The sequence below is a fragment of the Grampus griseus genome, assembly GCF_964374135.1.
Source record: "Grampus griseus genome assembly, chromosome: 9".
Taxonomy (NCBI): domain Eukaryota; kingdom Metazoa; phylum Chordata; class Mammalia; order Artiodactyla; family Delphinidae; genus Grampus; species Grampus griseus.
The window spans coordinates 2,975,627-3,119,805 of record NC_139003.1 but is presented as its reverse complement, the minus strand read 5'-3'; the positions used below and the strand labels follow the sequence as shown (position 1 = coordinate 3,119,805).

Sequence of the window (144,179 nt, the reverse complement as noted above, 5' to 3'; positions counted from 1 at the left end):
GCAGGGCGGGCCTGTGGCGGCAGAGGCCGGCGTGACGTTGCAGCAGCCTGAGGCCCGCCTTGCGTTCTCCCGGGGGAGTTGACCCTGGATCCCGGGACCCTGGCAGTGGCGGGCTGCACAGGCTCCCCGGAAGGGGGGTGTGGATAGTGACCTGTGCTCGCACACAGGACCCTTGGTGTCGGCAGCAGCAGCCTTAGCGTCTCATGCCCGTCTCTGGGGTCCGCGCTTTTAGCCGCGGCTCAGGCCCGTCTCTGGAGCTCCTTTAAGCGGCGCTCGTAATCTCTTCTCCTCGCGCACCAGGAAACAAAGAGGGAAGAAAAAGTCTCCTGCCTCTTCGGCAGGTCCAGACTTTTCCCCGGACTCCCTCCCGGCCAGCCGTGGTGCACTAGCCCCCTGCAGGCTGTGTTCACGCCGCCAACCCCAGTCCTCTCCCTGCGCTCCGACCGAAGCCCGAGCCTCAGCTCCCAGCCCCGCCCGCCCCGGCGGGGGAGCAGACGAGCCTCTCGGGCTGGTGAGTGCCGGTCGGCACCGATCCTCTGTGCGGGAATGTCTCCGCTTTGCCCCCCGCACCCCTGTGGCTGCGCTCCTCTCCGCAGCCCCAAAGCTTCCCCCCTCCGCCACCCGCAGTCTCCGCCCGCGAAGGGGCTCCTAGTGTGTGGACACCTTTCCTCCTTCACGGCTCCCTCCCACTGGTGCAGGTGCCGTCCCTATTCTTTTGTCTCTGTTTTTTCTTTCTTTTGCCGTACCCAGGGACGTGGGGGGTTTCTTGCCTTTTGGGGGGTCTGAGGTCTTCTGCCAGCCTTCAGTAGGTGTTTTGTAGGAGTTGCTCCACGTGTAGATGTATTTCTGGTGTATCTGTGGGGAGGAAGGTGATCTCCGCCTCTTACTCTTCCGCCATCTTCCTATGAATCCAAGTATTTTTCTTAATTACTAAATATTTTCAGGATTAAGACATGTTAACTTTTCCTGATGAGACTGTAAAACCCCTGGAGGGCAAGGATACTCGTTATTTCTTCCACGTTTCTTCTCAGTGCCTAGTCCCGCCACAGATGATCTGTCACGTACGAGGGGAAACGTACTTTTAAAAAACAAAAATTATTTTATGGAAAACAGTTGATTTACAATGTTGTGTTAATTTTTGCTGTACAGCAGAGTGATTCACTTATACACATAAATACATTCTTTTTCATATTCTTTTCCATCATGGTTTATCACAGGATATGGAATACAGTTCCCTGTGCTGTACAGTAGGACCTTGTTTATCCATTCTACATATAATAGCTTATATCTGCTAATCCCACCTCCCAGTGCATCCCTCCCCACCTCCCTGACCCTTGGCAACCACAAGTCTGTTCCCTATGTCTGTGAGTCTGTCTCTGTTTCACAGATAAGCTCATTTGTGCTGTATTTTAGATTCCACGTATAAGGGATATCATATGGTATTTGTCTTTCTCTGCCTGACTGACTTCACTTAGTATGATAATCTCAAGGTCCAGCTGTGTTGCTGCAAATGGCATTATTTCATTCGTTTTTATGGCTGCGTAGTATTCCACTGTGTATATATAGCACATCTTCTCTATCCGTTCATCTGTCGATGGACGTTTAGGTTCCTTCCATGCCCTGGCTATTGCAAATAGTGCTGCTATGAACACTGGGGAGCATGTATCTTTTCGAATTAGAGTTTTCTCTGTATATATGCCCAGGAATGGGATTGCTGCATCCTATGGTGGCTCTATTTTCAGTTTTTTGAGGCACCTCCATACTGTTCTCCATAGTGGCTGCACCAATTTACATTCCCACCGACAGTGTAGGAGGGCTCCCTTTACTCCACACCCTCTGCAGCATTTGTTATTTATAGACATTTTGATGATGGCCATTCTGATCTGTGTGAGGTGGTACCTCGTAGTTTTGATTTGCATTTTTCTGACAACTAGCGATGCTGAGCATCTTTTCATGTGCCTGTTGGCCGTTTGTGTGTCTACTTTAGAGAAATGTCTATTTAGATCTTCCCATTTTTTTTTTTAACATCTTTATTGGGGTATAATTGCTTTACAATGGTGTGTTAGTTTCTGCTTTATAACAAAGTGAATCAGTCATACATAAACATATGTTCCCATATGTCTTCCCTCTTGCGTCTCCCTCCCTCCCACCCTCCCTCTCCCACCCCTCCAGGCTGTCACAAAGCACCAAGCCAATATCCCTGTGCCATGCGGCTGCTTCCCACTAGCTACCTACCTTACTACGTTTGTTAGTGTGTATATGTCCATGACTCTCTCTCGTCCTGTCACAGCTCACCCTTCCCCCTCCCCATAACCTCAAGTCCATTCCCTAGTAGGTCTGCGTCTTTATTCCTGCCTAACCCCTAGGTTCTTCATGACATTTTTTTTCTTAAATTCCATATATATGTGTTAGCATACGGTATTTGTCTTTTTCTTTCTCACTTACTTCACTCTGTATGACAGACTCTAGGTCTATCCACCTCATTACAAATAGCTCAATTTCGTTTCTTTTTATGGCTGAGTAATATTCCATTGAATATATGTGCCACATCTTCTTTATCCATTCATCCGACGATGGGCACTTAGGTTGTTTCCATCTCCGGGCTATTGTACCTAGAGCTGCAATGAACATTTTGGTACATGACTCTTTTTGAATTTTGGTTTTCTCAGGGTATGTGCCCAGTAGTGGGATTGCTGGGTCGTAGGGTAGTTCTATTTGTAGTTTTTTAAGGAACCTCCATACTGTTCTCCATAGTGGCTGAACCAATTCACATTGCCACCAGCAGTGCAAGAGTGTTCCCTTTTCTCTACACCCTCTCCAGCATTTATTGTTTCTAGATTTTTTGATGATGGCCATTCTGACTGGTGTGAGATGATACCTCATTGTAGTTTTGATTGGCATTTCTCTAATGATTAATGATGTTGAGCATTCTTTCATGTGTTTGTTGGCAGTCTGTATATCTTCTTTGGAGAAATGTCTATTTAGGTCTTCTGCCCATTTTTGGATTGGGTTGTTTGTTTTTTTGTTACAGAGCTGCATGAGCTGCTTGTAAATTTTGGAGATTAATCCTTTGTCGGTTGCTTCATTTGCAAATATTTTCTCCCATTCTGAGGGTTGTCTTTTGGTCTTGTTTATGGTTTCCTCTGCTGTGCAAAAGCTTTGAAGTTTCATTAGGTCCCATTTGTTTATTTTTGTTTTTATTTCCATTACTCTAGGAGGTGGGTCAAAAAGGATCTTGCTGTGATTTATGTCATAGAGTGTTCTGCCTATGTTTTCCTCTAAGAGTTTGATAGTGTCTGGCCTTACATTTAGGTCTTTAATCCATTTTGAGTTTATTTTTGTGTATGGTGTTAGGGAGTGATCTAATCTCATACTTTTAAAAGTACCTGTCCAGTTTTCCCAGCACCACTTATTGAAGAGGCTGTCCTTTCTCCACTGTACATTCCTGCCACCTTTATCAAAGATAAGGTATCCATATGTGCGTGGGTTTATCTCTGGGCTTTCTATCCTGTTTCATTGATCTATCTTTCTGTTTTAGTGCCAGTACCATACTGTCTTGATAACTGTAGCTTTGTAGTATGGTCTGAAGTCAGGGAGCCTGATTCCTCCAGTTCCTTTTTTCGTTCTCAAGATTGCTTTGGCTATTCGGGGTCTTTTGTGTTTCCATACAAATTGCAAAATTTTTTGTTCTAGTTCTGTGAAAAATGCCAGTGGTAGTTTGATAGGGATTGCATTGAATCTGTAGATTGCTTTGGGTAGTAGAGTCATTTTCACAATGTTGATTCTTCCAATCCAAGAACATGGTATATCTCTCCATCTATTTGTATCATCTTTAATTTCTTTCATCAGTGTCTTATAAGTTTCTGCATACAGGTCTTTTGTCTCCTTAGGTAGGTTTATTCCTAGATATTTTATTCTTTTTGTTGCAATGGTAAATGGGAGTGTTTTCTTGATTTCACTTTCAGATTTTTCATCATTAGTATATAGGAATGCCAGAGATTTCTGTGCATTAATTTTGTATCCTGCCACTTTACCAAATTCATTGATTAGCTCTAGTAGTTTTCTGGTAGCATCTTTAGGATTCTCTATGTATAGGATCATGTCATCTGCAAACAGTGACAGCTTTACTTCTTCTTTTCCGATTTGGATTCCTTTTATTTCCTTTTCTTCTCTGATTGCTGTGGCTAAAACTTCCAAAACTATGTTGAATAAGAGTGGTGAGAGTGGGCAACCTTGTCTTGTTCCTGATCTTAGTGGAAATGCTTTCAGTTTTTCACCATTGAGGATGATGTTTGCTGTGGGCTTGTCATATATGGCCTTTATTATGTTGAGGAAAGTTCCCTCTATGCCTACTTTCTGCAGGGTTTTTATCATAAATGGGTGTTGAATTTTGTCAAAAGCTTTCTCTGCATCTATTGAGAAGATCATATGGTTTTTCTCCTTCAATTTGTTAATATGGTTTATCACATTGATAGATTTGCGTATATTGAAGAATCCTTGCATTCCTGGAATAAACCCCACTTGATCATGGTGTATGATCCTTTTAATGTGCTGTTGGATTCTGTTTCTAGTATTTTGTTGAGGATTTTTGCATCTATGTTCATCAGTGATATTGGCCTGTAGTTTTCTTTCTTTGTGACATCCTTGTCTGGTTTTGGTATTAAGGTGATGCTGTCCTTGTAGAATGAATTTGGGAGTGTTCCTCTCACTGCTATATTTTGGAAGCGTTTGAGAAGGATAGGTGTTAGCTCTTCTCTAAATGTTTGATAGAATTCGCCTGTGAAGCCATCTGGTCCTGGGCTTTTGTTTGTTGGAAGATTTTTAATCGCAGTTTCGATTTCAGTGCCTGTGATTGGTCTGTTTATATTTTCTATTTCTTCCTGATTCAGTCTTGGCAGGTTGTGCATTTCTAAGAATCTGTCCATTTCTTGCAGGTTGTCCATTTTATTGGCATAGAGTTGCTTGTAGTAATCTCTCATGATCCTTTGTATTTCTGCAGTGTCAGTTGTTACTTCTCCTTTTTCATTTCTAATTCTATTGATTTGAGTCTTTTCCCTTTTTTTCTTGATGAGTCTGGCTAATGGTTTATCTATTTTGTTTATCTTCTCAAAGAACCAGCTTTTAGTTTTATTGATCTTTGCTATCGTTTCCTTCATTTCTTTTTCATTTATTTCTGATCTGATCTTTATGATTTCTTTCCTTCTGCTAACTTTGGGGTTTTTTTGTTCTTCTTTCTCTAATTGCTTGAGGTGCAAGGTTAGTTTGTTTATTCGAGATGTTTCCTGTTTCTTAAGGTGGGCTTGTATTGCTATAAAGTTCCTTCTTAGAGCTGCTTTTGCTGCATCCCATAGGTTTTGGGTCGTCGTGTCTCCATTGTCATTTGTTTCTAGGTATTTTTTGATTTCCTCTTTGATTTCTTCAGTGATCACTTCGTTATTAAGTAGTGTATTGTTTAGCCTCCATGTGTTTGTATTTTTTACAGATCTTTTCCTGTAATTGATATCTAGTCTCATGGCTTTGTGGTCAGAAAAGATACTTGATACAATTTCAATTTTGTTAAATTTACCAAGGCTAGATTTGTGACCCAAGATATGATCTATCCTGGAGAGTGTTCCATGAGCACTTGAGAAAAATGTGTATTCTGTTGTTTTTGGATGGAATGTCCTATAAATATCAATTAAGTCCATCTTGTTTAATGTATTATTTAAAGCTTGTGTCTCCTTATTTATTTTCATTTTGGATGATCTGTCCATGGGTGCAAGTGGGGTGTTTAAGTCCCCTACTATGAATGTGTTACTCTTGATTTCCCCTTTTATGGCTGTTAGTATTTGCGTTATGTATTGAGGTGCTCCTATGTTGGGTGCATAAATATTTACAATTGTTATATCTTCTTCTTGGATTGATCCCTTGATCATTATGTAGTGTCCTTCTCTTTCTCTTTTAATAGTCTTTATTTTAAAGTCTATTTTGTCTGATATGAGAATTGCCACTCCAGCTTTCTTTTGGTTTCCATTTGCATGGAATATCTTTTTCCATCCCCTTACTTTCAGTCTGTATGTGTCTCTAGGTCTGAAGTGGGACTCTTGTAGACAGCATATATATGGGTCTTGTTTTTGTATCCATTCAGCTAATCTGTGTCTTTTGGTGGGAGCATTTAATCCATTTACATTTAAGGTAATTATCGATATGTATGTTCCTATTTCCATTTTCTAAATTGTTTTGGGTTTGTTATTGTAGGTCTTTTCCTTCTCTTGTGTTTCTTGCCTAGATAAGTTCCTTTAGCATTTGTTGTAAAGTTGGTTTGGTGGTGCTGAACTCTCTCAACTTTTGCTTGTCTGTAAAGGTTTTAATTTCTCCATCAAATCTGAATGAGATCCCTGCTGGGTAGAGTAATCTTGGTCGCAGGTTTTTCTCCTTCATCACTTTCAGTATGTCCTGCCACTCCCTTCTGGCTTGTAGGGTTTCTGCTGAGAGATCAGCTGTTAACCTTATGGGGATTCCCTTGTGTGTTATTTGTTGTTTTTCCCTTGCTGCTTTTAATATGCTTTCTTTGTATTTAATTTTTGACAGTTTGATTAATATGTGTCTTGGCGTATTTCTCCTTGGATTTGTCCTGTATGGGACTCTCTGTGCTTCCTGGACTTGATTAACTATTTCCTTTCCCATATTAGGGAAGTGTTCAACTATAATCTCTTCAAATATTTTCTCAGTCCCTTTCTTTTTTTCTTCTTCCTCTGGAACCCCTATAATTCGAATGTTGGTGCATTTAATGTTGTCCCAGAGGTCTCTGAGACTGTCCTCAGTTCTTTACCTTCTTTTTTCTATATTCTGCTCTGCAGTAGTTATTTCCACTCTTTTACCTTCAGGTCACTTATCCGTTCTTCTGCCTCAGTTATTCTGCTATTGATCCCATCTAGAGTGTTTTTCATTTCATTTATTGTGTTGTTCATCGTTGTTTGTTTCATCTTTAGTTCTTCTAGGTCCTTGTTAAATGTTTCTTGCATTTTGTCTATTGTATTTCCAAGATTTTGGATCATCTTTACTATCATTATTCTGAATTCTTTTTCAGGTAAACTGCCTATTTCCTCTTCATTTGTTAGGTCTGGTGGGTTTTTATCTTGCTTCTTCATCTGCGGTGTGTTTTTCTGTCTTCTCATTTTGTTTATCTTACTGTGTTTGGGGTCTCCTTTTCGTAGCCTGCAGGTTAGTAGTTCCCATTGTTTTTGGTGTCTGTCCCCAGTGGCTAAGGTTGGTTCAGTGGGTTGTGTAGGCTTCCTGGTGGAGGGGACTAGTGCCTGTGTTCTGGTGGATGAGGCTGGATGTTGTCTTTCTGGTGGGCAGGTCCACGTCTGGTGGTGTGTTTTGGGGTGTCTGTGGCCTTATTATGATTTTAGGCAGCCTCTCTGCTAATGGGTGGGGTTGTGTTCCTGTTTTGCTAGTTGTTTGGCATAGGGTGTCCAGCACTGTCGCTTGCTGGTCGTTGAGTGAAGCTGGGTGCTGGTGTTGAGATGGAGATCTCTGGAAGATTTTCGCCGTTTGATATTATGTGGAGCTGGGAGGTCTCTTGTGGACCAGTGTCCTGAAGTTGGCTCTTCCACCTTAGAGGCACAGCACTGACTCCTGGCTGCAGCACCAAGAGCCTTTCATCCACACGGCTCAGAATAAAAGGGAGGAAAAGTAGAGAGAAAGAATTAGTAGAAATAGGAAGTAGGAAAGAAAGAAAGAAAGAAAGGAGGGAAGGAAGGAAGAAAGAAAGAAAGGAGGGAAGGAAGGAAGAAAGAAAGAAGAAAAGGAAAGAAGGAAAGAAAGAAAGGAGGGAGGGAGGGATGGATCTTGGGAGGAAGGAAGGAAGGAGGGAAGGAAGAAAAAAAAGATAAAGTAAAATAAAATAAAGTAAAATATAATAAAGTTATTAAATTAAAAATTATTAAGAAAAAAATTTTTTTTAAAAAACGGACGGATAGAACCTTAGGACAAATGGTGGAAGCAAAGCTGTACAGACAAAATCTCACACAGAAGCATACACGTACACACTCACACAAAGAGGAAAAGGAGAAAAAAATCATAAATCTTGCTCCCAAAGTCCACCCCCTCAATTTGGGATGACTCGTTGTCTATTCAGGTATTCCACAGACGCAGGTACATCACGTTGATTGTGGAGCTTTAATCCTCTGCTCCTGAGGCTGCTGGGAGAGATTTCCCTTTCTCTTCTTTGTTCGCACAGCTCCCGGGGCTCAGCTTTGGATGTGGCCCCGCCTCTGCGTGTAGGTCGCCGGAGGGCGTCTGTTCTTCGCTCAGACAGGATGGGGTTAAGGGAGGCGCTGATTCGGGGGCTCTGGCTCACTCAGGCCGGCGGGGAGGGAGGGGCACGGCGTGCAGGGCGGGCCTGCGGCGGCAGAGGCCGGCGTGACGTTGCAGCAGCCTGAGGCCCGCCTTGCGTTCTCCCGGGGGAGTTGACCCTGGATCCCGGGACCCTGGCAGTGGCGGGCTGCACAGGCTCCCCGGAAGGGGGGTGTGGATAGTGACCTGTGCTCGCACACAGGACCCTTGGTGTCGGCAGCAGCAGCCTTAGCGTCTCATGCCCGTCTCTGGGGTCCGCGCTTTTAGCCGCGGCTCAGGCCCGTCTCTGGAGCTCCTTTAAGCGGCGCTCGTAATCTCTTCTCCTCGCGCACCAGGAAACAAAGAGGGAAGAAAAAGTCTCCTGCCTCTTCGGCAGGTCCAGACTTTTCCCCGGACTCCCTCCCGGCCAGCCGTGGTGCACTAGCCCCCTGCAGGCTGTGTTCACGCCGCCAACCCCAGTCCTCTCCCTGCGCTCCGACCGAAGCCCGAGCCTCAGCTCCCAGCCCCGCCCGCCCCGGCGGGGGAGCAGACGAGCCTCTCGGGCTGGTGAGTGCCGGTCGGCACCGATCCTCTGTGCGGGAATGTCTCCGCTTTGCCCCCCGCACCCCTGTGGCTGCGCTCCTCTCCGCAGCCCCAAAGCTTCCCCCCTCCGCCACCCGCAGTCTCCGCCCGCGAAGGGGCTCCTAGTGTGTGGACACCTTTCCTCCTTCACGGCTCCCTCCCACTGGTGCAGGTGCCGTCCCTATTCTTTTGTCTCTGTTTTTTCTTTCTTTTGCCGTACCCAGGGACGTGGGGGGTTTCTTGCCTTTTGGGAGGTCTGAGGTCTTCTGCCAGCCTTCAGTAGGTGTTTTGTAGGAGTTGCTCCACGTGTAGATGTATTTCTGGTGTATCTGTGGGGAGGAAGGTGATCTCCGCCTCTTACTCTTCCGCCATCTTCCTATGAATCCAAGTATTTTTCTTAATTACTAAATATTTTCAGGATTAAGACATGTTAACTTTTCCTGATGAGACTGTAAAACCCCTGGAGGGCAAGGATACTCGTTATTTCTTCCACGTTTCTTCTCAGTGCCTAGTCCCGCCACAGATGATCTGTCACGTACGAGGGGAAACGTACTTTTAAAAAACAAAAATTATTTTATGGAAAACAGTTGATTTACAATGTTGTGTTAATTTTTGCTGTACAGCAGAGTGATTCACTTATACACATAAATACATTCTTTTTCATATTCTTTTCCATCATGGTTTATCACAGGATATGGAATACAGTTCCCTGTGCTGTACAGTAGGACCTTGTTTATCCATTCTACATATAATAGCTTATATCTGCTAATCCCACCTCCCAGTGCATCCCTCCCCACCTCCCTGACCCTTGGCAACCACAAGTCTGTTCCCTATGTCTGTGAGTCTGTCTCTGTTTCACAGATAAGCTCATTTGTGCTGTATTTTAGATTCCACGTATAAGGGATATCATATGGTATTTGTCTTTCTCTGCCTGACTGACTTCACTTAGTATGATAATCTCAAGGTCCAGCTGTGTTGCTGCAAATGGCATTATTTCATTCGTTTTTATGGCTGCGTAGTATTCCACTGTGTATATATAGCACATCTTCTCTATCCGTTCATCTGTCGATGGACGTTTAGGTTCCTTCCATGCCCTGGCTATTGCAAATAGTGCTGCTATGAACACTGGGGAGCATGTATCTTTTCGAATTAGAGTTTTCTCTGTATATATGCCCAGGAATGGGATTGCTGCATCCTATGGTGGCTCTATTTTCAGTTTTTTGAGGCACCTCCATACTGTTCTCCATAGTGGCTGCACCAATTTACATTCCCACCGACAGTGTAGGAGGGCTCCCTTTACTCCACACCCTCTGCAGCATTTGTTATTTATAGACATTTTGATGATGGCCATTCTGATCTGTGTGAGGTGGTACCTCGTAGTTTTGATTTGCATTTTTCTGACAACTAGCGATGCTGAGCATCTTTTCATGTGCCTGTTGGCCGTTTGTGTGTCTACTTTAGAGAAATGTCTATTTAGATCTTCCCATTTTTTTTTTTAACATCTTTATTGGGGTATAATTGCTTTACAATGGTGTGTTAGTTTCTGCTTTATAACAAAGTGAATCAGTCATACATAAACATATGTTCCCATATGTCTTCCCTCTTGCGTCTCCCTCCCTCCCACCCTCCCTCTCCCACCCCTCCAGGCTGTCACAAAGCACCAAGCCAATATCCCTGTGCCATGCGGCTGCTTCCCACTAGCTACCTACCTTACTACGTTTGTTAGTGTGTATATGTCCATGACTCTCTCTCGTCCTGTCACAGCTCACCCTTCCCCCTCCCCATAACCTCAAGTCCATTCCCTAGTAGGTCTGCGTCTTTATTCCTGCCTAACCCCTAGGTTCTTCATGACATTTTTTTTCTTAAATTCCATATATATGTGTTAGCATACGGTATTTGTCTTTTTCTTTCTCACTTACTTCACTCTGTATGACAGACTCTAGGTCTATCCACCTCATTACAAATAGCTCAATTTCGTTTCTTTTTATGGCTGAGTAATATTCCATTGAATATATGTGCCACATCTTCTTTATCCATTCATCCGACGATGGGCACTTAGGTTGTTTCCATCTCCGGGCTATTGTACCTAGAGCTGCAATGAACATTTTGGTACATGACTCTTTTTGAATTTTGGTTTTCTCAGGGTATGTGCCCAGTAGTGGGATTGCTGGGTCGTAGGGTAGTTCTATTTGTAGTTTTTTAAGGAACCTCCATACTGTTCTCCATAGTGGCTGAACCAATTCACATTGCCACCAGCAGTGCAAGAGTGTTCCCTTTTCTCTACACCCTCTCCAGCATTTATTGTTTCTAGATTTTTTGATGATGGCCATTCTGACTGGTGTGAGATGATATCTCATTGTAGTTTTGATTGGCATTTCTCTAATGATTAATGATGTTGAGCATTCTTTCATGTGTTTGTTGGCAGTCTGTATATCTTCTTTGGAGAAATGTCTATTTAGGTCTTCTGCCCATTTTTGGATTGGGTTGTTTGTTTTTTTGTTACAGAGCTGCATGAGCTGCTTGTAAATTTTGGAGATTAATCCTTTGTCGGTTGCTTCATTTGCAAATATTTTCTCCCATTCTGAGGGTTGTCTTTTGGTCTTGTTTATGGTTTCCTCTGCTGTGCAAAAGCTTTGAAGTTTCATTAGGTCCCATTTGTTTATTTTTGTTTTTATTTCCATTACTCTAGGAGGTGGGTCAAAAAGGATCTTGCTGTGATTTATGTCATAGAGTGTTCTGCCTATGTTTTCCTCTAAGAGTTTGATAGTGTCTGGCCTTACATTTAGGTCTTTAATCCATTTTGAGTTTATTTTTGTGTATGGTGTTAGGGAGTGATCTAATCTCATACTTTTAAAAGTACCTGTCCAGTTTTCCCAGCACCACTTATTGAAGAGGCTGTCCTTTCTCCACTGTACATTCCTGCCACCTTTATCAAAGATAAGGTATCCATATGTGCGTGGGTTTATCTCTGGGCTTTCTATCCTGTTTCATTGATCTATCTTTCTGTTTTAGTGCCAGTACCATACTGTCTTGATAACTGTAGCTTTGTAGTATGGTCTGAAGTCAGGGAGCCTGATTCCTCCAGTTCCTTTTTTCGTTCTCAAGATTGCTTTGGCTATTCGGGGTCTTTTGTGTTTCCATACAAATTGCAAAATTTTTTGTTCTAGTTCTGTGAAAAATGCCAGTGGTAGTTTGATAGGGATTGCATTGAATCTGTAGATTGCTTTGGGTAGTAGAGTCATTTTCACAATGTTGATTCTTCCAATCCAAGAACATGGTATATCTCTCCATCTATTTGTATCATCTTTAATTTCTTTCATCAGTGTCTTATAAGTTTCTGCATACAGGTCTTTTGTCTCCTTAGGTAGGTTTATTCCTAGATATTTTATTCTTTTTGTTGCAATGGTAAATGGGAGTGTTTTCTTGATTTCACTTTCAGATTTTTCATCATTAGTATATAGGAATGCCAGAGATTTCTGTGCATTAATTTTGTATCCTGCCACTTTACCAAATTCATTGATTAGCTCTAGTAGTTTTCTGGTAGCATCTTTAGGATTCTCTATGTATAGGATCATGTCATCTGCAAACAGTGACAGCTTTACTTCTTCTTTTCCGATTTGGATTCCTTTTATTTCCTTTTCTTCTCTGATTGCTGTGGCTAAAACTTCCAAAACTATGTTGAATAAGAGTGGTGAGAGTGGGCAACCTTGTCTTGTTCCTGATCTTAGTGGAAATGCTTTCAGTTTTTCACCATTGAGGATGATGTTTGCTGTGGGCTTGTCATATATGGCCTTTATTATGTTGAGGAAAGTTCCCTCTATGCCTACTTTCTGCAGGGTTTTTATCATAAATGGGTGTTGAATTTTGTCAAAAGCTTTCTCTGCATCTATTGAGAAGATCATATGGTTTTTCTCCTTCAATTTGTTAATATGGTTTATCACATTGATAGATTTGCGTATATTGAAGAATCCTTGCATTCCTGGAATAAACCCCACTTGATCATGGTGTATGATCCTTTTAATGTGCTGTTGGATTCTGTTTCTAGTATTTTGTTGAGGATTTTTGCATCTATGTTCATCAGTGATATTGGCCTGTAGTTTTCTTTCTTTGTGACATCCTTGTCTGGTTTTGGTATTAAGGTGATGCTGTCCTTGTAGAATGAATTTGGGAGTGTTCCTCTCACTGCTATATTTTGGAAGCGTTTGAGAAGGATAGGTGTTAGCTCTTCTCTAAATGTTTGATAGAATTCGCCTGTGAAGCCATCTGGTCCTGGGCTTTTGTTTGTTGGAAGATTTTTAATCGCAGTTTCGATTTCAGTGCCTGTGATTGGTCTGTTTATATTTTCTATTTCTTCCTGATTCAGTCTTGGCAGGTTGTGCATTTCTAAGAATCTGTCCATTTCTTGCAGGTTGTCCATTTTATTGGCATAGAGTTGCTTGTAGTAATCTCTCATGATCCTTTGTATTTCTGCAGTGTCAGTTGTTACTTCTCCTTTTTCATTTCTAATTCTATTGATTTGAGTCTTTTCCCTTTTTTTCTTGATGAGTCTGGCTAATGGTTTATCTATTTTGTTTATCTTCTCAAAGAACCAGCTTTTAGTTTTATTGATCTTTGCTATCGTTTCCTTCATTTCTTTTTCATTTATTTCTGATCTGATCTTTATGATTTCTTTCCTTCTGCTAACTTTGGGGTTTTTTTGTTCTTCTTTCTCTAATTGCTTGAGGTGCAAGGTTAGTTTGTTTATTCGAGATGTTTCCTGTTTCTTAAGGTGGGCTTGTATTGCTATAAAGTTCCTTCTTAGAGCTGCTTTTGCTGCATCCCATAGGTTTTGGGTCGTCGTGTCTCCATTGTCATTTGTTTCTAGGTATTTTTTGATTTCCTCTTTGATTTCTTCAGTGATCACTTCGTTATTAAGTAGTGTATTGTTTAGCCTCCATGTGTTTGTATTTTTTACAGATCTTTTCCTGTAATTGATATCTAGTCTCATGGCTTTGTGGTCAGAAAAGATACTTGATACAATTTCAATTTTGTTAAATTTACCAAGGCTAGATTTGTGACCCAAGATATGATCTATCCTGGAGAGTGTTCCATGAGCACTTGAGAAAAATGTGTATTCTGTTGTTTTTGGATGGAATGTCCTATAAATATCAATTAAGTCCATCTTGTTTAATGTATTATTTAAAGCTTGTGTCTCCTTATTTATTTTCATTTTGGATGATCTGTCCATGGGTGCAAGTGGGGTGTTTAAGTCCCCTACTATGAATGTGTTACTCTTGATTTCCCCTTTTATGGCTGTTAGTATTTGCGTTATGTATTGAGGTGCTCCTATGTTGGGTGCATAAATATTTACAATTGTTATATCTTCTTCTTGGATTGATCCCTTGATCATTATGTAGTGTCCTTCTCTTTCTCTTTTAATAGTCTTTATTTTAAAGTCTATTTTGTCTGATATGAGAATTGCCACTCCAGCTTTCTTTTGGTTTCCATTTGCATGGAATATCTTTTTCCATCCCCTTACTTTCAGTCTGTATGTGTCTCTAGGTCTGAAGTGGGACTCTTGTAGACAGCATATATATGGGTCTTGTTTTTGTATCCATTCAGCTAATCTGTGTCTTTTGGTGGGAGCATTTAATCCATTTACATTTAAGGTAATTATCGATATGTATGTTCCTATTTCCATTTTCTAAATTGTTTTGGGTTTGTTATTGTAGGTCTTTTCCTTCTCTTGTGTTTCTTGCCTAGATAAGTTCCTTTAGCATTTGTTGTAAAGTTGGTTTGGTGGTGCTGAACTCTCTCAACTTCTGCTTGTCTGTAAAGGTTTTAATTTCTCCATCAAATCTGAATGAGATCCCTGCTGGGTAGAGTAATCTTGGTCGCAGGTTTTTCTCCTTCATCACTTTCAGTATGTCCTGCCACTCCCTTCTGGCTTGTAGGGTTTCTGCTGAGAGATCAGCTGTTAACCTTATGGGGATTCCCTTGTGTGTTATTTGTTGTTTTTCCCTTGCTGCTTTTAATATGCTTTCTTTGTATTTAATTTTTGACAGTTTGATTAATATGTGTCTTGGCGTATTTCTCCTTGGATTTGTCCTGTATGGGACTCTCTGTGCTTCCTGGACTTGATTAACTATTTCCTTTCCCATATTAGGGAAGTGTTCAACTATAATCTCTTCAAATATTTTCTCAGTCCCTTTCTTTTTTTCTTCTTCCTCTGGAACCCCTATAATTCGAATGTTGGTGCGTTTAATGTTGTCCCAGAGGTCTCTGAGACTGTCCTCAGTTCTTTACCTTCTTTTTTCTATATTCTGCTCTGCAGTAGTTATTTCCACTCTTTTACCTTCAGGTCACTTATCCGTTCTTCTGCCTCAGTTATTCTGCTATTGATCCCATCTAGAGTGTTTTTCATTTCATTTATTGTGTTGTTCATCGTTGTTTGTTTCATCTTTAGTTCTTCTAGGTCCTTGTTAAATGTTTCTTGCATTTTGTCTATTGTATTTCCAAGATTTTGGATCATCTTTACTATCATTATTCTGAATTCTTTTTCAGGTAAACTGCCTATTTCCTCTTCATTTGTTAGGTCTGGTGGGTTTTTATCTTGCTTCTTCATCTGCGGTGTGTTTTTCTGTCTTCTCATTTTGTTTATCTTACTGTGTTTGGGGTCTCCTTTTCGTAGCCTGCAGGTTAGTAGTTCCCATTGTTTTTGGTGTCTGTCCCCAGTGGCTAAGGTTGGTTCAGTGGGTTGTGTAGGCTTCCTGGTGGAGGGGACTAGTGCCTGTGTTCTGGTGGATGAGGCTGGATGTTGTCTTTCTGGTGGGCAGGTCCACGTCTGGTGGTGTGTTTTGGGGTGTCTGTGGCCTTATTATGATTTTAGGCAGCCTCTCTGCTAATGGGTGGGGTTGTGTTCCTGTTTTGCTAGTTGTTTGGCATAGGGTGTCCAGCACTGTCGCTTGCTGGTCGTTGAGTGAAGCTGGGTGCTGGTGTTGAGATGGAGATCTCTGGAAGATTTTCGCCGTTTGATATTATGTGGAGCTGGGAGGTCTCTTGTGGACCAGTGTCCTGAAGTTGGCTCTTCCACCTTAGAGGCACAGCACTGACTCCTGGCTGCAGCACCAAGAGCCTTTCATCCACACGGCTCAGAATAAAAGGGAGGAAAAGTAGAGAGAAAGAATTAGTAGAAATAGGAAGTAGGAAAGAAAGAAAGAAAGAAAGGAGGGAAGGAAGGAAGAAAGAAAGAAAGGAGGGAAGGAAGGAAGAAAGAAAGAAGAAAAGGAAAGAAGGAAAGAAAGAAAGGAGGGAGGGAGGGATGGATCTTGGGAGGAAGGAAGGAAGGAGGGAAGGAAGAAAAAAAAGATAAAGTAAAATAAAATAAAGTAAAATATAATAAAGTTATTAAATTAAAAATTATTAAGAAAAAAATTTTTTTTAAAAAACGGACGGATAGAACCTTAGGACAAATGGTGGAAGCAAAGCTGTACAGACAAAATCTCACACAGAAGCATACACGTACACACTCACACAAAGAGGAAAAGGAGAAAAAAATCATAAATCTTGCTCCCAAAGTCCACCCCCTCAATTTGGGATGACTCGTTGTCTATTCAGGTATTCCACAGACGCAGGTACATCACGTTGATTGTGGAGCTTTAATCCTCTGCTCCTGAGGCTGCTGGGAGAGATTTCCCTTTCTCTTCTTTGTTCGCACAGCTCCCGGGGCTCAGCTTTGGATGTGGCCCCGCCTCTGCGTGTAGGTCGCCGGAGGGCGTCTGTTCTTCGCTCAGACAGGATGGGGTTAAGGGAGGCGCTGATTCGGGGGCTCTGGCTCACTCAGGCCGGCGGGGAGGGAGGGGCACGGCGTGCAGGGCGGGCCTGCGGCGGCAGAGGCCGGCGTGACGTTGCAGCAGCCTGAGGCCCGCCTTGCGTTCTCCCGGGGGAGTTGACCCTGGATCCCGGGACCCTGGCAGTGGCGGGCTGCACAGGCTCCCCGGAAGGGGGGTGTGGATAGTGACCTGTGCTCGCACACAGGACCCTTGGTGTCGGCAGCAGCCTTAGCGTCTCATGCCCGTCTCTGGGGTCCGCGCTTTTAGCCGCGGCTCAGGCCCGTCTCTGGAGCTCCTTTAAGCGGCGCTCGTAATCTCTTCTCCTCGCGCACCAGGAAACAAAGAGGGAAGAAAAAGTCTCCTGCCTCTTCGGCAGGTCCAGACTTTTCCCCGGACTCCCTCCCGGCCAGCCGTGGTGCACTAGCCCCCTGCAGGCTGTGTTCACGCCGCCAACCCCAGTCCTCTCCCTGCGCTCCGACCGAAGCCCGAGCCTCAGCTCCCAGCCCCGCCCGCCCCGGCGGGGGAGCAGACGAGCCTCTCGGGCTGGTGAGTGCCGGTCGGCACCGATCCTCTGTGCGGGAATGTCTCCGCTTTGCCCCCCGCACCCCTGTGGCTGCGCTCCTCTCCGCAGCCCCAAAGCTTCCCCCCTCCGCCACCCGCAGTCTCCGCCCGCGAAGGGGCTCCTAGTGTGTGGACACCTTTCCTCCTTCACGGCTCCCTCCCACTGGTGCAGGTGCCGTCCCTATTCTTTTGTCTCTGTTTTTTCTTTCTTTTGCCGTACCCAGGGACGTGGGGGGTTTCTTGCCTTTTGGGAGGTCTGAGGTCTTCTGCCAGCCTTCAGTAGGTGTTTTGTAGGAGTTGCTCCACGTGTAGATGTATTTCTGGTGTATCTGTGGGGAGGAAGGTGATCTCCGCCTCTTACTCTTCCGCCATCTTCCTATGAATCCAAGTATTTTTCTTAATTACTAAATATTTTCAGGATTAAGACATGTTAACTTTTCCTGATGAGACTGTAAAACCCCTGGAGGGCAAGGATACTCGTTATTTCTTCCACGTTTCTTCTCAGTGCCTAGTCCCGCCACAGATGATCTGTCACGTACGAGGGGAAACGTACTTTTAAAAAACAAAAATTATTTTATGGAAAACAGTTGATTTACAATGTTGTGTTAATTTTTGCTGTACAGCAGAGTGATTCACTTATACACATAAATACATTCTTTTTCATATTCTTTTCCATCATGGTTTATCACAGGATATGGAATACAGTTCCCTGTGCTGTACAGTAGGACCTTGTTTATCCATTCTACATATAATAGCTTATATCTGCTAATCCCACCTCCCAGTGCATCCCTCCCCACCTCCCTGACCCTTGGCAACCACAAGTCTGTTCCCTATGTCTGTGAGTCTGTCTCTGTTTCACAGATAAGCTCATTTGTGCTGTATTTTAGATTCCACGTATAAGGGATATCATATGGTATTTGTCTTTCTCTGCCTGACTGACTTCACTTAGTATGATAATCTCAAGGTCCAGCTGTGTTGCTGCAAATGGCATTATTTCATTCGTTTTTATGGCTGCGTAGTATTCCACTGTGTATATATAGCACATCTTCTCTATCCGTTCATCTGTCGATGGACGTTTAGGTTCCTTCCATGCCCTGGCTATTGCAAATAGTGCTGCTATGAACACTGGGGAGCATGTATCTTTTCGAATTAGAGTTTTCTCTGTATATATGCCCAGGAATGGGATTGCTGCATCCTATGGTGGCTCTATTTTCAGTTTTTTGAGGCACCTCCATACTGTTCTCCATAGTGGCTGCACCAATTTACATTCCCACCGACAGTGTAGGAGGGCTCCCTTTACTCCACACCCTCTGCAGCATTTGTTATTTATAGACATTTTGATGATGGCCATTCTGATCTGTGTGAGGTGGTACCTCGTAGTTTTGATTTGCATTTTTCTGACAACTAGCGATGCTGAGCATCTTTTCATGTGCCTGTTGGCCGTTTGTGTGTCTACTTTAGAGAAATGTCTATTTAGATCTTCCCATTTTTTTTTTTAACATCTTTATTGGGGTATAATTGCTTTACAATGGTGTGTTAGTTTCTGCTTTATAACAAAGTGAATCAGTCATACATAAACATATGTTCCCATATGTCTTCCCTCTTGCGTCTCCCTCCCTCCCACCCTCCCTCTCCCACCCCTCCAGGCTGTCACAAAGCACCAAGCCAATATCCCTGTGCCATGCGGCTGCTTCCCACTAGCTACCTACCTTACTACGTTTGTTAGTGTGTATATGTCCATGACTCTCTCTCGTCCTGTCACAGCTCACCCTTCCCCCTCCCCATAACCTCAAGTCCATTCCCTAGTAGGTCTGCGTCTTTATTCCTGCCTAACCCCTAGGTTCTTCATGACATTTTTTTTCTTAAATTCCATATATATGTGTTAGCATACGGTATTTGTCTTTTTCTTTCTCACTTACTTCACTCTGTATGACAGACTCTAGGTCTATCCACCTCATTACAAATAGCTCAATTTCGTTTCTTTTTATGGCTGAGTAATATTCCATTGAATATATGTGCCACATCTTCTTTATCCATTCATCCGACGATGGGCACTTAGGTTGTTTCCATCTCCGGGCTATTGTACCTAGAGCTGCAATGAACATTTTGGTACATGACTCTTTTTGAATTTTGGTTTTCTCAGGGTATGTGCCCAGTAGTGGGATTGCTGGGTCGTAGGGTAGTTCTATTTGTAGTTTTTTAAGGAACCTCCATACTGTTCTCCATAGTGGCTGAACCAATTCACATTGCCACCAGCAGTGCAAGAGTGTTCCCTTTTCTCTACACCCTCTCCAGCATTTATTGTTTCTAGATTTTTTGATGATGGCCATTCTGACTGGTGTGAGATGATACCTCATTGTAGTTTTGATTGGCATTTCTCTAATGATTAATGATGTTGAGCATTCTTTCATGTGTTTGTTGGCAGTCTGTATATCTTCTTTGGAGAAATGTCTATTTAGGTCTTCTGCCCATTTTTGGATTGGGTTGTTTGTTTTTTTGTTACAGAGCTGCATGAGCTGCTTGTAAATTTTGGAGATTAATCCTTTGTCGGTTGCTTCATTTGCAAATATTTTCTCCCATTCTGAGGGTTGTCTTTTGGTCTTGTTTATGGTTTCCTCTGCTGTGCAAAAGCTTTGAAGTTTCATTAGGTCCCATTTGTTTATTTTTGTTTTTATTTCCATTACTCTAGGAGGTGGGTCAAAAAGGATCTTGCTGTGATTTATGTCATAGAGTGTTCTGCCTATGTTTTCCTCTAAGAGTTTGATAGTGTCTGGCCTTACATTTAGGTCTTTAATCCATTTTGAGTTTATTTTTGTGTATGGTGTTAGGGAGTGATCTAATCTCATACTTTTAAAAGTACCTGTCCAGTTTTCCCAGCACCACTTATTGAAGAGGCTGTCCTTTCTCCACTGTACATTCCTGCCACCTTTATCAAAGATAAGGTATCCATATGTGCGTGGGTTTATCTCTGGGCTTTCTATCCTGTTTCATTGATCTATCTTTCTGTTTTAGTGCCAGTACCATACTGTCTTGATAACTGTAGCTTTGTAGTATGGTCTGAAGTCAGGGAGCCTGATTCCTCCAGTTCCTTTTTTCGTTCTCAAGATTGCTTTGGCTATTCGGGGTCTTTTGTGTTTCCATACAAATTGCAAAATTTTTTGTTCTAGTTCTGTGAAAAATGCCAGTGGTAGTTTGATAGGGATTGCATTGAATCTGTAGATTGCTTTGGGTAGTAGAGTCATTTTCACAATGTTGATTCTTCCAATCCAAGAACATGGTATATCTCTCCATCTATTTGTATCATCTTTAATTTCTTTCATCAGTGTCTTATAAGTTTCTGCATACAGGTCTTTTGTCTCCTTAGGTAGGTTTATTCCTAGATATTTTATTCTTTTTGTTGCAATGGTAAATGGGAGTGTTTTCTTGATTTCACTTTCAGATTTTTCATCATTAGTATATAGGAATGCCAGAGATTTCTGTGCATTAATTTTGTATCCTGCCACTTTACCAAATTCATTGATTAGCTCTAGTAGTTTTCTGGTAGCATCTTTAGGATTCTCTATGTATAGGATCATGTCATCTGCAAACAGTGACAGCTTTACTTCTTCTTTTCCGATTTGGATTCCTTTTATTTCCTTTTCTTCTCTGATTGCTGTGGCTAAAACTTCCAAAACTATGTTGAATAAGAGTGGTGAGAGTGGGCAACCTTGTCTTGTTCCTGATCTTAGTGGAAATGCTTTCAGTTTTTCACCATTGAGGATGATGTTTGCTGTGGGCTTGTCATATATGGCCTTTATTATGTTGAGGAAAGTTCCCTCTATGCCTACTTTCTGCAGGGTTTTTATCATAAATGGGTGTTGAATTTTGTCAAAAGCTTTCTCTGCATCTATTGAGAAGATCATATGGTTTTTCTCCTTCAATTTGTTAATATGGTTTATCACATTGATAGATTTGCGTATATTGAAGAATCCTTGCATTCCTGGAATAAACCCCACTTGATCATGGTGTATGATCCTTTTAATGTGCTGTTGGATTCTGTTTCTAGTATTTTGTTGAGGATTTTTGCATCTATGTTCATCAGTGATATTGGCCTGTAGTTTTCTTTCTTTGTGACATCCTTGTCTGGTTTTGGTATTAAGGTGATGCTGTCCTTGTAGAATGAATTTGGGAGTGTTCCTCTCACTGCTATATTTTGGAAGCGTTTGAGAAGGATAGGTGTTAGCTCTTCTCTAAATGTTTGATAGAATTCGCCTGTGAAGCCATCTGGTCCTGGGCTTTTGTTTGTTGGAAGATTTTTAATCGCAGTTTCGATTTCAGTGCCTGTGATTGGTCTGTTTATATTTTCTATTTCTTCCTGATTCAGTCTTGGCAGGTTGTGCATTTCTAAGAATCTGTCCATTTCTTGCAGGTTGTCCATTTTATTGGCATAGAGTTGCTTGTAGTAATCTCTCATGATCCTTTGTATTTCTGCAGTGTCAGTTGTTACTTCTCCTTTTTCATTTCTAATTCTATTGATTTGAGTCTTTTCCCTTTTTTTCTTGATGAGTCTGGCTAATGGTTTATCTATTTTGTTTATCTTCTCAAAGAACCAGCTTTTAGTTTTATTGATCTTTGCTATCGTTTCCTTCATTTCTTTTTCATTTATTTCTGATCTGATCTTTATGATTTCTTTCCTTCTGCTAACTTTGGGGTTTTTTTGTTCTTTCTCTAATTGCTTTAGGTGCAAGGTTAGGTTGTTTATTCGAGATGTTTCCTGTTTCTTAAGGTGGGCTTGTATTGCTATAAAGTTCCTTCTTAGAGCTGCTTTTGCTGCATCCCATAGGTTTTGGGTCGTCGTGTCTCCATTGTCATTTGTTTCTAGGTATTTTTTGATTTCCTCTTTGATTTCTTCAGTGATCACTTCGTTATTAAGTAGTGTATTGTTTAGCCTCCATGTGTTTGTATTTTTTACAGATCTTTTCCTGTAATTGATATCTAGTCTCATGGCTTTGTGGTCAGAAAAGATACTTGATACAATTTCAATTTTGTTAAATTTACCAAGGCTAGATTTGTGACCCAAGATATGATCTATCCTGGAGAGTGTTCCATGAGCACTTGAGAAAAATGTGTATTCTGTTGTTTTTGGATGGAATGTCCTATAAATATCAATTAAGTCCATCTTGTTTAATGTATTATTTAAAGCTTGTGTCTCCTTATTTATTTTCATTTTGGATGATCTGTCCATGGGTGCAAGTGGGGTGTTTAAGTCCCCTACTATGAATGTGTTACTCTTGATTTCCCCTTTTATGGCTGTTAGTATTTGCGTTATGTATTGAGGTGCTCCTATGTTGGGTGCATAAATATTTACAATTGTTATATCTTCTTCTTGGATCGATCCTTTGATCATTATGTAGTGTCCTTCTCTTTCTCTTTTAATAGTCCTTATTTTAAAGTCTATTTTGTCTGATATGAGAATTGCTACTCCAGCTTTCTTTTGGTTTCCATTTGCATGGAATATCTTTTTCCATCCCCTCACTTTCAGTCTGTATGTGTCTCTAGGTCTGAAGTGGGTCTCTTGTAGACAGCAAATATAAGGGTCTTGTTTTTGTATCCATTCAGCCAATCTGTGTCTTTTGGTGGGAGCGTTTACTCCATTTACATTTAAGGTAATTATCGATATGTATGTTCCTATTCCCATTTTCTAAATTGTTTTGGGTTCGTTATTATAGGTCTTTTCCTTCTCTTGTGTTTCTTGCCTAGAGAAGATCCTTTAGCATTTGTTGTAAAGCTGGTTTGGTGGTGCTGAACTCTCTCAGCTTTTGCCTGTCTGTAAAGGTTTTAATTTCTCCATCAAATCTGAATGAGATCCTTGCTGGGTAGAGTAATCTTGGCTGCAGGTTTTTCTCCTTCATCACTTTCAGTATGTCCTGCCACTCCCTTCTGGCTTGTAGGGTTTCTGCTGAGAGATCAGCTGTTAACCTTACGGGGATTCCCTTATGTGTTATTTGTTGTTTTCCCCTTGCTGCTTTTAATATGCTTTCTTTGTATTTAATTTTTGACAGTTTGATTAATATGTGTCTTGGCGTATTTCTCCTTGGATTTATCCTGTATGGGACTCTCTGTGCTTCTTGGACTTGATTAACTATTTCCTTTCCCATATTAGGGAAGTTTTCAACTATAATCTCTTCAAATATTTTCTCAGTCCCTTTCTTTTTCTCTTCTTCTTCTGGAACCCCTATAATTGGAATATTGGTGCGTTTAATGTTGTCCCAGAGGTCCCTGAGACTGTCCTCAGTTCTTTTCATTCTTTTTTCTTTATTCTGCTCTGCAGTAGTTATTTTCACTATTTTATCTTCCAGGTCACTTATCCGTTCTTCTGCCTCAGTTATTCTGCTATTGATCCCATCTAGAGTACTTTTAATTTCATTTATTGTGTTGTTCATCATTGCTTGTTTCATCTTTATTTCTTCTAGGTCCTTGTTAACTGTTTCTTGCATTTTGTCCATTCTATTTCCAAGATTTCGGATCATCCTTACTATCATTATTCTGAATTCTTTTTCAGGTAAACTGCCTATTTCCTCTTCATTTGTTAGGTCTGGTGGGTTTTTATCTTGCTTCTTCATCTGCGGTGTGTTTTTCTGTCTTCTCATTTTGTTTATCTTACTGTGTTTGGGGTCTCCTTTTCGTAGCCTGCAGGTTAGTAGTTCCCGTTTGTTTTGGTGTGTGTCCCCAGTGGCTAAGGTTGGTTCAGTGGGTTGTGTAGGCTTCCTGGTGGAGGGGACTAGTGCCTGTGTTCTGGTGGATGAGGCTGGATCTTGTCTCTCTGGTGGGCAGGTTCACGTCTGGTGGTGTGTTTTTGGGTGTCTGTGGCCTTATTATGATTTTAGGCAGCCTCTCTGCTAATGGGTGGGCTTGTGTTCCTGTTTTGCTAGTTGTTTGGCATAGGTTGTCCAGCACTGTGGCTTGCTGGTCGTTGAGTGAAGCTGGGTGCTGGTGTTAAGATGGAGGTCTCTGGGAGATTTTCGCCATTTGATATTATGTGGAGCTGGAAGGTCTCTTGTTGACCAGTGTCCTGAAGTTGGCTCTCCTACCTCAGAGGCAGAGCCCTGACTCCTGGCTGGAGCACCAAGAGCCTTTCATCCACACGGCTCAGAATAAAAGGGAGAAAAAGTAGAGGGAATTAGTAGAAGTATGAGGAAAGAAAGAAGGAAAGGAGGGAAGGAAGGAAGGAAGGAAGAAAGAAGCAAAGAAGGAAAGAAGGCAAGAAGGAAAGAAAGGAGGGAGGGAGGAAGGAAGGAAGGAAGGAGGGAAAGAAGGAAAAAAGACAGAAAGAAAGAAGATACAGTAAAAATAAAATAAAGTATAATAAAGTTATTGAATTAAAAAATTCTTATTTAGAAAAAAAAAGGGACGGATAGAACCTTAGGACAAATGTTGGAAGCAAAGCTATACAGACAAAATCTCACTCAGAAACATACACGTGGAGCTTTAATCCGCTGCTCCTGAGGCTGCTGGGAGAGATTTCCCTTTCTCTTCTTTGTTCGCACAGCTCCCGGGGCTCAGCTTTGGATGTGGCCCCGCCTCTGCGTGTAGGTCGCCTGAGGGCGTCTGTTCTTCGCTCAGACAGGATGGGGTTAAGGGAGGCGCTGATTCGGGGGCTCTGGCTCACTCAGGCCGGCGGGGAGGGAGGGGCACGGCGTGCAGGGCGGGCCTGTGGCGGCAGAGGCCGGCGTGACGTTGCAGCAGCCTGAGGCCCGCCTTGCGTTCTCCCGGGGGAGTTGACCCTGGATCCCGGGACCCTGGCAGCGGCGGGCTGCACAGGCTCCCCGGAAGGGGGGTGTGGATAGTGACCTGTGCTCGCACACAGGACCCTTGGTGTCGGCAGCAGCAGCCTTAGCGTCTCCCACCCGTCTCTGGGGTCCGCGCTGTTAGCCGCGGCTCGCGCCCGTCTCTGGAGCTCCTTTAAGCGGCGCTCGTAATCCCTTCTCCTCGCGCACCAGGAAACAAAGAGGGAAGAAAAAGTCTCTTGCCTCTTCGGCAGGTGCAGACTTTTCCCCTGACTCCCTCCCGGCCAGCCGTGGAGCACTAGCCCCCTGCAGGCTGTGTTCACGCCGCCAACCCCAGTCCTCTCCCTGCGCTCCGACCGAAGCCCGAGCCTCAGCTCCCAGCCCCGCCCGCCCCGGCGGGGGAGCAGACGAGCCTCTCGGGCTGGTGAGTGCCGGTCGGCACCGATCCTCTGTGCGGGGATCTCCCCGCTTTGCCCTCCGCACCCGTTGCTGTGCTCTCCTCCGCGGCTTCGAAGCTCCCCCCTCCGCCTCCCGCAGTCTCCGCCCGCGAAGGGGCTTCCTAGTGTGTGGAAACTTTTCCTCCTTCACAGCTCCCTCCCACTGGTGCAGGTGCCGTCCCTATTCTTTTGTCTCTGTTTTTTCTTTTTTTTCTTTTGCCCTACCCAGGTACGTGGGGAGTTTCTTGCCTTTTGGGAGGTCTGAGGTCTTCTGCCAGCCTTCAGTAGGTGTTCTGTAGGAGTTGTTCCACGTGTAGATGTATTTCTGGTGTATCTGTGGGGAGGAAGGTGATCTCCGCGTCTTACTCTTCCGCCATCTTCCCCCATTTTTTTTTTGATATTGAGTTGTATGAGCTGTTTCTGTATTTTGGACATTAATCCATTGTCAGTTGCATCGTTTGCAAATATTTTCTCCCAGTCAGTAGGTTGTCTTTTTGTTTACAGTTTCCTTTGCTGTGCAAAAGCTTATGTTTGATTAGGTCCCATTTGTTTGTTTTTGCTTTTATTTCTACTGCCTTGGGAGGCTGACCTAAGAAAACATTGGTACCTTTTATGTCAGAGAATGTTTTCCCTGTGTTCTCTTCTAGGAGTTTTATGGTATCATGTCTTAGGTTTAAGTCTTTAAGCCATTTTGAGTTTATTTTTGTGTATGGTGTGAGGGTGTGTTCTAACTTCATTGATTTACATGCGGCTGTCCAACGTTCCCAACTCTCTTTTTCTCATTGTAAATTCTTGCCTCCTTTGTCGAAGATTAATTGACTAGGTGTGTGGGTTTATTTCTGGGATCTCTGTTGTGTTCCATTGGTCCATATATCTGTTTTTGTGCCAAGTACCATGCGCTGTTTTGATTACTGTAGCTTTGTAGTGTTGTCTGAAGTCTGGGAGGGTTACATCTCCTGCTTTGTTCTTTTTCCTCAGGATTGCTTTGGTAATATTTTGGGTCTTTTATGGTTCCATGTAAATTTTAGGATTATTCTAGTTCTGTGAAAAATGTCATGGGTAATTTGACAGGGATTGCATTAAATCTATAGATTGGGTAGTACAGCCATTTTGACAATGTTAATTCTTCCAGTGCAAGAACATGGAATATCCTTCCATTTCTTTGAATCCTCTTCAGTTTCCTTCATTAATGTTTTATAGTTCTCAGCCCATAAGTCTTTCACCTCATTGGTCAGGTTTATTCCTAAGTATTTTTTGATGTGATTTTAAACAGGATCGTTTTTTACATTCCCTTTCTGATATTTCATTGTTAATGTAAAAAAATGCAGCCCACTTCTGTATGTTAATCTTGTATCCTGCTACCTTGCTGAACTCATTTATCAGTTCCAGTAGTTTCTGCATGGAGTCTTTAGGGTTTTCTATATGTATCATGTTATATGAATATAATGACAGTTTTACCTCTTACCTACCAATTGGATACCTTTTTATTTGTTGTCTGATTGCTGTGGTTAGGACTTCCAATACTCTTTTGAATAGCAGTGGTGAGAGCGGGCATCCTTGTCTTGTTCCAGATCTTAGCAAGAATGCTTTTAGGTTTTCACCGTTGAGTATTATGTTGGCTGTTGGTTTGTCATAAATAGCTTTTGTTATGTTGAAATGTTCCCTCTATACCCACTTTTGTAAGCATTTTTTTATCATGAATGGATGTTGAATTTTATCAAATGGTTTTTCTGCATCTATTGAGATGATTACGTGGTTTTTGTGTTTTGGTGATGTGGTGTATTACATTGATATTTGCATATGTTGAACCATCCTTGTGACCCCGGGATGGTCATGGGTATGATCTTCTTTTATATGTTGTTGGATTCGGTTTGCTAATGTGTTGTTGAGAATTTTTGCATCTATATTCAAACATATTGGCCTGTAATTTTCTTTTTTGGTAGTGTCCTTGTCTGGTTTTGGTATTGGGGTGATGGTGGCTTCATAGAATGTCTTTGGGAGTGTTCCCTCCTCTTCAGTCTTTTGGAAGAGTTTGAGAATGATTGGTTTAAGTTTTTCTTTGTGTGCTGGGTAGAATTTGCCTGTGAAGCCATCTGGTCTTGGACTTTTGTAGAGAGTTGTTATTATTATTATTACAGATTCTATTTCACTTCCAGTGATAGGTCTGTTCAGATTATCTTCTTATCTGTTCAAATTATCTTGATTCAGTTTTAGTGGGCTGTGTGTTTTTAGAAACTTGTCCATTTTTTCTAAGTTGTCTAGTTTGTTGGTATATAATTGTTCATAGTATTTTCTCATGGTTTCGTATGGTTTTCTGTGGTATCAGTTGCAATTTCTTCTCTTTTATTTATTGTATTTGGGTCCTCTCTCTTTTCTTGGTGAGCCTGGCCAGAGGTTTGTCCATTTTGTTTACCCTTTCAAAGAACCAGCTCTTGGTTTTATTGATTTTTTTTCTATTGCTTTTTAATCTCTACTTCCTCTCTGATCTCTATTGTTTCCTTCCTTCTGCTGACTTTAGATTTTGTCTTTTCTTTTTCTAGGTTAGGTTTTTTATTTGAGATTTTTCTTGTTTCTTTTAAAAATTTTTTTAATTTTTAAAATAAATTTATTTAGTTGTTTTTGGCTACATTGGCTCTTCATTGCTGCATGCGAGCTTTCTCTCGTTGTGGTGAGCAGGGGGCTACCCTTCATTGCAGTGCGTGGGCTTCTCATTGCGGTGGCTTCTCTTGTTGTGGAGCATGGGCTCTAGGCCCGTGGGCTTCAGTAGTTGTGGCTCGTGGGCTCTAGAACACAGGCTCAGTAGTTGTGGTGCATGGGCTTAGTTGCTCCGCGGCATGTGGGATCTTCCCGGACCAGGGCTCGAACCTGTGTCCCCTGCATTGGCAGGCAGATTCTTAACCACTGTGCCACCAGGGAAGTCTAAGATTTTTGTTGTTTCTTGAAGAGAGTCTGTATTGCTATGAACTTCCAAGAACTGCTTTTGCTGCATCCCATAGATTTTGTATGGTTGTGTTTTCATTGTCATTTGTCTCAAGGTATTTATTAATTTACTTTTTTTTAAAAAAGGGCATATGCATTGTTTTTTGTTTTTTTGTTTTAAAGAAGATGTTGGGGGTAGGATTTTATTAATTATTTTTGCGGTGCTGCGTCTTCGTTTCTGTGCGAGGGCTTTAGCGAGCGGGGGCCGCTCTTCATCGCGGTGCACGGGCCTCTCACTATGGCGGCCTCTCTTGTTGCGGAGCACAGGCTCCAGACACGCAGGCTCAGTAGTTGTGGCTCATGGGCCTAGTTGCTCTGCGCCATGTGGAATCCTCCCAGACCAGGGCTTGAACCTGTTTCCCCTGCATTAGCAGGCAGATTCTCAACCACTGTGCCACCAGGGAAGCCCTGATTTACTTCTGGATTTCATCATTGACCCATTGGTTTTTTAGTAACATATTACTTAGTCTCCATGTAATCGTTTTTTTTTTCTTGTTTTTCTGTGGTTGATTTCTAGTTTCATGCAACTGTGGTCAGAAAAGACGCTGAAATAATCTCTATACTCTTAATTTGTTGAGGCTTGTTTTGTGCCCTAGTATGTGGTCAGTCCTAGAGAATGTTCCACGTGCACTTGAAAAGAATGTGTATTCTGGGTTTTTTTGTTGTTGTTCTTTGTGTTTTTTTAAAATCTAATGTCCTGAAAATATCATTAGTCTAACTGTTCTATTGTATCATTTAGGATCTCTGTTGCCTTACTGATTTTCTGTCTAGAAGATCTGCCCATTGATGTGATGGGGTGTTAAATTCTCCTGCTATTATTGTATTCCTGTCAATTTCGCCCTTTGTTAGTATTTGTTTTATGTATTTGGGTGCTCCCCTATTAGGTGCATATATGTTGATGAGTGTAATATCCTCTTCTTGTATTGATCCTTTTTATCATTATATAGTGTCCTTCTTTATCTTTCTTTATTGCCTTTGTTTTAAAGTCTGTTTTGTCTGATGTGAGTATGGCTACCCTTGCTTTCTTGCCATTTCATGCCATGACAAGACATCTTTTTCCAGCCCCTCACTTTCAATCTGTGTCCTTTGCCCTATAGTGGGTCTCTTGTAGGCAGCATATTGTAGGCTCATGTTTTTTTTTTTTTTATCCAGTCTGCCACTGTGTCTTTTGATTGGAGCATTTAGTCCATTGACATTTAAGGTAATTATTGTTATGTATTTATTGCCATTTTAAACCTTGTTTTCGAATTGATTTTGTATTTCTTCTTCTTTCCTTTTGAGTTCGATCTTCTTTTATATTATGCTTGTGTTCTCTTTGGTTTTTGTGACTCTATTATATGTTTTTGATTTGTGGCTACCCTGTTTTTCAAGTATGTTAACCCCTTCCAATATCTATTTGCTTTAGACTGGTAGTCATATAGGCTCAAACACATTCTGAAAAATATATATGTACATTTTCTTACTCTCCTTCCCCACATTTTATGATTTTGATGTCCTCTTCTACATCTGCATGCCTATGCTTTTGCTGTTCATTGTGGTTGTCATTGCTTTCACAGAAATCGTATTTTTTAATTTTTTTAAAATCTGTGTACTGGCTTATTTAAGTGATTTACTTTCCAATTGTGATTTTTTCTTTCCTATAGATTCTTGCTTCTCTTCTATTTAGAGAAGACCTTTCAATATTTCCTTTAGGACAGGTTTAGTATTGCTGTGTTCTTTTAGTTTTTTTGCTTGTCTGAGAAATTCTTTCTCTCTCCTATTCTGAATGATGATCTTGCTGGGTAGAGTATCGTAAGTTGCAGATTTTTCCCTTGCAGGACTTTGTATATATCTTCCTTCTCCCTTCTGGCCTGTAATGTTTCTGTAGAGAAATCAGCTGATAGCCTTATGGGGTTCCCTTGTCATTAACTCTTTGTTTTTCTCTTGCTGCCTTCAGAGACCTTTCTTTAACTTTTGCCATTTTAATTATGTCTTGGTGTAGGTCTGTTTGGGACACTCTGTGCTTCCTGTATGTGGATATCTGTTTCGTTCTTTAGGTTTGGGAAGTTTTCAGCCATAATTTCTTCAAATACATTTTCGGTCCCCTTTTCTCTTTCTTCTCCTTCTGGGATCCCTATTCTGTGTGGATTGGCACGCTTTCTATTATCCCATAGGTCTCTTATATTGCTCTCATTTTTTTTTTCATTTGGCTTTCTGTCTGCTGTTCTGATTAGGTGATTTCCATTATTCTGTCTTCCAGATCACTTATTCGTTATTCATTATTCAATCTGCCTTTTATTGCCTTAAGCTTAGCTTTCGTCTTGGCAAATGAGTTTTCTAATTTTTTTTTGGTTCCTCTTTATAGTTTCTCGTTCCTTGGTAACAGTAATCTGCATCTCTATCAACAGCCCTTCTTAATTCCTTCAGTATTTTCATTATCTCCTTTTTGAATTTGGTGTCTATTAGACTGAAGAGGTCTGTTTCATTGTTCTTTCAGGGGAATTCTCTTGACCTTTTAACTGGGAGCGATTCCTCTGCTTCTTCATTTTATTTATGCTTCTCTATGAGTTTAGGAGAAACAATCATCTACTGTGGTCTTGGAGGGCTATCTTTATGCGGGAGTGTCCCTGTGTAGCTTGCATAGGTTTAATATTTTTGGCGCTAGGGCTGTTTTGAGTACGGATGCCTGCCGCCTCTGTCCTCAGTGTGTCCTGGCCGTCATCCCCCTGAAAGGGGGTGTAACTGGTGTTGTGGTGACCAGAGCCTGGCCAGTTGTTGAGCGGGGCCTCCTCCTTGCTCTGTGGTTGTCACTGCCCTGTTGGGGGCAGGGTCTGCTCCGCAGCTGTTGGAGCAGAAGCCCCTGGATCCGTTTTCAAGCTGCAGTGTGGGGTAGGCAGGATTGGAGTGGTCCCACTGGGAGAGGAGCCACTGAGTATTGCCCTGCTGGAGCAGTCCCCACGTGCAGAGCACACTGCCTGGTGTCACCTGTCACCCATTGCGTGGGCTCCCAGAATGCACTGTTGTTGGCACTCCTCTTGGCCTCACCTCCATGGTGGGGATGCAGGCAGTTGGCCTTGGTGTCCCTCAGGTACTGTGTTCACAAAACCACCAGTGCAGGTCCACTGAAGTCAGGTACCAGGACTGCAGTAGTTACACACCTAGACCTGCTGTGGGAGCTACGGAAGCAGCCCAGACCCCGGCCCCACCCCATGTGTGCACCCACACAGAGCCCACAGCTGCTAAGGCCGGGCCTGTCCCAGCCATGGAGGCACCCGTTGTCCACCCAGCACTGAGTTTGCAAAGCTGGCGGCAATGGCACAAGTCTGTGGATTGTACAGCTACAGGGAGAGGGCTCTGATTTCAGCCCCGCCTCGGCGTGTAGACAGCCCACTGGCTCTCGTGCGTGCTCCCAGAGCTGGTGAAGGCAGCGCCGTGTCAGCTGAGAGTGCGGAGAAAGAGGCCGCTCTGGGGGGCCCAGCCCTCCCTTTGCGCACGTTAACAATGGGTTCCAACGGCGGTGCGAGCTGACTGTGAGCACGCAGAGTGAGGCTGCTCTGGCGGGCCCCACCTTTCCCTTCACGTGCCCCTTAACAACGGCGCTTCGCTTCTATGGCGGGTTGGGCTTCTTCCGCGCAGCCCATACTGCACTCCAGCCCCTTCAGGCTGTGTCCGTGCAGCCGACTCCAGTCCTCTCCCCTGGTCTGTCCTCTGAAGCCTGAGTTTCAGCCCCCAAACCCCGCACGTACCAGCAGGCGTGTGTTTCAGGCTGGGGACTGCAGGGAGGTAGCACAGACCCTCTGTGCTGGTCTCTCTCTCTTCTGCCTGCCGCACACCGGCTGCCTCGCTCTCCTCTGAGCCTCTGAAGCCCCCTTTCTGTCCCGGCTGATCTCTCCGTGAGCGAGGGTCTTCCCAGTGTGCGGGAACCTTTCCTCTTTCGCAGCTCCCTCCCAGGGGTGCAGGTCCCGTCCTGCTCCCTTTTTTCCCTTCATCCTACGGGGTTACGTGGAGATCTTCCTTGCACTTCTGGGTGTCTGAGGTTCTCTGCCAGGGCTCGGCAGGTGCTCTGTGAGAGCTGCTCCACGTGTAGATGTACTTCTGATGTATTTGTGGGAGGGGGCGAGCTCCATGTCTTTCTAGGCTTTGTCTGCACAGAGACACGATCCTGGGCTTAACCTGGATGCAGCGTGTATGTTGTTGTCTTCAGTGGCGTTCACATTTCTTCCACCCTTACTTGCAAAGTGAGACAGGATACAGACGGGTCACACTCCTCACAGGTGACCAGCTGCGCCCGGTCACCAAGCACTGGAAACGTGCCTGGCGCGAGTGAGGAGCTGCGCTGTCCATCTCAGTTTTGTGAATTTTAACTTAAAATGAACACCGGTGGGGGAGGGATAAATTGGGAGATTGGGATTGACATACACACACTACTATATATAAAATAGATAATAAGAACCTACTGTACAGCACAGAGAACTCTGTTCAGTACTCTGTAATGACCTATATGGGAAAAGAATCTAAAAAAGAGTGGACATATGTATAACTGATTCACTTTGCTGTACACCTGAAACTAACACGACATTGTAAATCAACTACACTCCAATAAAAATTAATTTTAAAAAGTTGGCACTAACTCAGTTACTGGAAAACACCTTACCCTTAGAATAACTTGGGTATATATATCTTTTTAAACTGTAAGTGGTATGAAATATAAAAAAAGAAAAAATAAAATATTACTTGTAAATGAAACAATATTTTAGATATATTAAATAAAACTTTAGAAACTAAATCTAAAAGCTTTTTACTGTGGCTACCAGAAACTTTAAAATTACGTATGTGGTTTGCATTTCTATTAAAAAACCTTGAGCCAGACGAAAACAACAGGACTAAGTGAAAGATTTCTTTTCCTCGGAGAAATAATTTTCTAACCTAATCAGCTTCTCCAAGAAGTTGATTTACTTTATTCTTAAATGTTCACATGGAACTTCCTCTGAGCCACCAATCAGTGCTTAGCAGCTGTGCCAGCCAGTTGGCCGCAGACAGCTCCTGGGGTCTTTAAGGATTATTCTTGGCAGGTTTTGAGAAAAACACCCATTGAAAGGTTAATCAAGTCAGTCATACTTGCATGTTGGTTAAACAAACCCCGCCTCCACTGAAGACTGAACAGGTGCATATACTCTACCCAGAAGGCCCTTATTCCATCATTATCTTCACTTTTCTTCAAGGGTGTAAGAAGGAGGGCCATATTCTGAATACTCTGCGATCAAGATTTTGTTCCAACTTATGAAACTCTTCTGTACTTCTGGGATTTTACAGATTCGAAATTATTTCGTATCAGCACTCATTCCACCTGTTGTACGTGAGGAGAAAAGGTCAGTTCTACAGGTAAGTATCCCTAAGTTTGCTTAGTATGAGCTAAAATGTACACACAGTTTGAGATACGGTTTGTAAAAATGCAAGTGCGTGCCGGCATGTGGTACATTTGAACAAAACTGCTGTTCGGGTGTATTTTAAGGAGCTCAACAGATGAATGTTTCCAGTGGCCAATCAGCGTATCAATCACTCGTGTTGAGAGAGAGTGAAGGTGTACCCACACGGCAGCGGCTGGGTCACTGGGAAGTTGCCACAGGTCAAGGCTTTTGAGACGGCACAGGTCAGGTTGAAGGTGTTGAGCCTCACTTTAAAATCGTGAAGTCGTGGGCGATTTCCATCCCATTGGTAGGACTAACTCCATGTGGTTCCACCATGAGTTGGGAGAACACCTGAAGTAATGATGTCTTCAGTGTGTATAACCAACGTCAGAGCCTTGCGGGAATGCTGAGAATTCCTGGGATGGGGAGTTCACTAACTTTCTTAATACACATGCTCCACTTAAACTGTGTTTAAGAATTAAACTGTAGAGACTGTGCAATTGGTGAGTAGACTTGGGAGTAGATCACAACTCCTTCTAGGAAGACATCTCAGACATTGCTATGGAGGCAAATCCAGTGTTTCAGGAACACACCTGACGAGCCGTGATGTGAGGGCAGTGCTGAACCTCTGTGACAGTATCGTTCTTGAATATATTAATAATTGTAGTATATATTCATGTTAGTAATTACTGATAAGGTGGTAGTCTCCAGTATGCTTCTGTACCTACAGCCCCACAGGACGTGTATTAGAACCATGCCTGGAATAGAAGCAGGATATATATATATATGGGTTTTTGTGGTATTAACGATTCTGGCTGCTTGGTGCCTGCCTGTTTGTAGTAATTGCTAAATATTCTGAATATGCCTCTGCCCAGGAATTTATTCATTACCTTGACAGAAATGGCTACCTTCCAGAAATTATTTCTTCGGGAGAAAATTTACTAGAAAATATTTTGCCTGGAAATTACTTAAAATGTGATCCAGTTTAATGCAAATCATATAAATTGTACAAAAAAATGTGTAATAACAAGGGACCACTCAAGTCTAAGTTCAAAAGTACATTTATTTAAAATGTGGGCAAGATATCAATATAAAAGAAAAGAGTGTAAGAAATAAAAATAAGTACAAAACATTTCAAATCTTTAACATCCATAATTTAGAGATAGCAAGATCTTTATTTACACCATTTCATTTGCAGCTAAAGTTCCATTAACAGTGTTGTGAAAACATTTAAAAACCCGGCAAATGAAAACCTAACGTGGGCTCTTAAAGTCATATAATACAAAACATAATTTATGTTTCCTCAGAATAAAATTGCACATCTTAATAAGATGCAGTATATTTAATATATTTGTCTTCCTGCTTTAAAATGCTTGTCCCCGAAGAAAGCAGCTGGAAAACAAGGGCGTCTCCAGGGCGCAGGGGCTGCTCCATCCGGCAGCTGACACAGCCAGACCCGTGCGCCGGGCTCCAGTCACCAGCGCAGGTGCGTCAGTTAAATTTATATGTAAGCTTGTTGAGGAAATCAACTGCCAAACAAACACGATGCAAACTAGTGACAGCATCCGACACAGGCCGCACGCCGAGGTGGTGCGCTTCGGGCGCCCGAGCCCTCGCCAACCCCTGCGACTGCACCATCCACCCGGGGCTCCAACCGTCCTGGGGCAGAATGACGCAGGCTCCTTTCAGGCTACAGACGCAAGAAAGGGGGCCCTGAGATGACACCCACCAATCACCCAAAGGTAGGAAAAAAAACCCGGAGAGTAAGAGCACATATTGTATAGAAACAAAATCTCCCAAAATGTAAGGGGTTTTTTATCATTTTTATCGCCAACTCTGGAGATACGGAACACACACAGCTCAGATATTAGTGCTGAGAGGGTTTCTGCACACACATCTTTCAAAAGGATATGATTCATAGTCCAGTGTTTGTGTGAGCACGCCAGTTAGAACAAACTCTGCGTTATGAACATCTGAAAGGAACGAAAACAAGAGCCGTTAAATGAATGCACTGCCGTGCGTGCACCTACACACGCTTAATACAGAGCAAGAGGAGAGGAATAAAGCATACCTATTCCTCTGGCAAAATATTCTCGACACAAGTGAAGGTCATTTTCACAGGATATTAAAATTATTTCTGACAAACTCTAATGAAAAGAAAATTATTGGTTACTAAACAATGGCTCTTGTACACGACAATGATGAATTCAATAGCGTATTTTGCTTCTGTCCACCTTATTTTGCGTATGTTCCATGAGCTTCCGGAAAGACGGTTGTTTAGACAGTACTTTCCCTCCTGCACATTCCACAATCGCTTTCATAGTTGAAAGACTTGGGCAGATTCCAGGAGTGATGTAAAAATATTTCGCCTAAAAATAAAATGAAAATATGTGTATTATGTTTTTTAAATGGAATTTTTAGTGTATATAATTTCTCACTCTACCCTGAGATTTTTGACAAAATGTCTAATTTCGGGGGGATACACGTACTAGCCCCGGCTAGTCCCCAGTCTGAAGTGGGCCTGGGGGAATCCAGGTGTGTCAATTCGGAAGTAACTTCAGCACTTTCCTATGTGAGGTATGACCTGTACTTATTAACAGCAACTAGAACTTATATTCCTAAAAGACATGAAGTACTCTGCGAAAAGCAGTAAGAACAAGAATAGGAACACTCTTCTCAATTTCTATAAACTGTAAGCTCAACAGGAAATGGTTTTGCTGGTTAAATTTTTCTAAGTGTACCAAAAATACTATTTTGTTTTAAATTCGAATATTTAGAAAAATCGGACTATCTTAGGTAGAGTACTCTTAACTCAGTATTGCAAATCATTTCTGATTCCTAAATTGGCTCCGGAAGGGTAAAAAAATGATTAGCTTTATTAATTTACTGAGCCACTGTTTGACAAAGACAATTTTCCAGAGTGTTCTATCTTATCTAACAAATATTTAAATATTCTAGTCTAGAATTATTAGGCACAGATTCAATTAATATGTTCCCAAGGATGTTCTCCATTCTCTAGCTGAGTATATATACATTTACTGAGAACAGTAGTAAGTAATGTAAGTTGTTAAAAGCAAAAAAATCAATTTAAATGTCTCCTACCTATTCATACACGTAACTCTTTACAGAACCGGGTATCTGTAATGCATCTCTCTAATCTGTTTAACTGTGTGTGGATTCTCTTAGCTATGGGAAACAGCAGGACTCCGCAGGTGCCGGACCCCCAGAAGCACCCTGCCTGAGGAGGGCTGCCCATGTGGTGGGGACGGTAGGTGGAGGGGGGGCGGCTCCAGGGAGGCCCCTGCTGTCGCCCTCAGCTGTAGCGGCTGTCGCGTCCAGGGGCCTTATCTGACTTCCCTCCCAAGCGTACCTTAAAGAGCGGAGACACGCGTGCCCTCCTCAGGGACTCCTCCAGACTGAAGGAGAAAAGCACCTCGGCCTCGGCGTCTCGGAGAACGTAGCTCTGCTCATCTGGAAAAGAGAACAGCACACCGTCCACCAGTGCACACCGTCCACCGGTGCACGGCGCCCGGGGTGCACCGTGCCATCCGCTCCAGGCTGCCCCTGGTCAGGTGCGTGTGATCCACGGCTCACATTTACCTGTGAACAAAAGCCTCACCTGTTATACTTGTCAGTTACTTTTCTCCTGAAAACAGCCAGGCCGAAGACACTGTCCCTCCTTGGTCAGTGTTTCTTAGCGGAAAAAACTGCACAGAGAGCTCTGTCCCCTCCACACCCCTCAGCTGTAATCTCACCGTCCCAGGGCGCCCACAGGCCCAGGGGAAGAGCTCCAGTCCCGGAGGGAGAGCCGCGAACTGTCGTCGTGTGTGTGTGTAGGGACCACAGTGACTCCAGAGCCATTAGACTCAATTAGCTGAGATTTACCATAAACACGTTCCTTTTATATCTATGAACATGTACAGCAATTTATAAAGAATAGTTTTACCAAATTTTGAAGATTTAAGAATTTTTAAGAAATATCTAATTTGTCAAAAGGTAAAGATCACAAAATATTTTAATCTTCTTATGAAATACATCTCGTTCAGAAAATCATTTCTTCTTCATTTCATCATAATAACTGTGTAACACAGCCCAAAGCAGGGAGAGTCTAGGGTCAGTCAGATGACACACGTTGTAGGCCATATACTTTTGAGACATGCCCTTCTGTTTTTGAAACAATGCCTTAAAAATGTAAAAACCATTCTGAGCTCAAGGACCACTGGGCAAGAGCAATCATGTCACTAAAGAAACGCTGAAATTTAACAACTGCTAGAATGGATCAGCCGTCAGCAGATAAGGCACTAGACTGGTTTAGGTGGAAGACGGTAAGAATTTCTAAAAAAATGATGAATTAAAAAATGCGCAAAAATGCACTGTCATGCATGAAGTGATATATTCGTTTTGTTTTAAATATTTATTTATTAGGGTGTGCCAGGTCTTAGTTGCAGCATGCGGGATCTTTTTTTTTTTTGTAGGGATCGCGCCTGGGCCCCCTGCATTGGGAGCACGGAGTCTTAACCACTGGACCACCAGGGAAGTCCCTGAAGTGCTACATTTGAAATGTAAGTGTCCACGGCAGAATCAAGGTTGCCATGCCTTCTGGAGAGCTATGAGGGAGCCAAGAAGTAGTTAATATTTATGATAAGAGACGATTTGACACTGAAGTAGCTAAAACAATCCTGTCCCAGAGGAGATGCTGACATTTTGGTTTTCTAAAAGCAGCAGCAGAGTTACATTAACTTGCTAAGAATCCGGAGAAACAGTCAACCTGAAAATTAAACTTTTCACAGCAGCACAGAGGACATGCGTCTTCCAGAAAGAGATTATATAGTTTGAGACACCAATTTTATAAATTAAATACAGAATTCCAAAATTATCCCCTACCACTTCTTGAACAATCCAAGTTTAAAGCTGTCAGGCCCGAGGGCGTCAGAGCCCAGTGAGAGGGGCTGCACTGCAGGGGCAGTGGTGGTCCACGTGCTACTGACCACACACAGTGCAGCTTAGCAAGTAAGTTACCAGGACACTGGAAGCCGGGCTTCTCACTGTTTGTTGTTGGAGAAAGGATTACAGACAAAGGGAGGGAGGAAATGAGGACGAACCGCGTGGTAGACTGGCATCGGACAGACAGACACAGGAAGTGGGAAGAGGGTTCAGGAGCAGCACCCCAGGGCCACGAGCGCCGTCCGTCCGCTCCCAGGTTTACACTGAAAGGACTCGGGGATCCTTGGGAAAACGCTGGTGTGGAACCAGGGCAGAGAAGCATTAAGATGAGCCCAGAACATTCTTGTTTTGCCAAAAGCTACCACGTGGTCAACCGGACAGGAGAGGTGGACAGGACACAGAAGCCAGCCTGAGTGGCAATCCCTGGTCAGAGTGGGGACGATGTGAGGGTCGGTGACAACAAGACGGTAACAAGGAGACAGAAAGGAGCCCGTGTGGGGAAATAAGGGCATAAATCAGAAGTCTGACAGGAACAGCAGTATCTGCAAAGTTTCAAAGTGCTTCCCATAAATGACTCGTCAAGAAGCCTGGCCGGCTTGCACCTGCGTCGAGGGACCTGCACTGTGCAGCCCCTGGCAGGATGCGAGGTGGAGGAGACCGCAGCCATGTGATGGTCCCGCCACAGACGCCACCTGCCCACCCCCCTCGGGAGGAGACAGTACACACACCAGACGGAGGGCATTCTGTACAGTGACAGACCTAACTGACCAGACATCTTCAAGTGACAAGAACAGACAGGCCCTTCCCAGACTCAAGGAGACTACACGCAACGTGTGATTCAGAACTAGGTCCTTCTGCTCTAGGGGCGATGCTGAGACAACGGGCGGATGTGAATGGGGACGAGGCAGCAGCGATGGATCGATGTTGATTTCCTGACTGTGGCCGTGTTGCGCCATCCACGAGAACGTCCTTGTCTGTCTGTAGGAAACACACTGAGGTGCTGGGGATAACAGAGCATTATTTGGGCAACGGACTCTAATGGATCAGGAAAAAGAAGCTATGTCTGTACTATATAGGCAACTGGGTGACTGATCGTTTCAAAAAAATTTAATTCAAAAGCCAAATGGGTTTTAAAAATATCCATAAAACGTTAAAAGATGGAAAAAAGTAAGGAATGCAAAATTTCAGATACTGCCAGAACTAATAACCTAGGGTTAGTATTCTTCTTGAGAAATTTCAGGAACAACCTCAAAATGTAAACTTTTGGCAAAACAAAATGTCTCAAGTCTGTATTAAAAGTAAATGACTAGGGGCTTCCCTGGTGGCACAGTGGTTGAGAGTCTGCCTGCCGATGCAGGGGACACGGGTTCGTGCCCCGGTCGGGGAAGATCCCACGTGCCCCGGAGCCTGTGCTCCGCGACGGGAGAGGCCCGCGTACCGCAAAAAAAAACCAACAAAAAAGAAGTAAATGACTAGTGGATATCATACGACAACACAAAAGACACAGCACAGCCAACTCAAGAAGAGCAAAGCTGGAAGACTGAGGACCAGACTTCCAGACGCACTGTAAAGCTCTGGGTGAAAGGGCAGATGGATGGACACAACAAGAGCTCAGTGCAGACCCCCACTCTGCCTACGAGCACAGGCAGCAAGGGGACAAGTGGACGTCCACACACACACACTGAATCTAGACACAGACCTTACACCTTCACAAAAAGTAACTGAAAGCAAATCACAGATCTAAATGTGCAACACAAAACTAAAACTCCTAGAAAGGTAACAAGAGAAAAGGACTAGACACAAAGCCAAAGGCGTGATCCACGGAAGACATAACTGACGACCTGGACTTCATTAACGTCGACCACTTCCACTCTGTCAAAGACAATGAGAAGACAGGCCACAGACTGGGAGAAAATATTCGCAAAAGATGCATCTGATAATGACTGTTCGTTACCCAAAATATACAAAGAACTCTCAAAACTCAACAATAAGGGAACGCAGTTAGAAAATGGACAAAAGATCTGAACAGATGCATGACCACAGAAGATATACAGATAGCAAATAAACACATGAGAAGACGCTTAACATGGTATGTCATCAGGGAAATGCAAATTAAAACAAAAATGAGGTACCACCACACAACTCTTAAAACGGTCAGAAAAACTGACAACACCGAATGCTGGCGAGGATGTGGGGCAACAGGAAGTCTGCTGATGGAACGCAAACTGGTACCAGCGCTTTGGGAGACGGTTTGATGGTTTCTTACAAAACTAAACCTACTCTCATATGATTCATTGCTTGGTATTTAGCCAAACGAGTTGAAAACTTACATCCACACAAAAGCTGCACACAGAACACAGCTTTACTTGTAATTGCCAAAACCTGGAAGCAACCAAGATGCCCTTCAGTAGGTGAGAGGATAAATAAACAGGTCCGTCCAGACGGTGGGATAGTCTTGGTGCTAAAAAGAAATGAGCTAAGAAGACACAGAGGAAACATAAATGCATGTGACTAAGAAGCCAACATGAAAAGGCTGCATCCTGTGCAATTCCAACTATATGACAATCTGGAAAAGTTAAGAAATCCTGAACTATGAGGGATCAAACATGAAGTGAGTCTGACTATTCAATGTTTATAATAAGGCCAGGACCACCTCATCAACCCTCAGAAGTCAACACAGCAAACATTAATAAGGCCTTAAAGAAGTGAAAGCTAGAACTGCCCATCAAATATGAACTGTTATAACGTTCATAAACAGATAAAAAATGTTTGTTTTCGCAGACTGGTAAGCTTGATAAATTAAGCAGCTCAAATTTCAGCTAAAGAACAGACTCCCTCATTCTGAACTTTATAGCTCATACAATGGAGAGCTTATCTACGTTTATGGTATTGTTTCTACGTTTTTCTTCTTCTGCCTGCATTGTTATTTATATTTCACTAGTATCTTTTAAGAAAAAAATTTCTAAAATCTCAACTGAAAATTTCTAAACACTACATAATATAGTTGAACCTAGTTATTTGTGGATTTCGTATTTGTGAATATGCCCACTCGGTACAATTTATTTGTAACCTCAAAACCAGCGTCTGTGGTGCTTTGCAGTTCTCTGTGGACGTGGCAGAGCTGCCCACGCAGCGCTTCCCGCTGGGGCCGCCACGGCGGCGCTCGCCCTGGCTCAGCTCGTTCTGAGAACAAGGGTCCTTCCGTGGTTCACTTACTGCTACTTCCTTCACATTTCTGTGCTTCTGTCAGTGATTTTTGCTGTTTGATCGGCCTCTAAGCACAGTGCTGTCCAGTGCCCTGAGGGCAACGGGCTGTGATGTGCCCTCACAGAGGAAAACACACGTGAGACGAAGCTGCAAATCTATTCCGCAGAGAAAAGTCACTTGGAATCATATTCGCTCTGCGCTCATTAGCAAGGCTCTAAAAACACTTGGGTGTACTGACTCATCTAAGAAAAAAACTCTCTCTAAGTGTCACTGCCAGTAACAGGATTTCACTTTCGGTGCCCTGGACAGTGGGAGACGGGCAAGGGAGGGACACGCTGACCCTCCCACCTGCCCGGACGTTGCCGGGCTCCCCGCCGGGCGCTGTACTGCATGTGGAATCTCATCCGACAGCCAGCGTTCCAAACAAAATACACTCACATCAGGAAACAACATGGCAGGGATGCAGAGCTTCTTCTTCCCCCAGTACCTTCCAAATTTCATGGTAAAATGCAAAGATATCAATCAAATGACTGGAACATGGAATAAGTTTATGAATTTACATGGATAAATAACAAAGAGTTAACAAATGAACTAGATGTTTGCTGGGATGAAAATGGAGACAATGCCAAATTAAAAGGGTTTTTTCTTGAAGTAGTAAGTTCACTGAGGTACAGATGCTGCTACTCACCAATGAACTTCTGACACTTGAAACACTCCTCCAGCCACTCCGGAGTCACGATGTGCTTCACCACGGAGATGGCCGTCAGGAACTTCACGGTGCGCGTCACCTTGCTGGAGATGAGGTGGGTGCACTTCTGTGCAGACTCGGCGACCTCCCCACCAAGAATGTAGAGCTTCTGGGGGTCACGAACACAGACCAGAGGTGAGAGCTAGGCCTACAGAGCTGCACACGGCCTGGGACGCGTCTAAGACTACGAACAGAGTCCTCGGCCACGGAAAACAGTGCAACTGGTAAAACCAAACCCACGCCATTGTAGGAGGAAAGTGAAAACTAGGACTGACAATGTACGTTTCCCTAATCAGTGCTGTGCAGATCAGGATTAAGTAAGACATCCCTATAAATAAGTAAAATTCTGAAAACAACGCAGCTGCCCAGGCTTTCTAAGCTGAAGTGAGTGTTACTGAGGCACGTTAAAATACTGTCTCTATTTTAAGAAATGATGACCTAAGAATTGACTGAGAAGACATAAACATATAAAAGATGATCTCTTTAACTATACTCAATTCTAAAAGTAAATAAATTATACTATAAACGTATAGTAGCATGTATAATTGTTTCTTTTCCTTAAAAAAAAAAAAGTAAAACGTATGAATCCATGTAACACAGGTCAACTCCTACTCTTAGCCATCGCCCTCCCCGTCCCCAAAATAACAAAACAAAATCCCATAATCCCTCCTGGTGTTATTTCCAAGAAGCTTATTTATCTAAATACACAAACACACCACCACCCCTTAGGCCTACCCTCCTACCCAAGAAAACAAGTCTTGAAAGACTGTGGATCCAATCAGAAAACCTGAAGAGGCACAGCTACTATTTTAAGCTAATGTCTTTATGAAAATGATGTCCGAGGGGGCTTGCTAATCATGTTCACATGATTATAGAAATGGTTCTCGGTCTACTCACCTAAATCGTTTTTCTCCTAATGAGAAAGCGAGTATCTAAGTGTGAAGCAGTAGCAGGAGTGAGGCGGGAAGTCAGTGATGAGGTAATGACGACACACAGTTTATAGATACACACTGTAAACACTTATAATACGATATTCCTGATTAAATGTTAGCTTAATTAGACTGCTGGCCTCAAGCAAACATAAACAGAAAGGAACATTCCTAGAAATCCTTGTGCAGAAGTCTCACCTTAATATACTGCTGAACTTGAACAGGCTCAAATCCAGTGAAGAGCACAAAAGGGGTCAGTTCTGGTGTTAGCTTCTTAGTGGGAGGTGGTATATCTTCAATTCTATAAAATACACATAGAAAAGACCGCCTGTTATTTACTTAAACATGTTCTTTAGCAAACAAGGGATTTTAATAGCTTTAACAAGCTTTAAGTGTGTGTGGTGGTCTTTCCTTAAAGGGAAAATACAATGACTTACTTGCTCTTTTTCTTTCCCACCATTCACACACAGGCACCCCCAAAAGGCCTCCGTGTGGCACCTCCCAGGGAGGCAGCCAATCAGCGCTCCACTTCACCAGCAGCCCCGCCCCCGCCCTCACTGGCCTTGCTGGTCCTGAAGAGCGGAAGGCCCCCCACCCCAGGCTCCAGTCCCGTGTCTTCCACCTGCCCCGTCTCAACCCAGACGGCACAGAACAAAGCTGTTTGACTCAAGCACACGTTTTAAATTAAACCTCAGTCTTTTTCATTTCCTTCAATTTTCTCAAATCCTATTTTTAGCTTATATTTGAGACAGTCTATTCAATTAAGAAAAACTTATTTGTGGCATTTTAATGACATCTATAATCACATAATTAGCCTTTCACTAAAAAAATCCAATCATTCCCAGACTGTATGGATGTGGGGAATGGCAGGAGGGAGCGCTGAGGGGCAGGGAAGAGAGGAGGCCCCTCGCTGAGCACGGCCTGGAGGGCCTCTGGGTTCTAATGGAGCCGCCGGCCTCTCTTTACCAGGTGAGACCAGCGCAGGTCTGCACACAGCCACCCCCCGCCGACCCGCCGGGTCAGGGGTCGGGACGCAGGCTCCCGGGCCCACACCGAGGACGCCTGGAGCGGGTTCCAGTCCCCCACCGCCGTTCCACCACAGCAGCTCACCGGGGGTTCTGGCGCCGTTCTGGTTAATGGAGAAGATTCAACTGTTTTTTTAATGAGAGGAAAAAACACTGGCTATTCCCTGTTTATCTCCAGCAATGAAACGAGACGTGCCGCGATAAAGCTGTGACGCAGGCAGCAAATCCTTCCAAATCCTGTTCACTGTGAACACTTCAGGGAACTTTCCCAACTGAACACTTCAGGGAACTTTCCCAACTGCCACCGTTTTCTAAAACAAACCTGTAAAAGCTCATCAACCATTAAAAAAAGGCGCTTCTTCCTACCTGGCTCTTTTGGAGGAGGGCTGGACAGCAGGGGCTTCATTCTGCTTCAGTTTGGGAGGCAGCCGTACACCCTGTGATTAAAATATGATTCACTTTAATCAGTCTCCCCAGTAACACAGTAGCTTCCGAGAGCTTTCCACCTACCCCACTGTGTACGAGACACACGCACCCACCACCACGCCTCACCAGCCGAGACAGACACACGCGAGCCTTCCAGGGAAGCCCTGGGCTGGTGGCCTCATTATTCACCAGACCCAGCAGTTCTTTAAAACGTCTTCACCCCTCTCTCTGTTCACGTTACGGATTTAATCCTTAACCTTGAACTTTTCAGAACACTTTTCACTTCAAATATTTCGTCTTGTGTCCCAGTTTGGAATTTGGAAAACATACTCATTGCAACTACATGCCCAAAAAGAGACTCTTCGTGAACTGAGATGTCACCCACGAGGGTTCAGGACGATCAGGTCACAGGGCTCTGGAGGGCGGGGCGAGGTGCTGAAGGCCGCTCTGGTCCCCAGGCGCAGGGCGCCCCGTTCCTGGAACCAGCTGGAGCCCCTGACCTGCGGACACGCTGAGTCGAAGGGCAGGGTGAGGCCGGTGCCCCTGGAGGAACCCCCGAGTCAGCCTTCACCCTTGCCTCACCTCTGTGCAGACCTTCGTCCACAAATACACTTTCTCTCTGTTTTACTACTTGAAGCAATGACCTCTCAATCTGAGATGAGAGTGCAGATGCCCCCCCCCCCACTTGTTTCATAACAACCAACTGCTGGCCTTCAGGTCCAGAACGGTCCCTCCTGAAGGTACCCTATCAGAGCTCAGCCAGCGGGCTGGAACCCCACCTGGGACATGCGGGAACAGTCCCATCACGGTGAGGTCCAGGCTCCTGCAGAGTGAGCTGTGGGTCCAGGGCTACTGCACTAACGCCTCAGCTCTTGCCTCCCTGACCCTATGGACACACGTCGTCTTACTTACTCAGCTCTCCGATTCTTTAAGAAGCGATAATGTTCCTAATGTGTATAAATATGAATAACTGACAATATCATCAATTAGGAAAAGAAGATGCAGGGTATACTAAACAGCTACGACAGGCGAGCAGATACAGCCCTCATTTGTTATGGTGACAAACTGCTAAAAGAATTCTTAATCCACAAATACAAATGTATCCCTCCTGCATGTGTATAATACACAGTAACAGCCAAAGTAAGGTAATTAGCTTGACATACCATCAGCAACTCTGCCGACACTTTCAATGGAACTCGCCAAGCATCTGAAGAGAGAAACGGGTTACTTTTCACATATACTGTGTAAATAGATAAGCCGTGTTACAAAAGCCTTTCCATGACACATACACACACTACTATACATGAAACAGATAACAAGGACCTACTGTAGAGCACAGGGAACTCTACTCAATACTCTGTTAATGACCTACATGGGGAAAGAATCTTAAAAAAAAAAAAGGATACACATGTATGTAAAACTGATTCACTTTGCTGTACACCCGAAACTTACACAACACTGTAAATCAACTATCCTCCAATTAAAAAAAAAAAAAAAAGGAAGTGTATCATCAACAACAAAAACAAAAAGCCCTTTCAGGAGCGGGTAATCCTGGACACACGGTGGCTTGGCGGACAACCTTTAATAAGGGGAAAATGTGAGGACTGTTACTAAGCGGCTGCAGTGATGGGCACAGCAGAGGCTGCCCGCCCCGCGTGTGCTGTCCCCCCGGCCAGTTCTGGGAGCCACACAGTCCGGCTTCTAAGAAACCGACTGCGACGAGGGGGCTGACACCAAGGACCACAGCGCGCCGGGCGGCGACCGTGCAGAGCACCGAGGGTGCGTGTCCACTGAGGACGAGGTGACGTCACACCAGCAGCTGCGTCACAGGGGAGCAAGCAGACCACAGCTCAAAATGAAGACGGGCTTTCTCGTGACTGAAGCCATTCAAACTGGAACTTAACAGGCTCCTTTGAGAGACAGCACGTTAAAGCAGTGTTCGAATTGAACGCCCGTTTTCTGGAGTAACGTTCAGTTCACTAAATGCAGTAACGTTAAGTGCTGTAGCGTGTACAGTCGGGGTAGTGATCCTTCCACCAGTTTTGCGCAGCTGAGGGGAGGTGGGCTGCGGCTCACGGGGAGCCTTGGACAGACGGGAGCCGGCTTGAGACAAGATCAGCAGGCTTCTGCACGTTCCTGCTAGAGTCCATTTAGAAAACGCAAACCGAAACACACAGCAACAAAAACTCCTGGGCAGAGTGCAGAGGAAGATGTGGCGAGGAAACGGGAAATGAAATCAGAACGATGAGAGGGCCGAAGCCGAGACGGGTGGTGCTTAGTACGCAGGCTGGCGGCAACGCGGAACCGGCCCCGCTTACCCAGAAGGTTTGAGACCAAGTGCGGAGCCGGGGCGAAGGGGTCCTGCAGGCTGAAGGTGGTGTAGCGGCCGTACTGAATCTGCCGCAGGGCCTCCAAGTTCCCCAGGAGGATGTCTCCCAGCCACTGGGCGTTCACGCACGGGATCCTCCACTCCTTGGCTTTCTCGTACTTTAAACCAGTTGGTCTTTTTTTTGAAGAGAAAACACATTTATTAAATGTTAGAGTTCTGTGTTCAAGTTTATATTTACATTCAACAAAGCCAGTCCACATTTTCTCACACTAGAAGTGGCAGGGATGTTTCTGTAGAGCCGACCCTGGCTGGTAAGGAAGCGCACACATGGGTCACGAGATCATCGCTAGGCCTACCTTTACCTTACTGCTGTTACCTGGGCTAAACTGCATCTCATTAATTCATCTAATTTAATTCTTCTGCTAGCATTATCATAAATATCGTTGCTATCCTGTTAACAGACTTTGATTTTCACACCCTAATTTCCGTCACGAAACTATGACATATTAAGAAATACAGCAGTGCTGACACAGCCACTACAGTGTGTATAAACTGAAGATTAAGGATGGCTTCAGAACCGTGCTTACTCTTTACAGATGAGAACTGTGTTGCTGCGGCAGAGATAGCCCGTGTACTTGGCACCTGCCAAGTAAGCCATTAACTTCAGGTCATCCCTGTCGCTGTCAACAAATCCAGTCACAGAAATAATCTAAGGAAAAAGAGCAAGAAGGCCAAAATATAACGACAATTTAACCCAGTTAATAGAACTGTCTTCTACATTTTACTTGTTTTATAGACACGTGTGTTTCCGTTCCCTCTCTGGCATCACGAGAGGCATCTAGTGACATCATCTCTAAGAATGTCAAAACCAGAACTTTGTTAATGGTGAAAGTGTTACACACACAGCCAGCAAGGGGATGGAAAAGAAACCTACCAAGCGTGGGAAAACCATTTTTGTGTTACTACGACACCGTTCAGATAATCTTAATGAAGCTATTGTATTAAGCATGTAAAGATTAGTCAGTTCTTCTTACTGATCCCAGTTTTGAGCTCAGCTGAGTGGGAGAACCCACAAGTGATAACGTCTGGCCAACAGCAGCCACTTCTGGTTTGAGTCGCTTGCTTTGTTTCAGGAATTTATGAAACGGTGTCAGAGACTTAGGAGAGTCAATGAAACAGTGACTCCGTGCAGAAGCCGCGACTGTTACAGGAGAACAGAAGGACGTAAGATGCCTATCGCGCTCGGCACCGGCCAGCGGGCCGTTCGCAGCCCACGGAGGACACGGGAGCAGACGACCCCCCCAGCAGAGGAGGAGGGGTGAGCCTTACGTGCTGGGAGCACGGCCTCCCCCCCGGCGGGAAGGCCACGGGAAAGTGCAGGGCCCGATGGGGCGGCACGAGCCGCTTCTTCTTCAGCACCGCGTTCAGCCAGTGCGCCGTGACACACCTCTTCCTCTCCTTCACCGCCTGCAAAGGCAAGAGCACGGCTGGTCTCGGGGGCTTTCACTGCAGGCTAAACACAGACTATAAGGCTGGACAGCTAACAAGGCCACCTTTAACGGAAGTCCTATAAATAAAGGAATCTCACGAGCTCAGCACTCAGTTTACTGAAGCCATGAACTGCAACGGTGCCGCAGGTTAACTTTAACACACCCCGAAAACACTACCGGCCACCCAAGAACAAGAGCCAACCGGGGGGGAAGAGCTACATGTCTGACAACCTGGAAATAACTTCAGTCACGGAAGGAGACGACATTTCTGATCATCAAAATTAAAACCGCCCCATGAGAACACAAAGGGCCCCGCACACAAGTCACGAAAGAACGCAACTGCTCACCTAAAAGTAAGCACCGAGCACCTCCCCACAGGCACCACTACCTACTCTAACAGGGGTTCCTTAGAGGCCGTGTGTCACACACACTGACACGCGTCTGTCTACAAATAACATTTTTAAGAAAAGAGAAGAAATGAACTTTCAGGGGAGAGCAGGTAATACTGAGGAGGAAGCGTCTGCTCTGCAGGACAGAAGCCTGGAGGACTGACCAGGTCAGGCCTCATACGAATCCCCCAACAGTTAAGAAATCCTGCTTCCGGCCGCTCTTCATTCAGTGTGGCCCTGGACTGGAGCGGAAGGCCGTCTACCCTCCCCTAGCACCACCTGGGATGTCCCCTTCTCCATTCCTCACAGACAGAAAGGCCACAGAGGTGTCTATCTAACCCACCAAAGATCGAGGAGAATTAGTAAGAAGCAATTTTCTATTTTTAGAGGTAGAAAAAAGTCCTTTCCAAACACGATCATCACTAGAGTCACTTAGAACGCTAACACTGTCCAGAGAAAGGGACAGACTCGGTTCCATCGCAGCTGAGCCCCCACTCACCTGTGCGAACAGCCCGCTCACTTGACTCTCACAGAGCAGGTGTGTGCAGCGGCTCGAGAACGTGGGGTCCACAGCACCTCCGTGCGCCTGGATTATCTAGACACGCACAAGACCCAGAGTCACAGTCAACCTCCAGCGCTCAGGGGAAGAGGGAATTGTAATTTCAAATAAGACGGCTACTAAAAGAATCCATCATACATTTTCATCGTCTAGTTCCCCAAAAGTAGAAAAGATGTTATCAGCTATACCTACGGCCTTTTCCACCCTGCACTGTACAATAAAAATGAACGTTAACACCATTCCATCTGAGCTTCCAAAGGAACAGTGGAATGCTCTTTCTAAAACAGGGTTTCTCAACTGGGCACTACGGACGTTTTACACCAGCTGACTGAGCTGCGGGGGTGGATCCTGAGCATCTCAGGGGGCCGGCAGCACCCCTGGCCTCTCCCCCTGAGACGCCAATATCACTCCCCCAGCTGCGACAGTGAAAAATGTCTCAGACATTGCCAATCGTCCCCCGGGGCTAGAATCACTGCTTTTAAGAAACGTTATTCTAAAAGGGGGAAAAAAACAAAACCAAAAAAAGGTCAAAATGAAGTCTGTGAACACCAGAAAATTATTTTTAAAAACAGATTCAGTTTTTTGGGGTGAGGGGACTGTCCCGTACCTCGACGGCAGTGGTTACATAGTTGTGTGGCACTAAGGGGAACTGGTCAAAACTTAAAACGCTGTATACCGAAAGAGCGAGAACTTTATATGTTAAAAAGACCTGCCCCACGAAACAATTCCATTTAATTTACAACTTTTTAAAATTTTTTATTAAAAAAATGTTTTTTCAACTGGAGTCTAGTTGATTTACAATGTGGTGTTAGTTTCAGGTACACAGCACAGTGATTCAGTTACACGTACACATATACAAGTCCTTTTCTTAAAATATTCTTTTCCGTTACGGTTCATCACAGGATGTTGAACGCAGCTCCCTGTGCGCTACAGCAGGACCCTGCTGCCTGTCCATTCTCTGCGCTCTCGCTTACACCTGCTGACCCCACACTCCCTCCCACTCCATCCGCCCCGCAACCCGCTGCTTCTGGGCGACCACAAGTCTGTTCTCTGTGTTCATGAGTCTGCTTCTGTTTTGTAGATAGATTCGTTTGTGTAGCATTTTAGATTCCACATCTAAGTGATATCATATGGTATCTGTCTTTCTCTGTCTGGCTTACTTCACTCGGTATGATCATCTCTAGGTCCATCCATGTTGCTGCAAATGGCATTATTTCATTCCTTCTTATGGATGAGTGATGTTCCGTTGCAGATATGTGCCACGCCTTCCTTATCCATTCATCTGTCGACGGACATTTAGGTTGCTTCCACGTCTTGGCTATTGTGAATAGTGCTATGAACACGGGGGGGGGGGGCCTTTTTGAATTATAGCTTTGTCTAGGTTTATGCCCAGCAGTGGGACTGCTGGATCACACAGTAGTTCTAGTTTTAGCTTTTTGAGGAACCTCCATGCTGTTCTCCATAGCGGCTGCACCAACTTACATTCCCACCAGCAGTGTAGGAGGGTTCCCTTTACTCCACACCCTCTCCAGCATTTGTTATTTGTTATTTTTAATGATGGCCATTCTGACCTGTGTGAGGTGGTACCCCATGGTAGTTCTGATTTGCATTTCTCTAATAATTCGTGATACTGAGCATCCTTTCGTGGGCCTACTGGCCATCTCTACGTCTACTTTAGAGAAATGTCTGTTTCGGGTCCTCTTCGATTGGGTTGTTTTTTTGTGGCTGAGTTGTGTGAGGCTGTTTGTGTATTTTGGAAATTAAGCCCTTGGCACTTGCATCATTTGCAAAGGTTTTCTCCCAGTCAGTAGGTTGCCTTTTCATTTTGTTTATGGTCTCCTTTGCTGTGCAAAAGCTTGTAAGTTTGATCAGGTCCCATTTGTTTGTTTTTGCTTTTATTTCTACGGCCTTGGGAGACCGACCTAAGAAAACATTGGTATGACTTAAGTCAGAGAATGCTTTCCCTGTGTTCTCTTCTAGGAGTTTTACGGTGTCATGTCTTACACGTTTAAGTCTTTAAGCCATTTTGAGTTTATTTTTGTGTAGGTGTGAGGGTGTGTTCTAACTTCACTGATTTACATGCAGCTGTCCAGCTTTCCCAACACCACTTGCTGAAGAGCCTGTCTCTTCTCCATTGTATATTCTTGCCTCCTTTGTTGAAGATTAACTGACTGTAGGTGTGTGGGTTTATTTCTGGGCACTCTATTGTGCCCATTGATCCACTGATCCATATGTCTGTTTTTGTGCCAGTACCACGCACTGTTTTGATTACTGTAGCTTTGTAGTATTGTCCGAAGTCTGGGAGGGTCATGGCTCCTGCTTTGTTCTTTTTCTTCAGGATTGCTTTGGCAATTCTGGGTCTTTTATGGTTCCATATAAATTTTAGGATTACTTGTTCTACTTGTGGAAAATGTCATGGGTAATTTGATAGGGGTGGCATTAAACCTGTAGATTGCTTTGGGTAGTATGGCCATTTTAACAATATTAGTTCTTCCCATCCAAGAGCATGGGCTAGCTTTCCATTTCTTTCAGTCATCTTCAATTTCCTTTATTAATGTTTTATAGTTCTCAGCCTGGACGTCTTTCACCTCCTTGGCCAGCTTTATTCCTAAGTATTTTATTTTGGGGAGTATGATTTTAAAAGGAATTGTTTTTTTCACACTCCCATTTTGATACTTCATTATTAGTATAAAGAAATGCAACCGATTTCTGTATGTTGTATCCTCCTCCTACCTTGCTGAATTCATTTTTGTGTGTAGTCTTAAGGGTTTCCTGTATGTATCCATGTTATATGAATACAATGACAATTTTATCTCTTCCTGATCAATTCGGATACCTTTTTATTTCTTGTCTGATTGCTGTGGTTAGGACTTCCAAAACTATGTTGAATAGAAGAGGTGAAGTGGGCATCTTTGTCTTGTTCCAGATTTTAGCAGGAGGGCTTTCAGCTTTTCACTGTTGAGTATTGTATTGGCTGTGCGTTTGTCATAAATAGCTTTTATTATATTTTGGTTCCTCTATACCCACTTTGGTAAGAGTTATCATGAATGGGTGTTGAATTTCATCAAATGCTTTTTCTGCATCTATTGAGATGATCATGTGGTTTTTGTCTTTTCTTTTGTTGATGTGCTGTATCACACTGATTGATCTGTGTCTGCTGAACCATCCTCATGAACGTGGGCTGATTCCTACTTGGTCGTGGTGTTATCATCTATGTTTTGTTGGATTAGGTTTGCTAATACTTTGTTGAGCATTCCTGCATCCATCTATGTTCATCAAAGATACTGGCCTGTAATTTTCTTTGTTGGTAGCGTCTTTGTCTGGCTTTGGTATCAGGGTGATGGTGGCTTCACAGAAGGTCTTTGGGAGTGTTCCCTCCTCTTCAGTCTTTTGGAAGAGTCTGAGAAGGATTGGTGTTAAGTTCTTCTTTGTATGTTCGGAAGCTCCCTTTCTGTCCCCGCTGATCTCCCTGACAGGGAGGGGCCTCCCAGGGTGCAGGAACCTTTCCTCTTTCACAGCTCCGTCCCAAGGGCACAGGTCCCATCCTGATTCCTTTCTCTCTCTTTTTTTCTTTTTTCTTTTGTCCTACCCGGTTACGTGGAGATTTTCTTGCCCCTTCAGAAGTCCGAGGTCTTCTGCCAGCGTTCAGTAGATATTGTGTGAGAGCCGTTTCCACATGTGCACGTATTTCTGACGCACCTGTGGAAGTGGGCGGAGCTCCACGTCGCTCTCCTCTGCCATCCTGACCCACTCCTCTCCATTTACTACTTTTAAAATTTGATTTTTACGTTGATTAAAGTGACGCATAAACATAGTTTAATAAGGCCCAGGACAAAACCAGCAGTTTGCTAGTACCCCACTCACTTTCCACTCCCCTAAGGCTGCCACATCCAGCTCTTTAACTCCTTCTGGTAATTATTAATATATTCTAACTAATACATTCTATGCAATTTCTTTTTTAGCTTTAGATGTTATCTACAACCTCCTACTGTGGAGGCCACCTTCCCCCCAGAAACTAAAACACACACACACACACGCACGTGCGCCTTCCTAATCTGGTTCTATCACAGTCCCTATTTCAATCAGCCTTTGGGATTTAATACAGTACAGCTCACCACCTACCTGGTCTATCAGGGCACACCGGGACGAAGTTCCTTTCTGCTACCAACTTTTGCTTTCCCTGGTGTTAACAAATGCCTCATTCCCCTCCTTCTCGTCTGTCTTTTTCTTAGCTTTCCATGTACCTTTCACTATTTCTTTCCCAGACTCTTCAAAGAAATGCAACGTGCTGGCTCAAAAGCATGTCACCTGACTCTCCTCCCTCCAGGGGCCAGGGCTGGACTCGGCCTGGAGCGTGGGCCAGACCAACAGAGCGCGCCGGGCGATGGCATGCGGCCTCAGCAAAGCCACGGGGGAGTCGGCGCCATGCTGAGCAGACGCGCTCCCTGGAGAGGCCCGGGGCGGGGGGGTGGGGCCCCCCAAGAGCCATGGGGGCGGCATTCTAAGCGGTCCCTGCAGCCCAGCAGAGCCCTCAGATGCAGCCTCCTGGGGGCCAGGGCTCTAGCCACCCACCGAGCCGCTTCAGGACTTCCAGCCCACACAGGAACCACGGGGTAGTAAGTGTCTGTTGTTTCAAGTCACTGAGTCTCGGGGGAGTCATCACACAGCAACAGAAGACGAACGCAGTGTCACCTCCGCTTAACACGGTCCAGCCCCTCCAGCGACCTGTCTCCTCCACCCCGTGCCGTCCCTCCCGGACGCCGCCCCCCGCTCCGGTGCTGGCTGGTCCCTCTCCACCAGCTCTCAAGCCTGTCTGGACTGCCCTGCACCCTCACCCTCGGAATCCCTTTCCATCTCTGGGTCAAGCCCCACCCTTGGCCACACCCTCCTCTTGGGTGGCACGGCACACGGCAGGCACAGTTTCTGACTGGGGGAGTCTGAAAATATCTTCATCCCACAGTCCCATTTGACTGCCGGACTGGATACGGCATCCCGGGCTGGGAATCACGGGCTGCCTCTGAGAGCCAGACGCCCACCCAGGTCCCGCTGGTACGCGTCCTCAAGCCCTGAGCCCGGGCATCCCTCACACGTTGCACCTTCACGGCAGCCCGAACAGCGCCCTCTTCTCTCCTTTCAATCTGCAGAAACGCCCTTCAGTTATAAGCGACCTTCTTTCAACTTTCTTGCCTTCATTTCCTCTGTTCCCAAACTTCCAGGATTTAATTTTGGACCTCTCGGACTAACCTTTTAACTGACAAACAAAAACAAAACCCCCAAAACCGAAAGCAAACCTCTTCGTATCTCTGAATTTTGTTCTACTTTTTTCTTCAGGATACTTTCTAAATATCATTACCCCCTACACTTCCATAATTAAAAACAAAACGTCTGCCGCTGTAACTCTCAGACAGGCGTCTCCTCCCCTGCCCCTGGCGGCTGCCCTCCTTCGGGTGTTCAGCGCTTCCCAACCAAGCCCCAGCCCAGCCACCTCCCCGGCCTTCCGTGCCCAACATCTCACGGCCACACGCGCACCTGCCCACGCTCCACGCGCTCTCAAGACGATGGGGAGCAAACTCCGGTTCCTACAACGCGCCAGGTAAGTCGGGTCTTAGGCCCTCCGTGACTCCCGGACCCCAACCCTAACCCCGCCCCCAGGGGCGTGCTCTCCCGCTGCCGCGCCCCTTCCGCAGTCCCGCGGCCCTGCCGACGCCACTCTCTCCACCGGGACCCCTCCCTCCCCTGAACGCTTACTCGGCCTCGCAGACAGGGTCCTCTGCTTGACAAGCACCCGCCCGGCTAGCACCTTTCTCCAGGCTCTCCAGCACCCAACGTGCTGCTCACCGTCACCCGAGCGTGCGGCTGCTCCTCCACCCGTCTCCCGGTTTCCTCGCTCCTGTTCAGTCACCAGCGTTCCCTAGGTCTGACACTGCCTGGCACATGGCGGGGGCTTAGACACCAACAGTGCTTGCAGGGAAGCCACTGCAGATGCATCTGAAGCACACAAACTCATGCTTTTAAAGAAAACTGGGCTCAATTTGATTTGTGGCACTGCGAGAGAAAGCGTTTGCTTCTCCTTTCCTTTAAAGGCCACCGTGCAAACCAATACATCAATCAACGGACTCAGTTCCACACCTGGGCTAGAGGACTCTGCGGTCCCTTCCAACCACTCGCCTTTGGAGAACAGAGATGACACAGCTACGTATAAGTCCAGGGTCCCGACCCGAGAGCACCAAAACCCGATCTTCTCCCCACACCCCCGGTTATATACAAGTCATCCGTGCCACTCAGAATTTCAGGACTGAAAATAATCTTAAGAATGAGAAAGTCCAACCGTTTCCACTTACAGTTTGGAAAACTGAAGCCCAAACAGCGGATCTGCCCGAGGTCCCGGGGGTGTTGATAAAAATGCCCGCAACACCTTCAGGTATTATATGTGTGTGTGTAGGTATACGGATCTGTATGTGCATCTCAGTAACCTTACCCTTTTCCACGTGGCCAGCAGCTGCTTGTCAGACATCTGCTCTGGATAATCCGCAACTGCAAACACACATCCCAGTAAGAAGCCTTCTTCTGGAACTAGAATAGAATCATACGCGTTAAAGTCCCAAACGCATGAATGTGTGCACAAAACATAAACAAGCTCATCTTGCAGGGTTCAGTATGAATGCGTGAAGCGAGTCACGCTCGACCATCACGTATCCACCAGTACGGTGAGGACCTCTGGCACACTGCTGCAAACATAGCTACTCACCTGTCTACGTTAAGTGACTGAGAACACGAAACCAACGGTTCCTGCCTGGGCACTGAGCATCCGAGTTGGTCCCTGCGGCAGCCTGATGTTCTATGGACGCCACTGTTCACTCCGGGGTATGGCGTCCCAAAGTACCAAAGAAATCTGACTGTCCCGTCCCCCTAACTATGTCCTTTGTTAGGTAACGAGACCCCCGTTCCCCGTTTTCTAAGAGTTGTTTTGGCATGAATCCTTACCCTACCTGCAAACACTCTCCAAGTAAGTACAGGACTGTTGGGAGAAAAAGAAGGAAGAAGCCACATTACTAACTCTCTACTGATGGGTCGTGTCCGAACAGCTGGCGCTGCGGCTGGCACGGCGGGGCCTGGGGCGCCTGCGTTTGCATCTGCTGCTGCTGGTGCAGGCGCTGGAGCTGCTGCAAGTGTGCGAGCTGGTGCTGCAGCGCCTGCTGCTGCGGGGGTAACTGAGGCTGGTGGGCCTGCGGCGGTGGCCGAAACGGATGCGGCGGCGGCGGGTAAGGCTGCTGCTGGAGCTGCAGGACCTGCTGGGGCGGCAGGTGCAGGACGGACGGCGGGGCCGGTGGTGACAGATGTGACTCCGGGGTCACTTTCGCCTGGCTGAGCAGCGCTGCATTCGCATGGCTCTGCTGGCTGTGGTTCACCTGTGGCTCTAAGGTCTTTGTCGGAGCTGCGAGGGACTGTAAGATCTGGAAACAGAAATCAGGCGAGGTGGTCATCAGCAGCTGCTGACATGTGCTCCCCGGCCCTCATCAGGAGGGCGACGGCACACCCTACACGCCGTCAGCCAGACGTTCGCTGGCCGGACGGTGCAAACACAGCTGCCGTTGTCTCCTGTGCACTAAGCATCACCAGCCTCCGTGAAGCAAGTAAGTTCATATCGTGAGACATTTTCCCCAAAATGTGAAACTAACCTCAGTGAAGTGGAACAAGCTAATGAGTGAAAGCTGACCGACACAAGCTCAAGTGGCCAACGTGCTCTAGAGCAGAGGGACGGGTGTTCGGCCACAATGACCTCGCCGGCCCCAGGGCGCGGCCTTGTCCCTCCGGGGCCCCCTCCTGCCCGGCCACGAAGGCACCGGCAGCCGGACAGTCTGACCCAAGCCTCCTTCCCACAGCTGCCGCTTCCCATAGGAGCAAGGGGTCCGGCAGAGGAGGACGCAAAGACCTGTGAAGGCACGGGACACAGGCGACCCTGGAGAGCAGCCGCCGGCCCCTCCCGTCTGCGGTCGTCCTGCTCTGTCACACGAACGAGGGACGGAAGAGACACCAGCACTAGTTTTGCTTGCGTGGTCGACCTTCCCCCAGCCGAGAGGCCCTCAGCACAGCTGGTACACTCGCCTTCCTCAGAGGTGACGGGAGCTCCACACGTGGAACAGAACACCTCAAGCTAGAGAACCCCGCCGCCAGCCAGCTGGGGTTGAGTTCACCCTCCCTCCCAGGGACAGGAGTCGGCCTGAGGGCCGAATAAGCTGCAAGGCGGGAAGGGGCCGGACCGGGACCAGGAGACACCAGCTCGCTGAGCGTCAGATCGCCATGTCATTTTACTACCCTGCGCAGCGCTGGATGTAACAAAAGAAACGTGTCATACAATGAATTTTCCCAACATGCTCAAGTAAGAAAAATTGGAAGCCAACTTCTCATAGTCAAGGAAGCCAGTAACAAACAGATTTTACCAAAAGTCAATCAATACAATTTATCCCTATTAAAAACATCCTTGTCATTTAAATAAAACTCCAGAAATGCAACTTTCACATAAACCAAACCTATACAAAAATCTCAAATATGTTTTTGACATATCACTTAAAACAGACTCCAAAACATAAAGGTTATATAATTTGCAAGAGTAACAGACTTTGGATTTAGTGGTGAAATAAATTAAAATTGAAATAAGTTAAACTCAAGGGTTTGAGTATATCTGTCTTTGAAGTCAGCCTATAGGTAAGACATCTCTATAAGGAGACTCTTTGGGTACTTTGAAAACTCCTCAAGTTGAGCTCTGAGCAGGAAGAAAAGTTTTCAACACGTTTGTAATCAACAGGATAACTAATTCTTCTCTACCAAGTGTTAAAAAATACCCAGTGAAGTGGAGGGAGAAATGAACCCCACCACATACCCTGCACAAGTATACAGAACAGCATTTGGGACGCTAACATTTCCATAAAAAAGCAGGCAGGGGCTTCCCTGGTGGAAGTCCGCCTGCCGATGCGGGGGACGCGGGTTCGTGCCCCGGTCCGGGAGGATCCCACATGCCGCGGAGCAGCTGGGCCCGTGAGCCATGGCCGCTGAGCCTGCGCGTCCGGAGCCTGTGCTCCGCAATGGGAGAGGCCACGACTGAGAGGCCCGCGTACCGCAAAAAAAAAAAAAGAGGCAGGAGTGGGGAGGGGACCCTGCCTGGATATCTGCAGATGGGCCACGAGCCCACACAAAGGACACTGGTCTGGCAGAGGGGTCATGGGGTCAGGGGTGGGAGGGAGTTACCATCACTTTACAGCCTGTGGTACCCTTAAAATTTAAACTTTTGTACATATGTTACTCTTTCACCCCCAGAAGTAAAAGCCTAGGGTAGATTTGATACAGCCTGCCTGTCTGCCATCACGAACAGGGCTGACCTGACTGCCGCTCCCCAGGCCAGGGGAGCTCCTGGTGGCGTCAGGTGGGCCGGCAGGAACGCCCGGGGCCAGGACTCAGCTGGAGGCCCCTTCCGTGGGCGACCATGTTCTGAAGGGGCTGGGGGAGGCCAAGACGCAACAGGAGGGCAACTCAGAGCAGACAGAGACACTGGCAAGAGCCCAGCCACCTCTCAGAGGCTGAGAGGTGGACAATGGCCTGGAAAGCCGTGCATGCACCTGGCCAGCCTGGCTGGGGAGCGGGCAGCCCGGCAGGCCAGGGGGTGTGAGGTGCCCCTTAGAACACCTTGCACACTCATCACATGGCTTGTTCAACCCTCTGACCTGCCTCTGGCCGAGAACCTATGTTAGTCCTGAAGAATCAAAGAAAAACTCTTAACTGCTTGGGCACACGATTCGCCACACTGCCAACTACCATTTTTAGTGAACGTCAACTGTGAATTTTTCCCTCATAGTTGCCACAGTCCTCACTTAAACTACTTAATACTGAGAGCCACAACATTTTCATAAAACAGCACGATACACACCACACGGCTCCTAACCACCAGAAAGTTGCAATTTAAACAGGAGTTTGGGACTTCCCTGGTGGCGCAGTGGTTGAGAGTCCGCCTGCCGATGCAGGGGACACGGGTTCGTGCCCCGGTCTGGGAAGATCCCACATGCCGCGGAGCGGCTGGGCCCGTGAGCCATGGCCACTGAGCCTGTGCGTCCGGAGCCTGTGCTCCGCAACGGGAGAGGCCACAACAGTGAGAGGCCCGCGTACCGCAAAAAAACAAAAAAAACCCCCCAAAAAACAAAAAAAACCAGGAGTTTGATGGTTGCTATGTTTCCTCAACCCCCTGATCTAATTTTAAACCAAATCTTTTATTTCTAACATTTCAAAGGTTCATTTTCTTCACATCTAGCAGCAAAATGGCCTAGTGTTCTGACACTGCTGAGAACCCTCAGACCTCTGCGCAAGCGTTCTCATTAGTGATCAAAACCATTCCCTCGCTAGAACTGGTCCCGCCTCTGCACGCGGCTGAGTAGATCAGGTCCGTCTTCTGCGGAGGTCCGACCTGCAGGACGACGCAAAGGCAGAGATACGCCCAGCCCACCCCGCCTCCGGGTGTAGTCAGCATTTCCATTTCCAATGAGATGAGTTTACCTCTACATCCAAATGGAGGGAACTTGGGATTTAAGTCAACATCCACTGTATTTGAAAAATGCGGAATCCAGAAGACATGCCCAGTCACTGACCAGCAGTGCTTTCTACCCTCCAGTGAACGGACAGCTCCGCACTTCCGTCCTGTTCCCGCTCCTCGTTCCTCAGCTGAGGACGGGGGAAGAGGCTTTGCACACCGGCTCCTCCATCCTCCCAGCGCCCACGTGGGTCTCCGCCTGCCAGCAGGGCAGGCCCCCTGAACAGCCCAGGTCGCCTCTCCAGACCGGCTGGCCCTCCAGCCTCCCCACGCCCCCAATTTCTGATCTCCCCTCCGCGCTCTGCCTCTGGCCTGGCATCCGCATCCCGCCCACCCCGCGTGCTCCGTCTTCCGACCACCTCCTCGCTCTCCGCGAGGCCCCTGCGGAGCTGGGTGCTGACACGCGGGCCCAGGCGCCCACAGATGCGCCCACTCTTTCCTGGGCTCCACCTTCTCCCTGAGCCTTGGTGACACCATCGGGCGAGGCCTGGCCCTGCCATTCTCTGACCACCTCATCTCAGGGACCTCGTCCTCGTTCCCTCAGCCTCTCGCTGCCAATCCCCCTTCAGACTCAAACTCACCTCCAGGACCAGAGGGATTAACACAAAGCATGACGGGATGGAGTTCGGGAAGTGAGCACACAGATGGAGCCCCAGTCCACAGGGCACAGCTGCTGCTCGGTCATGAAGGACAGGCACCGTTCAGACTTCAGATGCCAGCTCCGTTCTACGACACCATCCACTTCTCAAGACAGCCCGGAAACCCCGTCGTCACGGAGAATCTCACGATTTGGGCAAACAAATCAAATTTAAATTATCTGGGCCAAACTAAACATGTTGAGCAGAACGCGGCCCGTCAGTGACTGGTACGTGACCTCACTCTCCGCCTTTATCCCCAAAGCCACCGCACCCCCAAAACTGCTTTCCCTTCCGGGCTGCCAGGTACCCGTCGCCGCGGGGCTGCTCTCCGCGGCCCCCTCCCTGCCTGGGCCAGGCCCCACTGTGCTCACACTGGCTGACGGCCCAAGCTGGGGTCGTCAACTTACACTGGCTCCGAACCGGCTGCGGTAACACGTCTTCCCAGAATCTCGTGTCGACTGTCGGAACCTTGTCCCCGAAGCCCCTGAGCCCCGTCTCTCCCCACACACCCTGCCCGCCTTTCTCGGGATGCCACCCCTCCGGCGTCTCGAGGACCAGGCACGATCAACTGGTCACTGCTGAAGCAGAGGGAGGGGAGGAAGAGTGCTCTTCATGCACCTTTAACCAATAAAGACTCTTAAAAACCTCCCCGCCATCAGACGTGACTGTGGTGCTGCGACTCGTAATAAGAAGTAGCTACTTGCCCACCCCGACGAGATCCCCCCAGTGGCTCCTTACATGGAAGACAAGACCCTACGTGTCAACCTCCACCCACTCACCTAAGTTCAAGTCTCAATGACTTTCCTCCCTTAGAACAGGGGTCCCCCACCCCCCGGTCAGGAACCAGGCCGCACAGCAGGAGGTGAGTGGCGGGTGGGCGGCGAAGCTTCAGCTGCCGCTGCCCGCTGCCCGCCGTCGCCTGGGTCACTGCCTGCACCATCCCTCCCACCCCCGTCCGCCCGCGGAAAAACCGGTCCCTGGTGCCAGAAAGGCTGGAGACCGCTGCCTTGGAACACGGCAAGGTCACGCCTACTCCAGGGTCTTCACAGCCGCTGCCCCTTCACCCACAACTCTGCCCTCAGCTCTGCCCAGGGCCGCCTGCAGTTGACTCTCCGCTTAATTTAAGGGGCCTCCTCCCCCAGCGGCCCTCATAGTACACGACCCCTTATTACTGCCTTCTGAACACCTATGCTGACTGTCGGCCTGCTCCACCTGCAAGGAGGGCGGGGCCCGTCTGTCTCATTCACCATCTTGCCTCCGGGGCCCCAGATACGCAGACGGGCCCACACCACCCAGACGACTTCCTCTCCGTCTTCACGTGAAAAACATTTACGACAACTTTCAAGGTCCATCCCGTACCAACAGGCTCCAATCACAAAACTGTAAATTAAGATTAAGGCTCCGTCAACGAGTGAATTAATTTATGTTACGCTACTTGTCTACCGTGGAGCTCTGTATAAGCAAACAAGGAACAGCTGGCAGCCTGCAGGCTCCTCTTTGCTGCCACCGCTAATGAAACCGAGCAGGCGTGGAAGCCGTTTCCGGGGGCGGCGCCCGCCACTGGCGTCCTGGTGCCAACTCAGCAGTCAGGCCTCCAACTACGTGCCTGCCGTCACCCTCTCGTACACGGCATTTATGACACTGAAATACGTACACGTGTACGTATACACAGATAAAGACCGTGGGACGTGCTCTCAGGCAAATAAATACTGCTTGTAAGTTACTTGTCCTGAAGAAGCAGAAGACAATAAAATAAATATTTGAAAAGGCTGTAAAATCCAGTATTTAAATCTTTTGTTTTTTAAAGAGTGACTTACGTGTGCTACGTTGGCCGGCCGGTTGATCTGCTGAATGTCAGCATTATTAGTGATATTTCGCAAGGTCCGCACAGCTGGACTCCAAGCGGCTATCATCTCTGACCTTTCGGAACTCTGGAGGCTTTGTCCTGAAGCCATTAAATTACCGCGGACCTCGGGGGGCAGGACGTTCCCTGGGACGGGCGGCACGTTGGCACACAAGTTAATTAACCCGGGCTCCTGGCCAGGAGGCAGCCTGCGCTTCGCTGCCGCTAACTGCGGGACCTCCGCGGGCGTCCAGTTTAAATTTCTCTCTTGTTTTTCAGGTGACGAATCTGAAGAATCGTCAAACATCAATTCCCCTTTGGATTTTTCAGCGTTCGACTTGGGTGAGAGCTGCTGGCCACCCGAGGGGGAGCCGTCCTGAGAGCTGGCGGGGCTGAACCTCTCCTCCGCGCTGGCCTCCTCCAGGGACTCCGGTTCCTCATTCTCCTCCTCCTCTTCCTCCTCATAAACGACGAGACGAGGATGGTAAAGGGCTTCGTCCTTCTTAGTCTTCTCAGATATGCAATCCAGGACCCAGTCGGGCGTCACGATTTTAATGCTTGCTCTCTTTAAAGCACATTCATATTTCTCCTGCGGGCGAAGCACAAACACACACGGAAACAAAACCGCAAGTTTTATCAGATTTCCTAGAAGTACGCACTCGAAGCAAGAACTTTAGGAGAGGGACACAGCTCCTGTTGTTGCCACTTTACCCAGAGGAGAAGCTCACACCCCTTTTAGACAGAGAACACGCGACACAACGAACCATGTGTCGATGGTCTTAGGTCGGCTTCAAGTCTGCCGAATTCGCTTTTACGAAGGCAACTTCAGGTAATGCTACGCACAGCTAGGAATCCTACGAGAGACTCTCAGGAACGCCAGGCGGCCTGCCGTCCAATCTGGTTGTCACTGACTGCTGCTCTGTGCAAAGTGTCACTGATCGGGACACCTTCAGGGCCATGGGCAGTCCTGGGAGCGTGGGGACGCTCCTCAGTCAGGTGGGCGAGTGTTTATCGAGCTCATTCTACCTAAGACACAAAGGCCGCAACAATTCTCTGCTAGCGAGGCTTCTGACTTAGTTCTGGACAGAAGTTAAACATGCACAACAGGAATACAACAGAAACCCAGCGCGAAGTCCCGAGGGCACAGGGCAGGGAGGCCTCGCTGGACGGCAGGGTCTGGCAGGGTCTGGTGGGAGCAGTGAGCTGGGGACACTGGGCAGGGGCGCTGACAGGCAGGCAGAGGGCGCTCCTGCGGGGTAGAGGGCGGAAAGAAAGGAACGCCCAAGGGAAAGGGAGATGAGCAGGGAATCTTAAACGAGAGTTACATGATAAAAGGGCTTTAAAATAAACAAGTTTGGAAACATGGCTCGGTTAACCGACAGAGTCTGACCCACCTGCTCTAAAGCCTCGGATACCAGCAATTCTCCAGAAAACACATAATTGGGGCCCCACACTAAATCCACTCCTGCTGTCGGCAGGCGGCCGGGCTGGAGGATCCCAGGGTCTCTCCCGAGCCCCACCTTCACCCTTCAGCAGGGATGAAGGACTTACACCCAGAAACCAGCTCCCTCCTCCAAAGGCTAATCAACCTACTTGGGTTTTCTATTGATTGTTATGAAATTCCTTCATTCTTCTCAATTTAAAACATTTTAAAAATTCAAGAATACAAAGGATAGTTTCATCATGCCATTTATATATTTTCTCCATAAATTTATCCAAAAATGCAAAAAAAAGAATTTGTTTTAAACATGCCATTTATTTTGTGTGTGTAGTCAGCTAGTCTGTTTGACAAATCCACTCTATTCATATGCTGCCTCAAATTATAATTTGACTCTTCAGAAGTATTCACTCATAGTTTTAAAAGTTATAAAGTCTTCATTCCCCTTAAACTAGCTACCTAAAATCAAATGACTTATTTTTAGCCATAGATGAATACTGATATAAAAAGAAACCCTACACTATTTAACCAAAGCATACTACTTATCTCTTAAATTGTTATGTAAAATATAATTTTTTACTCAAGTAGATTTTAAGACTCACCTCAAATTTTCAGAGTCTCCCCTTGGACTGTACAGCTTACTAAGTTACAAGCAAACTCATGGGCTAACAGGTTATTTTCTTGTCGGGAAATGAACATGATGAACGGCATGCATTTATGGGCCACCTCTGCTCCAGATGCCCTAGAAAGGGACCCTCTTGACGGGGGGGGGCGTCAGCCTTCCACACCCCTGCGCCCAGGCCCGGCCACACGCCTCCCACCCCTCCTGTGAGTCAGTGGCACTCGGGCGAAACATACACAGCGCTGACTCAGATTGAAGGCAACAAAAAAAGGAGCTAATGACTGACACGTGGAAACGTTAGCTAGTCAAAAGGCTTTCCCTACTATAAATAGACTTAATTCTCAAATTTATAAATGTTCATGGAAGGAAAAAAGCTTGATTTCCACACAACGGTCGTTCTCAAACTTCATGTGCCTCAGGCTCCCCGGGCTCCCCCTTCCCTGGCAGGTTCTGATTTACTAGGTCTGGGGCGGGCTGGACAGACTGCGGTTCTAACAAGTCCCGGGAGGCTGATGCTGGCGACCTGGGACCCCACCTGGGACCCCCAGAGCCCTACGGCCCTCCAGTGCTTAGAGAGAAGAGTCCCGTGCTTAAGGAGATAAACGCAGTTTTAAATATTCCAGATTACTAAGAAGGACAGTACACTGAGAACTTCACCAAATGCATGCTTATAATTACCCTCAGTACAAGCCTTTTAAAAAAATTGTGAAGAGGACTAATATGTATTTTCACAAAAATGAACTGAAGTTTCAGTGGACGTGAAAGGAAACTCTTAGAGATTCAAAAAACTATCCTATTTTCAACATGAAATAAACCCAAATTTCTTTGTCTTTAAAAGTCACATCTGGCTCAAAACAAAATTTATAATCCTCTCACATCCTTTGTGGAATGAAGCTGTGTATAAATAATATAAACTAATGTTATCAGCTTTTGTAAAACGGAATCCAGTTAATTTAAACGAAGTTCAAAGAAGATATCTGATTACCGGGAATACTTAAATGACATTCAAAAGGAGAACGTACATGGGACACTTACCCCCTTTGGTTCTGGAACAACCAGGTGCGTGCACTTCTTGTCGAGAGTCAGCTGGCAGCCCCCGCCATGGAAGGTGAGCATAGCCCACAGGGCGCTTCTGTCCTCAGGGGACACCTGGCAGGAACCAGAAAGCAAGCTTGCATCAGGAGGCTCCACCTCTGCTTACCTACTCGCTCACTTTATGATTAAAATACACTGTGACAGCATAACAATTTTGCTTTATCTACTTTCTCCCTTTTACTGAATGAAATTAGCCTAAGGGTATTAGTGGGAAAAACAGATGAGCTTCTAGCTATTTGTTTGTTATAATAAAAACTTTTACTCCTATCGTGAGTTTTATAATCGTCACTTTTTTTGCCTTGTCACCAAGTAAATTGAAAAATACTTATATCCACACTCCAGAGACTGAATGGAGGATTATTTCGTTCTATAACAAAAATGATAGGAAAAAGAACTAGTACACCACTCCATCTTCCACCTGTGTCATTTTTTAAAAATGTTTACATACAATAGTATCAAAATCATATTTAAGGAACTCCTTAATAATTAATGGATAACAAATACTAATTATGAAATGGATAAAATAAAAGGTAAAAATACAGTGGTGCGTAAGCTGAGGGGAAAACGTAAGTATCAAACACACAGAAAATAAGGCAAGCATAAAAGGAACAATTCTTATGCTTGCTGAGCGATGAAGTGGAGACTCCAGATGTAACGGCTCACGTGGTACAACAGGTTTCACTACAACAACCGACCAGCTACCATTTATTGCCTGCCTCCTATGTGCCAGGAACTGTGCCAAGGGCTCCGCGTCCACCCCTAGTCCCCGTGACCCGGTGGTGGGGTGCACACTCACAGAAATGACAGCTAGTAACTGGAAACCCAGACCCGGCTCCAAGCTGTATTTTCCCACTGCTCTAGACTGCTTCTCTAAGGGCGGTTACTACCAAACGTAATTACTAAAAAATAAACTTTAGCGTCTCAAAGACAAAAGAAACATTTAAGAAAAATAAAGGTGTTAATCCTAAGATAATCCTCTAAGTCAATTTTTTTCTAGATAACTTATTATAAACTGTGAATTATGGCTAAGACTTCTGAACTTTGTCTCAAGTTAATTTTTTTAAAGTGTTGACAAAGAGCATGTTTTTTCCTTGTTAACTGCCATTATTCAGCCGGCCAAAGATCTAACATTCTATAGCTACTCTCATCCATTTCACAAATATTCCTAGAAATTATTTTGCATTCCATACTACTCTGTGAATACTAACAAGAACACACTAATTTTATAAAATCACCTTAAAAATCATTATCTTCTCTCTCTTTAATTTAGTAAGTCAGTGTCACATTTCAGGATACTGGATCAGAAGATGTTATTTTTCTTAAGAGACTTTCACAAAAACATTTACATCCTGCAGCCTCTGGAGGTGAGATTTAATTACACGGTAATACATATTACTCTAATGAATCATTATATAATCTTTATTTAAAATGAAGGAAAACCCATAATCTAGATATGGCTTTATCACAAAGACTGGCCACCCATCAGTTAGGTATTATTTTTATTTCACTGACTGCAGTAACTCTAGTCCTGTACCCTGCTGGCCTGGATCCTGGCCCGGGTCTCAACAGGGCACAGGAAGTTGCTGTGGAAAGAACATCACATCGGGAAGAAGGGAGGCCTGGAATGGACACAGGGCCTCCAAACTCCAGCTAAGAGCAACTCGGAAAACCTCTGAGAACCAGATTCTTCATCGGCGAACGTTTGGGTTAAATGACTGAATGCGCAAACCAGCTCATTCAATGAATCTGTATCAGCATAATTAAGAATGCTCTTTCCACACCAAAATGTTAATGACAGTTACCTAGTGGTGACAGGATTATGGGGACATTTTAATTTTAATTTTTATACTTTTCTGTATTTTCCAAATTTTCAAGAGCATTAATTTTATAACTGGGGAAAAGTGCTTTTCTTTTTTAAAAAAAGTAATCTTCCTAAACTACATGTCTACGGTCTCAGCTAAGAAAGCCTGGATGTCTCCTCAACACCTTATGGCTGAGATCTGGAAGTTTCCAGACGGTGTCTCGGGCTTTCCTGATCTGTGTGTGCCTCAGCCCTGGTCCTGCTCCCAGCTGCTGCCACACCTGCGCTCTGACCTGCGGCCCCTCACCTGAGCTGCTCTCTCTGCCTCTGTGCCCCGCCCCTAGCCTCGGCTCAGCGCCCACGGCCCCTGCACTCCCACAGCAAGCTGCCCCTCTGAATGTGCACCTCTGTCCCAAGCAGAGGCCACACCTCCACCCGCGTCCCTCTCGAGGAAGGGCTTCCCCCTGTGCCCCGGGGGCGCCCTCCTTCTCCAGGTCTCTCCGCCAGACACTCCTGGCTGCAGCCCCACAAGCTCTCCTTGTCCCGTCTTGCTTGCGAGCTACCATCCTACTGACTGGAGCCTTAGGTGAGAACCACGTCCTCCACTCTGGTACCTTCGACAGGACCTAGTACAGTACCAGGCACATGGGTAGGCAGTCAAGAAATATCTGTGGATTGAGATACAGAATGGAAAGGCTTTGATCTCTTTAGTCCTCCAGATTTAAATGAGGACCCTGGCCAGGCTCTCCATCAGACTCATGACCTGTCCCCGCGACCTACCCAGCACATTACAACAGAGGCCTCAGCCTGCATCAATACCGGCTCAGAAGAAGGCAGGTGATGTCTGTGCTTCCCAACTTCTGCTGGCACAAGCTCCCTTCCCTACCTCTCCCTGGAGAGCTCTGGAAGACTCCAACAAAGAGCTCCAGCTTGTATCAACACCCTGACGGGAAAAGACAGAAGGTCACTGAGAACCACCAAGCAAACAGTCCTTTCACAGCGCTGGAGCCCTGCCTGCCTGCCGTGTGCACGTGCGCGTGTGCAGGTGCTCCAGAGGCCTACCAGGTGCAGGTTAACTGTCGTGATCGCCCCTCCTGGTACTGCTCCCACACCCTGCACCCGCTTCAGCTCCGCGTATGTGACATTCCCCTTCTGGACTGTGCCCTCACCCGAGGGGGGGAACTGTATCCTCATTTATCCGCACCCCTGGGCGTTGTTCCCGTCACAAAGCATCCTCACGTATTTGGTGAACCGAAGTCCTTTCGCTGCACACTGAACATACGTTTGTTAGTATGTCTCACAACTGAATTCACATTTTTTAGCAACCACAAAATACTAGTGTCCCCAGTGCACTTTTCTGAACCAGGGCTTCTTCGTATGAACTAGTATCAAGTAAAGCCTTCCCCAGTCTTAGCTGAATGATCTTTATTCAAATAAAGCAGAGCTTTCTTTTCACCATCACGAGTGGCGAACTGTGAGGATAAGTGCAGTAACTGACCCATAAAGGTCATACCGACTCTGTTATTCCTAACGAATGTGCTTAAAAGGCTATAAAATTCCGCCGAGCACTCGCTGCGTCCGCCTTGGTCCACTCCAGCCCCAGCCGCTCCCCACCCGGAGAAACACCTGCAGCCGGGCTGCTTCCCAGACGCCCGCACGCCCCCGCTTCCTTCACGGGGTCCCCGTTCTCCTCCTCCACTGACCTCACCTGTAGCTCCTCAGCCCAGAACCCGAGGTCCACCTAGACCCCTAAGCCTGTGTGCCAGACACAGAGCCCCACGCTGCCGTCTTCCCGCTCCCGGGTCAACGAGCAGCATGGAGGGGCACCAACTGTCGCTCCGCACTGCTCCCTGGGGCCCTGCTCCGTCCCCGCAATAAAACCAACCACTATGTCTGACTTCATTCTCAGTCCCTCAGCATAACACCCCTCCTCCGGCACCATCTCTGTCTACTTCCAAGTCCCCTTTCTCCCCGGATCTCCCCATAACCCCACATGTTACGCAAGGCTCTATTCCTGACTACCTGTTCCCCTCTCTAGCTGCTCTGCAACGAAGCAGTAGCTCTCAGCCCCTCACGCTGCATCTCCCAGGCCCGACACTCGGACAGCGAGGGGCTTCAGTCCGACTTCATCACCTTCCCTCAGAAGCCAGAGTCCTCTCTGTTTCCCACGTCCGGCAATGTTCCTACTTTGGAAAAGGAAGTCATCTGCCTAGTGGCCTCCTGTGGAGCACCCACCACAGGCTCTGCACGCAGAGGCCCCCTGTGAGCACCGGCTCTTCCCTTTGCACAGCATCCCCCAAGTCACCAAGACCTTCCGATTCCCAGCCGTTCCTTAGATCCACGCCGTCGTCTTCTACACGGTGCTAACCTGGGTCCAAATCCTCATCTCAAGCCTAAAGACTGTGACTGGCCCTCCTGTCCACATTCCCATCCTTACCCTGCCCTCTGTCCTGCTTAGAGCTCCCAGACCAGTTCCACCTACAAGACTGCAAGTGATTTTAATTTGCTTGCTTTTTTCCTGTGTTTTCCAAATGTTCTAATGCAAACGTCTGCGTTTGCAGTCCAAGATTAAATATACAAGAAGAGTGAAACAGCGGCTACTTTATCGAGTTTCCTGTATTCTCTGCCCGCCTGCCTGCGCGCTTGTTCTCCTCCTCTCCTCCCAGCCACACGGCCTGTTCTGAGGCCGGTCCCCTCGCACGAGCCTCTGTGCCCCCATCCGGCTCCGCGCCAGTTCCGCCCGTCGTTTCAGGCCCCTCACATCTTGCCGCCTCCACCAAGGCTTTCCTGATCCCACAGTCTACACCGGCGCCACCTTCTCTAAACTCACACCCCAACACCCGTGCCCCTGATTCAGCACAGCCTGCACGTGGGCCATGCGCACTACAACCGCAGGTGTTAAGTGCACTGCATAATAACCTATCACACATGCCAGAGTCTTCGTGACATGTAATCTCGGTTCTACTTCTCTCCAAGGCTACAAGGTTCTCCAGAACCAGTTAACATTTAAACATGTCTAACCCCTAACTTTAAACCCTGTTTTAAATTCACACGCTCTTGATGTGCTTTTATGTTTCCCAAGTCAGGTCCGCTAAGTACCACGTCACTATGACCTTGATCCCAGAAAACACCCACAGGACTCCCTGCCCCGGCTTCTTCCTCGCCCTCTGGTTCGCGGCTCTGAATCATGAGCCCAGAAATCCAATCCATACGAATATACTTAAATGCAAAATTTACCTTTTGCCACAGTACATTGTGTTTATGCATAAGGAGCAGTAAAGTATCTTCATTTAAAACTTTTCTGATATTTATTATACCTTTGGAACATACAGAGGAGTATAAACAATAAACATTACGTGTAACCACAGTACCCATCGTGAGAAGATTTTCATTTTAGCCAACTTTAAAGATCATCAACATGTAAATATACATTTATAGCAAAGATGTGAAAAATGCTGAAAAATACAAATACCAGCAAAATTCTGGTTCTTAAGGGAAAAAAAGCCAACTTTTCAAGGATCTCTATTAAATCAATGTAGCAAAAACAGAGGATTTTATAATTTTAAAGAACTTTCAGAATTTACGAGACATAAAAACACAATGACAAAATTAATTTTACTTATTGCTTGGACAGAGAAGGGATCATGGTGATACCGTTTGAATGAAAAGCTGAGTCTGGCCGACAATCTAACAATATTAAGCTAATATTACCCGGTTCCATAATCCTCTACTACAAAGGTGTAAGAAAAAGGCAAGATTATGATCAAATCCCTTTTCGTCTCACCTAACATCCTTGATACATCCCTTTCTCAAAGGCTTCCACGGGGATGGAAGACTAAACGCCTTCTCAAAACTATCATCTTAAGAACTACAGACAGGGATGAGGCCTACTGAGGTCAGAGAAAATGGGAGCCCTTTAAACTGCTTCTTCCTGCCCAATGGCTACTAATTGTTCCATGTAACCTAAAAAGTGAGTTTAAACAACACCAACTTGGTTTTTCATAATAATCGTTTACTGTTTGAGGGTTTTTTACCTAGGGGGTTGAGAGGACAGAATACCATAAAACAATATTAAACATTCACTTCTCACACTACCCAGAATTCACTGCCATTAACATTTTGGTCCCTCTTACAGATATTTCCTATATATTATATTTGGTTGATGTAATACTGTACATAACTGTTATACCCAGCTTCTTCCCCAGTTAAGACATTCCCCATGTCTTTACATATATTCATAAAACAAAATTCACAACTGGCTACATAACTAGATTAGTATGTAAGTGTACAGAACAGGTTTCTTAAACATTTCCAAATCGTGGATCATCTGTTTCCAAATTTACCCTCTTATAAATAAAGCTGCGCTGAACACCTTTATGCATCAATCTGCCCTCATTTCTATCAATTTGGGATGAACTTCTAAACATAAGAGAACTGCAGGGGAAGCAGAAAGACTATTTTATGGCTCTGACCTGGCTCAACTTTTCTAGAAAACCGCTGCACTGAACTGCACTCCTGCCGGGAGAGGGGAAGCTTGTCTGCAGCTCCACCAGCACCGAATATACTCTTACAAATTTGATAAGCAGAAAATCTTATCTCAGCGCTATTAAGGCGTTCACGTCTTTGTTTATGAAGTGTATCAAAGGTTTTGCTATGCTCATTTGTAATTCCTCTTTATAAAGCTGTAAATTCAGTTTTCTGCCTTGTTTATGTTTACTGAGGTCTTATTTTTTTCTTTTATTGATCTGCATGAGCCCCTTATTTATTAATAAAATTCTCTGCCTTTATTTCTGAATGAATTTTCCTTGTCATCTTTCAATTTCATTTTTACTATGTTTTCATATTCAAGTTTTAAATCTTTGTAATCCTTTAGAAAGACCACTTTCACCCATTAAAGCTCTAAGTCTTAAGACTAAGTATGAATATTTAAATCATTTTAAGTGTGTCATAAGGTCATACTGAATATGCAGTTTAGTAAGTAACACTGGTTTACAAATACATCATAAATCCAATCATATAAAAACTCAGAACTGTTATGTGTAAATAACACAAAACTAATTGTACTATGCTTACCTGAGAGAGGCAGGCAGTGATTCCAAAGAAAATCTGACATGACTCTGGAGAAAAGCCATTTACTCTGTTTTACAGTTATTAAGATACCAATGAAATGAGATTAGTGCAAGCTCTGTTTCACTAAGAGACATTTCCTATTGGCCCGTTTGGACATTGCCCACCCTCTGCTTCCCATTCAATCCATTTAGGAAAGACACAGACTTAAGTTGACCAAAGAAGAGTGCAGGGCAGACTGGAAAAAAGAGAAGTTGACAGCACAGAAAGAACTGAGAGGTTTTCCATAAAGTGCATTTTCAAATCCAATCTCTCCACTTATATCATCAATAAAATGGGCATAACATGCTCATGGAAAAAAACATCTAACTATATACACATATATAAACACACACATGCCTATACATGTACACAACCACACATGGCATAGTGATTATCTTAAAAGCAAATTGAGGGTCTTAAGTTTACTTTAACATGATTACTTCTGTCACACAGCAGAGTCTTTCATAAAAGAACTTGACTTCTAGTTTTATTACCATCACGAACTCTCTGAATTTGGGCAAGACAACCCCGAGCTTCAGTTCTCCCTTTGTTAAAACAGAAGTTAGTATATATAACTCCCAAGATTCTCCCCAATTCTAAAGCTCTGACTTTCAAATTCATTCAACACGTTTTCTGAGAGCTTACAGAGTGCAGACACTGGGCACAGGGCTCTCCATAAGCAGACATGACCTCTAGGTGCCTGTACTTTACGGTCTATTCAAAGCAAACATGACTTTTTTAAGAATCTGGAGTGTCTAGAATTCAAATGGGTTAAAGTATTACTTCTCTTTCCCTACAGGAGAAAAGTACACCTCCTGAGATAGGTGAATTAAGAAAAAAGATCAGACTGAAAATTTTCTTGCAGTTTGGAAGTCTCCTACCCAGGTCTGAGAAAACCGCACAGAGATTCGGGCCTCCTGGCTGCCCTGAGCTCCTCAGACCCCAACATCACGCCTTCAGCCCCATCATCCAAGCTCTGTCTCCATCCTCCTACCTTAGTTCAGGGACTGTCTACTTCCAAAGACCTGGGGAAACATGAACAGAGGCTAAGAGCGTGCTGCCTAACCGAGTCTCAGGAGTTCTTTCTGCTCCTTTAACCTTCCTTGGGAAAACAGGCAGTTAGTGCTCAAACAAAGTGACAACTTCTCAGGAAATCCTTGCGTAGCGAGTGCACGATCCAGGCCAGGAAAAACTAGCCTCTTATCCTCAAAAACACCCTTTCCCTCCCAGTCTTCTTTCACCTGTGCTTGTAAAGAAAACAAACAAACACAACTCCTAAAAAACCAAGGCCAAAAACAAACCAGGAACCAATTTCTGTTAACTCTTCCAACTGTGGAAGAGAAATCTTAGAATGTTTGAGCTGGAGCTGCTGTAAGTTGTGCACGTCCTCTAAGAACTGCGTGGAAGGAGGTATTTTCTCTGTTTATCTGAGGTCTCCTATACATATTTAATACACGAAGATTCCCTCCACCCGCGTCGATCCAGTAGTAAGTGCCTGGCAGAGCCACACAACACGGTAAATAACGTCACCTCTGCCCGGGTCTAACACTAGGACATCATGACCGCACAGTATCAGGCACCTTAACAGAAGTGACCTCCAAAATCAGATTATGCCTGGAATGACCCTGCAGGGAAGCTTCACACTTCCAGGGCGAAAACAGGGACTCTGAGGCCTAGAGCACAGAACAGCAGGCTGCAGAGGGCTCACTCCTGCTTCCAGCACAGTGTGTGTCAGTGTGTATGTGGGCTGGGTAGTTCCAGGGCCACACTCAGGAAACGCTGAATGAACCAACACGTAGTGCGGGGCAGCTCCTTGGGGGCAGGAATGAGGCCCTGTCGACCCCTCTGTTTTCAGAACCAGGCCCACAGCAGGTGGTCAACATGGGTCCTGAATTAATAAACCAATGGAATTAAAAAGAATAATGGTGCGTGATATAAAACTAAAAATGTCCTGATGTTCTCTTCTCCAATTTATTCTTCAAACAATTCATGATTTGGTTCACACAGACTTAGAATTTTAGAAATAGTCCATCTAACTAGACACCACAAAAACCATCTATTTCAAAGATAACAGAACTGAGGTCCAGACCAGCCGAGATCCTAAAGCCAAGTCGCAGAAGAACTAGAACTTGGGCCTTGGGTCCCAGCCTAGAGCTGCTTCCACACAGCTGGTCCCCCCACCCCGCCCCGGCCCCCCAGGGGTAATGACAAGGATCAGGTACACACACCTGGATACAGGATGGAAAGAGCAGGGACAGAGTGAACACACCACCACCTCCCCTAACTAATGAGCCAGCTCAGTAAGCGAAGACCACTCCAGTACTAAACCCCTCCCGCCCCACTTCCCCACAAAGGATACGGCAGAAGAGCTCCACACTGAACGGACAGAATCACCCAAGAAGGCTGAAAAAGAAAACATTAACGCACGTCAAAGCACAGTTCCAGTTCATACTCAACATGTCGTCACATTACTAGTGAAGCTCCTAGAAAAGTAAAGGCTCTGTTACAACCGATTACACAGCATCCAGATTACAGTCACGAGTATTCACGTAGCAGAAACGTCAGAGTGGAACGTTAGTTATTAGTGCCCAAGGTGAAAAGCCCAATTGTAGAATGAAACACTACCAGATCTTAAAAAATTATTATGTATAGAGATTTATTTATTTATTTATTTTTGGCTGCACTGGGTCTTCGTTGCTGTGCGCGGGCTTTCTCTAGTTGCAGCGAGCGGGGGCTACTCTTCGTTGCGGTGCACGGGTTTCTCATTGCGGTGGGTGGCTTCTCTCGTTGCAGAGCGCGGGCTTCAGTAGTTGCAGCACGTGGGCTTCAGTAGTTGTGGCTCGCGGGCTCTAGAGCACAGGCTCAGCAGTTGTGGCGCACAGGTTTAGCTGCTCTGCGGCATGTGGGATCTTCCCAGACCACGGCTCAAACCCGTGTCCCTTGCATTGGCAGGAGGATTCTTAACCACTGCGCCACCAGGGAAGTCCCTGGAAATTTAAATTCTAGGTTTACACACTTTCTACTGCTTAAGCCTCTAGGCCGGCTAGAAACTGTCCTCACAACTGGGGGGACGGGGAACTGACAGCCCTCCCTACCCCCATCTGAGGTACAGACAGCCCCGCTACGTTTCCTTCTGGAGTCCTGAATCCAGTCAGGTATGAATTCGTGAGTTTTTTTCAGTGAAGCCAAGTAGATACAATGTTTGTAAATCACAGAAAGAATTTCTGTCTGGTAATCTTTTTATGAATTGCAAAACTCAGATTAATTATAAAACCTTAGACTAATTACTACCTTTTTGGTAATTTACATTTTTGAAAAATTACCTCATTATTTCTACATTTAATTTTAAAAATTACATTAATCATTATCCTGATAGCTCTGCTTCACAGGATTACGATGTAAAAATACAGTAATAACCCACTTAGCCAGCTGACTTCCAGAAGCTTCGCCACCTGCAACGTAAATACACACCCACTTCTCATGCATTATATACACCTTGAAAGAACTTTAGAAATCAAAGTACCCCCTCCTCATTTTTCAGGGAACATCAACAATTTCTCAGCATAAGTTTATAAGTAAGTGTAACGTCTGTGAAAAAGCATAGAAATATTACACATTTTATAAAATAAAGACTGGCTCTACTTGGGTTAATCACTTCATGATGATTTGATAATTCTGCCAAGTGTGTAACTAACTTGGCGGATGAAGCCACCAAGCTGAAGGGAGTGTGCAACGTCTCCACGCGCACACTGTTCGCTCCAGCGGCTGTTCGCTTCTTGCAGTCCTGGGGAGACTCCAGCTGGACAGGAGGGAACTGGCCACCACTCCTCCTGCATTCAGGACACCCTCGCGTGGGCCGAGCCTTATTCCCAGCAGTGACACCAGAGCCCTCTGCTGTTCCCCGGCGGCGTGGGAGCACGAGGGAGGCTTGCCTGAGACCAGTTTTCCCGGCCACCCTTTGTCTCATGTCAGCAGGATTCTCAGAGCCTAGGTCAACGCACTGCAATACGACTCGGATGGTGTGGGTGTGGCTCCTCCCGCGTCCAGTGGGAGAGAAGCGCCCACGACCGGAGGAGCTCACACTCCGGACAGGCAGCCCTTATGACTCTGCATGCAGCATTCACCCTGGAAAGCTGTCCCTGGGGGCTGGGGAGCAGCGAGTACGTGCGTCCCGGTTACAGACTGCAGGGCTGGCAGCAGTAAAGCAGAACAGACTCCCTGCGGCCCTCATCCAGGTAAGTCTAGAGAAGATAATGCAGCAAAGAAGGAGGACACACTAATGATAATACAGCAGGAACGGAGAGCTAGAAGAGCACAGTAATGAGGAGCTATTATCCCAAAGGCAGATAATAATAAATTAAAATAAATTCACTGCTGAAAGTCAGCATAATTAAGAGGGCCCAAGGCCACTGAGGAACGTATTTCCATTAAAAAAGATTATTTTAAAAATCTTGGTGCCTAAAGAAGCAAGTTTTAAACATCCATAAAATTCAAATATGAGAAAGATAAACTGTCCCTGGGCAAAAGGAAGCCTAAATTTTTAAAGTATTTGTCAAATTTAACATTAAGGTAAAGGCCAAGGGATATGCACTTAGAGAACCAGGCCTCCGCCTTCGGCTGGACACAGACCACACTACTAACAGCAGCCCCCAGTAGGAAACTTACTAGGTTCAGACAAGAACTCGAGGGTCTACCAGCACTATCTGGAATGAGTGCAAACTGCTGGATGGGTTCTGGAAAATTCTACCATCCTGTAATGCAACACTGCAGTCGCTGGACAGTATAGGTGCTGCCACAAAATTAAAAGCAGGCTGGAATGCTGAAAGAGATCAAAGAGCAGGATGCCTGGGAGTCGTTTTGAAATACTACAGCCAAAGGGAGTAGGATGGGAGCTAGACTGGGAGAACGGTGACCACGGCGGGAGCTGGGTGGTGGCTGCTTGTATGCAGCCGTATTGCAGACGGACCTTCCTGGGAACACCACTTCAGTGTAAAGTGAAGGAGACAGCGCTGTTTAGCCCAGAATTGTAGCGAGGATGGGTCACCGTTTTGCACCGTCACCTCACAGCTGGCACCGGCATCTGCAGGACAGAGGAGCAGGTCCACGGTGACACTACACCCATCCTCCAGGGTATTCACACAATGAAATGCAGGCTTTCTGTTATCTGGTTTCCTTTTTTCCTCTTTTTTTACATTTCAGTTTGGGCAATTTATATATAAATACAAATATATATTCAAGTTATATGATGTTACTGTACATAAGAATTTCATTTCAGGATAATAGAGGGGGTATTACAAAATATTTGCTACAAAAAGGGGCTCGAGGTGTCGCTGGACTTAAGAAGCACTGCAGTAAGTGGTCTGCGGAAGCTGACTGGGCGCCCCAAACGTGTTAACAAGGCTGCCCTTTCAAGGTGCACTAGGAAATCCACACAACGTGTGAAGTCACTGTGATAACAGGCTCCAGGCTACTGTCTGAGGGGAAAAAAGTTTGCAGACAGGGGAAGGGATGAGATACAGTCCCTCAAGCCAAGAAAGAGTGGAAGCAAACCACAGGCCGAAACAGGGCCCCAGGGAACCGGTGCCGGGGTCCACAGCCTAGTGTCCGTGGCAGGTCCACCCCTCCTACGAGGCGGCTGCAGGTGAAGCCGGCAGGAACCTGCTGTCAGACTTCAAAAAGGCTCGGGCGGAGTGAGCCGCTGGCCAGGCGGAAGCAAGCATCCAGCCAGAAACACGACCACCATCCTCACCGCCGCAAGTTAAGTCATTCCGACTTACACAGCGCCCTCCTGAGAACCTTCTTGTGAGACAGATCTGCTTTCAGGCTTATGTTCCAAAATCAGGCTTCTAAGCCTGCAGGGCAGCGTTTCAGACCCTGGACGCTGGTGGCATTCAGGCCTCGCAGCGGCCAGCCGGCAACCCCGCTGCCCAGCTGGACTCAGCGGCACTCTCTCTTAATTCCTACCTCTCTCATTATTAAGCCACAGTAACTGTCATGTTGATTTTTTTTTAAGATAACACATGTAACAGCATAGAAAAGAGAAAAAAAAGGGTAGTGGAACAGAACCATTTTAAAACAAATATACACTATAAATGATGAGAAAAAACAGAAGGATCGAAATTATAAACTTAAATTTTAAAAACCCACATTTAACAGCAGTCAGTTCAACCAGCAGCCACAACAGAGCAGCACAGTATGCAGATCAACAAAACTGAACAATTCACCCACCAGCTGAGACTCTACTTTCTAGGATAAACTACCCACAGGTCAAGCTGGATAGTGGAACAGAGAGCCACCAGAGGGACAGTGGCACAAGGGGTCACTGTGACCCTTGTCGGAGAGCAGAGCCATAGCCCAGAGAGGGCAGGGCTCCCCTAGGCTTGTCTGCCTGGAAATCAGGACCCCTGGCCACTGGGGATGGAAGGGAGCCCTGTTCCAGGAGTTCCTCTTGGAATCAATAAACTTTCTTAGCAGAATTCACCCACGTCATCTGCTTCAAGACAGCACGTCCACTGCCTTCAACACGTTTCCTTGGCTTAGACAACTTCCAGACGGTGACAAAACGGGGCCACCCGCAGCAGGTGCGTAAGCGGTAACGTGCAGAAACCTTGCTGAAGCCTGATTTCACGTAGAGGGCCTTCTGCTGGATGGTTCCTCAGATGCCAAGAGCATCTCCCACCCAGAGCCGCACCTCAGCAAAGAGTGTGAGAAGAGCTGCACGGAAACTTCAAGGTACTGCTTGCAAGGTACTTGATGAAGCGCACAGAATTCATTAAATTTACTACCAACCTTGACTACAGGCAAATCAAAGACTTCCCGAGCTTCTCCCACCTCCGGATTGTCCCCGTCTTCTGAAATGATGTGTGAGGCGAGTGCATTGTACGACACTTCCTTAGCTTTCCCAGCTTTTAGAAGCTGAATAACCTTTAAAAAACCACACAAATTAAAATGGAAAATGCTGTATTTCATTCTCAATTTATACAAATTATTACAGTGAAAATTCTAATAAACGCACACCATGTTCTCCACATAAGATTAATAACCTTGCACTAAGTCATATGCAATGAAACACATGGGGACAACAAAAAGCAGCAAATCTTGATTCACTGACAGGTAAGCACGGAGGCTCCTCTGACCCAGGTACTACACAGGGTCCGTCTTGAACACAGGACTGACAGACAAGGTGAGCACAGCACCGTAAGTGCTAAGACTGGGCTACCACGCGACACGCCATGTCTCAAACATAAATGCTTGGGGACAGGTAGTTTCTGATAAACGGAAACGTTTCTGGAAGAGGAGCTATAGGAGCCGAATCCTTATGAACTTAAAGGCGTCAACAAGGCAAAAACACGTGCATCGTGTGGAGAGAGCAGCGTTCAACACGCTGGACGGCTGAACGTGGATTAGACCGTCTACTGTGCTTCATAGATGCTGTGCAGAAACCTTTGTATTTTATCCTGAAATAAAATACAGAATGTCTCCTGGAGAGACACTGAGGGCTGGTCAGTAGGGACGAGGCATGATCAGACTTCACAGAAAGACTGCCGTCAGCATAAGAAGAATGCACTTACACTGCAGGACTGGAGCCGTGACACCTGTTAAGAAACAACTGCAATAATTCAGGCGAAAGAGGCAGGTAACTTAACTGGAAAAAGGTCATCAGGGACAAGAAGATGATGTGAGAGAAGCAGCAAGACCTGGTGACCGAAAGGGGCACGTGGAAGAGAAACTGGGGAACGACAGCACACTGCTCCCGAGGACCACGTCTAAGAGCGGGTGCGGGGGGAAGACAAAAGTCTCAGTTTAGGGCATGGCCTTCTTTGGTGCCCCTCTAAGAACGAGGAAGACACCCAGCGCATCGAGGATGAGACCTGGGTCCCGCCTGAGTGGAGCCCTCAGTCCACTACAGAGACAGGGCAAAGCTTTGGGAGTGAATGAGACGCCGCAGCGGGAAGGGAAGAGAGGCCACGGCCAGCAGTGGAGGCTGTGGGGAGGGTGGAGGCCAGGAGCCGGACGCCAGGAGCACGCTTCACGCTCAGAGCAGCCGAGTGCACCCCACACGTGGAAGTGAACTAGATGTTCATCCAACGCACGTGAACTCTCTGAACCCACATTTATAAGATTCAGAGAATCGAATATCCCTGACTCTAAACTTTTCAGAAAATATACTGTTTCAGATCAAAGTGGTTTGCAAGGACATTTTTTAAGCCCTTAAACTTGATTCACAGTTGAGTAAACATGGTTCCAGTGCAGCCTGCTCCAGGTTTTAAGTAACACATGGTTCAGGTCACTCTTAAGAGCCAAAGTCCTAAAATGAAATAGGGGCGGGATGAGAGAGGGGAAGAACAGTGGACAGTGAAGAAAGGGAAACCCTGGACGGGAGAAGCCGCACCTTACAGGCACTTCAGCCCTCTGAGCTCAGCACCTGTTTACCTTTGAATTCAAAGCCTCTTTAGAGTTACAGTGGAGAAAGGACCACCTAGGTGGTGATCCAAGGGAGTTTGGTTACTAAGATACCGACAGGCAAGCCTCTGGAAGGCCAAGGCCCATCAGCCTTCCACAGAGCCTTTTAGGCCACCCAAGTTTTACTTGTTAAGTATCGGTCTCCACTCAGGAGGCCCAGACCACAGGTCTCCAAGCTTAGCACTCAGGGCCAATGAGACACCCAGGTGATAAAACTGTAAAGATAAACTTTAGGAAAAAGAACAGTGTTAAGAATCACCTGCAGACTCAGCTGCGGTTAATTCCCACAATGGAAAAACAACATTCTAACGTTCAAACACAAACACATGTTCTACTTAGGAAAAGCCACGATATCCTTTGGCATGAGCCCGAACGACAAAAAAAGTCCAATGTTCAGTGTGACGGCGTTACCAGGGTATTTTTCCATTACTGTGTAATTCACCCAATTAGGGAAATCAAGGAACACGCAACCGCTGGTGGTAAACTGAGGGTTCACTGCCGCACACCTGCGACCTGGGGTGGCTGCCACACCAGAGCGACTAGCCGTCCGCTCAGCAGTCCGGGACCCACGTCCCTACCAGCTCCACCGGCCGAAGCTCCCGCCACGCTCGGACCCACCGTCTGGGCGTCAGGGGAGCCCAGACCGCCGAGGCTGCCGCGGGAAGTGCGGCCCGGTCCGAACTCCGCCCAGAAAGGAGCGGAGTGGGAAGCTGGCGAGGCGGCCACGAGACAGCACCCCGGTCCCCCACCGCGCGGGGACGGGGACAATCGGCGCAGGGCTCCAGGGCAGACCCACCTCCCAATGCCCTCCTCCCCCAGTCCGGACACAACCCCTTCCTGCCGCGGATCCCTCAGGCCCCCAGGTCTCCTCCCCCTGTTACAGGGGTCAGCACCCCTCCCAAGTTTCCTCCCTCCCCGACCGCGGGGCCCACAGACCAGCTCCCTCTCCCCTCCCTCCCCTCCGGCCCCGCTACCGGCCTGCTCGGCGCCAGGCGGCCCAGCCTCCGCGCAGCCACGCCGGCGGGCAACCGGCGGCGGGGCCCCGACGTTGTGCGCCCTGGCGCGCGGCCGGAGCGAGGACGGGCCGGGGACGCGGGGGTAGGGGCGGGGGCGACGCGGTACCTGTGGGTCGATGTCGCCCACCGCGTAGTACTTGACCTCCCTGAACATCTCCTCGGGAACTTTGGGCGCCTGGTCCGACATGGTCGCGGCGGCCCGAAGGCTCCGCGGCGGCTCCCGCCCCGCCAGGCCCGCCCGCGGGGCTCGCTCCCGAACGGCGCGGCCCGCGCGGCCCCGGCCCGGTCCTGCGAGTCGGGCCCGCTCCCCCGCCCTCGGCGCCCCCGCCCGCGCCGGGCCGCCCAAGCGCGGGAGCCGCGCGAGCCCTGCGGGCCGCACCATCCCGCCCGCCGCCGAGGGGGAGCCGAGGGACGGGCGGTCGGCCGGCGCCGCCCAGCGCCTCTGCTGCAGCCCGCGGCCCCGCGGACATTGGCACCGAGCAGTCCGCTCCAGAGACGGGGGCCCGTGGCCGCCGCCGCCCCCTCAGGAGGAAGCCCGGGGGTCGAGGGGAAACGCACCCCCCTCGGAGGGACCGGAGTGGGCCGGTCCCGGGAAAGAAGGGAACGCGGAGGCCCCTCCCGACAGCACGCGCGGCCGCAGGGGCGGCGCATGCGCGCGGCGAGGGGCGGGCCCGCGGGGTCGCAGGCTGCCGGCGGTGGCCGTGGGAGCGGGTCACTGGCCTCGGGCGCAGGGGAGCGGAGCGTCGCCGGCTGCTGCCAGACGGGACCCGAGGTGACGCCTCAGGCCCTGGACCTCGGGTCCCGGGTCCCAGCTGAAGGGCGGGGGCGCTGGGCCGAGTCGGGGACGGAGCGCTGCAGACCGGCCGAGGCGCGCCAGCCTCCCGGACGCGGCCAGTGGGCTTCTCCCCATCGCCCGAACCCGCTCCGGTCTTGACCTGGGCCGTCGGAACCAGCCCCGCTCTCCTCCCTCCCGGCACCGCTGACGCCAGACCGCCGCCACGTGTACCCGCGCTCTGACGTCATCCGGCGGCGCCGCGGCGCGAGGAGCACGGGGGTCTGCGCGCACCTGCGCTCCGCTCGCTGCTGCCGGCTCACCTGCGCGGGGGAGGGGGGAGGGGGGCGGTGCAGCCGGCCCGACCCCAGCCTTCCCCGGGGAGCAGGCTTTGTCCTAGTCCTGAGAAGCCTGAGAATCGAAAGGGACGTGCATCAGGCCTACTTCTTAACTGCTAAGCGGAAAGACATTTTTAAGTAAATGTTAGTGAAATTGGTCGAGAGAGAAACCTTGCAAAATTATTGCGGCAGCCTCCTATAACATTAACTCATATTTGAGGCCCTTGTATTACTTCTATTCTGCGATAACAGGAGTTCTGAAAGTGACAGTTGACGTGGTTGGTTCATTGACCAGGATGCAATACAATGGACACTGGCTCTTTTTAATCGGCGAATACGGTTTTGATTGCACGCACGTATGTAATAAGTGATTTTGTATGGGCAGAAAGTAAGCACACATTAAGCCTTTTAAATATCCTGCTTTTTGCTTTTTTCATTTGTCTTTTGAACATTCTGAAACAGCCCTATTCTAAAGCTAACAATTTTTTTATACAAATAATAAAAACATTCAGTACTTGCCTGAATGAATAAGAATGTACTGTCTTTCCTTTGAATACCCAAGCATATATTTGGTATTGACCATTGTAACATTTTACCTTCCATGTTAAGAAAATGTAGGAGGGATAAATTAGTTCTAAATACCAAATCAAAATTAGCATGCCCTTTTATTTACCTGTGGGAGAGAACTTATTTATTGATAGATTTTTTCTTCCTTGGTTAAACGGGAACTAAGCATGTACTTTTTTTTTTTTTTTTTGCGGTACACGGGTCTCTCACTGTTGCGGCCTCTCCCGTTGCGGAGCACAGGCTCCGGACGCGCAGGCTCAGCGGCCATGGCTCACGGGCGCAGCCGCTCCACGGCATGGGGGTTTTCCCGGGCGAGGTCACGAACCCGTGTCCCCTGCATCGGCAGGCGGACTCTCAACCACTGCACCACCAGGGAAGCCTTAAGCATCTACTTTTATATTAAAAGACTTGAAACATACCTCAACCGGGTATTTTATTTTGTAAGTTAGAAAAGAACTTGTAACATTTCAGCAGGGCAAGTTTACCCTACTGTGACTTCTGATAGTCAAGAAGGCAGATTATGGGACTAAGAAACCTGTTATTTAAAATCTCATCAACCTGTCTAGAGATTGTAAAACATGAAATTATGCAAGGTCAGTGTTGTACACATATGTGGGCCTTATCACACGAGCATCAGGAAGGCCCTGGGTCAATGGCCTACAAAGAAAACATTCGGGTGGAGTGTATCAAACACTGCTGCTTTGCCAGTAATGTACAAGAAACATCTTTAGATGAAATCTAACTTCACGTGGATAATGGATGTTCTGAGGAAGTATCAGTTCATTTAACAAAAACTTTGTATTTCTTTAACTGACACATGTATGACCCCAAACACGACACTGAGCATTACTATATTTACAGTTCTCCCAATCAAGTTCAAAGCATGATCATTTTGTTGATAACCTTCAGAGAATAAACAGCCTGTTTAATACTAATTTGATAAATAGGGTAATACATTTCTCATTTTTTATTTTGCAAAATTAGATAACGAAGCTAGAAAAAGTAAAAGTTAAATGTGAAATTAAAAAATGGAAAAGTAAACTTGGGAATATTTAACTCAAATTGTACTTACTGGTGGGAACTTGAGGCAGTTATTTAGATAAGTATTTCCAAATGGCTTTTAAAAAATGCATCTCTATTGTATACAACAATCTCAGTCTTGCTCTCATTACGTTCAGCTAATCACATACCCCTTGAAGTTAGATATTATCAATGTTTAGTAAACCTTTAGTTTGGGTTTATAGACTACAACATTTAACCTTTCCACAAAAGGGAGTACTTAAGCTACGGAGCTTAAGTACTTAAGCTACGGAGTACTTAAGTACGGAGCGGCTGGGCCCGTGAGCCATGGCTGCTGAGCCTGCGCGTCCAGAGCCTGTGCTCCGCAACGGGAGAGGCTACAACAGTGAGAGGCCCGCGTACAGCAAAAAATAAAAATAAAAATAGGCTCCCTCGTACTCTGGTTGCCAGTTGAATCTGCTGAATGAGGAACCCCAGCAGAGACCCAAGAGGGGAGGAGAGTGGGACTAGAGTGTTTATTTCCCAGGCTCCTGGTCAGGTTGCCTAGAGATGGCAAAGTCATCTGTTCTATACAACTCTCTCCTTCCAGGCTCTGGTCATCTTTCCTTCCTCTCATCCCTTTGGACCTAGGTTCCCTCACCATCCACACATCCTGCCTACACCTGTGTAGCAATCCCTTTATAAATCAGCTTTCTCAGATGATCCTAATTTGAACGTGCTGCTTCACTTGTGACCCTAATTATATAATGCACATGAAAACCTGGTAGGACACTGAGAAATTTTTTTCTTTCAAGTAAAATGGTATGTTTGCCCTCATAAAACTAACAAATACTTGGATACACAAGCCTAACACTAGTGGAATTATTAATAATAATAAATGCAGCAAAGATTTAGACAACAGGTCCCTGTATGCCAGGATAGCTGAGGCAAACTTCGTAGATGGGGCAGATGAGAAGGGAGCAATTCTTGGAGGGGAGGAGGCCACAGACAAGAGGTGTGAGGTTAGAATGCTGGTGTTGCTGAATAAAAAGTTGCACGTTTTAGAGATTAAGTAATTGGCTATTTGATACAAGGGGGAAATGGGGAATAATGCAAAATAAATGCCAAGTATATGAAGATCCTGGAGTTCCACCAGAGCAGGTGGTTGAATTTGGGGTGTAGAATAATCCTGTAGCTCTGGTAATAGGAGAAAAAAAAAGCAGCTTACTGGCTATTGAAGGTTAACTGCTTTGTAGCAGGCTGGCTATCGAATCAACCATTGCTTCATTTATGGCCTTTGAAGTGTGTAAAAATAGTCATTACGAATTGTATTGGCCATTCGATGTCAAGCACCCAGCAGCATTGACATGCCAAGGAGTTAGAACACATTTGTTTATAGTAGTTCAATGCATGAATGAAGTATTCAAATTTGGCGGAAGAAACTGTTCCCCATCAGTGGTTTATACCAACCGCCAAGCCCACATTGGCTGCATGTAATCTCTGGCTGTGTTCACAGGCACCAGGTACTGCAGTGAAAGCCTTGACACTTGGGAGGTTCCCTACAAACTGGGGCCACTCACTTTCCTGTAGATCAAGTGTCTATCAGAGATTCCTTCTGTGTCAATGATCTTTGGTGCTGGCTTTGAGGAATCTGTATTACCTTCCCAGAGTGGATCCCAAAAAAGGGCCTGGACCACGAGGCTCCATGTCCTTGTCAATTGCGTGGAGCGTGAGAACAACGTCAAAATGATGGAGAGTCCAAAAACTTCCAGCAGCTTACCTGCTTAGATATTTTTAAGCTTAGAAACACCATTGCCAATGGCACTAAGCACCACGACTTGAATCTAATTCTGTTGTTATTCTGAGACTCTTCCTGGAGGTTAGAAATTATATCCAAAGATCATGTTGATGGGCATGACACTTTCAGGCTGTGGAGAGAGTTGGGCTCCTTTGAAAATGTATCCTTAGTTTTATCTCAGATTGTTCACCAATTAATTCATGAAGATCCTAGGCTAGGACCTGGTTCTCTACTGTAACACACTGACAAAGATTTTAACAATCTTCTCGGATTCTAGCTTCTTAATCTGTTCCTCCTATTCAGATGTATTTCCATCTCCAAGACACTGTGAGTCACTCTCACTTTTTACTAGAATATACTGAGGATGAGAAAACTAAGGCCTAGATAGTTTAAGTGAGTTGTTCATGATGAGAGTTACTAGCAGATTTGGGGCTAAGTCCATCTTTTTTTACTTACTCTAATTCATTCTTTTAAAAAATTGAAAGAAACAAGATTTAATTTCACGTATAACAGAAGTAGAAAAAAGGTAAACTCTAAAAATAGTATTTGTGGTATGGAAAGTTTAACTTGATATAGGTTGAAAATAGTCCACTGATTTATATTTTTGTAGCTAATATATATTCATTCCTCTTTTGGAACTGGTTGAGGACGAAGAGATGATTGTTAGATCTAAGTTCAGGGTTTCCCTATTTTAATGTCTTGTGTCAGTTTTAATTTTCTGATTTAATTAGTTTCCTAATTAGAAGGGGTTAAATTAATTAACCTCATTATTTACTATATATTTAATGATTTCTCCTCTATAGGGAGTTACTTAATTTTCAATAATTGGAAAGCTATGACAAGAGGGAATACTGCCACGTTCTAGACTTACTGCTTTATGATCAGTGGCAGGAATAGGACAGATTGAAGGGAATTTTCGGTGAGATATCGGATACATGCAAAGGCTATTCCCCACTTGTTCTGAGACATGGTACAGGTAAAAACATGAGTTAGGATTCAATAATTTCTATCAAATTAGAACTCAGTGGATGTATCCTTTATTTAAGGTTAAAATATCCTAGAACATAGGATTTTATAAGAAATAGCCCTACCACATGATTTTAGTTATTATAGACAGTAAAACAATCATGAATCATTGAATAACGCTAAGTAATTCTAATGAAAAGGAGACTCTCTGACATTATCATGTGGTATAATGGCATATTACAATATTGTTTTTCCTCAGATTTGTCAACGCGCTAAACGGACGACATTTGGGGAAGTCATAGTAAAATCGTAAGTCTAATATCTGTATGATTTACGGAAATCAAATAGGCCTGTTCTTTCATGTTTATAGATGTAGAAATATAAACAATTGTGGATAACTATGTTCTAATGTAGCGAAACACCAAAAAGATTAAATAATTACTTTGTAGAGAAAATGAGGCAGTATCACAAAATGGCCGAGTTGTTCTTTTCCCCAGCTCGTCAAGTGCCTTCTAGCGTGGGTGTCAGCAGTCAGCCCTCTGCAGGGCGGGGCTGCGGGGCTCAGTGGCTCCCGTACCCACGCCTCTTCACTGCCACTCGTCCAGAACACCACCGCTCCCCGGGAGAAGCCCAGGTCCGCCGAGAGGTACATGAGGAAGGCTCGGGCGGTGGTACAACCGTAAGCACAGACCGAACATATTTAGTAAAATGAAGCAGTCTGGTTACCAGGAATTCACTTCAGTTGAACAGACACTGATGTAGCACTTAGGTGCCCTGCAAGGAGGCCTGGCTTAAGAAGCCAGGCTTAGCAAGAGGCGCCCACGGGATGACTGAGCTCCAGTCTGGAAGCAGCATGTTACACGCCAGCATGAGTAGTATAAGGCAGTGCAATTTAAAGCAGGGAGATACCACGGGGACGGCGATGAATACGGAGGGCCTCTCTGAGGAGGTGTGCTGTGAGAGGGCTCTGGGGGAGGGGGCGGAGGGGACCAACCCTCATGTGGGGGAGCAGCCTGAGCAGACGCCCGGCCTGGAATGAACGTCAGGCGGCAGACCAGGCACAGACCCCCGACGGGCGGAGCTGAGAAGACACTGCAAAGAAGTAGGCTGCAGACCTTCAGGGCAAAACCATGTGCGGAGAAACAGTAACTGCCCACGTTTCTCTCGGAGCAGGGTCCATCTATTAGGAATCCCTATCCAAAAATGTAGGGGCTGAAACGGAGGCAGTAGAAGCGGGTCTTTCATTTGATCCCATTTGGAAACTGCCTGCTCCTGTTCAGAGCAGGCAAAGCAGTACTGCTAGTTCCACCACACTCAGAACAGTACTCTCCAGACAGCCCTTACTGCTCTTGTCCCAAAACTTCCGGCAGCTTCCCACTGCTCGCGGAGCGAAGTTCAGTCCTTCTAGCCCGCCGTCCACGACCTGCACAGTCGCCCATGACCTTCAGCATGCGCCCACCTACCCGCTCCAGAACCCGGGCTCCCAGGCTTCTCTCCTGCTCCCCTCCCCTTTACTCAGGCCTCTTCCCACCAACCTGGGCTACTCGCCTTTCCTCAGACACATCCGGAACTTCTCACGTCCTTGGCTTTGTCGACTCTGGACCTCTCTACCTGAAACAACCCTCCACGTATGCGCCTGTGCAGACCATACCTCTTTTTCCTATGTCCACGCTCAAACGTCCCACTCCATGAAACATCTCTGGTGCCTTGAGAAAGAATTTCTTTGGTCCCTTCTATTTGTGATTATGAAGAAGTTATATAACTGGGGGCTCTCTGGCTGGATCAAGGCTGACTAAGCCGACCAGGGTGCGCAAGCTCATCTCAGCTCAGTGTAATGGCTGCTTGACGCGTCTGTAAACCATTTTCAGGGCAGGGGACCTCCAATGCGGGAGCTTGCCCTCCTCCCAACCCTTACATTTAAAATACCAAAAGACTTGATTTTAAAATTCTTGGCCATCTCACACAGCATCCCCATCGCACATCCACACAGTCCTTTCTCTACTAACTGAAATGGGTCTTAACTGCTCTTAGCAAGCATATCCCCAGGTGTTTATAGTGTGGTGCCTGATGCCAAGTGGATGATGGGTAAATAACTTAAAGAGTACATGGGTGCATTTTGAATGAATTAACATCACTGCTAGGGATTCTTCACCTTGGTTTTAAGGCACCATCAGACAGTCACAGTTGGGCAAAATTGAAACTTGCCTCTTCTAATGGAAGTTGCTATGCTATTGACTATTGCATTTTTTTTTTGCGGTACGCGGGCCTCTCACTGCTGTGGCCTCTCCCGTTGCGGAGCACAGGCTCCGGACGCGCAGGCTTAGCGGCCATGCCTCACGGGCCCAGCCACTGCGCGGCATGTGGGATCTTCCCGGACCAGGGCACGAACCCGTGTCCCCTGCATCGGCAGGCGGACTCTCAACCACTGCACCACCAGGGAAGCCCTTGACTATTGCATTTTATTTTCCAGACGGGGAGACAAGTCCAGAGAGATTAGGTCTGGGGTCAGCGAACTTTTTCTGCAACAGGCCAGACAGAAAACATTTCAGGCATCATGGCCCGTGAAGTCTCTGTTTTGACTTCTCAACCCTGCCACTGCAGCACGAAAGCAGCTATAGAGGACACGTGCCAGCAAGCGGGGCAGGTTCCAGTGGAACTCTATTCACAAAGGCAGGCGGCCGGCCACACTGAGCCTGTGGGCCTTGGCTTGCCGCCTCTGGGCTGGGGCATCCAAGGTCACAAACTCAGTCCCAAAGACCAACAGCCAACAGGTGTGAACTAGCTCACAGGTGTCCCGACCCCCAGCTGGCACTTCTGCTTGGCTGTGCTCTGTGGTCTCGGGAGGTCTGTCTGAGTGCTTGACCATCAGGAAAACAGGGGAATTAGGGCTAATTAATTAGTCCAGACTTTGAAGTCCAGAGAGAAAAGGGCCTCATATTAAGTGCAAACTATCATCCTAAGTAATATATCTGTGGCACTTTCATTAAATTTTCTCTCAAATCTTGAAAAATATGTATCTCCTGGCTGCCAACATTTTCATCTTAGTATAATTATGAAGCCTCCCCAAATAATCCTTGTACAGTTTGTGATACTCAGTGGGGCACAATGCCAGCTGCTGAGACTGGATGGAGCCGTTTAATTTGAGACTTATTAGCACAGCACAGGTGAAAATGAATAAAGTCAGTGAGATTTATTCAGAATATATCCAATGCAGATGCCTACTGTGTAGTGAAGTTCATGGATAAAAGGAATAGTACTAAAAATCTAAAAGAAGTTAAAATAATTCGGTGTCTATCAAGATAAATATAGGGGTTTTAGGAACACTGTCCCAAGATATTAATAAAAATCATTTTCACTATAAAAAGGGCAGACATTTCAACATGAGATAACCATTTTTATGAATATTTGTTCCCAAAAAGAAACTGGTTGCAAAATTAGGTATGTGGTTCCTTAAATTAGTTAAAATACTTTTTCTGGTCTTCTAACATGACCAAGCATTTTGAGCTTTAAGCTTAGAACAAATTTAGGGGCTATGAATTAAAAGTGTCGCTCTTTGTTTATTAATATTCTATTTCCAGCCAATTCTGAAGATAAATTTTTGAGATATTAAAAACCCAGCTACACCAAAGTTCTAATGCGGTACTCTATTTCCTGACTAGGGTTCAAAGTAATCCTTTCCTCGGTTGTAAACCAGTCATTTTCCTCACTTAAAACACTACTCCTTATAAAGAAAGAGACAAGGATGAGAGTATTCGTGGTCAGGGATGAGGAAGCCATAGGAAGAATCAAACAGAAAATCAAAGAAAAGAAAGCACCAGTGTGCTTTCCTTGGGTGTCATCGACTTTCTGCTGTTTCTATCATAATATGAGAAAAGCTCCTGGGGTGAATGTCAAGGATATCGGCGCTCCTTCCGCTTCTGCGTTACTCACATGGAAGACAGCATCTGCTCTGTGCCTGTGCAGAGAAAGGAAGGTGAGACTATGGAAAGTAAAGAAGCACCTCACTGAACACGAAAGCAATCTCTTTTTACAGCTCTTCGCACAGGCAGGCGTTACAAGCATTAAATGATTTAATAGAGTTCTGGATAATTCTAATATGTCTCTAAGGCGGAGGATTTACTCAATCTATTTGCCTATGTGTGGCAGCTATGAGAACTTTCACAAAAGCATTTTTTAAAAAAGCAGAGAAGTATGCAGAGAGTGTTAAGTTCCATGTTCCTTTCCTATAGAAAGTTTCAATGTCTTGGAGGATATGTGTATAGTATGATCATAAATGGAAACTTTCATTTTATTTTAGGCTTTATGATTTATGTATTTCACTCCATTTATCTACAACATGTTCATTAGAATGAGAGAAAGAAGCTTCAGTGATCCTTTCTTTACCAGTGTTATTTCCATAGAGTCATCAGAAAGAGCACACTTGAAACCCAACCCATCCATGTTTGCCAGTAGCTTGCTATTCTAGGCAGTCCTTTCTTGGAACCCATCCTAGGAGCAGTTGCTTTATTGTGCATCAGGTATTTTCAGATATAAAATTATTAATTCCAGCCTTCCTAATTCTAAATAAAGATCCAAAATTTCAAAAAAAAAAAAAGAAGAGACTTTGTCAGGGATTTGCACTGACCCGTGTTAGGATTTTTCTTTCCTCCCTCTCTCCACACTTTTGTCCTTGGCTCTCTCCCTCCGACCCTCTCTTCTGTCTTGCTTGGTTCAATATCATCCTTCCTCTTCATGTCTTTATTGCTAAGATGGGAAACTTGGAGAAGCTGGGAGTTGGTAAAGTAAAACGTGCTCAAGGAAGGTTTAAATCAGGGGAATTTAACCGCTATCACCTTGTACACTGCAATACTAACTTGGCTCGTAATAATTAAGCGTTTGCTGACATTTGTTGCTTATCTATACTAACTTGGCTCGTAATAACTAAGCGTTTGCTGACATTTGTTGCTTATCTGTACTGCCCCTTATCAAGTTCCTCGACGGGTCTCTATTAACTTTCATTATGTTCCCAGACGTGTTTTTCTCGCATTCCGTCCGATAATCGTCTTGGGCCATCTACTGCTGCCTACAGCTGACCTGTTTACCCCTTGCCCTACAACTCCACATTTCCATTCGGAATGCAGGGGACTCTCAGTGCTCCCAGGCCTTGTGATTAAAGCCAGTGGAAAGCTACACAGCCCATGGCCAGCCAAGGTGCTTGCTAAGGGCAAAGGAACTGTGGACTGGGCAGCCGGAGAAAGCACCTGTCAATCCCAGCTATGACCACACGACCGGCTGTAGAAACAAAGATCGTCGTAGCTATGCGTATCTCTTCCTTATTGTGATATGACCATATCTGTGTATATATTAGCTGAGTTTCTTCCCTCCTCCCTTCCAGCCTCATATTATCTAACATAAGATGTATAGTTAAATTCATATCTCAGTGTCTAGTTTACAGGATATCAAAGGTGAAGAATCAATTAGGAGAGGAATCATCATCATCTAAAGTTGAATAAGGGTCTTTATACCCAGTTTTGGGGGGGGGAAGAATCACCGTGTTTTTCTTCGGTGAAGGATAACTGCCTGACACGGACATGGTAGAAGCAGGTTTGCTACAGTCCTTATTGGAAGTCCAGTGTGGTTAAAGGTGGAGTCTGTCTTTGCCAAGCTGGCAAAGGACGGACTGTGCTGCAATCTGTATTATGTCGTTTTAGCTAAGTGGGAACCACGTCTCCCAGGACTGTCTTCCCTGCATGGTTTGGGGTTAGCAGAGGCCACAGGAGGCTCTGCTCAAGGCCTGGCAGGCGGTGTCGCACCAGCAGCCGTTTCCTTTTCTTGCCCCAGAGCGTGAAAGCGCGTGCAGCATTCTGCTGCTCACCGGCGGCGGGGGGGGGGAGGCACAAGTGGCAGCTGGGTCCTCCCTCAGCTCCGCCGCCCCCTGGGCCTGGGGTGTATCTCAGTCCTGCAGCGTCTCGCTGAGGCCACCCCGGCAGTGAGGGGCCCAGCCGTGCGCGTTCTGGTCTGTCCTTGCCTCTCCTGTGTCACTTCCCGACTGCCAGCCCTGCAGGCCTCAGAGGCCGGCCCAGACACAGCAATGACTGCATCACCGCGACAGTTTTATCAGCTCCACTGTGGTGTAAGGTTCAGTCGCCAGAATAAGTTCCTGATACGCCTCCTGGTTGCTGCCTCTCTGATTGCACTAGATTCGGCGTCTGTGACACACGCCTTCACCTGCATATGCAGCTTCCTGTCCTCTGCTCTGCTACCACAGAGAAACTGTCCTGAGTCCCCGCAGCCTGGAGCCCTTCCCGTCTGCCAACGTCCTCAGGAACTTATCAGGTATCCCTCGTCCCCCCTGTATGTGCAGCCTCTTTACTGGGTCCTCCGAGAAGCTTTGAAATAGGCTCAGGCTTTAAACTTTCCCACTTTACGAGGGCGTGGATTCCGAGCGACCACAAGAGCAGCTCATGATAGAAGCAGCGTGAGGGTCAGACAAGGCTGTCAGCCGGGGAGACGCCAGCGCTGCTGCAGTAGGGTCTGGCCTTAAAGGGACGCCTGGAGACGCGAGTGTAAGGGTGGCCCGGAATCAAGCCAGCTCTCAGCCGCCGTAACAGTAACTGAGGACAGTCCCGCCAGCATCCAAGCAGACCCACCCACCGGGATAAATGACAGACAACCACTGCTCCCACATCCCCACCTTTCTCCCAAGATCCAGTCCTTGGAGAGAGCATCTAACTCAGCAGACCTGGCTCAGTGCTATCCTGGTTGGACCACGGGCATCAGAGGGAGGCTTTGAGTCTTTCAGCACCTTTAGTTTAGGCAGGTGTCTCAATTTCTTGTTTCCCTAACAACTATCTACAGTGGAGGATGGCAATTATTCCCAAATAATTGAGGTTTCCTCTTAGGAAGGAGAAGTGGATTATTGTGGCAACAGCAAACAAACGAGTGTATCTTCTATGCCTTTCCCTGCTTGCGTATACAGATATGCAAAACATAATCGTGAAGGTTTCTGTTCCTATTAAAAAAATGTAACTATACAGCTAGTTCCCACTTAACATGTCACGGCGTGACTCAATATGGGTGTGTACCTCACTTAAAAATTTTTATATATTCCTTATTGTGATTCTACCATGATCACTAGAACCACAACCCGAATGCTCACTTAGAGAGATAGCGCTAGTGTTTTGCCATCACAATGCCGCAATAAACAGCTCTGTGCTGCAGTTGAGAACTGGGGCTTTTACTTCTGTAGGATCAAATTCTAGTCCTCTGAGAAGGATTGCTGAAATCACAGAACTTAAGTATCATTGGTCTTAATAGATCCTGCTAGATTATTTCCTCCCCAAATTAATTTATATGTCCACCAGAAATGTTTATTATTCTTGGCAATGAATAAGATAGATCATTTCCCTACACCCTCACCAGCTTTGGATGTTATACGTTTTTCACCCATCAAATTAGGAAAATGAAAAAGATTTTTAAAAGTTAAACTGGGGGCTTCCCTGGTGGCGCAGTGGTTGAGAGTCCGCCTGCCGATGCAGGGGACACGGGTTCGTGCCCTGGTCCAGGAGGATCCCACGTGCCGCGGAGCGGCTGGGCCCGTGAGCCGTGGCCGCTGAGCCTGCGCGTCCGGAGCCTGTGCTCCACGATGGGAGAGGCCACAGCAGTGAGAGGCCCTCGTACCGCAAAAAAAAAAAAAAAAAGTAAGTAAACCGGGCTTCCCTGGTGGCGCAGTGGTTGAGAATCTGCCTGCTAAGGCAGGGGACATGGGTTCGAGCCCTGGTCTGGGAGGATCCCACATGCCGCGGTGCAACTGGGCCCGTGAGCCACAACTACTGAGCCTGCGCGTCTGGAGCCTGTGCTCCGCAACAAGAGAGGCCGCAGCAGTGAGAGGCCCGCACACCGCGATGAAGAGTGGCCCCTGCTCGCCGCAACTACAGAAAGCCCTTGCACAGAAACGAAGACCCAACACAGTCAAATAAATAAATTAAATTTTTTAAAAAAGTAAGTAAACTATAGCATTTCCCTATCTGCAAGTGAGGTTCAGCATCTTTCCTGTATTAATTTGCTTTTAGCATACCAGTTAACGCTAATTTTCAACTCAAGTCCTCTATCAGGAATGCCCTGCAAATTCAATGCTCGTAAGATATCTTTCTTGGCATGTGTGTATGTGTCCTGTGAATGAAAAAGTGAAATTATATGGATGTATACATGCATATACCCGTTTGTGTGAAACACAATGTAGCAAAATGTTTCCATCAGTGCTCCATGTTATGACTGAGCGTTTTTCAGAATGAATTGTGGGAGAAAGGTGGTCTCTCCAGTCTCAAGCGTGGTATCTCTCGTGCCTCTGGGTTTTCCGAGACTTAGACACAGGCTGCCCGACTTCGTTGTCCATCACCTTATGTGTCCCCTCATTTTCAGCTTCCAGCCTTCCTGGCCCCTGATCTGTGCAGTGTCTCAGCCTTTGGTTTTCTCCTGCCTTCCAATGCCACCCATGGGCTAAGTTCATGCAGATGGCCAAAGCTTAGCATGTCTTCTCTGGGAGCCAGGCCTCTCCTTATGACTTGCTTGGGGGACCCGGGCAAAGTGGTGTCAGGTACAGGTTACACTCATTGAGCATAAGCTCCAGGGTGGCCGAGAGTCCAGATTTGCCTGGAACTGCCCTGGTTTTACAACTAAAAGTCCTGCATCCTGGGAGACCCCACAGGCCAGAGCAAACTGAGATACTTGGTCACTCTAAAAACTGCCTATTCAATCTCTGTTAAAGAGAAAATTATTCTAACACTTGTTAAAACGGCAGGGAAGACTTTATTCAAGACTATTGCAATCTAGGAGAGAGATGGGGCTCAGCTCCGAATACAGCAAAGACAGCTGGGGGTTTGCCAAGGAGCAGAGGGAAGGGTCAGGGGATGGAAAATTACTAAGAGGAGACATGAAGGGGGGAGAGGGCTGCTAAACTGACCTAACAGGATTCTTGCTAAAGACAGGCCAAGATTCAGACGTCAAAAGCGGGGACGAGAAACCTGATCAGGTGACAGGATGGTCAGATGTCAAGGGTGAAGGGGTGACTTAGCATGATTCTTGCTCAGATTGGGCTGGGCAGGCCAAACACAGGACTAATGTAAAGCTTGGCAGAGCAGAGAGTCTCTGCCACCTCCACGGCACTGCGAAGGAGCAGCCAATCAAAGTTCCTGAGTAGGCGGCCCGAGGATTGCTACTGCTGTCCTAAAGTGAGATTGTCACTTCAGGGTGGGCAGACAGCTCCCACCACCCAAGGCCAGACTTGCATTAAAGCCACGAGATCTCAGAGTCTGGATAAACTGTTAGGGAGTGGTTTTCACGAATATGTTAATCAAAATGGGCTTCAGACAGATTTTTGAAAGGACATTTACACATCTAGGGAAAGGGCCACTCAAAGAGAGAAGTTTTATGACCTGAAGAAAAATATTTAAAACAAGAATTTTTACTTATGACATCATTATGGGCCTCAAAATATCCTTTTTTTACGGGAAGATCTACTTTTCTCTTATTTTACCACGAAAAGCTCAGTAGCTATTCTTCAAAGCTGTCCTTGTGGTCACTAATTTGAGATTAGCGTGACTGGATACAAACTGGTCCAGACAGATAGCGTCAGAGTCGAACAAACAAGTGTCGTTGGCAGTGATGAGTGGTGGGAACCTCAGCAGGCTCAGGTCTAATTTATTGACTAGTTAAACACTCCTTCAGCACATAAAGCTTAATGAGGTGCAGAGAGGGCTAGGAGGCCAAGGCCGCAATGACAAAGGCAGCGGCAGCCGATGCAGTTCCACTATGACATTGGTTCTTGGTTCCTAAACAAAGGATGCGTGATTACTGAGCACAGACCACGGTCAGAAGCACAGGCCTGAAGCTGATGAACCTGCGGTTCCAGCTCTTGGGGAAGGTGCCATCTGGCTTCTCTGCAGGATGGACGCCTTGCCTGTGAAAATCCAATGGCAATGCTTCTTTCATGAGTGGATTGCGGTGCTGTCCCCTGAAAGAGGGGTCACCTTGCCAGGACCACTTTTTGGATCTTAGGAGTCAAGCTGTTAAGAGTTCTAGAATTGATCAGTGCTGGGTATAGTAAAAGAAACATATATAATATTAAATTTTAAAAAAGCAGGAGAAAACTGCATGGTACAGTAGCAAGCACTGCAAGCTGGCTCACTTCACTGTCACTTCCAACCTTCTGTGTCCTCTCCTTCCTCTACTGTACAGACGAGAAAGCTAACTACTAAATTTCCTTGCCACGTAATAACGTTCTTGCCAACGAACTATAAATAGAAGACTCCTCAGGAGGCATTCTGGGGATGTGCACCCCTGATTTTGAGGGGGGAGGCACAGGCGAGCTGAGGAGAGCGCTGCCCTCGTTATCACCCTTTCCTCTCTTCCTGGGAGTGGACGAGTAGCTCGCATGTGCAGAGCCTACGTGCAGCTCGGAGTGTTAAGCCAGCCTGCAGAGGGGAGGGCGCGAGGACAGAAAGAGCTGCGTCCCGAGGATATCACCAAGTCACGGCTCCGACCCTAGACCACTGCCACGGGATAATCCAACTTGGAGTCACTGCTCGTCGGGCGCTCTGCTACTCGTGGCCAAGCGCATTCTTGGTTCTCTACAGTGGTTTTACAGGGGCCGCCAAATAACACATAAAGCAGCAGGTGGTTCTGGTAGGCGCATGGCATCATGACTTTAAAATTTTATTATAACTACTGAAGTAGGGTAAAACAATATTGCCAAGGGGAGTGCGATACGTGACACTCTCAATACTTTTAAGCAAGTGGTTTCATAATAGTCACGAGTGCTCATACCGCGGCAGGGAGCAGTGCTGGAGGGGGTAATACCCTGCAAGACGCAAGCTGCTCACGTGGCGCTCAAAGCATTTCACAAGGTGGTTACACCTGTGTAACCAGCAAGAACTAGCACACCGCCAGCACCTCCTGCTCCACCCCCAGAGCACAGCTACCTGTCCTGATTTCTGACACCTTATAGCCATTTTCCGGTTATTAAATTTATTTATTGGAACCACATGCCGTGTGTCTGTCTTTTGCTCAGAATTACGTCTGCGAGGGCCATCCGCATTACTTCACGTCATTACGGGCTCTTCATCCACACTGCTGTGTAGAGACCCGTGGTGAACGCCCCACAGTTTAGCCATGTAACTATCCCTGGGCATTTAGGCAGCTTTCAGTTTCTCATTTTTACAAACATGCGACTATGAGCATTTCCATACGTGCCATCTGGTGGTTAGACGTGTGTGTTTACGTTGGCTACACATATAGTCTGGCAGTGGAATTGCTGGGTTGTAGAATGTGCATGTGTTATGTGTACAGATGCTGCCAACCAGTTTCCCGAAGTGGCTGTACCATTTCCTTCCTGCCGAAGCTTGTGCTGTCTTTCGCATTTTGGCCATTCTGGTGGGTGAGAAGTGGTGCTGCGTTACCGTTTTAATTTTCATTTCCTTTATTAATAAGGTTGAGGACTTTGTTTAGTGTTTACTGGCCATTTGGCTATTTTCATATATAAAGCGTCTGTTGTATTTTTACTCATGTTTTTAAAATTCTGCACCCGCTCCCCACTCCATAGCTTCACGACACTGGGATGAAGCTTTGTCTTTCCTTGTGACTAGCCTGGCCGTGACCCTGGGAGTCCTGTTCTGTCCACTGCTGCTGCAGTCCCAGGCTCTGCCATCTTCTGTGGAATCCTTACTATGACCCGCAAGTTCTCTTGGAACGCTCGTGTCTACTTGGGCCCTCTGGATACTTAGCCTTGATTACTGAGGAGGGAAATACGTCAACAGATGTTTCAGAACTGTTATCCCCGATACAACATTTTGGTTAAAGTTGTTAGAAGTTAGTTTTAGACATCTCTTTACTGATTTCTGATCAAATATAATTTTGTTGAAAACTATACTTTTTACGCAAAGTATTTCCCCCCTTTTACAATGAAGTGCAGTATAAAACTAGTAAGGAAAACATGAAGTGTTTGGAATTTAAAGCTTCGAGACATCATGTTCTAATAGTTATGCCGCCTCTTTCATTTATGGAGATTTCTTTTCCTGGGTGAAGTACATTAAATTCTTTAAAAGAACTATGGAAATCTGAAATGTTTTCCCTGTGAAAAGTGATTTTTGAATACTAATGTGAGAGAGAAATATACTAGTTTTGTCAGCTTTGGAGAATCTGAGCCCAAAGACTTGAAAATTCGATTTCTTAAATATTTTATGCATATTTACATATGCTATGCATACATATGAATATATTCAAAACATATACAGCACTTACTTAACTATGCCTATAGATCCCCTCCTGGTATGACTGAGCTTAACCTTGGAGAGATCTAGTAAGTCTCATGTGTGGAGTATAAGAACTTGACCCATTTTCATGGTTTCACTTCATCTTCTACTCAGATGAGCATTAGCCACTGGTCCATGGGCCTCAAAGAATGTACTCATAGCTTGTTTCCTCCTGGAAGAGCTGGAAGGAAAGCGGACCTTTTGAGGCTGAAAACAAGGAGGTATTCTGATTGTGGTGCAGTTCTCGCTCTGAATCAGAGGGTGGGAGTCTTAGTGGGACAGTGAGAAGATGGCCTAAGATTAAAAGAGACAAAATTAAGACCAGGACATTCGATACAGATGCAACGTCTTTCTTTGGTCCAAGAGTCGGGAACTCACGCATTGCTCGTTTACTGAGGAAGGGGGCAGGTGCTCATATTCAGATGAGGATGGCAAACAGGCACAGATGTGAGACTTTTTTTTTTTTTAACTTATTTATTTTTGGCTGCGTCGGGTCTTCATTGCTGCGTGTGGGCTTTCTCTAATTGTGGCGAGCGGGGGCCACTCCTTGTTGTGGTGCACGGGCCTCTCACTGCGGTGGCTTCTCCCGTTGCAGAGCATGGGCTCTAGGCATGCAGGCCTCAGTAGTTGTGGCTCGCGGGCTCTAGAGCGCAGGCTCTGTAGTTGTGGCTCACAGGCCCAGCTACTCCGTGGCACGTGGGATCCTCCCAGACCAGGGCTCGAACCTGTGTCCCCTGCATTGGCAGGCAGACTCTCAACCACTGCGCAACCAGGGAAGCCCAGACGTGAGACTTTTATCAGATTAGGGCATGAGTTACATGTCGAGAAACACTCCACTAGATGGAAGTTTAGTAACCCTCTCTCCCTCGTGTGGGCCAAGTCTTGGTGGGGCAAAAATTTCAAACATTGCCTGTGGTAGCCATGGCACCAACTATACTTAGTTTCTTTCTCGTTTTATTAGATTTTCCAACCAATTCAAAAGACGAAGCACCGGTTGGACCCGCATTTGGCGTGTGCAGCAAATGCTTGTTTTTGCTGAGGAAACTGTTCCCGTGGTTATGGTTAGGTCTCCAGTTTTGCAGAACAATCCTTCCCAAATTGGTGATGGCTGCCCGAGGTTGTTAGCACACAGTCAGCATCAGAACTGTGGTCCCTGCCAGTGAGCATCGTTGGGGAATGCTTGGTATCAATGAGGTCAAGATAATGGGACTGGAGGACTTTGAATCAGGGAGAGACCCAAGAGATTATCAAAGAAAATGGTGTTAAATTATTTTTAAAACAAGATCTTACACAGAACTCCAACTTGGCTCCTGGAAAAGACATTCTTATGGGAAAAGAATTTCAGGGTCTAGGTAATTTGTATTGGCGGGAACCAGGACAGGATTTGTGGAAATGTATTCCAGGTGCCAGACTAAGAAAGATAAAACACATGATTGGATTGCCGGTGACTTTGTTCATGCAGGTATCCTCTCACAGGACTCAGGGTTCACTGGAGCCATGGGGAATGGCTCCTAGTTCCCTTGATTGGCTTCCATGAGGTGCAGATGTTGGACATTCCCTGACATACTCTGGAACTGAACTGTTCAACTTAAATAGTATGTGAACCACAAATGTGAGCCACTATGTAATTTAAAATTTTTCTATAGCTACATTTTTTTTTTAAAAAGTACAGAGAGGGCTTCCCTGGTGGCGCAGTGGTTGATAGTCCGCCTGCCGATGTAGGGGACGTGGGTTCGTGCCCCGGTCTGGGAGGATCCCACGTGCTGCGGAGCAGCTGGGCCCGCGAGCCGTGGCCGCTGGGCCTGCGCGTCCGGAGCCTGTGCTCCTCAACGGGAGAGGGCACAACAGTGAGAGGCCCGCGTACCGTAAAAAAAAAAAAAAAAAAAAAGTACAGAGAAACAGGTGAAATTTAATTGAACTCAATATATTCAAAATATTATCACTCCAACTTCTAGTCAGCATAAAAAATAATTAATGGGATATTAGGCATTCTTTTTTCACACTAAGTCTGAAAGTTGGTGTGTATTTTACACTTATAGCCCATCTTAATTAGGACTAGCCACATTTCAAGTGTTCAATAGCCAGAAATAAATAAATAAAGAGAAAGAATAAAGCACTTATCCTACCTTGCTATGTTAACTGTACTTCAAGGTAAATAAACAGTTGATAGAAAAAATCTTTTTATACAAAAAGATTCCAGCTACTAATTGAAGAAGGAATGATAGAATATTACCATTTTGCAACCTGAAGTGAAGTAACAGATCAAGGTGATGATTATTAATGGCTAAAAAAACTGATAAGTGAAAAGCTGAGGGGGACCATTATAATGGATTGATCAGGCTGACAACACCTGAACTCTGATTAATCTTATCACAATTTACTATGTGTCTCTTATAACACAATCCAGAAAGTATCCTTACCAAAAAAGCCACAAATACATGCAGGTTAAATAATATGCTACTAAACATCCAATGGATCACTGAAGAAATCAAAGAAGAAGTTTTAAAAATACCTGGAGATAAATGAAGATAAAAACATGACGATCCAAAATCTATGGGACGCAGCAAAAGCAGTTCCAAGAGGGAAGTTTAGAGCAATACAAGCCTACCTCAGGAACCAAGAAAAATCTCACACAAGCAACCTAACCTTACACCTAAAGGAATTAGAAAAAAAAGAAAAAACAAAACCTAAAATTAGTAAAAGGAAAGAAATAATAAAGTTCAGAGCAAAAATAAATGAAATAGAGACTAAAAAAACAATAGAAAAGATCAATGAAACTAAGAGCTGGTTCTTTGAAACGATAAAAAAATTGATAAACCTTGAGTCAGACTCATCAAGAAAAAGAGAGGGCCCAAATAAATAAAATCAGAAATGATAAAGGAAAAGTTACAACCAACACCACAGAATTACAAAGGATCATAAGATATTACAATGAACAACTACATGCAATAAAATGGACAACACAGAAGAAAAGGATGAATTCCTAGAAGTGTACAATCTCCCAAGAGTAAATCAAAATTCAACAATACGTTAAAAGGGTCATACACTGTGATCAAGTGGGATTTATCCCAGGGATGCACGGATGGTTCAACATCCACGAATCAATCGGTGTGATACACTGCATTAACACATTTAAGAATAAGGATCCTGTGCTCAGACTTCTCTGGTGGTCCAGAGAATACTCCATGCTTCCAATGCAGGGGGCATGGGTTTGATCCCTGGTCAGGGAAGTTCTGCATGCCACATGGCACGCACCCCGTACCCCCCAGAAAAAGATCCTGTGTCATCTCAATAGATGCAGAGAGAGCTTTTGACAAAATTCAACATCCATTTGTGAAAAACTCTCAACAAAGTGGGTATAGACAGAATACACCTCAACATAATAAAGGTCATATAAAACAAGCCCACAGCTAACATCATCTCAACAGTGAAAAGATGAAAATATTTCCTCTAAAATCAGGAACAAGACAAGAATGCCCACTCTTGCCACTTTTATTTAACATAGTACTGGCAGTCCTAGCCACAGCATTCAGACAAGAAAAATAAATAAAAGGAATTCAAATTGGAAAGGAAGAAGTAAAACTGTCACTATCTGTAGATGACATGATACATAGAAAATCCTCAATATGCCACCAAAAAACTACTAGAGCTCATCAATGAATTCAGTAAAGTTTCAGGATACAAAATCAATATGCAGAAATCTGTTGCATTCCTATACACAACAATGAACTATCAGGAAGAGAAACTAAGAAAACACCCCACTTGCAACTGCATCTAACAGAATAAAATACCTCAGAATAAATCTAACTAAGGACATAAAAGACCTTGTACTCAGTAAAGTGTAAGACACTGATGAAAGAAATTGAAGATGACACAGAAGAAAAGATATACTTACCTCATGGATTGGAAGAGTTAATATTGTTAAAATGATCATACTACCCAAGACAATCTACAGATTCAGTACAATCCCCAACAAAAGATCAATGGCGGGCTTCCCTGGTGGCGCAGTGGTTGAGAGTCCGCCTGCCAATGCAGGGGACACGGGTTCGTGCCCTGGACCGGGAAGATCCCACATGCCGCGGAGCGGCTGGGCCCGTGAGCCATGGCTGCTGAGCCTGCGCGTCCGGAGCCTGTGCTCCACAACGGGAGAGGCCACAACAGTGAGAGGCCCACGTACCACAAAAAAAAAAAAAAAAAAAAAAGATCAATGGCATTTTTCACAGAATTAGAACAAATAATTCTAAAGTTTGTATGGAAACAAAAAGACCCTGAATAGCCAAAACAATCTTAAGAAAGAAGAAGAAAGCTGGAAGTATCATGTTCCGTGATTTCAAAGCTACAGTAATCAAAACAGTATGGTAATGGCACAAAAAGACACACATAGATCAATGGAACAGAATAGAGAGCCCAGAAATGAACCCACACTTATCTGGGCAATTAATCTATGACAAAGGAAGCAAGAATATACAATAGGGAAAAGACAGCCTCTTCAATAAATGGTGCTGGGAAAACTGGACAGCTACATGCAAAAGAATCAAACTGGACTACTCTCTCACACCATGCACAAAATAAATTCAAAATGGATTAAAGACTTAAATGTAATACCTGAAACCATAAAACCTCTAGAAGAAACCATAAGCAGTATGCTCTTTGACATTGGTCTTAGTAAAGTTTTTTGGTTATGTCTCATCAGGTAAGGGAAACAAAGGCAAAAATAAATAAATGGTTCTACATCAAACTAAAAAGCTTTTGCACAGTGTAGGAAACTATCAACAAAACAAAAAGGCTGCCTACTGAGTCAGACAAGATACTTGTAAATGATATATCTGATTGAGGTTAATATGCAAAATATACAAAGAATATATTTGTGTATATAATACTCATACAACTCAACACCAAAAAACAAACCACCCAATTAAAAAATGGTCAGAGGACCTGAATAAACATTTTTCAAAGAAGACATACAGATTGCCAACAGGCACATGAGAAGATGCTCAACATCACTAATCACTGGAGAAAGGCAAATCAAAACCACAATGAGATAATGCCTCACAGATGTCAGAATAGGTATTATCAAAAAGACAACAAAAAACAAGTGTTAGTGAGGATGTGGAGAAAAGGGAACCCTCCTGCACTGTTGGTGGGAATGTAAATTGATGCAGCGCCTATGGAGAACAGTATGAGGGCTCCTAAAAAATTAACAACAGAACCACCATATGATCCATCAATTCCACTCCCAGATATTTATCTGAATAAAATGAAAATACTAATTCAAAAAGATATATGCACCCCTATGTTCATTGAAGCATTATTTACAATAGCCAAGATATGGAAGCACCCTAAGCACCCACTGGTAGACAAATGGATAAAGAAGATGTGATATATACGAGATACATAAATTGGAATTTTACTCAGCAATAAAAAAGAATGAAATCTTGCCATTTGTGACAACATGGATGGACCTAGAGAATATTATGCTAAGTGAAATAAGTCAGACAGGGGAGAGGTGGGTAGGGATATGAGAGAAATAGGTGAGGGAGATTAGGAGGTACAAACTTACAGTTACAAAATAAATGAGTCACAGGTATGAAGTGTACAGTGTGGAGAATACAGTCAATAATAATTTGATATATTTATATGGTGACAGATGGTAACTCGACTTACGGTGGTGGTCACTTTGAAATGTAGAGAAATATTGAATCACTGTGTTGTACACCAGAAACTAACATAGTATTGTATATCAATAATACTTCAATAACAAACTCATAGAAAAAGAGATCAGATTTGCGGTTATCAAAGCTGGGGTGGGGGAGGGGAACTGCATGAAGGCCGTCAAAAGGTACAAACTTCCGGTTACAAGTAAGTACTAGCGATGTGATGCGCAATGTGATAGATGCATTTAACTATTTAACACACACTGTGGGTTAACATATGAAAGTCATTAAGAGAGTAAACCCTAAGAGTTCTCATCACAGGAGAAACTGTTCTCTCTTATTTTGTATGTATATGAGATGATGGATGTTCACTAAACTTATATTAAGGGACTGGTGTTCATCTTTTTAGGTGTGATAATGCATGTGATTATGTTTTTTAAAACAGTCCTTATCTTGGAGATACATACGAACATATTTATGGATGTAATAATATGCTGGGGTTTGCTTCCAGGTAACTCAGTGAGTGTACGGGTACAGGGGAGAAAGCACATGGGGGTAGAGCTAGGCACAAGTGGCCGGGAATTGATGTGCTGAAGTGGAATGATGGTATGTGGGAGTTTGTTATACTAAACTCTTTAGTTTTAAGTATGTTTAACCTTTTCCACAACAGAAGAGACTTGCCTGGTGGTCCAGTGGTTAAGACCTCGACTTCCAATGCAGGGGTTGGGGTTCAATCCCTGGTCAGGGAGCTAAGATCCCACCTGCCTCACGGCCAAACAGAAGCAATATTGTAACAAAGTCTTTAAAGTCTTCAATAAAGACTTTAAAAATGGTCCACATCAAAAAAATCTTAAAAATAAATTTCCATAACAGAAAATTTTACGGAATCAGAAATGCATTGTTAAAGGAAGCACAGACATCCTTGAGAAGTTCTGTGAGATAGAGGGCGAAAGGAAAATGGCATATGGAAAGGAGCTCCCCGCTTTGAATTGAAAAAATGGGGTCCCAAAAGGGAAACACTTGGCAGAGACATGGTTGACAACATTTATCTAACAGACCATGAGCACAGACAGCCCATCAAAGTGTTTTAACCGACAGGATCCCAGGTGGTAGCTGATCGATCATGGGGTCCCTAGAAATAAATACAAGGGCAACCCAATAAGGTGTTACTTTCATCAGAAAACAGTCCAGGTCTGGTAGGCGAGATTTGACTCCAATTGCTGAAGCTTCAGAGCCCCTGATATGGTACCCAGACCCAAGCCTGATCACAGGCAGACCAGAGCCTCTTGACCAAGGAGCAGGCTGGGCCCCTTTGAGGAATCCCTGCAATGTGGCCACACACGTACACTATAACTTTTCCTTCAGGCCTCTTCAGAGGGACCTGGGGCCCTTTAACAGGGCGCAAGGAAAACCCTCAGACTCTACAGGAAGTGCTAGCTCTGGCTGCTGCAAAGGCCCTTGGGTCCAGCTGTGGTCTCAGCTGCAGATGGGTGGACAAAACCTGTGCACACTGACCGCTGACAGCATGGCCGTGTGAGCTGCTCCCCACTCTCCTGCCCTGGGGCTTTCTTACAACCGGGGGTACTTACCTGGTCTGCACACAGAAGCCTGCCCAGAAGTAGGGGTGGTGGTGAAGTTGACACCCCTGGGGCAAACTTCAACCAATGGGGTCTGAGAGTCAGGGGATGAATATTTGACACCTGTCATTCAGTGAACCCAACCTTAAGGGCTCTCTTCATCTCCAGGCGGGTGGAGCCCTGGATGTCTGCAGGGAGCCAGCTCTCTCCCTGTCCCCTCTCCCTGCTCCCTCACCCCTGCTTTCTGAGATCAACTCCCCCAGAATTACCTGTACCAAGGCCCCATCTCAGTTTTGTTGTGGGCGCAACTCAGATAAGAAACTGTATCCTCACTGACGTGGCTCTCTGGGGCCTCCACACACCGTCAGGGTCCACCAGCCAGAGTGGGGATTACAGAGGCCAGGCGATAAAACCTGAGCCCCAGTCCCTCACAGCAGGGGTCCGGCGAGTATGAGACACAGTTTCCAAATGATCAGTCAGAATGGAGAAGCCAGCAAGTCGCAGAATATCCACGTCAACTCCTTGATCCACAAAGTACAAACCAGGATGGGAAGGAAGGGCGGAGTGAAGGCATGTGGAACTGTCCCCACCCCCCGCCCGCCTCCTGCCCAGGCCTGGCCGGGGCGGGGGTGGTCATTACAGAGGCTGGCTTGAGAAAGGTGACATCTGTGAGCTCTGGGCTTCAGGGATTCTCAAGGACCCACGTCCTTTTCTGTGCAAAGGAGGCTGTGCTGAAGAACGTTTCTCTGCATGGATTTTCCCCAACAGTGCACTCAGCCATTTGAGTTTCGAGGCCATCCTCCAAAATGCCAGATGGGGGGAGGGGGGAACTTCCCTGGCGGCCCAGTGGTTAAGACTCCGCCTTCCAATGCCGGGGGTGCGGGTTCGATCCCTGGTCGGGGAGCTAAGATCCCACATGCCTCGGGGGACAAAAAACCAAAAACATAAAACAAAAGCAATATTGTAACAAATTCAATAAAGACTTTAAAACATAGTCCAAAAAGCCAGGGGGCTCTAGTAACTGAGAACAGACAGGGCCTCACCAATGCCAGGTTGTTGCTGCTTTCCCCACTGCCAACGGGGCAAATGCCTGTTTTTAAAGCAGCTTCCTGAAATATACCTGGTCAACCAACAAAGCAATTAATCACCTGCTACAGGCAGGAGGAAGAGGATGCAGCTTATTCTACCCTCTCCCCAGGCGGTACTGTTTTCTCACTTTTCAGATACTTGAGGAACACACAGGGGGCTGGGGAAGGTAAACTAAAACTATCTGTGTTTTCTGCACCTGCTCCAGGTGTAAAACATACTTGCTTGTTTACAGGAAATGTTACTCATCCCACTCTTAGAGGCCTCCCAAGACGGGTAACTTAATTTTACAAATGTAATGACAATTTGAGCATTCACGCTCAGCCCCTTATATCGTAGGAAACTTCAAGGCTGAAACAAGTAAGAACTGTTCTGTTCTTCTAGCATAAGCTAGTTCAAACGTCTCGTCACAATCATTAGCTCTAGTTCATTAGCTTTAGGCCAGTGAGCAACTTCAGCCAGCAGAAAAAGAAAAAAGTATCAAGATTTTCTTCTCCAGAAAAGTGCCTCTCCAGTGCTTATGTTCATCGAAGCATTTGCGCTTGCCAAGTACTGTGATAGGCGTTGACAGTGTTAGGGACCCATCTTTTAACAAAATAATACTCTTTCCTGAAGGAACACTGTGTGAAGTGCTGCTCTTGGATCGTGTTCCCTGGAAACAGATTTTGAGACAGAGGGTCTCGTGTAGGTTTACTGGGAACACTCTTAGGAGGTACACCCACAAGGAAGCGAGGAAAGCAGGGCTGGGGGAGAAAGAGCTGACCACCGTGTGTTTGTAACTGAGGCCTCAGGCAAGCCTGCGGGAGCTGCCTGCTGGAGTTGGCCCAAATTGAGGCAAGGGGCCTGGGACTCTGTCTCCCTGCATCGGATGGAAAATGGCTGAGGGCCACCCACTGGGATGGTATGCAAGCTTGGGCAGGGCAGTTTCCTGCAGCAGAGAGCAGTCCCAGTGAGGGATGTGGCTATGAGACATCAGGAGCTGACACACCACCCCCGGGGGAAGGCAGCCCTGCCGCAGAGGGAGGGAGCTGGAGAAACAGTGTGGTGTCCACTGCTGCACACTCTTACGCTCCAGGGTTCTTCTCAGTAAGTTCTTCCCAGCCGAGGTCCAGCCCCCTGCCCCCACTGCAGCCGGTCTCCAGGCTTCACGGAGGCTCCTCTTCATACGTCTCCTCCACTACTATTCTTCGTCCCCTGAACCTCTGCTTGCACCTCTGTTGATCTGGATGTCAGAGGTGCCCCGCCAGGTGAGCCCTCATCCCTGAGAGACTGATCCACTGGTCACCAAGCTCCTTCCAAGCCATGCCAGCCGCATCCATCTCTTTACACTTAGAAGCAGACACACAGCCCGACCCCGTGACTCTCTTATTAGTGCTCACCATCAAATCTGCGTGCAGTCTTTTCCCATTACAGATGCATATAGAACCACAGGTTTGCCGAGTCTCCAGGCCCAAGCAGAAGGACCCCTGGTGGAGCCCTTTCCTGCTCTTGGCCCCAAGAAAAGCTTTCCTTTTAGTGGCGAGAAGTGCATCCATTTTCCTTCCCATTAGAAGGAATGTCCTGCATGACCAACGTGAGGTTCTGATGAATGCCTAGAACTGCGGTCCTCAAACATTTTGGTCTCAGGCCCCCCTTACATTCTTCAAAATTATGGATTACCCCAAAGAGCTTTTGTTTACGTGGGTAACATCTATTTATATTTGGTGGAATATAAATTTAAATGGAGATTTTAAAATATTTTTGTGTATTAATTCATTAAAATAAAAGAATAAACCCGTTAAATGTTTACATAAATGATGTCTTTAGGAAAAGAATTATATTTTCCAAAACAAAAAAGTTATGAGCGGCACTGTTTAACATTTTTGCAAATCTTTTCAAGACAGCTGGAATCACATATCTGTTTCTGCATTCCATCTGTTGTGGTATGTTATTCTAGTTTAAGTTTATAAGGAAAATTCAGGCTCATAGAAATATATAGCAGAAAAATGGACTACATTAATAGTCTTTTCAGACAATTACAGATATTTTTCTGTGACGGTACATCAAAACTCAGTAAGTGGTGGTTTATTAAAGGTTTATTGCAACGTGGAATCTGAAACCATATCATGCACCTTTCGTACTCTGTTAGATTAAAATCCACTGATCTGTTTTGCCCTATGAAATGGATATTTCACCCTCTTGTGATTCTGTAAGCATCATGAACCGGTCATTTGGATAATAAAGGCTCACTGAGTTACCCAGATCTTCCAGATACTGACACCTTTCATCATATAATATCAGAAAGTCACTTTTGTTAGTATCACCACCAAACTCATCAGAAAACTCTTAAAGTACTGGGAAGTGGTTCACCATGGTGGATATGAGTTTTCCAAAATTCTCGTTTTCACTTGAAAGCTCACATTTTATTACGGGCAGTGAGTGCTGTCTATCATTTTCCTTGAAGTGAAGGCTCACTTTATTCATTTCTTAAGAAAGTATCTGCCAAGTACCCTAGACTGAATAATGACAGTTACTCTCTGTTGGTAGTTCTGTCAAGTAAAAAAGGTGTTTCAGAAAGAAAGAAAAAAAAGCTGCAACTACTGCTCTAGACAATCACACAAGTGCTTTTCCTCAAGAAAACCACCTTCTTTCAGAGCACACTGGAAATGCTGTGTGCACACCCCAGTTTGTTACCAGAGTATTAAAAAGATGTGTGTTCAAAGGTCAGGATAATATAGTTAATAACTTTACTGCTTCCTCAGGACATCCTTAAGTGAAACTGGCAGCTTTTTCTTTTCTTCCTGTGAGCAGGGCAGCGAGGAACGCCAGTGATCACTGCTGCAATTTCATACCGCTGCTCTGATCTGTGCTCAGGTGTCCACAGGTTTCCTCATCACGTCTGCACCCTCGATGAAAATGTCAACACCGCGAAAAGAGCAAACAGTATCTATCTATTATTGTGAAAACAGTCTGGAGCTTGCAGACCCACTGAAAGGGCCTTCAGGGGCTCCTTGGGGTTTGTGAACCACGCTTTGAAAACCACTGATCTAGACGATCCAGGGTCCTTCAGATCATGTTATGACAGAGGGAGGTCAAGTTAACCCAGCCCCGGAACAGGCACATAAATGGCTGCCGTTGGCTGTTCCGGGTGAGCTGCAGCTGCTTTGATTCTCCTGTCTGATGGGAACGGAAAGAGCTCAGTAGCCAGAGCAGTGGCTGCATACCAAGTACTGAAGGCTATGCTCCCCGACTCTAGCAAATATGCAATTCTACCAGCCCTGCACAACCTGCGCAACTGTGCTAATACGCGACTGAGCTTGTGGTAGATCACTGTCATCTGCCAGGACCCAACTGGTGTTGTAGGGACCAACTAGTGAATTGCATGTGGATAAGACAGGGAGGCGATAACCTCTGCCATTTCCCCTCCCTGTGTTGCTGCTGTTTTTGTTGTTTGCTGTCTTGCCTGCCAGGTTGGGGAAGATGTTTTGGAGACTTCCTCTTGGCCTTCCTTAAAAAAACATCTTTTACCCCACCGGTCAAGGAACCAATGTGGAGGTCTCCCAACTACCATTAAGTGCATTCCAATTATATACTTGGGATGGAGAAATAACCCCAGGTCGGGGGGAGGGAGGTTAACTGACCCAATGCTTCCACTCTGAGCTGGACCCTGACCAGCCTCCATTTATAAGCTGGCCTCCAATTGCCACTGCTCCAACAGGGAGACCATAGCGGCACTCTGGATTCCTGAGTATTAGTGTCAGCTCAGATTTTGTGCCTATCAGTCCTGTAAGGATGGATGTTTCCTCTCCTCCACGCACAGTAAACTGAACACAGCCATAAGTTCTCTGGGGGAAGGACTGAGGGTATTTCTAGTGACTACACCCAGTCCTGTGTTGCAGGATCATTCATCACAGGCACATGGCCTCTCCTTCGGTCAACGGGTTCTGGGCCTGAGCAGTGGTTTAGGTCTGACAACGGGGCAGGGGGTTGTGGCTTCTTTATTAGGCTAAATACTTCAGGCCTCCTAACCATCCACATGTGGTTTGTTTTGAGTGCTTAAGTTAAGAGCGATGCTCTTGCCAATGGCCCATCTACCCAGCCTCTCAGGTCACTGTGCTCTTTTTACCACCTCCATAGCTCTCTGTGAATTGGCTTCTGGCTGCCACTCTGCTCTTGTGACTTGTTGCCATAATTATGGGAGGAACATCATATAACCCAAGAGGTGCAATTTCCATAACCATGTCCTAACCTTATTTTATAGGATTTCAGTAAAAGTTAGCATCTACTCATTCCTAACATTTCACCTTCCTTGTAACAACTATGTTTTAAAACTGTAAAGCATCACTGTTCTGAGGTTCCCACTTAATTTCTATATTACACTGCTTCTGCTCAGATATCCTGCCCATGTTTAAGCCAAAATCAGTAGTTTACTCAAGAGATAATTAAAAAAACTTTTCTTGCTCTTTCAGCAAATATTTATGGAGTCTAATGTATTTAAGGCTCTTTGCTGCGTGTGATAGGAAAATAACAAGGCAAGTTTTCCGACCGAGAAATTGTTTAGCCTAATGAGTTGCCTACAGCTGGCTGGGATCATGTGACCAGTTCACGCAGTCAAAACCCGTTCTGCAGATTCAGGAGGACATGGACTTAGGGCCACACTGTGTGTCAAGCCCAGACAGTGCAGCAGGGGATTTACTAGCCTGGAGCTGTGCTGAATGATGACCCCTGGCCACACTGCGCTCACTCTAACCAGGTCCCTGCGTAGGAGCCACAGAGTCCCAAACACGTGCACAGGTGTGGGCGAGGCACTCAACGGGGGTTTCAGCTGAAAATAACTTCTATTTGTATATTTTCATCCTTTGAAAAAAGGAAAAAATGCCACTTTATCGCATTTAACCTAGACTGTGACTAGCACACTGTTCCGTGTTAATCACACAGTGTGTATAGAGCTTAAGATATCCTCAATGAAAGTAGGGTTCCCCGCCGGGTGACAGTATGCTCCCCTTCTTTACCTTTCAGTACTGTGACATATGGTTGTTTTCTACTCTGAAATGAGTTAAATGGACAAGAAAACAGCCTTTTATATAAAGAGGGGTAAGCAACTTTTTAAGACAGCGTGGGGACCACCATGTCTTACGTTGTAGCTTGAATGCACACTAGTCATTCCATCCATAATACAATTCTGTTTTCTTCTTGACAAAACAGCAAGCCTGGATTTTTCTGGCCATTGTTTGGCATATAGAAAAGATCAATATTAGGAAAGGCTTCTCCAGCTATTCTTATCTTCTATCACCTTTGGGAAAATAACCTTAAGTTCTGTAAATTGTTTGGCTCATTCCCTTATCAGTAACTGGTCTTTTAGGGCTGCAAATGGACTGAACTGTACCCCCTTACACATCAAAATTCTTATATATTGAAGCCTTAACCCCCAATGTGGCTGTTATCTGGAGATAGAATACTTTGAAGATTAAAGGAGGTCATAAGGGCGGGGCCCTTATCCAGTAGGACTGTGGCCTTATCAGAGGAAGATCTCTCTCTCTCTCTCTCTCTCACCAGAACCTCTCTCATCAGAATCTCACCAGGCTGGTCTCAAATGTCCATACTCTAGAACTATGAGCAAATAAATTCCTGTTGTTTAAGCCCCAAAGGTATTTTGTTACAGCAGCCTGAACCAACTAAGACGAGGGTTTAGCTTGCAACTATTTTGAAATCCTGATTATTAGATTAGTTTAGTAAAACATACTGATTAAGAGCACAGGCTTGGGACGAGGGGAAGATGGCGGAAGAGTAAGAGGTGGAGACCACCTTCCTCCCCACAGATACACCAGAAATACATCTACACGTGGAACAACTCCTACAGAACAACTACTGAACGCTGGCAGAAGATCTCAGACCTCCCAAAAGGCAAGAAACTCCCCACGTCCCTGGGTAAGGCAAAAGAAAAAATAGAGACAAAAGGATAGGGACGGGACCTGCACCAGTGGGAGGGAGCTGTGAAGGAGGAAAGGTTTCCACACACTAGAAGCCCCTTCACAGGCGGAGACTGCGGGTGGCGGAGGGGGAAGTTTCAGAGCCGCGGAGGAGAGAGCAGTCACAGGGTGCAGAGGGCAAAGCGGGGAGATTCCCGCACAGAGGATCGGTGCCGACCGGCACTCACCAGCCCGAGAGGCTTGTCTGCTCCCCCGCCGGGGCGGGCGGGGCTGGGAGCTGAGGCTCGGGCTTCGGTCGGAGCGCAGGGAGAGGACTGGGGTTGGCGGCGTGAACACAGCCTGCAGGGGGTTAGTGCGCCACGGCTAGCCGGGAGGGAGCCTGGGGAAAAGTCTGGACCTGCCGAAGAGGCAGGAGACTGTTTCTTACCTCTTTGTTTCCTGGTGCGCGAGAAGAGGGGATTAAGAGCGCTGCTTAAAGGAGCTCCAGAGACGGGCGCGAGCCGCGGCTAAAAGCGCGGACCCCAGAGACGGGCATGAGACGCTAAGGCTGCTGCTGCCGCCACCAAGAAGCCTGTGTGCGAGCACAGGTCACTCTCCACACCCCCCTTCCGCGGAGCCTGTGCAGCCCGCCACTGCCGGGGTCCCGGGATCCAGGGACAACTCCCCCGGGAGAACGCACGGCGCGCCTCAGGCTGCTGCAACGTCACGCCGGCCTCTGCCGCCGCAGCCCCGCCCCGCACGCCGTGCCCCTCCCTCCCCCCGGCCTGAGTGAGCCAGAGCCCCCGAATCAGCGGCTCCTTTAACCCCGTCCTGTCTGGGCGAAGAACAGACACCCTCCGGCGACCTACACGCAGAGGCGGGGCCACATCCAAAGCTGAGCCCCGGGAGCTGTGCGAACAAAGAAGAGAAAGGGAAATCTCTCCCGGAAGCCTCAGGAGCAGCGGATTAAAGCTCCACAATCAACGTGATGTACCTGCATCTGTGGAATACATGAATAGACAACAAATCATCCCAATTTGAAGAGGTGGCCTTTGAGAGCAAGATTTATGATTTTTTCCCCTTTTCCTCTTTTTGATGAAAGGCTCTTGGTGCTGCAGCCAGGGGTCAGGGCTGTGCCTCTGAGGTGGGAGAGCCAACTTCTGGACACTGGTCCACAAGAAACCTGCCAGCTCCACATAATATCAAACGGCGAAAATCTCCCAGAGATCTCCATCTCAGCACCAGCACCCAGCTTCACTCAACGACCAGCAAGCCACAGTGCTGGACACCCTATGCCAAACAACTAGCAAGACAGGAACACAATCCCACCCATTAGCAGAGAGGCTGCCTAAAATCATAATAAGTCCACAGACACCCCAAAACACACCACCAGACGTGGACCTGCCCACCAGAAAGACAATATCCAGCCTCATCCACCAGAACACAGGCACTAGTCCCCTCCACCAGGAAGCCTACACAACCCACTGAACCAACCTTAGCCACTGGGGACAGACACCAAAAACAATGGAAACTACGAATATGCAGGCTACGAAAAGGAGACCCCAAACACAGTAAGTTATGCAAAATGAGAAGACAGAGAAACACACAGCAGATGAAGGAGCAAGATAAAAACCCACCAGACCTAACAAATGAAGAGGAAATAGGCAGTCTACCTGAAAAAGAATTCAGAATAATGATAGTAAAGATGATCCAAAATCTTGGAAATAGAATAGACAAAATGCAAGAAACATTTAACAAGGACCTAGAAGAACTAAAGATGAAACAAACAACGATGAACAACACAATAAATGAAATTAAAAATACTCTAGGTGGGATCAATAGCAGAATAACTGAGGCAGAAGAACGGATAAGTGACCTGGAAGATAAAATAGTGGAAATATCTACTGCAGAGCAGAATAAAGAAAAAAGAATGAAAAGAACTGAGGACAGTCTCAGAGAGCTCTGGGACAACATTAAACGCACCAACATTCGAATTATAGGGGTTCCAGAAGAAGAAGAGAAAAAGAAAGGGACTGAGAAAATACTTGAAGAGATTATAGTTGAACACTTCCCTAATATGGGAAAGGAAATAGTTAATCAAGTCCAGGAAGCACAGAGAGTCCCATATAGGATAAATGGATAAATCCAAGGAGAAACATGCCAAGACACATATTAATCAAACTGTGAAAAATTAAATACAAAGAAAACATATTAAAAGCAGCAAAGGAAAAACAACAAATAACACACAAGGGAATCCCCATAAGCTTAACAGCTGATCTTTCAGCAGAAACTCTGCAAGCCAGAAGGGACTGGCAGAACATATTTAAAGTGATGAAGGAGAAAAACCTGCAACCAAGATTACTCTACCCAGCAAGGATCTCATTCAGATTTGATGGAGAAATTAAAACCTTTACAGACAAGCAAAAGCTGAGAGAGTTCAGCACCACCAAACCAGCTTTACAACAAATGCTAAAGGAACTTCTCTAGGCAAGAAACACAAGAGAAGGAAAAGACCTACAACAACGAACCCAAAACAATTAAGAAAATGGGAATAGGAACATACATATCGATAATTACCTTAAATGTAAACGGACTAAATGCTCCCACCAAAAGACACAGATTGGCTGAATGGATACAAAAACAAGACCCATATATATGCTGTCTACAAGAAACCCACTTCAGACCTAGAGACACATACAGACTGAAAGTAAGGGGATGGAAAAAGATATTCCATGCAAATGGAAACCAAAAGAAAGCTGGAGTGGCAATTCTCATATCAGACAAAATAGACTTTAAAATAAAGACTATTAGAAGAGACAAAGAAGGACACTACATAATGATCAAGGGAACAATCCAAGAAGAAGATATAACAACTATAAATATTTATGCACCCAACATAGGAGCACCTCAATACATAAGGCAAATACTAACAGCCACAAAAGGGGAAATCGACAGTAACACATTCATAGTAGGGGACTTTAACACCCCACTTTCACCAATGGACAGATCATCCAAAATGAAAATAAATAAGGAAACACAAGCTTTAAACGATACATTAAGCAAGATGGACTTAATTGATATTTATAGGACATTCCATGCGAAAACAACAGAATACACATTTTTCTCAAGTGCTCATGGAACATTCTCCAGGATAGATCATATCTTGGGTCACAAATCAAGCCTTGGTAAATTTAACAGAATTGAAATTGTATCAAGTATCTTTCTGACCACAACACTATGAGACTAGATATCAATTATACAAAAAGATCTGTAAAAAATACAAACACATGGAAGCTAAACAATACACTACTTAATAACGAAGTGATCACTGAAGAAATCAAAGAGGAAATTTAAAAATACCTAGAAACAAATGACAATGGAGACATGATGACCCAAAACCTATGGGATGCAGCAAAAGCACTTCTAAGAGGGAAGTTTATAGCAATACAATCCTACCTTAAGAAACAGGAAACATCTCGAATAAACAACGTAACCTTGCACCTAAAGCAATTAGAGAAAGAAGAACAAAAAAACCCCAAAGTTAGCAGAAGGAAAGAAATCATAAAGATCAGATCAGAAATAAATGAAAAAGAAATGAAGGAAACGATAGCAAAGATCAATAAAACTAAAAGCTGGTTCTTTGAGAAGATAAACAAAATTGATAAACCATTAGCCAGACTCATCAATAAAAAAAGGGAGAAGACTCAAATTAATAGAATTAGGAATGAAAAAGGAGAAGTAACAACTGACACTGCAGAAATACAAAGGATCATGAGAGATTACTACAAGCAACTCTATGCCAATAAAACGGACAACCTGGAAGAAATGGACAAATTCTTAGAAATGCACAACCTGCCAAGACTGAATGAGGAAGAAATAGAAAATATGAACAGACCAATCACAAGCACTGAAATTGAAACTCTGATTAAAAATCTTCCAACAAACAAAAGCCCAGGACCAGATGGCTTTACAGGCGAATTCTATCAAACATTTAGAGAAGAGCTAACATCTATCCTTCTCAAACTCTTCCAAAATATAGTAGAGGGAGGAACACTCCCAAACTCCTTCTACGAGGCCACCATCACCTTGATACCAAAACCAGACAAGGATGTCACAAAGAAAGAAAACTGACGAACATAGATGCAAAAATCCTCAACAAAAGACTAGCAAACAGAATCCAACAGCACATTAAAAGGATCATACATCATGATCAAGTGGGGTTTATTCCAGGAATGCAAGGATTGTTCAATATACACAAATCAATCAACATGATACACCATATTAACAAATTGAAAGAGAAAAACCATATGATCATCTCAACAGATGCAGAGAAAGCTTTCGACAAAATGCAACACCCATTTATGATGAAAACCCTGCAGAAAGTAGGCATAGAGGGAACTTTCCTCAACATAATAAAGACCATATATGACAAACCCACAGCTAACAACGTCCTCAATGGTGAAAAACTGAAGGCATTTCCACTAAGATCAGGAAAAAGACAAGGTTGCCCACTCTCACCACTCTTAATCAACATAGTTTTGGAAATTTTAGCCACAGCAATCAGAGAAGAAAGGGAAATAAAAGGAATGCAAATCAGAAAAGAAGAAGTAAAGCTGTCACTGTTTGCAGATGACATGATACTATACATAGAGAATCCTAAAGATGCTACCAGAAAACTTCTAGAGCTAATCAATGAATTTGGTAAAGTAGCAAGATACAAAATTAATGCACAGAAATCTCTGGCATTCGTATACACTAATGATGAAAAATCTGAAAGTGAAATTAAGAAAACACTCCCATTTACCATTGCAACAAAAAGAATAAAATATCTAGGAATAAACCTACCTAAGGAGACAAAAGACCTGTATGCAGAAACTTATAAGACACTGATGAAAGAAATTAAAGATGATACAAATAGATGGAGAGATATACCATGTTCTTGGATTGGAAGAATCAACATTGTGAAAATGACTCTACTACCCAAAGCAATCTACAGATTCAATGCAATCCCTATCAAACTACCACTGGCATTTTTCACAGAACTAGAACAAAAAATTTCGCAATTTGTATGGAAACACAAAAGACCCCGAATAGCCAAAGCAATCTTGAGAACGAAAAACGGAGCTGGAGGAATCAGTCTCCCTAACTTCAGACTATACTACAAAGCTACAGTAATCAAGACAGTATGGTACTAGCACAAAAACAGAAAGATAGATCAGTGGAACAGGATAGAAAACCCAGAGATACACCCACGCACATATGGTCACCTTATCTTTGATAAAGGAGGCAGGAATGTACAGTGGAGAAAGGACAGCCTCTTCAATATGTGGTGCTCGGAAAACTGGACAGGTACTTTTAAAAGTATGAGATTAGATCACTCTCTAACACCATACACAAAAAGAACCTCAAAATGGATTAAAGACCTAAATGTAAGGTCAGAGACTATCAAACTCTTAGAGGAAAACATAGGCAGAACACTCTATGACATAAATCACAGCAAGATCCTTTTTGACCCACCTCCTAGAGAAATGGAAATAAAAACAAAAATAAACAAATGGGACCTAATGAAACTTCAAAGCTTTTGGACAGCAAAGGAAACCATAAACAAGACCAAAAGACAACCCTCAGAACGGGAGAAAATATTTGCAAATGAAGCAACTGACAAAGGATTAATCTCCAAAATTTATAAGCAGCTCATGCAGCTCCATAAGAAAAAAACAAACAACCCAATCCAAAAATGGGCAGAAGACCTAAATAGATATTTCTCCAAAGAAGATATACAGACTGCCAACAAACACATGAAAGAATGCTCAACATCATTAATCATTAAAGAAATGCAGATCAAAACTACAATGAGATATCATCTCACACCAGTCAGAATGGCCATCATCAAAATATCTAGAAACAATAAATGCTGGAGAGGGTGTGGAGAAAAGGGAACACTCTTGCATTGCTTGTGGGAATGTGAATTGGTACAGCCACTATGGAGAACAGTATGGAGGTTTCTTAAAAAACTACAAATAGAACTACCATATGACCCAGCAATCCCACTACTGGGCACATACCCTGAGAAAACCATTAATTCAAAAAGAGTCATGTACCAAAACGTTCATGCAGCTCTATTTACAATAGCCCGGAGATGGAAACAACCTAAGTGCCCATCATCGGATGAATGGATAAAGAAGATGTGGCACATATATACAATGGAATATTACTCAGCCATAAAAAGAAACGAAATTGAGCTATTTGTAATGAGGTGGATGGACCTAGAGTCTGTCATACAGAGTGAAGTAAGTCAGAAAGAGAAAGACAAATACCGTATGCTAACACATATATATGGAATTTAAGGGAAAAAAATGTCATGAAGAACCTGGGGTAAGACAGGAATAAAGACACAGACCTACCAGAGAATGGACTTGAGGTTATGGGGAGGGGGAAGGGTGAGCTGTGACAAAGTGAGAGAGTGGCATGGACATGTATACACTACCAAATGTAAAATAGCTAGCTAGTGGGAAGCAGCCGCATAGCACAGAGAGATCAGCTTGGTGCTTTGTGACCACCTAGAGGGGTGGGATAGGGAGGGTGGGAGGGAGGGAGACGCAAGAGGGAAGAGATATGGGAACATATGTATATGTATAACTGATTCACTTTGTTATACAGCAGTAACTAACACACCATTGTAAAGCAATTATACTCCAATAAAGATGTTAAAAAAAAAATCACCCCAGAATGTGGCTGTACAAGGGTCTATAAAGAAGCTTCTTTGGTGGAATGGCAATATTGCTTTATCATCAGGTAATTTGCTGATGTTGGTCTTATAGAGCTTTGTTTCTCAACTGAATTTTTGAAGTTATTTGTCTTACTTCAGCCTGTTCCTAAAATGTTGTAATGTTTGGTCCACCAAGCCGTTTCATTCTGGTATGCCCTCAGAGGTATAATGAGCCCAAGACCCAGGAAATACTGACGTTCTACACCTTATGATTCTTCTGTATTCAGAGACGGTCATCATACTGTGATTATAAAATGAAGCACAGGTCTGTATTGTTATGTGAAGATGAAAACGTGAGTTCTCCTGATCCTATAAGTGAAAGGAGTTTATCCATGTGATTATGCACCAGGCCTACTGCCACAGCCCTGTGTTTGTAATGTTAATGAACACTTTGAGCTTCCACAATCCAACCTTAAACATCCAAGTTATGAGAGAACAGACATTTCCATGTAATGGTTATGTGAACAATACACTTACTATTTTTATTAGTTATAGCGTTTCCCTCTGTCTGAAGGGTTAAGGATGAGAGGTTGCTAGCATTTGGTGGTATTGTTGTTTTTTTCCCTTTGACACTTATGAAAAGAGATGGAATACACAATATAAATGGTTGGTGATGAGAAAAAAAAAAAAGAGCACAGGCTTGTAGTCACACTCAGGTTCAAATACTATGTGATTTGGGGGCAAGTTACTTTATCTCCAAGGTTCAGTTTCCTCAATTATAAAATAGGGATAACAATTTCTCACAAAATTTTTGTGGTATGATCATACAGGTACACTTATTTAATGCCTGGTATATAATATAGATTTTATATAATAAGAATGACCTTTTAACGAATTATTGATTTCATAAAATTGTGGTAGGAATAATCTTACCCATCAGATCCTTGCAAGTGGGGTAGAATAAGGTTCTGTTCTGTGTTTCCAGTTTTTTCTTACTTTCAAAGTTTTAGTTCAGAATCAGCTCCTACTTGAATGAAACAGATGCATACTTTCCCACTAAGAAAATGAGAAAACATAAAATAAGCAGTTTTCTATGTGCTTATTTGGCTTAACCACAAACTGTAAGTAACTTCAAGAGGCAATTGAGCCTGCAATCTAATTATTGCTAGAATGGCCACAGAGTATGTTTTATAAAGACATGTTTTAGTAGGTGTCCTATAATTTGTTAATATGTCTGTAAAACCACCACACAGCATGTCACCTTACTTATTCAGTAATCTGGTTGCATCTTTTGCAAGTATCTTTTGTTGTTCTTGTTTTTTGTGTGTTTTTTTTGTTGTACGCGGGCCTCTCACCGCTGTGGCCTCTCCCGTTGCAACAGGCTCTGGACGCGCAGGCTCAGCGGCCATGGCTCACGGGCACAGCCGCTCCGCGGCATGTGGGATCTTCCCGGACCGGGGCACGAACCCGTGTCCCCTGCATCGGCAGGCAGACTCTCAACCACTGCGCCACCAGGGAAACCCTTTTGCAAGTATCTTTTGCTGGATGGTGTATTCATCTGCCAGAGCAGCCATATCAAAATACCATGCAGTGGCTTAAGCCACAGAAATTTCCTTTCAGTTTCACAGTTCAGGAGGCTGTAAGTCCAAAAGCAAGGTGTCAGCAAGGGCGGTTTCCCGAGGCCTCCCCCTTGGCTCCAGATGGCCACCTTTTTGCTGTGCCCTCACGTTGTCTCCTGTGCGCGCACATCCTTGGTGTCTCTTTGTGTCCAATTTCCTCTTCCTGTAAGAACACCAGTCAGATTCAATTAGAGCTACTCTAACAGCCTCGTTTTATCTTAATCATCTTTTTAAAGGTCTTATTTCCAAATACAGTCACATTCTGAGGTACTGGAGATTAGGACTTCAACACGTGAGTTTTAAGAGAGAAGGGATACAGTTCAGCCTATAGGTGGTAAAAAAGAAAATGTTTTCCTCAAAACTGGCATTTCAGAGGTGCTTTATGGCAGATGGGAGTTTTACACCTGTTTGCATTTTTTCAAGCTGAAAGTGTGACCATGCTTTAGGATTAAAAAGCTGAAATGCTCTGATTTTTCCTTTGTGTCTGTATAAGAAGATAAACCAGAATTTCTCAACAGAATTTGGTTCTTCTGGAAATACTCCATTGGATCTCTTCTTTGTTAGAACGTTCCATTCAGTTCTTAAGTTTATGATGCTCTGATCTGCACACAGTATACTCAGTTATCCCCGGCTCGGTCCCTTATTGGACAGCTACTCACTTCACTATCAGTACAGACAGCTGTGCCAGGCAGTGCTGCGGGGGGGGGGGGGGGGCGGGGGGGCATGGGATATAATTTCAAGCCCATGATGGCTTCCAAGCTCTGTATTGAGAGATATCATCATCAAGGCCTGACTACCAGAAATGCAGCTCATCCACTCCTCCTGGTCACGGGCCCTGGAAACGGAATGCAGAATTGTTCAGACCTTTTTTTTTTCCCGAAAGAAGGGGATCAATCATTTACATCTCCTTCTAATTAGTTCTGTGACTCCAAAAAGGGGATGTGCTCTAAATGAGCACGTCGGCCCCCTGACTAGAGCCACGCAGAGTAGCAGTGCGCAACGCAGCCACTGCCAGCTGTTTTCACGAGATATTTGGTGAAGCGGCTCTGCGAACAATCTTTATTTAATGAACAACGTTCTCTTCAACATTTCCTAACAGGGTCCTCTCCTCTGGGTTCCAGTGGAGGAGCTTCTCTCTTCTCAGCGCAGTCTCCTGATGCTTGTTTTACTCTGTTAGAAATGGAATCTTGTAACAAAACATTTTTCTCATGTTCAAATAGCTAAAAAGCTTCCAACCAAATTTGTGGCCAACCACTTGTAAATGTACATGATTCCATGACGCCCACTGTATGTACTTTGAAAATTGAAAGCTTAACGCCACCTTACTTTCCTTTCTGTCATCTCACTTTCCTGATTTTAATTTATTGTATCTTGCTATATCATGTGTCTATTTTTCGTCACAGCTTCTGGGTAGGAACTTTTGATATTTTCTCAGTTGCTGTGGATACGTGTATGGTCATGTGAGTGTGTGTGGGGAAGAGTTACGCGCGCCCTCTCTTTCTGCGAGTGAGATGGAGCTTTCATAGCAACTTGTATCCAGCTTTTCCCTTTGCAAAAAGCAAACGTGACAGAACGCACTGGAGACTGTGCACCTTCTCTGTGACTCGGAGGAAACGGGTTAAACGTTCTAGCTCCAATACCTCAGTCACCTCTAGGGCAGCAGCAACTGCTATCTTGCTTTTTCTCCTGGAAAGAAAACAACCCTTGAAGGGAAGAACCAGGTGTTGTGTAAGAACGCAATCATGCACTGAACTCATCCAGAGCAAAAAAAGCCAGCGAAATCATCTTAGACCCTTAACTGGGAACACACGTAGCAAAGGTTAAGACCTGTGGAAAGCTAAGAACCCGCTCAAGGTATCCAGACCGCCCCTAGAAGGACGTGGGTAGGCGGTGGCTAGAGAAACGTTTCAAGGAAAGTTCTTTGGTAAACTTGTTCCACCGGGGGAACTCATTTCGGGGAGAAGCGACAGCACCATGGACAGCACCAAGCCTAGCGCGCTGGGGCGGGGACAGCACCGGGGACAGCGCCAGCGCTGGCGCCGCGAACCCCGGGCGCGAGGCGGCCTTATCAGCTGATACCTTACGTAGGCTGGATCCCCATCTCGGTAAGCCAGGTCTGGGTGGGCGCGCCAGCATTCGCTCTCCGGAGCCGGAGCCGCAGCCCCAGACGGGGCGGGGAAGGGGCGGGGGAACAGCAGAAGGCAGGACCTAGAAAGCAGGTCCCTGCTTGGCTTCCCCAGCACGGAGCTGAGGTTGCAGCCCGCTGCCGCCGCGGGCGAGAGGGGCGGGAAGGGAGGCCGCGCGGCGAGAACTGCCGCTCTGACGCACCAGCCCGTCTCTCGGCGCCCACACGCTCCGGGGGCGCCCAGCTCCTCCTCCACTTGGGACATGCCCGACTCTGGGCGACTAGACTGCTGTCTCCGCCGAGGCGAAGAGCCCTGGTCATGTGACAGCTTAGACGGGCCCCGGCTGCGAGACACAGCCCCTCGCCTCTGCTCTCCCAGCGCCTGAGGGATTCAGACCCGCCGCGGCTCGCAGCCCAGCGCCCTCCTCTCCTCTCCGACACACCGTCTCCCACGGAGGCTCGCTGGCGGGGGGTCGGGGCAAACTCCAAGACACTCTCCAGAAACCCTGCCACTGGCCAGAGGTGACAAACATCCGGAGTGGCTTCCGACACAGTGGTCACCACCCCTCCTCCCGAGCGCCCCTTCTCCGCACACCGGCGAGCCCGTCTCCTGGCCCAGACATGGATCTGCCGCCGAACCTCACCCACTTTATCCTCCCCACCCCCGCCCCTCTGGAGACCAACCGCAGCTTCGACGCCGAAGACTCGCGCGCCAGTCTGCCCCTGGTCTCCGTCTTCGGCGTGCTCGTCCTCACCTTGCTGGGCTTCCTGGTGGCCGCGACGCTCGCCTGGAACCTGCTGGTGCTGGCGACCATTCTCCGCGTGCGCACGTTCCATCGCGTTCCGCACAACCTGGTGGCATCCATGGCCATTTCGGACGTGCTGGTGGCTGCTCTGGTCATGCCGCTGAGCCTGGTGCACGAGCTGTCCGGGCGCCGCTGGCAGTTGGGCCGGCGGCTGTGCCAGCTTTGGATCGCATGCGACGTGCTCTGCTGCACGGCCAGCATCTGGAATGTGACGGCCATCGCGCTGGACCGCTACTGGTCCATCACCCGTCACCTGGAATACACGCTCCGTGCCCGCAAGCGCATCTCCAACGTAATGATCACGCTCACCTGGACGCTCTCCGCAGTCATCTCCCTAGCCCCGCTGCTCTTCGGCTGGGGAGAGACCTACTCTGAGGGCAGCGAGGAGTGCCAGGTGAGCCGCGAGCCCTCCTACACCGTGTTCTCCACCGTGGGCGCCTTCTACCTGCCGCTCTGCGTGGTGCTCTTCGTATACTGGAAGATCTACAAGGCGGCCAAGTTCCGCGTGGGCCCCTGGAAGGCCAACAGCGTCTCCCCCGTTTCCGAAGCTGTGGAGGTGGGTGTTAACGTGATCCTTAAAAAACTTTGCTTGCATTTGCACAGGCCTCATCCCCAGCACATCTCCCCACACATCCGTAGAAAGTGGGACTTCTTAGTATTTTGGTGGGGGCTGGTGGGGAAGGGACCGAGGTAGACTGGGAGAGAGAAAGCAAGCATCACAGACTCTGCTCTGACATGCTCAGATTCACAGAGCAGGTCATCTCTCATGGGTTCTTTCCCTATATATAAAACGAGGGATCTGGACTACATAATTCTACAGGGTCCCACTAGGCTTGAAAATTCTATGGATCTATAACATCCTTTAGAACGCCTGAGGAAGTTGGTGTCTGGGGCTGCACTAGAGAAAAGTGCAGCTTCCTGCATTTACAGTGGGGGGTGTTTGAGGAGGTGGGAGGGGAGGGACGGTCATCTGACTTGGCAGGAAGACTGCCATACATCAGGCAAAGCAGGTTAGTGTTCCAACCCAGTCTATTTTCTCTTTGCCAATTAATTTTGCGAAGTGTGGTATCTCCTGGGTTACTGTCATGCCCAGCATCCTCCTGTCCTCACGCAAGGTTAAAGATACTGTTTACACCTGTCTCAGAGCCTCTGCCCTTGTTATATGCACCCACTGCCTGTGGTGCTGCTTTCTGGGCCTGTCCCCACCCCTGATCAGACTGTCCGTGCAGCTGAGGACCACTTGCTTGCCTCCCGGGACATGAGTAAAGCTGCAGGAGGAAATTAAAACGCTAAGGCAGACACTTCCCCAGCTCTTTACAAGTGGCATTTAAGGTACGGCAACTGCTACAGCACCCGTGAGGGCTCTTTTCTCATCTTCTCTGCATCCACGCTTTCCTGCTTTTTGTTCACTCTTGGTAATCTGACCCTATGATTCAAGATTCAGGGACCATAAGAGTTCACATGAATCCACCGGCTGTGCAGGCTGCCCACCCCCTACCGCACTCATTGCCAAGGGTGATCCCTTGAACCTGCTTCACACATTTACGTTAGATCAGAATACTATGCAGCACCCATTTCTGTTCCTGGTTCTGGGACAACAAAGGAAATTCAATTAAGCACACTGAGCACATACTACAGGCTTGCTGCAAGGGGTCAAGGAATGATAAAGACATCATCTTTGCCTATGAAGAGTCTGGTCTAGTGAGAGAGACATGCATTGTGAACATTGCAATATGATTGTATTTTTCGAGTCAGTAGCTAATTCCAAGTATAACCAGTCAGTCAAACTTAGAGGAACCAGAGGTGTAGGTATGGGAGAAAGGGGAGGGCATCATTCTAGAAACAAGAAGGAAAAAGGGGTCAGAGGGCACCTGTCCTTTTATCTAGAACAAAAGTCTCACCCAAATTACCCTCCCCTACCCCATGGAACATCTGGAATGTCTGGAGATGTTTTTGATTACCAAGACTTGGGGACAGGGTACTAACGGCATCTAGCGTGTAGAGAGCAGGGATGCTGCTAAACGTGGTACAACACACAGGACACCCTGAACAACAAAGAACTATTCAGACCAAAATGTTAATAGTGCCAAATTTGGGAAACCCTGACCTGTTAGATTTCTAAACTGGACACAGAGTGCTGATGGGTAAGAGTGCTGCCAAACTGCCTGGAATGCCCGTGTGTGTGTGCATCCACCCCGATTCCAGGTCAGGAACAGGAGGCTGGCTGCCCACCAAGGCCCTCCTTACACAGATCCTCTTCTGCCAGGGAGCTTATCCAGGTAAACACAATTTATAATTAATACCAAACAGCTTTAGAAGGGAAAAGCAATTATACTTCTGTCTCAGAGGGCTTAGTGTGGAAGGAAGAGGGGTTTTCACTGCTCAGCTTTGGAGAGAGCAGAAGCAAAGCATTGTTTCATGTTCCTTCTCTGCCGGATAACTTTCAAAAATGGGTCCCTTGGCTTTGCAAAGCCTCTAAGTGATCCAGGGCTCTGCATAAAATGCGGCACTGCCTCTGTCCTCATGTTACTGTGAAGGGTTAATTAAAAACCAGGCTTCCTGACTTCTCGGTGGTAGCAGGTGCCAACGTTTCTAAATACAGTTTTACCACCAACTAGCTATGTTACCTAGGGAAACACAACGCTTCTTCCCTGTTCTGTATCTTCAGAGTTTTATTCAAATACATACTGAAAGCCTAACCCTTGTCAGATACCAAGATGAAAACAGGAAACACAAGAGAGGCAGGCCTTGCACCCTTGACAAAGTCTGATGAAACCACTACTGAAGAGCTGACGTGAAGACAGAGCTGGATTTGTGCCTTGCCAGTGTAAGGGACTGCGGCACTTTCGAGGTCTGAGTGGGTTGACATCGTCTGTATGAGCAGCTTTGTTTGTTGGGCGTTACTCCAGTGGGAGTTTATTGGAGTGAGTCCGTCCGTGGATGCCTGAATTTCAGAAGTGAGGGACTGGCACGGCTTGCAAGACCAAGTCCCCTGAGAGGAACTGCCCTTGACCGACAGAGTACGTTCAAGACTGGACCCAGGCTGCAGAACATGCAGACTCGCCCTAAGTTTAGTTTTCATCCCCCTGATCTGGGTCCTCATTCAGCCAAAGCTTCAAGAGAGACCATCGAGGACTGTCCAGATCGCCACCACTGTTGTTGCTCCTCCTTGAAGATGAAGTTTCATCTGTGGAGGCCTGATGTTCAGACTGCACAGCAATCAACATACCCGTCTGTCAGAACAGCGCTGTGCAGAAGCCTTTAAAGCTCTGGACAACAGATACTGAATCACAGTGAACCGATCAGTAGAAAAATGTTGGCTGGTTTCAGTTAGTAATGGGGATTTACTACATATGATAACATAAGATTCAAAGGCTTAATATAAGTTCTGAAGATGTGCTGACACTAGTTTAATTGATGCCTGTAATTTCTCTGAGGCAAGGAATCAAAGCCTTAATTACTGAATTAAGGGGTGGGCTTCAGTAGGCAATAGTTCTTAGACAGGTGTCATGTGGTTGAATTAATCCACCTGGAGTACGGCCCAGCCTTTTCACATTGGTACAAAAAGGCACATTCATGATAACCTAGGAAGAATCAATCTGGACTCTCATGCATTCTGGTCTAATTAATCTTTCTGTCTGTGGTGTCTTTTGTCCATAAGGACTCCAGGATCATTGCTATTTCTTCAGTAATGTCTTGAATTATATACAGTGTACACATTTTCATGTACAGACCAGCTATAATCTCATAATGTGTAAGGACAGCAGTACACTTTATCTGGAAGCGGGTTCTACTTATTAAATTTGCAGTTGTGTTACAGAAACTAAAGTATTCTGATAATGATTCTGAAATATCAGTTACAAGTTGGCACACAGGATTGTTAAAGATTTTCATTGCTTGAATTTTTGTATTAACTAAGGTTTACTTTCCCTTAAGCCCTTCAAATAGCCACACCATAAATCTGTCTCTCATGGTCTTATTTCAGCATCTGTACAACCAATCATTGTTTTCAATTTTTTAAAACTTATTACAAGTTGATTTGCATGTTTCCTTTTCAGATGGCTTTAAAATTTTAGGCTGAAGGAGCTATTGTTTTATAATTGTGGGGATAATGGTAGTTATGGTGACACCCATATAAACAAGAAAGCTGTACTGTTGTACATCTGTAATTATAGGCAATTCCCCTTAGAAGTTTAGAAGGACAGGAAGTTGTTGGGTGATAATATCTGCCTTGGAGTGACTTCACTGGACAGATTTTAGATAGTTGTCATTTTGATCTTTAGCCAATAGGGGACATTGATTCTTTCAAAGATTCTTCTGCTGACAATATTTACAGGTGTTCTTGTCTAGGCTCCCAAATCTTTGAAAACAGAAGTGCTTTTGAATGTTTTATCTAGAGAGCCATATCTTGTATTATTTACTTTCTAAGGATATATGGCAATGTCTAGCCCCATATTGGATATTTTCTAAATTGGCAATTTCACATTTAAATTTATTTTTTCTTATTAAATTCCCTAATTCAGGTTTGAGCCCATTTATAGAAAGACAGGACAAGATTATACTTCAGCTGTTGGGTTTACATCAGAATACTGCTTGAAAGTTTTCTGAAGTCTATTTTCTATACTCAGTTTATAATTTTGAATCCTTATTTAATCTTCTCTTAAAAAAAGCCTTCTGAACTTGCTTTATGTATTTTATATTTTAAATTTCCACAGCTGGGTTATACAGCTCTTCTCTTTTCTATCCTTCTAGTTTTAAATACTTTTCCTCATCTGAGGGAGATTTTAATTAACTAGTTGCTGCTGATCTGTAGTCCAGGACAATAAGAATTTTGTTCAATACTCTTAAAAAAAGTCTAAATTCGGGCTTCCCTGGTGGCGCAGTGGTTGGGAGTCCGCCTGCCGATGCAGGGGACACGGGTTCGTGCCCCGGTCCAGGAAGATCCCACATGCCGCGGAGCGGCTGGGCCCGTGGGCCGTGGCCGCTGAGCCTGCGCGTCCGGAGCCTGTGCTCCGCAACGGGAGAGGAAGTCTAAATTCTACAGCAATTTTTTGCCCTTCTCCCTGAAGTTTAGAAAAATTCTTAATTATAGCCTATATCTTAGCTCTAGACCAAGGTTTTAACTGAAATTCTATAGATTTGACTTCTTGTCTGGCAATTTTACAATGTGATTTTGTTTTTCCTGAGAAAATCCCTGGAGAAAGGATAGTTCATTTAGGAGGTCAGGTAAAGCTGAGTAGAAATGTAGATGGGAGATGTAGATGTGCAAGGTGGGGAGGTTTTGGAAAGTTACAAAATCTTTGAGACTAACTTAGAGTTAGAATTTTGTTTTAAGGTCTTAGCAGAAGTAAAGAAGCTGACTCTCAACTGTTTAGTGTTTGTCTTCTAATTTTTCTAGAGTTGATCTTAAATATGTTAATTTATTGATTTTGACTTTCAGAAATTCCTCATTAAGTAAAAAAATTTTCTTTCACATTTATCAAGAGAAATGCAAGAATTAGCATTATAGTGCAATTTAAAATAGGAAATAGAAGTTCACAAAGGAGAAGCTTGCGACTTTGACTTAGACAAACCATGACACACAAGAAAAAGGCCACTACAGTTGGCCAACAGTTTGTGCTTGTGAATGGTGTCTCAAATCCTTCACCACAGGCCAAGAGGGGGCCATATGACCACCAATCCAATGAGCTGGAATACCAACTAGACAAGGTGACATTTTTTTTCATAAATTGACAAGATAGCAAGTGCCCTCACTTAAGTTTTGTGAAGAACCCAAAGCAAAGTTTGATCGATTGCTTTTTCACAAATTGGTCATAAGTCTAACAGTCCCCAAATCATTAGCCTTCAGATCTGCCTTGGAATGGATTAGAGCTTATCAAGCCAATGCCTTACAGAACAATCCTTTTTATATTCAACAGAAAAAAAAAAGGTATTCCAGCACAAAAAACCAACCAACCAACCTATGAAAACAAGGCTTTGCATATTTAGACAAACAACAGCAAAAACAAAGAAAACAACAATATAGTAAGTAGGTTATGTCATAAAAATTTTCACTAAATGGTATACCTCCAAGACAAGAGATCTAATACCCTTACACAAAAAACATAAGTCAATTACCAAATGGTGCACCTCTCAAACAAAGGTCTAGTTACTTGATACAAAGACCTAAGCTGAATGATCTTATTCAAAGACACTTGGTTACAATCCTTGTATAACAAAACACACAGAGTGAGAAGAGCCCGGTGGAGCTGGCTGGAACTCAGCTCACCGAGAATGATGTGCATCTGCAGATCCAAAGACAGCTGGAGTCGGGGGTACAGTGAATGCACCTGCAGTCCGAGGATCCTGGGGAGGATCCACAACATGATCTCGGTAGACTCTCTAGAATGTCCCAGGATGATACAACCACCACACAGTATCTGAAATAAAAATACTCCTTACTATATAGTAAGAGAAAGCTACACTTGTCAGGCACCGTCTGACAGAGCAGAATGCCCATCATCTACGGGGACTGGGGACAGCGTTGAGTTCAGGGACTGGAGGACATGGAGGGGAGCAGTGAGCTGACACCCCCAGAGTGGGGTTACTGCGTGAGACTGCTGTTGGTTGACTGCAGCTCAGAGATGCACTTAATTGGGGTGAGTCCTGCCCTAACTGGCTGACGTTCAGAAGTGAGGGCTGACACCGACTGGTTGGTTTGCAGGTGTATATTCACAGAGCTGCATTGTCCTTGATCCACTGAAGGGGTTTAAGCAAGTAGCAAGGCTCTTTGTTGCCACAGCTACAGAATAGTTGGTCTTTTGCTAAGTTTGTGGGGATGTTCTTATTCTGCCCCTCGTGGAGCCCTCCTTAAATGGGTAAGATCATTTCTAGCTTGAACATCCTGAATCATCAGTGCATCTTACATCGTGACAGTGACCTGATCTCACCTGCAAATCACCTGAAGCCACACTTCCAAGGTAAGAGTCTTCACCCCTTAATTTCAATACGCACTACTGATGATAATCTAGTGATTATCTGCGATATTAATAGGGAGGTGAAGCAGAATAGTTTGAGGAAATAAAAGAACATGCTAGATTTATGATTAACCAGTAAATAGTTATTTAACACATAACCATTTTGGAAGAATGAGAAGTCTAACTCATAGGTACATGTTCCCCCCAAAATTCGCTTATTTGGAGATGTGAGGCTAAGTGTTCACTTAGAAAATTTTTTCATGTGAATCTTAAATTGTGAGGTTTGTGCTTTAAATGATATAGCACTTCAAAGATAGATGGGAAAGGTGCAATTCGGCTTGAATGTTCACCTTTTTTTGCCCCGTTACCTCTTTCTGTGAATCTACTAATGACCATGATGAGTAATTGACAGAGTAATCAATAGAGTCTATTCTCCAGACTTGATTAAGTGCCTTATTGCAGTCGTCGATGAGCAAAGAGCTAAGGAGTCTGTAAGTCAGAGAGCCATAGGGTGAGCAGCCAAATCAACCACCTGCCAGCATCGGGAGCCCGAAACTCCCCAACGGCAAAGCCCCTCCCCGCAGCTGAGCCTCTGCTGTCCCGGAAGAGCCACTTCAGACCAATGACACTCTCACCGAGGGAGCTGGTATTGAATGCCACACACACAAGAGAGGGACCCATAAAATGCTCAACATTTCTCACCACGGTCTTAGAGAGCGTGCTTTTCTGAGAAACATGGAGTTCTCTAACCTATGAAAATTCCTTACTCAAAGCAAACCATAAAAACAATGTATTTAGGAAAAAAAGTTTAATTGGAATTCAAAATAGAATTCTAAGAAGTGGGAGAAGACCCCATGGAACATTAAAAGAACTGTTAAAAATGAATTTAGATTCTCTGCTGGAAAGGGGCCCCGCGAATGTGCTCCCAGAGTGTTGTGCTAAGAACTCAGTGAAAAGGACGGTGGGTAGAATGCCTGTGGGTCCTACTGACAGAGAGAAATCATCCTGAAGACAAGCTTAGGAATAAAGTAACTGGGAAGTCTTCAAGAGTACACTTATGCAACATTAGAACTATCACACAGTGGAAAATTCTTGTAGATACAATGAATGCATGCTATGTTTGGCAACAGCTCATAAGAACCCGGGTACTTTATACTGGAAGAATCCAGGATTTCATAGTACAGCTGCCAAATACCCACACAAGCAGGCCCACACTTAACGGCACTTAACATTCCCTTACGAGGACCAAGATTGGAAGTGATGGGTTTCCATAAAACTGTCTTATAATACTTGGGCTATAGAAATATTCATATCCTACGCTACACCTGGAAAGCAAACAACCCTGTGATCCTGTGTCTCTCGGGCGAATGATGAGGTACTGTGCTACATTCTGATACGGCAGCCCCTTTGGATACAGGTCAGGACTGTGTCTGAAGGTACCAGCAGAGTCTCAAAAGAGGCAGACATTCTCAGTGTCAATCATTAGGAGAGAAGACGGCTCCTCAGAATGGAAACTTTGCAGCTTTTTCCATTATGCAAGAGCAAACTCCTACTAATAGAACATGTAGCACTGGGGGTGTATCTCACCCTTCATAGAAGACTGGTCATACACTGGTAGTCCAATCGTGGGGCTCACTGTGTCTTGCCACTGGAATTTGAGTATCTGAAGGACTAAGCGTGGGCTTCTGGAGTCAACCTGAAAAGGCACTGACCACAGGGAAGGCAGACAGGGAGCGGGGACGGGAGGGGTGGAGAGATTCCCTAGAGTGTGTCATAGCTCAAAAGCCAGAATATCTAGTTATGTGTTGCTGTATTTATTTCTACTGTTACCCCAGGGCCTTTGAGTCTGGTTTAAATGTTCCGCTTTTACACCAGGTGTGCTATAGAGAATTAACGGGTGGTCACAATGGCGTCACAACCCTGAGTGGCCAGTCTTAGCAGCGAAAAGGTCTGAAAGGAAGGAGAATTTCTTAGGGATTTAAGAGTCAGAACCAGAATTATTCTTCCATTGCCATCTTTGGGAAATGGCTGCCTTGATGCCATTTTGGGATTGAGTTTTATTAAGGAAATGGGTAGTTTTCCCTATTTTCTTTATGCTGAAAATTGAAACTAAAACTGTGTTTGCATTTCTATAAATTAACTCCATGAAATGCATTCCCAGATACACACTAATAAATAAGAAAGGTAACTATGGTTCCATCCAGGGGTGAGACTGGGAGAGAGAAATTTTCACTTCTTATTTTATATGTGCTTTTAAGGGTTGCAGAAAAAGGAACTATTTGTTTCAATATTCACGATCTTCTGTTTAATTGTATAATGCTTGGAGTTTCACTGTTTTTCAAACAGATGACAGGAAGGCTATCGCATAAATTTAGTAATTCATACATGAGCTAACATTCCCTTAACTATAGTGTTCCTATTTTCAGCTCACTTACTCTATACGATAGGGAAGCTGCTGGGGCGCAAGCTGGGTAATTCTCCTTTTCAAGCGTACGGGGGTCACAGAAGGCTGGAGTTGGGAAGAAGAGGATTTAATGTCAGGGTAGTCTCACCACTAGTGAATGACTGATCGACCCAGAAACTGTCCCACATTGTGACTGGAGCAACTAATTTGCTCACTTAGCAAATCAGCCCACTGCAATTTCCTTATATTTAGGGGGCCTCATCATCAGACACCCCTTATTCCAGTTCCCCAAAGATCTAAAAAATAGGGCTGGAATGGAGGAAAGAGCTTCCTTTCCCAGGAATTCCACCCCTTTAGAGAAGGGGTGTGAAGCTGGAGAACGTAGTTCAGTGGGAACCTGCCTTCCAGAGGACTTGAGAGAACCTACGTGGAGGGACTCTGAGTTTAGAGCCTCTGTTTTCCATAAAAGTCAGGGGAGGGAGCGGAACACAGAATAAACAGGGAGATAAACATCCTGGTGAGTGAACTGTCCCAAACAGTAGAATATGTTCTGGAAGCACAGCAGTAGGAACCTTATACCAGAAGAAAAGTTCTAGAAAATTCTAACTTTTTAGAGGGGATTCACAGCAACCCAGAAAGTTCTCGATTTTGGAATACTGGGTCCTGCGTGTACGGGGTTTGATAAGGATTTAGCGGGCTCCTGATTACTCGTGTTCCGCGGTCATAAACTGTAGACACCGCATGACCTGCTTACTTCTGTTGTTCCCTGTTGAACAGACGGCAACAGGGACTCCATCGTCGTTGCATTATTGCAGACGTTCCTATTTTCCCTCCATTTCTAAGATGTAAGCAAACACCCAGCTCTGTCAGCACGTTTTCATAGCCGAGGGTGGTCCCCACATGCTGCCCGGTCCCTGCACCGGACAACTGAGGACGTTCTCTTGAAGTGGATGTGCGGGGCTCACGCTCACCCGCATCTAGGTTCAGCCCGCCCAGACCCAGCAGGCGTGAAGAGGCGGCTCTTCCTGAAGCCTCTGCTTACCTTTTCCAGGTGAAGGCCTCCACTCGGCAGCCCGAGATGGTGTTCACCGTCCGCCACGCCACTGTCACCTTCCAGACAGAAGGGGCCACGTGGAGAGAACAGAAGGAGCAGAGAGCCGCCCTAATGGTGGGCATCCTCATTGGGGTGTTTGTGCTCTGCTGGATCCCCTTCTTCACCACGGAGCTCATCAGCCCCCTGTGCTCCTGTGACATCCCCGCCACCTGGAAGAGCGTCTTCCTGTGGCTCGGCTACTCCAACTCTTTCTTCAACCCCCTGATCTACACGGCCTTCAACAAGACCTACAACAGCGCCTTCAAGAACTTCTTCTCCAGGCGCCAGTGACTGTGAGGCCGGCACAGGCAGGGAGTCTCCCCGAGCTCCATCTACTTCCCCATCCCCACCCGGCACCACCTGGAAGAGACAAGCCTTCAAGTTCCCCAGGGTGGTCCTCGGAGCTGAGCACCTCACTTCTGCACTCTGGGCAGGAACGCAAGTCTCCACAGGCAGTACTGGGGACCCCGTTTATCCAATTTATCTGCTATTCCTCACTCCTCACCGAACAGCCACGGACTTGGCCCACAAAGTGCCCTTTCTTTACAAAACCCACTCCAGCGTGCTTACTGTCCTGGTCCCAGGGAAGTCCAACCAGGCAGATGAGAGGGAGGAGATAAATCCATATAGGCAGGTTGAGAACAGACAGGAAACAATGAATAAGAAGTCACAATGGGGACATCTGGGGAACAGGAAACCATAATTGCAAGTTTCCGGGAAGAGCCCCCATTTCGAGTATTCCATCCTGCAGTCCTAGGAAGTATACCCTAATACTTACTGTGTGTGTCCCAATATTTGGCCACAAAGGATTGTCTCCAGACATACTGAAGTACACAGCCGCACCTGCAAGGCCAAGCAATACGGCTTTATTGGTTTTATTTATGGCAACCACACACACACACACACACCAAACCTACTGAGGAGACAAATGTTCCAATTGGCGAGTTTATTCTAAAATGCAAGCCATCAACTTGGAACAGGATCTAAAAGTCAAATCAAATACCTCCTTCTATTTTAAAGCAACTGTTCACAACACAGAAATATCTACTAGTTCCGCAGAATCTGTCAAACTTGCTTACTTACTATGGGTCCCATTTGTGTGGGATTTATTCAAATGTTGCTGAACAAAGACTTTTATCCTCAGATCATGAAATTAGAGTAACACAACTGTCACGAAGTTGTTGAATTCTTAAATATAGTTTCGTACCCAAGGACTATGAAGGCATGTTCAGCAAACACGTGCACTGCAGGGAGATCGCTGATTAACTGGCTATAGCTGCTATTATTCATCGGTAGGTAAATACCTGCTGTGAGGCCAACACTGGTAACTAATGAGAAAGCAGGAAAATGGTAACAGGTGGCCTCAGTCCTCTGCAAATTAACACTTTTATATAACCATGAGGCAAGACAATTAAATGAAGATGCAGTGTTTATATGATCTTACAAAACCCTAGCCATTATACAAAACTTTAAAAAGACCTTGGACAATAAAACCGCTTGTGGTCTGCTATGTTCCTGATTCTCTGAATGCATGGATTTAAAAATTATGTATTATAAGTCTTTGAATTATTATAACACATATATATTATTATATGTATTATTTTGTACATACTAAGCTGTATCAATTAAGATATTAAAAATAAGAAATTTATGTCCATCTGTGGTCTTGCTTTGAAGTTTAGTCTTGCATTTACTGCAAAGATGGCTTTTATTCAAAGAATGTGATCAGATAAGGAAATGTTACACCACTTGTGAAGTCTGATAGTGAATGACAGTGCTAAATGCAGATATCTTATCTACACATTGGAGCAATTCCTTGAAGAATTTACTTGGAAAAATCCTTAGATTTTTCCTTCTTTCTGTATGTATCACTTGAAGCACTAAACCCACAAATATTTTAAAATACAAACTGTTCACTTATTCAAGTTTCCTTCCCCACTTCCAAAACTTCATTAAGTCCCCCACAGCAGAGAAGAATAAACTCAGACATGAGGACCTGGAGATACGACATCAGAATCAAGGGTAAAATTTTTTCAAGTCTATTCTATCTGAAAGTCCACATGAAATTCTTCATCTTACTCTATAATTTCAGTGTCTGACCTACGCTTACTGTTTTAAAAAAAGCTTTATTTCCTTCAAACTTTTTACTAAAGTGAAGCTTTAGGAGGATGTGCCACATTGTCTGGTGGCTTCTAATACTCCTTGACTTCTCCAGGATTCTGTACACTTCGTTGGAGACATATGTTATTAATATCAATTTTAATCTCCCACTGAGGTTACTAGTATTTCCATAAGATGAGTAAGCCCCTTTACTATTGCTGTTCAATATATATTCAGCACCTCCCAGGTGTTACTTAACGCATACGTCGTATAAAACACACTCCAAATGTGCGACCCAGAGCACGAAACACGAGAAGGAGGAAGTGGCAATGACTGAGTTATTTTGCTTCTATTTCAATACCGAGAATTCTTTACGTCTGGGTAGGAAATATTACAAGGTGCGAATGGTGACTGAGCTTGGGTGTCCAGGGTGAGATTCCAGGATTTGTGAAACACTGTCACTTACTTCTGACTGCTAGTGTCTTATCAGGTAAACAGTGTGAATCATAAACAGTAGGTAACGTGAAAAGCTCAGCCCCTACTCCTTGTGCCATGATGTCATAACCACTTCTACTGGATGAAGTACTCAGAGAAGTGGGCGGATTTCTAGCAAGTCCTCAAACAGGTATCTAAGACGACCTTCTCCTGCGCCCTTTATTTCAGCTGCTGTAGATCACGTCAATAAAGTGACCCGGCCCCCTTGTGCTGATACGCAAGGATACTTGAGGTTAACTTCTGTACCACAAATGCCTAAACCACATGACTTTCGGCGAAGTGTGCTGTGTTGCCCTTCCCATCTTCTATGAAATGATAGACTGGAGATTCTCCCTGACGCCTCATAATAAGCTTCTCTAAATTGTTGTTCACTCTGCAAACACGCTGCTGGTGGCAGGAGCAGCTCTGCTCTGTGCGGCCGGAGCTCAGACTCTGCGGACGACGTTCCTGCTTTACCAGCCCCCCCATGCGTCACGCTCTGCCCTGGGGAGGACCGGAGAGCAGCTGCGAGACTGGAGGGGAAGGAGGACTTCTTGCCCTGCCGGCATCGCCACAGCGTGCTTCTTCACCCCAGCAGCAACGGGGTGACGCCATCAGCAGTGGGTTCCACGCTGCTGTTTTTCCTAGCCTCGTGGGATTCCCTCGAAGATGCCAGCACCGGCCAGCCGCAGCTCCCCTCAGAGGTCTTAATCCCAGCTCTGCAGAGGCCCCCCAAGCTCCGGGGGGCAGCACCCTTTTCCACGGGTCTCTCTATAGTGAGCCATCGTGCGGCCCTCGCAGGCTTCAGCGGTGGCTCGCCTGGGCTCTCCTCTCAGCTCGTCCTGTTCCCCACAGCCCTGAGATGAGCTGATCCTCTCGTCACTGCCTCTGTGATACCGACACGAGCCTTTGGCCCCTTCGGCTCTCTGCTACCTGATGCACAATTCTTCATATTGAGCTCCCTCTGTCCCAGCCAGCCTCTGAGTGACACAGGGGACAGGGCCATGCGCGGCTCGCAGGCTGGGCCTGCACGGTCTCGGGAGCCCTTCAGCCCTGACGAGGGCTGTGTCCTTCCCGGGTGGCCCGTGTCTGGCTGCTGCAGGGTCTGTCCCAGCAGCACGGAAGCACTGCTTTGTCGTGCCCTTTGGCTGCAGAGCGGCTCACACTTCCTGCGTGTATTCTGGGCAGAGACGTTGCCTCTGGCTGTATTCTGGATGCTTCTGTTTACAGGAGTGAAGAGTGCCGAGTCCCCGACATCCACGGGAGGCCTTGAGAGTGGTGGCCTAACATGGTCACTTCAATCTTCCCGTCTCCACCTTCTCTCCAGTCGGCTCTGCTGGAAACGGAGCTTGGGGGTTGTCAGGGCTGAGTTATGTGCCCCCAGAATTCATATGTTGAAGTGCTAACACCCAGTTCCTCAGAATCTAACTGTACTTGGAGACGGGCCTCTGAAGAGGTGATTAAGGCAAATGAGGTCATATGGGTGGGCCCTGATCCTATAAGACTGGTGTCCTTACAAGAGGAGATCAGGACAAAGACACTCACAGAGGGACACCCTGTGAGGACACGGGGAGGATGGAGTCCGTGTGCCGAGAGAGGCCTCAGGAGGAACTGGCCCTGCCCACACCTTGACCTTGACTTCTAGCCTCCAGAAGTGCGAGAGAATGAAGTTCTTTTGTTTAAACTGCTAGGTCTGTGGCGCTTTGCTGAGGCAGCCCGGGCACACTCCTGCAGGGGGTGTATCCTCACTTGCAAGGAGGGCAGGTCGGAGTCCCACAAGTCGGAGTTTCACCGTGAGCTGAAGGAGAAGGGGGTCTGGCTCACCAAGGCCTCCTGTTTGGCCTCAGGCAGGCTGCCTGTCTCCCACCAAGGGTGCCTCTGTCTTGACCAGGCACCTTAAGATGCGAGGGAGGTCCTGGCCCCAGATTGGAGAAGGGGGGCTGCAGCATGAGGGGGCAGAGGTGAGTAGGAGGGGCCGTCTCTCACTTGGCTTTCCCCCTCTTTCCTGCTCCTCGAGGTGGGTAGGATTTTCCCCAGGACATTTAGTTATTCCTATGGCTGGACTACGGGGGCCGCAGGACAGGTAAGACAAACAGACAACGTTTATAACCACCCTGCTGGTCTAGGGTCAGCAAGAAGCCACGCCATTAATTAATACGATCCCTTCTCAAGGAAGCCTTTTGACAGGACCAGTTTAAATACAGTCTTTTAGAATTCTTTTGACAATGCGCCATTTATCTTATGAGCTGAAATTTCTTTCTGTATTTTAGGACCAATCTAATGTTCTGATCAGTTCAAAGAAAGGAAGGACCTAGGGAAATAACTCCTGCCACGCGCAGGACGTTTCACAAGTGCAGCTGGAGAAAAGTGCCGTCGGTTAGCCCAAAGCCACGCTGGAGGAACACAAATAACAGCCCAGCTCTTCTGTCCATTAAGCTGTGGTATTAAGTAAGGCCAGCAGGTGTATATGAGAGAGAAGTGGGCCAACGGTTTCTTAAGGTCACTGAAAATACGGTGAATGTGAAGATGACTCGTGTGTGTGTGCGCGTGTGCACGCACGCACGCAAACACACGTGTGATTTACAGAGAACGTACAAGGCTGCAAAGTTTAACAGCCAGGAAGAGGGCCCTAGGCTGTGTGAGCTTCAACACAACCAAGAAGCAGAACACGAAGCCCTCCGTGCAGCAGAGCGGCTTCAACACCTGCAGCCCTGAGCCGTCGGCTCCAGCCGTGAAGCCTAACACTCTCTCTTCCCGGGCGCTGGTTTCTCCTCCGCTGGGCCACTCCTCTCCTCCTGCACCGGTGCCAGGCTCTTTGCCCACACAGCCTTCAGGGTTTCTTAGGATTCCCGGTAGGTATCAAGGTATTGTTCTTATTGTTTTTCATGGTCACGGTTTTCCCATTATCGTTAAATACTATTTTCCAGCTGGACCTTACTATCAACTTGTCTGGCTCCAGATAAAATGCTGTCGGCATTTTTAATGAGGATTGCATTAAAAAATGCCCGCATGCTTAAACTGACTTAGGAAGACTGTCATCTTTATGACGTGCCCTCAGCTGAGGTGGGGAGCCTTGTGAATCCTGAGGAACGATTACTGACGGCTAAGTCTCAATGAGGCAGAGCTAGCCTTCAAACCCGAGCCCTCGGTAAGCATTACCTCTAGAGAAACTGAGCGGCTTTCCTTTCACAAAGAGGGGGCCGGTTTATTCTCTCTCCACAGATGGAAGGAACGAAACTGTAATTTTCATGCCTGAAGCCCAGCTGCCCCTCAAATTTGTGTTGAGAGATCATACATTTCCCTTCATATTTAAGTCAAAGTTTGAGTGTTGCTACTTGTAGCAAGAAAAGCATGTTTACCCGTCACTTTCCTGCTCCTGACTCACAGCAGATTCTGGAACAGAGGTTCATCTTCCTTTAGCAGCCACCTTCCTTTCCCATGAATTCTTCAAAGTTCACGGTAGGCCACTAGGAAACTTGAATTGACTCCGAGATTAAGCCCATGAAAAGGTCACTGCATTGGCAGTAGAAGCCAGAATTACACAGCCCCTCTCCCAGCAGGCCTTGCTCCATCACACAGCACTTATAAGGATTTTCCCCTGTTACTGATGGCCATTCTGACCCCTCAGTCAGCACCGAGTTCCACAGCAAGCAGTAGGATGTGGGGCTTAACCCGTGGCTTATGGCACAGACAACCCAGACTGAACTTATTTAGAAATCAGCAGGGCAGTTCCTTTTGAGAAGTTGGCTGTAGCATTTCCCAGCAACTGTGGGTGGTGGGCAATACCCACATCATCCAAAATATGCCACCTTGCCAGTGGCTGTTCAAATCACACTCCCCACTGATCAGGGCCACCCTGCACGGACCGCTCCTGGGATGCTGGGCCTCAGGGTTTCCATCAGGGGAGGAGAAGCACGGAATGTTGAGACTTCACTCTTGGGGGATTATTCAAGAGAATCGGGAGCCTGGCTTTAGAAGATAAATGGAGCCTTGATGCTTAGGGAGAACCTTCCCGAAAGGTTCAGACTGGGAATGGGAGCCAGAGCTCTACCTGTTTACACACATAAAAAAAGAAAAGCCATTTAAAAGAAGACCCCCTACAATTTTACCCTGTCTGTGATTTGAAGGGAGCAAGAAGTGAAGAATATACTGAAGGAGACGTCTTCTCTGACCCACAGGGCCCAACCCCAGCTTTGTCTTAAAGCCCAGGCCGAGCGAGGTGTGGAAGGATAAGCCGGTGAGGTGGGCTCCCATCCCAGGGCAGCTGGCTTTCATTTTAGGGATGATTTTGGTGTGACTCCTCTAGGCAGAGATCAATAGCTCAAGTGACTGGCTTTCAAACTGGTTTAGCAATAGGACCCTTCCATCAAGTGCATGCCTTCTCTGCAAGAGTCTTAATAGAAGAAACTAGACACTGTGCTCAGACGGGTTTCCTCTCTCCCATCACTGGATAACAAGGAGCCATAAAGCATGCTGGCTTAGTTACTGCCTCACGAGTACTGCATTTTTTCTCTGCTCCGTGTGGCCAAAATCCCAATGCAGACTTTTCTGAGGTGATGACGTCCTAAAAATTATGAATTTTCTCTCTCTAGATACAAAAGAAAGTAGGCTTCTAATATAAACACCTTGGGAGGAGAAGAACTAGCCTGAACTAGTAATTTCTCCCTCGTGAAGGCTGACTACTTTAAAAAATAATAAACATTTCATTCACCACTTCCTATCCTAGCTATGCTTCTGTGCTTTACTTGAAGTGTTAAGTTAGCCAAAAAAAAAAAAATTCCTTCCTTGGTCCTTGGAACATTTTGAGGCAGCTTGTAAGAAAACCAGACAATAAGATAACTGTTGTAATAAAACCCGTAAGCTCGGAGGAGTCAAGATGGCGCTGTGGGAGGACAAGGAGTTAGTGTCTCCCCACAACTAGGGCGCCTCCCGGCGCTGGTGCGGGACTCTGACGCCCGAGGAGACAGGAAGAACCCCAAGGTGAACAGGTAGGACGTGGAGAACTGAGGGTGGGGAGAAGTGGGGGACAGACAGGATTGGCGCCCCTGAGGCCGGGGAGTTCAGGAGAGGCAGGCGGGAGGGGCCCTCCAGGACCGGAGAGGAGCGGTGGGCGTTTGCCCCACCCACTCGGGCGCAGGAAGTCTGCTGGGCTCCCAGGAGAGGTCCCCGCACTCTGAGGCCAGGGGTGGGGGGCAGGCCTGGGCCCTTCTGCTCCTTGAGCCTGAGCCCCGCCCCCCACAGCCCCCAGGGCCTTTTCCAGCTCTGTGGGTCCTGAGCATAGGCCCTGCCCACCACCCAAACCTCACCCTTGCTTAGGCCTTTCCCCCCTTTTAATTAATTTATCTATCTTTTCTCTCCTCCTCTTTTTACTATTGTGATACTGTACCTTGCGGATGTTGATTCATTTACACTTTTATTTTTATATTCTTTCTAACATACCTGTTAGTTTCCTGGTCTAATTTTATTTTTTAC

General features: G+C 45.8%; 2 protein-coding genes across 3 annotated transcripts; one reads left to right on the top strand and one right to left on the bottom strand.

The window, feature by feature from the left end:
• Positions 1–34,895: 34,895 nt before the first annotated feature.
• Positions 34,896–82,729, bottom strand: PAXIP1 (PAX interacting protein 1). 2 transcript variants are annotated; one of them, XM_082662521.1, is made up of 21 exons: positions 82,596–82,729; positions 79,800–79,934; positions 75,370–75,413; positions 72,975–73,038; positions 66,041–66,154; positions 62,920–63,534; positions 56,946–57,342; positions 56,367–56,461; positions 49,829–49,924; positions 48,780–48,917; positions 48,038–48,159; positions 47,440–47,624; positions 46,285–46,328; positions 45,062–45,132; positions 43,869–43,971; positions 42,682–42,850; positions 37,213–37,313; positions 36,077–36,211; positions 35,914–35,989; positions 35,756–35,815; positions 34,896–35,350 (listed from the first exon to the last, which is right to left on the bottom strand). In XM_082662521.1, the coding sequence occupies exons 1-21, from the start codon at positions 82,674–82,676 to the stop codon at positions 35,334–35,336; spliced, it is 2,862 nt and encodes a 953-aa protein (XP_082518647.1). In that variant the 5' UTR covers positions 82,677–82,729; the 3' UTR covers positions 34,896–35,333. The 2 variants fall into 2 exon arrangements, with proteins under 2 accessions (XP_082518647.1, XP_082518646.1); XM_082662520.1 differs by lacking the exon at positions 34,896–35,350 and having other exon boundaries at positions 35,382–35,815.
• Positions 82,730–125,495: 42,766 nt separating this feature from the next.
• On the top strand, positions 125,496–136,424 carry HTR5A (5-hydroxytryptamine receptor 5A; the record flags this gene model as incomplete). Its single annotated transcript, XM_082662527.1, has 2 exons — positions 125,496–126,236; positions 136,092–136,424. The coding sequence occupies 2 exons, from the start codon at positions 125,496–125,498 to the stop codon at positions 136,422–136,424; spliced, it is 1,074 nt and encodes a 357-aa protein (XP_082518653.1).
• Positions 136,425–144,179: the final 7,755 nt, after the last annotated feature.

Excerpts from the sequence above, each read along its gene's own strand:
- PAXIP1 (XM_082662520.1), bottom strand. The coding sequence starts at position 82,676 with ATGTCGGACCAGGCGCCCAAAGTTCCCGAGGAGATGTTCAGGGAGGTC. Across the intron at positions 79,935-82,595 it reads TGGGCGACATCGACCCACAG|GTTATTCAGCTTCTAAAAGC; the intron begins GTACCGCGTCGC and ends GGTTTTTTAAAG. Across the intron at positions 63,535-66,040 it reads TTGTTCCAGAACCAAAGGGG|GAGAAATATGAATGTGCTTT; the intron begins GTAAGTGTCCCA and ends CTTCGCCCGCAG.